Below are 144,179 nucleotides of genomic sequence, written 5' to 3'. Positions count from 1 at the left end.
CCTGGGCCCCTGTCAGCAGACTGAAAGGGTCCCCTTGGAAATGTCAGCTCTGCAGCCACTCAGGGTTTTTTGTTCCATGGCACTCCCAGTCATTCACCAAAAATAGAAGGAGGTGGCTAGACACAGTGGCTCATAGCACTCACAGTGGCTCACAGTAATCCCCAGCACTTTGGGAGGCAGAGGCAGGAGGATTGCTTGAGGTCAGGAGCTTGAGAACTGCCTGGGCAACATGGTGAGACCCCATCTCTACTGAAAATATGTATTTTTTGATAGCCGGGCATGGTGGCATGTATCTATAGCATGTGCCCAGTTACTCAGGAGGCTGAGGTGGGAGGATCACTCAAGCCCAGGAGGTCGAGGCTACAGTGAGCCATGATTACTATACTCCAGCCTGGGCAACAGAGCAAGACCTTGTCTCAAAGAAAAATAGAAGGAGTCATGGGGGCTTGGGCTGGACTCAGAAGGATTCCTCTTCTGAATCATTCCTTCCCAGGCAACTACTTTTCAGAGGACATTAGAATTCACCAGAATAAATGGTTCCCAAATCTTGCTGAAGTTAGAATCACATTTGGAGCGTTTAAGAAATACGCTTTCAGAGGACACTTCCCAAACACGTTTAAGAATCACCCTCTCCTATGCCAGGATTTAGGAGTCTTTATTTCTCAAAAGTGTCCATGGCAATTCTAATGAGCCAGGGAAGGTGTGGAGGCCACAGCATCACCTGATCCCTTTATCTTTAAGATAGCTACCAGCAAAACTTACAAGCAAAAACTGGCTCCAGATGCCAGGATTGCTTTTTCCTCCTCTCACCCCGCGACTCACAAGACACAGCGACAAGGGTTCACTATCAGGGACCAGAGAGTTCTCATCAGAAGGTGGGTGGAGGGGCTCACTGATTGGCCGTGGATGGTTAAAGAAGTAAAGAATGCAGCTGTGCTCAAAGGCCAATGCTTCGTAAAGCAGCGTGTACTTTGTGACGCTAGCACACAGCTCTAGAAACAAGAAGTTTCTGGGTGAGTCGATTTAAATCTGACATGAAGCAGTCCTTGGAGACAGAGCCTTGGTCAGCTTCAGAGGGCAGAATAACTCACTGGCCACTCAGATAAGATCCTGGGGTAAGGGAAAGGAGAGAGGTGTGGGTGGGAGCAGCACCCCCAGGGCTGTGGACAAGGAGAAGGAATTATGGCTTCCACAGTTGGCTCAACCTCCAGAAAGCAGGGTCTGGCAGGTATGTGGCTTTTTATCTGCATTCTGCTGCCCAGTAGAAATGTCCAAGGGAAAGTCTGTTTTACAAAGAGCAAGTTGAATTTTCCAGCCACGGATGTGAGTGAAAACTTCTCTCTCTCTCTGTCTCTCTCTCTCTCTCTTTCTTTCTTTCTGGGTTCCATGGAAGAGTCTCCAGAGCACAGATTCTTATCCAAGCAAGAAAAAGACAGTGTGTGAGAGGCCTTCACGAGCAAGGCCTGCGGGTTTGGGCCAGGAACAGGAATTCCCCGGACAGACACTGAGTCGGCGGCCTGAGACAGGAGCGCCGGCTCCACAGAAAGCCACTCTGTTCACTGCCACCAAGGACTGCTTGCAGGGCACACACACAGAGCTGCGGAAAGAAGGGATATTTGAAAAGAGTGTTTTTTTTCCCTAGAATACACAGTGCTCTTATTTCTTTAGGGGTGCAGTAAAAACTAGCCATGAATAGATGGCCAAATGCAGCTAAGAGTCAGCAGGGATGTTTATCTCTACAGGCTGGGGCTGCTGGGATGGGTTGCTGGGACAAACTTTGAATACGTCAATAAATCATAATGAAAGATTAAAATAAGAAAGAATTTGCTAAACATGTCTGGAAGGAGGCTTTTATGCTGCTATTTTTTCCCTACCAACTGCCGCTCAGAGACTTCACTAGGCTTTTTGAATCCAACAGAAAATGTGTATGTGTTGGAGGCGGGAGGCAAAAAAAAAGGGGGTGGGGAGGCAGTTCATACTTGGAGCTTTGGTTTACATGGATTTTTGAGGTCAAAGAAAATCCAATTGCTAAATCTCAGTGCAGATGTGATATTAAAATTAAACAAACAAAAAAACAAGAACCTATCCTCAGAATATGTGAATTCTTAGCAAAAGGATCTATTGCAATACATCATCTGTCTTCTATTTCATTAAAATTTAAGAATCAGTTTTCTTTTAAAAAACAGAAAAAAAAAACCATCAATCGTTTCAAAAATTATGAAATATCCTTATGAGTACAGGAACTGTTGGATAACCGTGGGCTCTAGGAAGCCTGCAGCTACCCCAGTGCACAGGAACACATGCCCCAGGTCCTCCGTCTCCTTTATTGTGAGAGAATAATACCCTATTTGATTCAAGCAGGAGGCTGAGCAGAACAAGAGTGAGAGGCCTTCTCTCACTTAGGAGCCATCTTTTCCTGAAAGCTGGCCTAATCTCCCTTGAACACCCAGCATAACGTTTACCTCAGGCAGCCAGCCTCCATGGACAACCTGGGCCTGGCTGACCTCTGAATCCAGGGGCAGCAGACAGGTAGGTTTGGTGCCGTGTCCTCCGTTGAAATGAGCTGTCTCAGAATCCTAAGTTATGAGCCAAACCCGAATTGTGTCCCCTAAAAACGCGCATGTTGAAGCCCTAACCCCCAGATCCTCATGCTGTGACTATATTTGAGACAGCCTTAAAAGAGATAGTTTAGGTAAAGTAAGATCATTAAGGTGGGTCCTAATTCAATATAACTGATGGGTTTTGGTTTCTGTTTTTTGTTTTTTTTGAGACAGAGTCTCACCTCATTGCTCAGGCCGGAGTACAGTGGTGCGATCTCGGCTCACTGCAACCTCCACCTCCAGGGTTCAAGCGATTCTCATGCCTCAGCCTCCCGAGTAGCTGGGATTACAGGCGTGTACCACCACACCTGGCTAATTTTTTTGTATTTTTATTAGAGACAGGGTTTCACCGTGTTGGCCAGAGTTGTCTCCAACTCCTGAACTCAGATGATCCACTCGCCTTGGCCTCCCAAAGTGCCGGGATTACAGGCATGAGCCACTGCACCTGGCCAGCTGGTGTTTTTATAAGAAGATATAAGAAGATAGGTACACACAAAGGGAAGACCATGTGAGGCACAGGGATGAGACGGCAGTCTGCAAGCCACAGCGAGAGGCCTCGGGAGAAAGCAATTCTGCTGACACCTTACCCTTCAACTTCTGGCCTCCAGAACTGTGAGGAAATGCATTTCTGTTGTTTGAGCCCCACAGTATGTGGCGCTTTGTTATGGCAGCCCTTGTAAACTAATATAGCTTCTTATTCTTCAATGACTCGTACATTCACGCCTTGAGAAAAAGAGGAGCTCAAAGCCTGTTTGTTGGTATATCAGTTCAATTAACCCATGAAAAGCCAGGAAAAAGACACACCCCTCAAAAAAAAAATGAAAAACCAGAAGAAACAGAAAGAAAAATAAAATAGCAAACTTAAGCTTTATCAATTCAATAATTACATTAAATTTAGTTTAAGTGGTCTAAATATATGATTTAAAAAGACAGGCAGGGCACAGCAGCACTTTGAGAGGCTGTGGCAGAAAGATCTGAATGTGTGTATCAAACAACAGAGATGCATGTTACACAAAGCAAAATCTGATAGAACTGAAAAAAGAAATGGCAAACCCACAATTGCAGTGGGAGATTTCAACACATACCCTGCCTCAATATTTGATAGAACAATTAGACAGAAAACCACCATGAATATGGAAGAACTCAATACCATCAACCAACAAAATCTAGTCACCACGCCAAGGGAGACCATATCTTCTGTCAGAAAACAAAACACAACAAATTTAAAAGAATTGACATCATACAGCACATCACTTACAATGGAACCAAAGTAGAAATCAATAATGGAAAATTATCTCCAAACTCTTGAAACTAATGACTATACTTTTAAATAATCTGTGGGTCAAAGAGGAAATCTCAGAAAAAGTAAAAAATACATCAAACTAAATGAAAATGAAACAACAACACATCATAGACATACAGTTTGTATCATGGGTCACTGAAGACTCAGAAGGATGGGTAGGTACAAGGGGTGACAGGTGAGAAATTACCTCCTGGGTACAGCGCACGCTATTCAGGTGCTGGTTACACTAAAAGCCCGGACTTCACCACTACAAAATATATTCGTGTAACAAAACTGCACTCCTACCTCTCATATTTATACAAATTTTTTAAAAGAAGAAAAAAAGAAAAAAATTGTGAGACATAGCTAAAACAGTGCTGGGAAGGAAATTTATAGCACTAAATGCTTTTATTAGAAAAGAGGGAAAATTTCAAATCAATAAGCTCCCATCTCAAGACCCTAGAAACCTAAACACAGAGAAAGCAGAGGGAAGGAACAGAAATCAATGAAATTAAAAACAGAACAAAAAGAGAGAAAATCAATAAAACAAACAAATAAAAAACTTTTCTTTTGAAAATATCAACAAAATCTACAAACCTTTAGAAAGATTCACAGAGAAAAACGAAAGGACACAAATTATCAAGTATCAGGAATGAAATAGAGAATATAACTGTAGACCCTGCAGATATCAAAATGATAATACAGGAGTAAAATGAACAACTCTGCACACAAAAATTTGACAACTTATATGAAATGGACAAATTCCTTGGTACAAACTACCACAACTCAATCATATGAAATATCTAATTTGAATAGCCCTATAACTAGTAAGAAAATTCTATTTGTAACCAAAAGTATCCTAAAGAGGTAATCGTAGACACAGACAGTTTCCATGGAGAATGCTACCAAACACTTAAGAATCAACAACAGTTTCGTATAATCTCCTCTAGAAAAAAAAAAGGCACCAAGTCATTCCCAGGCAGAGAGAATCACAAAGTCTGAGCAAATGCCAGGATCCAAGAAGACGTAGGTCCCCTGAGCCTCTCAGTTTCAGAACACACCGAACTGAGCCATTACTGAAAGTAATCAGTGTGTGTTCATAAAGACCAATAATAAATGTATACAACTACTATTTGTCAATTAAAAATAAAATTTTTAAAAAGAGAGATGAAGAACAAGATACAGATCATCTCCAACTCACGATGATTTGATTCGTTGACCTTACAACAGGCTTATTGGGGTGGAGAATGCATTTTGACTTACAATATTTTCAACTAACAATGAGTTTATGAGACATAACCCCATCAAAATTAAAATAGGGCCTGGTAAGCATTTCAAAATGAGTATATGGATAAAAATAATAAGAAAACAGAGTAGGCAGTGATAGGGTCTAAATAATAAATATATTGGATTATAATACATTTTAACCGAATTTTGTGTCAGTTCTTTCAAGTAATTGCACATCTAGTAATTTGAACTGTTAGTTCACAAGAAGCTAAGGAGTAATTAATTCTACACTGTACTTAGTTACATTGATTTGGATATAAGGCATATACAGAAGAACACAAAAATATTATCTTTAATATGTTCTATGTAAGCTTCAAACTCTGCTGGTATTATGAATTTAAAGCAAGTAATTGTTCAGGTATATTACAAGTTTAAATTGTAGCCAAGCTAAGCTATGTGATAAGATGGAGTGTAACAATGCATTGCAGCTATAAACACAAATAAAATTTTTATTCTTTTTTAAAAAGATAATTCCATGCTACCAAGAAAGGTCAAGTCTAAGCATAATACTAAATGTGATAAAGTATACAAAGGAAACAAATACGCTCATACACCAATATATGTTATTTTTCAGACACTTGGGTTCTACTGTTCACCTTTAACTTCTCTTTGCAGAAAGAAGCCTGCTTTATAACGCATACAATATAAATTAAATCTGCACCTAAGCTTTAAAAAAAAAAAAAAAAAAAAAAAGCAGTCTACAAACCTGACTCAGAGCAGAACCTGGTGCTCAGATCACAGCACATACACGTCTGCTAAAGACACCCTGCAGTGGGGCGTGTGGAAACAGAACATACGCTTTCCCCAAAAAGCCCTGTCCACATCCATCTTCCCAGGGAAATAGCTTTCCAAGGACTGCAGGCTGATAAGAAATGGCAAGTGATAAATGGAGCACTAGCATCAAAGGACAAATGGCCCCCTGAGGATGGGAAAGCCAGTACAATGTTGATGGAAGTTATGCAGGCAAATGCATGCCTGCCAAAAACATCTCTCTCACACACACACACACACAAGTGCATATATGAAAGTATACATGTGTACACACATACATGCACACATACATGGCACAAAAACCATCATCAGTCCATTTGGGCAGGATACCATAGCCCCTCTGAAGTTAAAGATAGCCTTTTCTAGCTTGTAATAGTGAGCACCTTACTAATCTCTCTGAGCTTCACTTTCCTCAAATGCAGAACAGAAAAAATAATAGTACCTACTTCTTGGAGTCCTCATGAGGATTAAATGCTTTAGTACATATAAAATGCTGAGAACAGTGTCTAGCATATAGTAAGCACTTGCTAAAAGTTAGCTTGTTCTTAGAACAAAATGTTCATTGTTCCTTGCCACCTTTGTGGTGTCTACCCTTTACCTCCAACTTTTTACCTGTTAAAACAGGAATCCGTTATTACAAATGCTGCTAAATTCCAATTAGGCAAGCTCAAAGTTTGTTCTTAGGACAAATCCTTAGCCTTAGCCAACTTGTCCAGTTTTTCAGCTGTTTTCAGATGCCTGCTCCACACTAACAATTCCAACTTTAGGAAAGAAAGAGGGGAAGCCCCTCCTGCTGGTCTCCAGGTCCCGTTTTCCCCAGGCATGACAATCCCAGCCGCAGCAGGAATGAGGAAGCCGGCTCTGACAGTCCCAGAGGCCGCCCTCCTCCCGCAGCAGCCCTTGCATGTTGGCCTGGTGCAGATGCTGACAGCGCCAAGGTTCCTCTGGGAAAAGCCCCAGCTGTTTTCGAAACAAAGTCCTTCCTGGTGGCGAAGAAAGTCCATATTAGTAGAAGCATGGGAGGGCCGCCTCTTGGCTCTTCCTTTAGAATCTCTCCTGGTTATTTTTAGGAGTTCTTCCTCCCTGTGGAGAGTATTCCCAGGGTGAGACCTCTGACTTCATGCCTTCTGGACGTTCTGGATCATGTGGGATCTCAGCGACCACAGAGGGTCTCGCGGATGGCTCAAACTCTCTGGACACATGGGTGGGGTGGAAGTCCCAGCCTTGCCACATAGGCCTTCTTGGAACGCCCCTACCCCTCCTTACCTGCAGTGCTGCCCGGAATTAAGTGCAGTAATGTTTAAAAGGTCTTTCCTGGCGCCGGCAGAGTGAGCCATACAGGTTATCTGTTTAGTGGTAGTTTTCTGCCTGCCACCAGTCAGAGTTCCTTGTTACACAGTGTTCACTCAATCTATTGCCAGTAATTTTTGGAGATTCTGTAAAATAGTTGGCCAAAACCTGAAGAAGGTATCTTGACTGGAATTCATAGGACCACATGGTTGGGTCCTGGTTCATTCTAACCTTGTCAGCCTCCTTTACTCTTGCAGTAGAAAGGCTGTCAAGAGGGCCACGGTGGTTCCCCCAACCCAACCCCTCCAAAGTGGCCACTCCTACCAACCAGAGGTGCAATTTCTGTACTCCTTGAGTCTGAGCTGGCCTTGTGGCTTGTTTCAACAATTAGAATGTGAGGTCTTCAGAAGCATGCCTTCAAGGGGCCAGTAGAATCCACTTGGGGTCATTCTGCTGTTGCAATGCCCATGGAAAGAAGCCCGAGCTGACTTCCCGGAAGATGAGGGGGATACCTGGTGAGAGAGACCAAGGCCAACAGCACGTATCCTGATGGAGTCATCTTGAGCCATCTGGCACCTGTGCAGCCTCTGTTCACTTGAGACCAGGAGAAGGACTACCTGGCTGAGCCCAGCCCAGATTGCCAACCCACAGAATTGAGAGCTAATAACTCACTGTGGTTTTAAACCACAGTGTAGGTGATTTGTTTTGTAGAAATAGATAACCAATACAACTGCGCCTCAGGCACAAGGAGGCCTTCCCTGACCTCATCTGAAACTGCAACCCTTTTCCCTAACATTTTCATTTTCCTTCCTTAAGGCTGCTCCTTGACCCCACAGCCCTCACCACTATCTCACATTGTACAAGTTTCAACTCTGGTTGTTTGCGTCTGTCTCAGGCAGGAGAATTCCATGAGGGAAGTTTTCATTGGCTAGGTCCTGGAATACTACCCGCACTGTAAACTGTATTCGCTGGGGAGAGATCCAGCGGCAACCTAGTGGCTTAAAACAGGTAGGCAGGGCAACGGTTTGGATACTCAACCCTCCCAAATCTCCTTTTGAAATGTAACCCCATTGTGGGGCTGGCGGGAGGTGAGGCCTCATGGGAGGCGTTTGGGTCATGGTGCGGACCCCTTGTGGATACATGAATGCCCTTCCTGAAGGTGGGGAGTGAGTGGATTCTCCCTCTGTTGGTTCGTGCCAGGGCTGGTTGTTAAAAAGAGCGTCCTCTGTCGCCATGTTAAAAAGATCCTGGCGCCTCCCACTCCTGCGTCCTCCATCACCACGCAATCTCCGCACACACCGGCTCCTTGCACCCGCCATGGGGAATGGGAGCAACCCGAGGCCCTCCCCAGATGCCCGATCTTCCAGCCAGTGGAATCATGAGCCAAATAAACGTCTTTGCTTTATAAATTGCCCTATCTCAGGTATTCCTTTGTTGCAACACTAAACAGACTAGGACAAGTGGCTATTCCTCTCAGACCCAAGGTGAGTGTCCCAGGCCGGCAGGGAGCTCTGTGCCATGAGATTCTTCAGGAACTGGAGCTCTTTCATCTAAATTCTCCACCATCCCCTGCGTGGTTGAGGCTGAGTGACATGAGACATCCTCGTCTCAGTTCGTGGGGGAGTGAATCTGCTTCAGTGTTTCACATCACAGGCCCTGGGAGGCACAGATCCATTTGTTCCTATAGCCATCTGTACGCACCAGACAGGCTGAGCCAGGGCCTGGCAGGGCATTTGTGTGCCCAGCTATAAGCCTATGACTGGTGAAAGAAGAGACTTTGAATATCAGCAACTGACTTGGCCCCAGTTCCATCAGAAATTAATAGCTTTCCCAGGAATTGTGCTTGTGGAACTTGCACCAAAATAATTAACATTGAAATTTAAAATAAAAAGGGGAAATAGATGATATACATGCACCCCTCTTTCTAGGGCTCCTTAGGTTTAACTGAGAGACATATGGATTAGCTGATGGAGTCTACCAAAAGTCAGTAAATAGAGGTCTAGCCAAACATCAGAAAAGAGAAAACAAGCATCCAATGTCAATTAGACAGGAAAGCAGAAAGAGAGAGAGACAGCCCCGCGCGGCTGGGGTGAGCAGCAAGGCCCTTCCCGATTAAAGCCCAACTCTGTCACTGGCTGGCTGGTTTGTGAACTAATCAATTCACCATTTTGATCACTGGCTTATTTCCCTAGAAAAGCAGGAAGTTGCTTCAAAGGGTATTGTTGAGGATGAAATTAAGTAATGACCAGTGAAAGCAGACTGGAACCCAGAGGCGGCACAAACGTTGGAAAGGACCTGGACCCATGTGGGGAGGCACACAGCAACCAGCTAAGGGTGAATTTGGTCCTGGGGAAATACACATTTCTCTGAATTAGCAAATTTTCCTTAAGATGGCAGTCATCCTTTTTACTATTTCGTGATAAGAAGAAAAATTAATGTAGGACATTTCATGACCGCTATAGAGGTAACACTTGGACGATTTTATGGTTTATTTTCTTTTTAATGCAACTATAAATGTAAACACAGCTACTACATTTATTTGAAGCACTCACACACACACAGGCCAGGCTTGCTTAAAGGTCTGTAAGCCCAAGAGAAAAAGAAAAGGGAATACTTCCAAACAATTATGTCCAAATATGGCCCAAGAAATCAAAGGTGGCGTGGGAAGGAGGAGTACTGACCATGCCCAATCCATTGTCTACATTGAAGAAACCCTACAGCCCTGTTTATGAAAAGGAAATGGTAACAGCCACTACAGCGCCAACTGGAGTGAAGACACTCGTCGCGGAGACACTGTGGCTTAGTTTAAGTAACAATTGTTCAACAACTGTTAGGAGAATAACCCCCAAAGTGCTGTAAAGTATATTTGTTTACACAAAACTCACAATTCTACTATTAAGGCTGGCATTATTTTGAAAGCAAAGCCTTACAGAAGATTTTACGTGAAGACCCAAGCAAGGAAGGGGAGTACGTTAACTGTGTTCTGTTGCTCCTGGCATCATAAAGTGCTTTTATAAGTCAGTTACCCTTTGTGCTGTGTTGCTCCGTTATCCAGAGCTTTTCTAGTAAAAAGAAAATACCAAAATGAACCAATTTTTAATCTAAATAAGGTATGACTTGATTAACTGTTACCTGGTTATATTGATATATACACAGAGTGGTAAAATAAGTTTTAATGCGTGTATTGTAGACATCAACAATTCAAACAAAAGACTGAAACAAAGACATTTAAAAACTTGAAATCCAGAACAAGAAACACTGTAGGATTCTGTCAACATAAGAGGCTTCTACAACACTGGCTCATTTTTGTTTACATGCACAGCTCTCTGACCACTAAAAGGAGATGATATTTAAGTTCATAGATTGAATTTGAAATTACAGGATTCCCCAATTAGCTTACTGCAGCACAGCCCAATCACAGACAACCTTTTTAATGATGAGCCATTGGTTGCTTCCAAGCAGACATTAAATTGAATCTCTTTATACAGAGATTCACTAGTCTCCTCTAATTTCTCAAGTCCCTGCTAGTCCCATAATGATTCCTAAACTTAACAAAACCTACACTTCCCAGCCTCAAAGCCAGCTTCTCAAATGCATCATCACTATCTACAGAAAATCAGCTGATGTCATAGCGACTATAAAACAACACTGCATAGGTAGGAATTTTGCCTTTCTCCCTGAAATCACCTATAGCAGTTGCCTTGTTAACTATGCCCTCTAAAATCAGAATTAGTCACACGTTGTTTCATAGAACCACGGGTCTAAATTGAATGGCACTGCTTCAGGGGAATTCAAAAGACACATCCATTGCGAGGTTTCACTGACACAGGGTCAGTTGATACACATTTTCCACAGGCTGGATGCTTTGGGGGAAAGAAGTAGAAACAACATCAGCCTTTGTGCCATGACCCCTTGCCTACTATGACTCTTGAACAGTCATGTGTATGCCATCAGGGTTTTAATAAGAGACTCTTAGATTTGCCAAACTAAAAACTAGACCTCAATGAGGAACTGATTTCACCAGGGATGAATGAAGAAAAAGAAAAATGTATTTAATTCCTCTTAAGCTCTCCCTAAACAAACCAAGGTCATTGTGCGGCCCCTACAAAAGTCAGTATTTTATAAAGTAAAGAATCTCTTCGCTTTAAACTGTGTGTATAGCTAAAAGGAGGTAGAAGACAAGAAGTTCTACTACTTTTTTTTTTTTTTGAGACAGAGTCTTGTTCCGTCACCCAGGCTGGAGTTCAGTGGTGCCATCCTGGCTCACTGCAACCTCTGCCTCTAGATTCAAGTGATTCTCGTGCCTCAGCCTCCCAAGTTGCTGAGATTACAGGCATGCACCACCACGCCCAGTAACTTTTTGCATTTTTACTAGCGATGGGGTTTCACCATGTTGGCCAGTCTGGTCTCAAACTTCTGACCTGCCTCAGCCTCCCAAAATGCTGTGATTATAGGTGTGAGCCACAGTGCCAGGACAAGTAATTCTATTTCTATTCATGTTGCATTCAGTGTGGAATGTGAAAAAGAAAGTGAAGGCCTCGCTGATCTTGAGGCTGGCTCAGTACTGAGGCTTCAACAGCAGGATGATGAACAACCGAATAATGGCAGGAAACTAATTATCTGCAAATTCAAACCCCACTTTGACATGTCAAATGATGTCATTATAACTAAAGCTCTAGTTGGAACTTTTTATTGTTTAATATGATATATCTTTAGTACAGGACGTGATATCACCTTACAGAATACAATACGGTTCAAGGTAGGCAGATGCTCAAAAACAATAGAAATTAAAAAATAGAAAACTGATTTTCAAAGCGACGAGGACGTCATTCAAAAGCACACTTGAAAATAAGCTAAAACACTGAAGAGAATTTTATGTGCTTTTTGGAAACATTCAGATTATTCTTTTTGTCAGGGGGATAATACTATTCCCATGCGTCAGGAAGGAAGGGTAAATGTGATTGCTCAGGGAGGAGGAAAAGAGAGAAGAGTTTCAGGACTCTGTGTAGGGTGACCTCTACTTCCTGTTTGAAGCATGGGGCAAGGCTATGTGCAAAGGATGTGACACCTATGGAGTGCCACGAGGAACACACAAAATGCAGTTACACATCTCACAAACTACTAAGAGGAGAATTTCTCCAACATTGGTTATTAAGTTAGAATGAGTCGAGGCTTTCATTTTGTTTGTTTTTGAGTTATGGGGTGTGTTTTAAGGCAGACTCTCAAAATAACATGCTCTTATACGTATAGAGAATAGTCATACCTGTCCTAGACCGTTAAGGCTGCTATAATGAACTACCATGGACTGGGTGGCTCAAACAACAAAGATTTATCATTCACAGTAGGCTGGGGAACCCAAGATCAAGGCTTCTGCAGATTCAGTCTCTGGTGAGGGTCCATTTTCTGCTTCCTAAGGGGCCATCTTCTCACTGTGTCTTCACATGGCAGAGGGGGTGAGGGAGCCCTCTGGAGTTACTTTTATAAGGGCACAAGTCCCATTCATGAAGGCGAAACCTTCATGACCTAATCGCCTTCTAAAAGCCCCACCTTTTAACAGTCACATTTCTGATGAGGATTTCAACAGATGCATTTTAGGGAAACACATTCATTCTACAACAGTATCCTTAAAACAAGTATTCTGAGAACATGGAGGAAGTAACGATGGCATCTTCATTTGTTTATTTGCTTTTGAAATATCATAGGCATTGCCTGGCTAAGTAAATGTACGGACTAGATTACCTGGTTTTAACTAAACTAACCCTGACAAAAAAGGACAAGTATGTTAAAATCATTCCTTCACAGAAACCCTGAGTTGAGATTAATACTGACACTCAAAGCACTAGCCAACAAGAGTGGTAGAGCCATCCTCTCTCCCTCTCCCAGCATAAGCTCACTGTCAATAACATGAGGTCATATCAGTGATGATCTAGCCAGATATGTAAGATGCTGATCAAAGAAATACAAATTTATTAGAAAAGTCATTTGATTTATGGGATTCAAGTGGAATCAATGAAGAGGAAACCTGAACTGTGCACTGTGATTTAAAATATGAACTAATGATAGAATGGTTAGTAAGATAATTAAAAATAGCTATCTAGAATATGGAGAAAAATCTTTTAAAATTTTGAAAGATATGTAAAGCCGTGAATACTCAATATTGCACTTTACAAATTTTTATTAACTTAATGAGAAATATTTGTAAGTCTCGCTGATGGTATCTCCCTAGATAATAAAACAGGCCAAGAAAAGTCAAAAAGCTTTGGGAAAACATTTGTTCTTCCTGCCACTGAAAAATTATTGAAATAATACATGGAAATGAATATGTCAGTGTCAACAATGTTTAAATCATTCATTTGTCTTAGTCTATTTTATGTTGCTATAATGGAATACCACAGACAGATAAATTTATAAAGAAATTAAATTTATTTGGTTCACAGTTCTGGGGGCTGGAAAGTCCAAGGCATGGTCCCAGCATCTGCTTGGCATCTGGTGAGGGGCTTCTTGCTACATCATCCCATGGCAGAAGTCAGGGTCAAGAGACCACAAGCGAGAGCAAGAGTTTTAACTGGCAGCCTCAAGCCCCTTATAATTGGCATCAATTCATCCATGAAAATGGAGCCCTCACGAACTACATGCCTCCCATTAAGCACAACTTGCCAACACTGTTGCATCAGGGATTAAGTTTCCAATGCATGCTTTTTGGGGGACACATCCAAACCATGGAATTCTGTCCTCAGTCCCCAGTTCGTATGTTCTTCTCACACACAAAACTAACTCCATCCATTAGGCCCAAAAGTCTTTGTTCATTCCAGCATCAACTCAAAAGTCCAAATTTCAGAGTCTCATCTCAATCAGATACAGATGAGACTCAAGTCAAGATTCATCACAGGAAAAACTCCCCTCTATCTTTGAGTCTGTTAAATCTACAAGTTATCTACTTCCAAAATAGAATGGTGGGACAGGAATAGGACAGACATTCCCATTCTATAAAAAGAAAATTGGAAATAAGAAAGGGTAACTGGTCCTAAGTAAGGCTAAGATCCAACAGGGCAAACATTGAAACTTAAAATTCCAGAATATTCATTCACTGGGGCAGGGTTTGGGCCTCCAAGGTCTCAGAAAACTCCATCCTCATGGCTTTGCTGAGTTCAGCCCATGCTTCAGGTCTCATGAGTTGGAATGTTTTTCTGCAACTCTCCCAAGCCAAAGTTGAACACCAGTTCTGGGATCTCAGAGGTGGTCTCGCTTCCATGATACACTAGTCATTGACGGTGGGGACTCTGCCTGGATCTCCAGACTGTCATCTTTTGAAATCTAGGTGGAATTCACCATGGCCCACAGCTCTTGCATTTTGCATGCCTGCAGAATTAGCACCATGTGGACACCACCAAGGTTTACAACTTGTACCTTCCAAAGCAGTGGAATGAGCTGCATGTGGACCCACTTGAGCCAAGGCTAGAGTGGCAAAGGACCACTGCACCAGAATGCAAGGAACAGAGTCCTGAGGAGGCACATGTGAAGGTCCTGTAGGTGCCCCTCTGGAAATCTTGCCCTCAAGATCCTAACTTGCCTCAAAGATCTTTGATATGCTTTAAGGGTCATTTTCCCATTGTCTTGATGAATAGCATCTGGCTCCCTTCTATCTATACTAATCTCTTCAGCAAAGGATGACTTAGGCAGCCCGGTTGCAGTGGCTCACACCTGTAATCCCAGCACTTTGGGAGGCCAAGGTGGGCGGATCACGAGGTCAAGAAATCGAGACCATCCTGGCCAACATAGTGAAGCCCCACCTCTACTAAAAAAAAAAAAAAAATTAGTTGGGTGTGGTGGCACACACCTGTAGTCCCAGCTACTCAGGAGACTAAGGCAGGAGAATCGTTTGAACCCAGCAGGCGGAGATTGCAGTGAACTGAGATCATGCCATTGAACTCCAGCCTGGTGACAGAGTGAGACTCCATCTCAAAAAAAAAAAAAAAAAGACTTGGGCAGACCCTTTGTTTGCTCTCCCAAAGATGCCTTTTCACTCTTTACATGACCAGAATTTGGAAAATTCTCCAAATTTGTATGTTATCTATTTGGATTGTAAATTCCATCTTTAAATCATTTCTCTCTTCTCACATCTTAATCTGTCACATATCCTGGTTCATCACTCCTAAATTCTGCCTTCCATAAAGCCCTCAAGCATTGACACAATTGAGCCAAGTTATTTGCTTCTGTTTAACAAAGATGGCCCTTACTCTAGTTTTCAATACCCTTGTTCTTCAGTTCCACCTAAGGCTTCATAGAAATGACCCTTGCTGTCCATATTTCTACCAACATTCTGATTGCAACCACTTAAGTAATCAAAAGTACCAACATTCTTGTCTTCTTCTGATCCCTCATCAGAATTTCTGTTAACATTCTATTCACAGCTATTTGGCTTTTTATAGCTTTGTCCCCCCAGTTCTTCTAGCCTGTACCCATTACCTAGTTCCAATACTGCTTCTACATTTTCAGGTATTTGTTTTAGCAACACACCCACTTCTCAGTATTAATTTTCTGTCTTAGTCTGTTTCATGTTACTATAGCAGAATGCCACAGACCGGGCAATTTATAAAAGAAGCTTATTTGGCTCACAGTTCCGAAAGTGGGAAAGTACAAGGGCATGATGTCAGCATGCTCGGCATCTGTTGAAGGCCTTCTTGCTGCATCATCCCAAGAAGGAAGACAGAAGAGCAAGAGATTGTGAGAGAGAAAAAAGATTAAACTCATAACCCCAAGCCCTTCCATAATCAGTGTTAAATTTATTCATGATTGGGGAACCCTCATGACCTAAATGCCTCCTAACACTGTTGCACTCAGGACTGTGTTTCCAACACATGCTTCTTTTGGAGGACACATTCAAATCTCCCAGCCAATTGGATGGTGCCTGCTACATTGAGGGCAGAGCAGATCTTTACTCACATGTCAATCACTTCTGGAAACACCCTCACAGACACACTCAGAAGTCGTGCTTTACCAGTCCTGTAAGTATTCCTTAATCTAGTCAAGTTGACACCTAAAATTAAACATCACAATTCGCCAGTAAATACTACTAGAAGATGCATATAAAATAAATATATTTATTTAAAGCATTAAAGAAGGAGTAAATTTTGTTACCTGGTTGGAAGATTAGCTACACTAATTTTTTATATATATACACACACATATATATATTATGTATATATGTATATGTATATGTATATATGTATGTATATAGGTATATTTACTATATACACATGCATATGTATACATATGTATATATACTATATATACACATATGTATTGTGTGTGTATATATATGTATGTGTATATGTATGTATGTATTAGTCAGGATAGGTTATTGTAATACACAACCACCAAATCCCAGTGTTGTAAAGGAATGAAGATATATGAGTATTTCTTACTTATCCAGTGTCCACTGGGGACCCTTGACTGTGAAGCTATCCTGAATGGCTGCCCTCCGAGGGTTAACCAAAGGGGCCCAAGCTCCTACTGTCATGTGCCCACACCACGCAGCATCCTTTGCTTCTGGCAGCACAGAGATGGGGAGCTAAGCAGAAGATCAAGAGACATTGTGTGGCCAGGCCTAGATGCAACTTCTCTTGCTTCTGCTTATATTCCATTGGCCAAAACCCAGATACACTGTCTCATCTTGATGCAAAGGGGCTGAGAAGAGTAATCTTCCCATATGACTCAAAGGAAAAATAAAGGTGTGTTTCAACCTGTCCGCATATATTTCTAATATGTATAAGCTTATAGTATGTGATCAATTCATTTCAGGAAGGAAATTTTGTGAGCCTCTAAGGGACAGATATGCTAAAGAAAGTATATTCTAACACAAAAGGAAGTAGTAAATAAAAACAATATTTTACCAAAAAATTGTGAATTTTTAACCAGAATGAAAACAAAAATGACTAGGTAGGGCTATCAAGTGAATCTATTCCATAAGTCATGGACAAAGTACTTTAGTGAGGAAATTAAATCCAAAGTGAACAAAGCCAATGACATAGTCAATTTTATAAAAACAAGAGCTTTAAAAAATTGTGAAATCTTGACAATTCATAACAAGACAGGGAGAGATTATGTGTCTTTTTTGTGCCACACGCATGTTTGCTGATCACAGTGTGGCACAGTTTCAAAGAGCTGTCAAATTTAAGAGTAAGTTATGCATCATTTTTTTTACTAGAAGAGAAATATTTGAGATTTGTTAATGCTTTCTCTAACATGTAGCTATCACCTAATAGATACTTGTGCTGCTTCCAGCAAATGGGGGTAAGCGATAAGAAATTCAATATCCATTGATAAGAACTCCCAGGAAGCTTGAAATAGTGCACAAATTTCTCAATGTGCTCTGCTCTAGGACATCCATGAAAAATCCTCAGTTAACATATTTAGTGGTGAAGGGAACAAAGGAAAGATATTTACTTTTACTGCTTATCGACATTGTACTGGATGCCCTAACCTGTCAGTAAAGCCAGAAAACACACACACACACACACACACACACACACACAAGCGTCAAGTTTGGAAAGAAATAAGTAAAATTGTCAACATATATGAACAACATGATTTCTTCTCTAAAAATCCTGAGGAACTTACTAAACAGCTACCAAAACTAATAAGTGAAGGATATTTAGCACGTTTGAAAAATAAGAAGTCAACAAAAATCAATTGTACTTCTATAGACTAGCAACAAACAATCGGAAACAAACTTTTTGAACAAAGAATTACATATATGGCAGCAGCAAAAACATAAACGTTTAAGAATATGCTTTTTAGAACTATCAAATGTTGCTGAGAAAATTAAAGAAGGTCAAAATAAAAGGGATATCCCATGCATATGCACGGGAAGATTTAATACAGTTATGGTCTCAGTCCTCTCAGAATTAGTCAATAGACTCGAAGGTATCCCAATCATAACACCGGCAGGATTTTTACACAAAGACTGGCAAATTGGTTCCAAAATTGATTTTGAAACGCAAAGCACATTTGATCACATTTCTCACTAGGCAATAATTTTTATCAGATACAAAAAAATAAGATTTTTAAATGTATATGCTTTTATACATTTTATAAATGTATATAGACAGATTTTATAGATATATATGCTTTATAATTCATAAATATATTAATATAAAATACATGTATATGAATGTGCATAATATATAAGTATGTAAAAATATATGCTTGAAAATATGTGCTTTTTCTCAAAAGTATATTATGAAACCATAAAAGTATAGAGATCTAGAACAGTTTTAAATGCTGGAAAGTATACCAAGGCTGCTTTTCATGAGGTTATTATATATTAAAGAATTATTTTTATTCTATTACAAGTTCCAAAAACCTCAGGCTTCAAGCACCTAATACACAATTTTCTTTAAGACAAAAAAAAAATACAGCTGGGCGCTGTGGCTCACGCCTGTAATCCCAGCACTTGGGAGGCTGAGGCGGGTGGATCACGAGGTCAGGCGATCGAGACCATCCTGGTTAACACGGTGAAGCCCCGTCTCTACTAAAAATACAAAAAATTAACTGGGCGTGCTGGCGGGCGCCTGTAGTCCCAGCTGTTTGGGAGGCTGAGGCAAAAGAATGGCGTGAACCCGGGAGGTGGAGCTTGCAGGGAGCCAAGATCCGCACCACTGCACTCCTGCCTGGGTGACAGAGCGAGACTCCATCTCAAAAAAAGGAAAAAGAAAAAGAAAAAAAAAATACAATGGGACTTTCTCTTCTGGCTCAGATAAGGAACAGGGATCAGATTTATTCTCCTAACTTAACTAGAAAAGCAGGCAAAATACATTAAACATGACTTGGGCTTTGGACAGAAGGTAGCAGAGGATCATGGCCCCAGGAAAAAGGTAAGCAAAGGATTGGGAACCCACAGTGATCACAGCTCACCCCTTGGAGACAGTGTCCAGGCCAAAGTGCATGAACAGGCTGACCTTCTCACTGGGTTGAGACTCAGATAGCAGTTCATAGAGAGTGAGATGGCTGGATGTTGGGAACAGCATCACAGAGGGGTCACCTTGATTTTTGGCTGAGTGTTGATCTGTGAAAACTGACAGGAAATTACCCCTGACTGGGCAAACAAATATCCTAATCATCCCTAGAGATCATATAAAGCTGAGAATAGTCCATGGTCTCACAAGTCTGATTGAAAGAACTTTAGCTGAAGCATCAGGTGGAATGCTCAGAGCAGTCTTACCCCTGTAGTAGGATTGTATTAGCTCTAGAAAATAAGTCAAAAACCTCTAAGAATCCCACTGATTCCAAGTAACATAACTGGGTGGTAGAACAAAATTCAGCTTCACTTAAAACAACATAACAAAAGCCAGCAACAAAAAATATAAGATTCACAATGTTCAGTGTCTATTCCAATTTGCCAGGAATGAAAATAAAAACACAAAATGTCAGTTTTGTGGGATGCAAATTTAATTTTGTATTTAAATGGAAATGTAGAACATTAAATGCTTCTATATAGTAATATTGAGGTTTCCATCAAGAAAACTAGAATAAGAAGAGAAGAACAGGGCCAGGCACGGTGGCTCACGCCTGTAATCCCAATACTTTGGGAAGTCAAGGCGGACAGATCACTTGAGGTCAGGATCTTGAGACCAGCCTGGCCAACATGGTGAAAATTCATCTCTACTACAAATACCAAAAAAAAAAAAAATAGCCAGGCATGGCGGTGTGCGACTCTAAGCTACTCAGGAGGCTGAGGAACAAGAATTGCTTGAATCCGGGAGGCTGAGGCTGCAGTTAGCCGAGATTGCACCATTACACTCCAGCCTGGGTGACAGAGCAAGACTCCATCTCAAAAATAAATAAATAAATAAAAAGAAAAGAAAAGAAAAAGAAGAGAATTAATCTTGATTAAGAAGAAGAAAGAAAATAAAAGATGAGAACAGAAATTTAAAAAACAGAAAATAGAAAGAGGACATCAATAAAACCAAAATTAGTTATTTGAAAATGTTAATAAAATTGATAAACTTCTATCCAGATTCTGACCATGAAAAAAGAAAGAAGACACAGATTACCAATAATAAAAATTTAAAAGGGGACACCGCTATGATCCTATGTTCACTGAAAGGACAATAAGGGAATATTATGAATAAATTTATGCCAATAAACCACATTTTATGTAAAATTGACAAATTTCTTAAAAGACTCAAACTATCAAAGCTCACTTAATAAAAAAATATATAACTCAAATTTAAAATGTTAGTTAAAAATTTTCCCTAGAAGAAACTTCAGGAACATAATTTTACTTACAAATTTTACTAGCCATTTAAGGAAGAAATTACACCAATGTTACACAAACTTTTACAATAACTAAAAGAAGAGGCAACACTTCCAAATTTACTTAATGAAGTTACCACTTCCCTGAAACGCAAACCAGTTTTATTATAAGGAAACAGAATTACAGACCAATATTCCTGAAGGTAGATGTGACCATCATTACTGGAAATACAGCAAATTGAATCCAAGATTATATAAACAGGATAAGACATCATTACCAAGAGTTTAGGAATGCAAGGTTGGTTTAACATTCTAAAATTAATCAACGTAATATATCACATTAGCAGACTAAAAGAGAAAAACCTATGATACAGAACCTCAATAGATACAGAAAAAGCATTTGACAAAACTCAGTTCATTCAGGATAAAAAGTATGAACAAAATAATAATAGATGGACTATTCTTCACCTTTTGAAGAGCATTGGGAAAACCTACAGCTAGCATCAAACTTAATGGAAAGAAAGCAAATGCTTTCCTTCCCCTGAATGTGGGAACAAGCCAGGATGACGGTTCTCACCACTGCCATTCAACATTGTACCACAGGGTCTAGCCAGGCTAATAAAGGAAAATAAATTTTAAAAGACATACAGATTGGAAAGAAAGAAGTAAAACTGCCTTTGCTAGAAAATTTTAAGTAATCTACTACAAACATCTAATAGAGATAATACATGAGTTTGGCACAGTTCCAACAGACATAGCCAATATACAAATATCAATTATATTTCTATGTACTGTCAAAGAACAATAGAGTTATATTAAGCATTGCATTCATATTAGCATCAAAAATACTATGAATATAAAAAATGCACATAATGAAAGATGTGCAGTCCTGTACACTTTAAGCCTGAAAACAACGGTAAGAGAAACTAATGAAGACTTAAATAAATGAAGAGATACTCCATGTCCATAGATGAGAAAATCAGTGTTTTTAAGATGTAGTTTTTACCCAAATTACTATACAGGTATAATGCAATCCAAAAAAAATCTCAGGAGTATTTTTGAGAAATGAACAAGCTGACTCTAAAATACATATAAAATAAAAGAATATTGACTAGGCAAAACAATTTTGAAAAAGAACTATCTTAAAGAACTTGCACTATCTGATTTAAAGACTAACAGTAAAACTACAAAAATCAACACAGTACAATACTGTAATAAGGATAGACACAGTGATCAATGGAACAGAATAGAAAGTCCAAAATTAAATCCATACTTATTAGGTTATTTGACCAAAAAAATGCTAAGGTAATTCAAGGAACATGGGTTGTCTTATTTTCTGATTTTCTGATTTTGGATAGCCACATGAAAAATAATGAACGTCAACACTTACCTCACACATATACAAAAATTAACTGAATGTACCAGGGATCTAAATGTAAGAGATAAAACTACAAACCATGTAGAAAACAAAGGAAAGAAAATCTTTGTGGTTTTGGGTTAGGGACAGATTTTTTTAGATCGGACGCAAAAAGCATGAACTATAAAATTAAAATTATATGAATTGGACTTCATCAAAATTCAAAAATTTCATTTTTTTTCTTTCTTTTTTTCTTTTTTGAGAAAAGGTCTCACTCTGTCATCCAGGTTGGAGTGCAGTAGTGCGATCTCGGTTCACTGCAACCTCCACCTCCTGGGTTCAAGTGATTCTCACGCCTCGGCCTCCCAAGCAGCTAGGATTACAGGTGCCCTCCATGACATCCAGCTAATTTTTGTGTTTTTATTAGAGATGGGGTTTCACCATGTTGGTCAGGCTGGTTTTGAACTCCTGATCTCAAGTGATCAGCACACCTCGGCCTCCCAAAGAGCTGGAATCATAGGCATGAGCCAATGCGCCCAGCCAGTGACTCATGGCTGTGATCCTGTCACTTTGGAAGGCTGAGGTGGGCGGATCACCTGAGGTCAGGAGTTCAAGACCAGCCTGGCCAACATGACGAAACCTTGTCTCTACTAAAAATACAAAAATTAGCAGACGTGGTGGTAGGTGCCTGTAGTCCCAGCTACTCGGGAAGCTAAGGCAGGAGAATCACTTGAACCTGGGAGGTGGAAGTTGCAGTGAGCCTAGATCACACCTCTGCACTCCAGCCTGGGTGACAAGAGTGAGACTCTGTCTCAAAAAAAAAAAAAAAAAAAGGTAAACAATCTATTAAACGTTAGAGAAATGCAAATTAAAACACAATGAAATACCACTGCACGCCCACCAGAATGACTAAAAAACTGGCAAGTATAAGTGCTGCTGAGAAATAAAATAGACCATGACACATGAAACAGCATGAGTGAATCTCAAAAGCATGCTAAGTGAAAACAGCCCGATATGAAACCATAGGACGCTATTAATATGACACGAAAAAAAAAAAAAAAAAAAAAGGACAATGTGCACAGCAGTTGCCAGGGCCCTGCTCCCCACAGAGATCCCAATCTTTTATCATAATGCACCATCACATCTTATTTCATTATAACATTTGAGTAAGTGAACAAATTGAGCCTCCCACACTCTAGAGTTTACAAAGTGTTCCCTGGACTAGCATGTCCCAAGGACTGAATTCCTTTGTGGAACCATACTGTGCAGAGTTTGATCTTCCTAGCCTCATATATATAGACCATGTTACCCATGTTCTAGCAAAAAAGGGTCAGTGCCCAGCAGGTGAAAAGCAGGGGTAATTTGTCAGGCCTTAACATGACACACCTGGCTCGGAGCAGGCACCTGAAACTACTGTGTAGATGGATATGTGGATTCAGCAAGTGCACCACATGACACTTGATTCTAGGATTTGGATCATATGAAAAACGCCTACCCTGAAACAGACCGAACACGTGTTTACAAACATAAAGACAACAATGTGGACCAAATACCTCCTACAATTGTGGATGTGAAATTGCTTTTCCAGTTTCTAGTAATAAAAAAAGAAAAAAAAAAAAAAAAGCCCCTTTGAATCCCCCTAAATGTAATCCCATGTTAAAGATTACATCAGAGCAGAGCAGGAAAAGGATTTTTTTAAAAACATTCTTGCATTTCTCAAGTGCTAGACAAAGTGTGCTCTAAGTGGTTTGGTTGGCAACATTAATTTTAATGAAAGTATGTGTGTGTGTGTATATATATATACTTTTATACTTGCTGAGAAATTATATATATGTGTGTGTATATATATACATATATTTACATCACCAGAGAGGTGGCAGCCCCCTAGGGCAGTGAGAACAGGGCAAGGCATTTGCTTCAGGTACAGTTATTTGGTATTCCCCACCAACACAGGAGACAAGCAGAAAAAACAAATCCGAAATTCCTTCCTATAGCACGACATACATCTAGAGTGGAAATCACGGGGAATCTGAATGACTGATAATAACACAGCTACTTTAAATTTGCAGATGAATCTTTGCTTAGATGATCTGAAATATTGAGTAAATATAAAAAGTAAATATAAATATTGAATAAATATAAAAAGATACAGTCATGCATTAGGTTGATATGAAATTGCAGTTTTTTTGTAGTCAAAATGGTCAACTGCTTACATTTTCATAAGGTCGATCTGGTGAAAGAACAATGAGAGTATATGGATATCAACTTTAGTTTTGTTTTCAAGAATCATAAAGCTCAAAGGACTCTTAATAAATGAAGTCCAACTTTCTCATTTTAAGTTTGCATTTGCAGGTCTGGGTGCAAATGAAAGTTTTTGAAAACCCCCAAATATCAGTGGGATAACTGAGACAAGTTAATTTCACATGTCTGTCGAGGAGTGCCCACAGTGTGAAAGACACAGCCTTTTCTAGTTAATGTGACACTCTGAGTGGCCCTAAGTCCCAGTGAACCTCATAGTCTAACAGGGCTGCTAGGGTTCCAGCCTTTAAAAACAGGGACTGGTCAGAGAAGAGGCATTCAAGCCTGGCAGATGCCACATATTGGAAAACCATGGAAACCATGCTACTGGGTCGAGACTCCATCTTGCTGGCACTGGGAAGGCCTTTCACTATTAAGCAGGAGGAAGAAATGGTTGGATCACTCTGGCAACCCAGCAGGCCATTTTGAGGAGCACAAGATGGAAGACAGCAGGCAAATTCAGGAACCAGGCAGAAGCATAGAGGATGAACAAAGCAAGAGGTGAAGCAGTGGAGCGGGGAGCAGCACTTGCACTTTCTAAGAAGTGTAGAAAAGAATGGATAGAGCTCATAAGATCATGGAAAGTTGATGACGATCCAGATGATTTTTGACTTTCTTCTGGCTGTGAGTGAGTAGATTTGAAGAAATGGGTAGTTTTTTTCTGGAGAATATCTATAGTACAAGCAATATTTTCAGGGGAGTAGCATGTTTAGGGAAGAAAGGTAGAGAGCTGGCTTTGTGCAAAGATAGATCTGGTAAGGTAACATTCACAGTTGAAATGAGTTTTGTTGGATATGAGTGAAAGGAGTTAGAGAGTGCAGGCTAATAAACAGAGTCTACTAAAGGGGTAGGATGATTCGGGGTAGGCAATCCTGGGTGGTGCTTCCTTTTCATGTAGGGAACAAGAACTATGGAGTTGGGGGAAGTGGTTTAAACAGTGGTAGCAAGTATTAGAAGTGATGCCAGTTATTTTCTGGTTGACATTGGCTAAGAGGGCCAGACATTGCCTGGTGGGGTCTGTGGGTAGGTCGGGTCCTGTTCTGTGGTTAGTGATGCTGCTGAAAATTCCCTGGTTAGGGCTCAAATGTTGCGAGATGCTCTGGGCTTGGTAAGAAAAGGTGTGCGTATCATCTCTGAGGCAGCTTTGCAGGTAGCACAGTTGCCATGACTCTGGCTACAGCAGCTCATGACCCAGTGCTGAGGGGATCAAGCCCAGCACATTCAGCAGGATTTCTTGGTCAGCTCTGCCAGGTCTCGGAGAGCCAGATTCTTTACTGAAACCATCAAACCTGCTGACATTATGGCTATCATAAAAATTAACCGGCACAGGCCACATCTTAATTTACAGCTTTGTAAATTACATGTTAAGATACAAGAATCCTATCCTTAGTAAACCTTACGCATTTGTCTTACTGGCTGGTCACTTGATTACAGTAAAAAAAAAAAAATAGTCTAGAAATACGTCAACACCAGTGAATATCGAGTGTGAATTTTGGAGAAAGGTCAGTTTAAATGAAAGCTCTTCTATATTTCCCGGCTCCCTTTAAAGGCTCCATTGTGGTTACTGTACCAGGGACTCAGCCCCAGGGTGCTGCAGGGAAACCTGGGGTTCATTCCTGCTGGAGTGGTTCTCCCACCACTTTCCATTGATACAGACCACACAACATGGACCGTGTGGTGAAATTTCAAAGGTACAGACAGATGATAAACAAACAAATGCAGACATACAACAAGTGAAATAGACTTAAATATATGGAGGGAGAGAGAGAGAAAGAGAGAGAGAGAGATATCATGTGATTTAGTCTAGTGGGAAGGAGAGGTTAGAAAAAACAAGTTGTTTCACACAGTAGCAAGTGCTTAAAAATGGTACCAAGGAAGAGAATGGCTGGGTGGGGAAGGGTTCACTCCACATAGGGGAGCAGAAAGAGCTCTTTGAAGAGTCGCCCCTGGGAGTGGTTGGGGTGAAAAATATGCAGAAATTGTGCATAAGACAGTGTTCTATGGTCTGAATACAGAGACTCTAGCTTGTCACCACAACCCTAGAGCAAAGGAGAGAGTGACAAGCGGTGGAGATTTGGAGATTCTACCACCCAAACAACTGGTCACACGAGTAACTCTGACTTTTGTATCACTGTCTCCACAAATAAAAGTAGTAAAGTTGAATTTGTATTATGCAGGTAACTAATCTTTCTATTTTCCTTTTATTCAAGCAATTTTATAATAGATCTGTGATATACTTGGAGATCAATTCTATGATGTCATTTCCTCAACAGTTTCCAAGGGCCTTCATCATAAAAGGTCCACATTAAGGAAAACAATTTCATCAAGTCAAGGTCCAAGCTGTTTATCATGGCAACAATCCAGTGAATGCTGAGTCAAAGGGAAGATTGTTTTGCACACAAAACTAAAGGAAACATAGCGTTAATAGTCACTTTAATGTACTTCTGTGTTTACAAAGTTATTCACCTTGAGGTTCCTTGGATTTTTGGAAAGTTATATGATCATTTCATGCACAGTAAAATTTATGTCAATACAAATTAAACACAATCCTTTATTATTCCATTATTGATTGATTTAATATGAAGTAGCCTCTTAGGCTTAATTGCCTTACTCTGAGAAAGCCCTTGGTGGAAAGCAGTCCTGTGTCTACTCAGCATAAGCAACTAAAACTACAAATAGAAACTTCAACTTGCTCTGAAATGTTATTCACTGACTCAATCAGGCCTGCAACTTTTTTTAAAGTCTAAAAATATTAAGTTCCAAAACTTCACAAGAATGTAATGAAAGCTCTGAAGTTTACCCATATGTTGACAAAACATACCTCAAATAAACACTGTACTTTCCCTGAAAAAGATGGTAAGACCTTATTATAAGGTCAACTCTGCAAACCACTCTCTTAGATAAGTGAGATTCACAAAACAATGCATTTGCATGGATAGATAGATAGATAGAGAGATACAGAAATTTTTTTGGCTAAAAGAACAGCATGGAAGAAAGAACTGGAGGAGGAAAGAAGTGGAAAAGGAGGAGGTGGCTTAAAAAGTTTGCTCAACAGGTTAAGAAGTTTTGGCCTGGCGCATTTTAATTTCAACAATCTGTGATATTACCCCTACATCTTTTTATTATTGTTTTAACTTTAAGAGAATATGGTTGATGGGCTCTGGGCCTGAAACTCGTGAAGGAATAACTAATTCGCTCAGCTGTAGCAAGCACCCAGTGTGTGCGATCTCCCCAGGCCCCCAGAAATAACCACCAATGTGCTCACCACCAGCTCAGGCCTGCTCCCCAACACAGGCCTAGTACATCAGACAGGGAGCCCACAGTGTCTCTTAGTAATTACTGACAACCACTCTTTCAGTACCTTGTCTCTTGAAGTGAGCAGTGCAGCAATCTCTAGGAATTCAGTATTTGCTACAGCTCTGTGATCTAACAGAAATCAATAAGGTGTCACAGGTAAGTATAATTCAAATATATCCAGTCTTTCCCTTTTGTTCTCTATGGTTTCAGGAATTTCACTCTTCTAGACAAGGAGATATGTAGAAACACTATTTAAAAAGGCTACTGTTACAAACTCATAATCACCATCAATTCATATCAGGTAGCTGTTGTTAGGTCATATGCTTTAGGATAAAATACAGTCCATGCCTTTACCAAGCACCCTTTGCTCTAGTTTCAAACAGCATTCCAATCCTTCATTCCAAAAACAAATGAAACAGTAAAGAGAAACCAGAGGCCCCGACATTGGAATTATTTCGTTTGGGATTATTATTCATGGTTAGTAGAATTTTTCTGCTTCAGTCTAAAAATGCCAGTATGTGTACAATAACATAGTTTGTCATTTTCCCCTCTGAAGTTAAACAAGCAGGCACTCTGGAGAATACTGTAGATTTGGTGCTCCTGGCTGAGCCACCCCTTTTTGTTGCTGCCTTAGCTGAAAGGGAGGTATCCCCTCTGTGGTCAGGAAAAGCAGAAAGTCCTCCCACACTGAAGATGTAAGGACTATCCTTTGTCTGCAGACACAGAACCTGTCTTTCAAATAAGTAAAGGACCAAGGTTACTGAGATATTTTCCAGAAAAGCAAGATTGGGCTGTATCCCACACCCAAGTGGTAGTTGTCAGCCCCTGTTTTCATTGGGGGGAATGCCTATTTAAGCAGTATAAAAATTCCTAGTGACTTTCTTCAGATTCCACAGACAACTTCCACCTTTTGAGAGTGAGATGAGGGCAGTGGGAAAAGAAAAAAAAAAAACTACAGTCACAAGCCACATAGCACCATGTAAGTCAATGTCAGACAACATTAGGACAGTGGTCCCATAAGATATAACACTGTACTGGAACACTGCTCCTTCCCCAGAGTGCTTAGCACTCTGTCCTAGCTCCCTGCAGCATTCCGCGCAGTGACCTGCTGTGCAGGTGTGCAGCCCAGAAGCAATGGGCTGTACCATACAGCCCGGCGTGCAGTAGGCGAGGCCATCTAGGTTTGTGTCGGTGCACCGTGATGTGCACACACTGATGAAATCTCCTTGTGACCTCAGAACGCATCCCCATCCTTAGACAACCCGTGGCTGTATTCCAATTTCCCCTTGCTCTCAGAAACACAACTAAAAGCTTGAAGACCTCAGGTGACAGACTGCCTCCTGTTACCGCACCAAGACTGACAGCCTAAGCGTGGCTCCGCCCAAAGAGCAAGCTCCTCGCCCTACGACGGGAGGCCCGGCGAGACAGTCCTCTGGACAGCACCCTTCCTATTTTGTGACGCTGCTCCAGCCCCCAGGATGTCCAAGATCTTAGGCCTCCCCTTGACGCGTGACGCTCACCACCCGAAACACCTCTCATACAGCGTGCACACCACATTTCAGATTTTAATGATTTACACTGCAATCAAGCAAAAAGGTTGTGAACTCAAAAGCCAGCAACAACTGAACATTTAAACTCCAACGTCCACAATCAGAATACAGCCCTCAAGGCGGCCAGCTGGGACCCTGCAGGCAGCACCGCGCACGCAGGACCTAGCGCACGCCGCCGTTGAGCCGATGGGCGGAGCTCAGTTGTTGCCATGGCCACGTCGCGGGCAGCCTGGGAGCCAATCCGCGGCGGATCGAGCCGTTGCCTTGGCTACACTGTCTGTTAGGGCAGCGCACGCTATCAGTGACGGAGACCTCACCGCGTTGCCCCAGCACCAGGGCTCGCGGGGGTCCCGGGAGAGTCTCGGCAGCCGTGCGCCCCGAGACCCCCGCCGCGGCCCGATTCTCTGAGGGCCAGGCATGAACCGCAAGAAGCTGCAGAAGCTGACAGACACCTTAGCTAAAAATTGCAAGCATTGTAAGTAAGAATCTAGTGCTGGACAAGTCGAGGCTCCTGGACCGAACCTGGGTCCCACCCGGTGCCAGGGTCCGCTGTTCTGCCTGCTTCCGGCCTCCTGGGCCTGTGTGGGCTACCTACCGCCCCTCCACTCCGGCCCCTTAGGCATAAGTCAGTGGGTGAATCCCCGGGGTGCTAGCTCCTTGGGTTTGATCTTAGGAACCCAGGCCTCCACCTCTAGTGCTACCTACACTCCCACACATGCATTTACTTGCTTCTCCAAGCCTTTTATTTTACCTGATAGAAACATGTGATGTTAGCCTCAGTGAGGTGTAAAATAAATGCTAAAACCCACTGGTCTCAAGAAAAGTACCACCACCAACGTGCACTCACCCTGCTTTCTAGCTCGCATATACACTCGCAGGTACAAGTTCTGGAAGCTTACCAAGAGACCCATAGGAGAAAACGGTGCTCAATTTCTCAACATCTTTAGGAGATGTTAGTTGTGTCATCTCATCTGTGCCTCAGAACAAGATTTGTTTGGAAACCAGAGTTCAGCACAACTAAACACGCGGTAAAGAATGGATTCCCAACTTTAGACTCCCACTTTCCTGTGGCCCCTAGTGTTGAAAGATAAAGGAGACTTTGCAGGTGACAAGATGAGCCCTATTTGAAAGCACGTGCTCTAATCTCGCATTTGAAAGGGTGGTACTGGAATTTCATAGGAAACTTTGAGTTTATATTCAGACTGAAAAACATAATTGCACTTGAGCGAGGAAACCGTGGGTATGGTTTAGATGAGGAAGATATTGCCTGTCGAGCAAACTTAGAAGTTGTGTGTTCATTGCAAATCTACTGGTCACTTGAAGAAACAGAAGCAACAATTCCCCAAATATCTGCATTGCTCAAAGAAGAAGGAATAAACATGTTGATGTAGTTTTAGAGATCATAAGATCTAGTGCATTCTAATTATCATTAGTATCTGATTTAATACCTGGTAAGAAATGCTCTCTTAGTGGGATGGTGACGTAAATGAATGTTATGGTATGTGTAAGCATCTTAAAATGTCTAGGAAAAAAAATCCTGTAATTTAAGGTATTATTATGACTACTATACTCTGATGAGAGTTTTGTTCTGTTATTGTTTTTCTTAAAACACTTTCATTTCTGGGAGAAGAATAGGTATTCTTCTAGTAAACATCTAGTAAACATTTTTGATAAATATTCAAAAACAATGCAATAGCTGCTATACACAATACTGATTTTGTCCCTTTCCATAAGTTTGAATTTGAGTTAGCCTCTGTTCAGTAAGTTTGAATGCATTGCAAACAATCATTCTGTAAACAATCAAAAGGTGAGTGTATATTTTTAAAGATAATTAAAAATATGGCAGGAAAAAGTCTACTCTTGATTTTTTTATTTACTAAAAAAATTTTAATGAGTCTTACAAACTTAGATGATTATTACAGTCTATAGAAATAGTTATAAGTCATGGGTATTATAATAATTTTAAATTTTCTTTAACAGAAGAACTTTCCCCTAAAGTTAAATTTTGTTTTAGTTGCAAGACAATAAAACTATCAAGAGTCAATGGATAAATTTTGTAGAATCAAAGAAGAGTGAAAGATCTTAAGAGAGCATCTAGTTCATGCACCATTCTACAGATATGTTCTGCAGGACACATTTAGAGCATTCCAAGAAGATGAAAATCTGTTCTTGAATTTTCTTCAGTTTCATTTAATATTGTATTCTAGAATTTAAGAAATGTTTAGCAATAAAAGTTTTCTTATGGCTAACCTTTGATCCTTTGGGTAATAAATTAAACTAACTTTTTAAAATTTTTATTTCAGCTGAGATGGAAAAATGGCTAACCAACATCCCCTCTACTACCATTTTATATACATGAACAGAGTACATCATTCTTCATGCAGGTTTTTCTTCCCCAACCACTAATAGCTCTTGCTTTTTAAGAGGTTTGTGTGTGTGTATATGCGGTTACATGTAACATGAAATTTACTATTTTAACCATTTTAAGTGCTTACATCCACCTCCAGAACTTTTTCATCGTCCCCAGTGGAAACTCTACCCATTAAATATTAACTCACCATTCCCTCCTCATCCTAGCCCCTGGCAACTACCATTCTACTTTGTCTCTATAAATCTGACTAAGTACCTCATATATGAGGAATCATACAATATGTGTCCTTTCGTGCCTGGCTTATTTGACTTAGTGCAATGTCCATAAATGTTCATCTATGTGTCAGAATTTTCTTCCTTTTTAAGGCTGAATAATACTTCGTTGTATGAATACGCCACATTTTGTCTATCCGTTCCTCCATTGATGGACTCTTGCATCTGTCTTTTGACTGTTGTGAATAATGACACTATGAACATTGTTGTGCAGGTTCCTGCTTTCAGTTCTTCTGAGTATGTATTTAGAAGTAGAGTTCCTGGATCATACGATAATTGTGTTTAATTTTTATGAAGCGCCATCATACTGCTTTCCAGTGACTAACAGCTGTTTTTAAAATCATAACCATTATATTGTTTCCTACTGTTTATTTGCTGAATCTTTTTTCCCAAAGTTTTTAGTGTTTCTCTTTAAATGTGGTTCTCCAAACCAGATATCTCACAAAAGCCTGTACTGACCTCTAGGATGAGGTGTGATTTTTCCATTCCTAGATGCTCTCTTCTGTTATACACATGCAGGTTTTGTCCTTGTTTGTTAAAATGCTCAATCATAGTTTTCTCTGGTTTCTAAATAAATTTTCCCCAACTTCCTCCCATACTTGGTATTTGGGCTTTTATATTATCAAGACCAGGCAATAACCCTTCCACCTACATTCTCAAATGGGGATTGGAACACAAATAATTAACTCGGTATTTATAACCATGGTCCTTTATACAATAATGTGTATGAGCAAGTATCTGTGTGTGTATATATCCTTTAAATAAAAATGTCCTTCCTCCAAACTATTACTGAATACTTGCATGTCAATTTTTACATAATCCTCAAGAAGAGCCATATTGGGTGCTAAAATATGCTTTAAAGCTTTTTATTGGAAAACTGGTGACTCTAGTTTCCAAAGTCTGGCTTATGAATTCATGAAGCCTAAAGTGAAATGAAAATCGTTACCTAGTTCTCATGAACCTGACATCTATTTCCAGGGAAAAGAAGTTGTAAATCTCATGAATGCCATAGTAAAAATATTGAGAAAAAGTTACCATTTTTTAATCTTACCATTCTTATTTTGAGTCATATTTCTACCAGCCTTGTAGAGTTTAGAATCTGACACCACTATCATTATTCCAGTAACTTTGCTAACATTTTCATATTTTTTCCCTAAACATGAGAATTCCTGTTTGGAGGGTATGCTACTTCTTTAATTTCTATTAAGTTAAGGGTCATTAATCTCAAAACAGGAGAGTCTTCTATTGACAATTACCTATTTGATGTCTTTGATGTTGTTTGTCAGTAAACTTACTGCAAAATTTAAGTTAGAACTTAAAGATTAAAGATTCACTTTTGTTATATCTATTTTATTCTTTCAGTTAATAAATTTGAAGTGAACTGTCTTATAAAGCTTTTTTATAGCTTGGTGGGAGCAGTAGAGAGGCAAGGTCTGGTTATTGGACTGGATCGTAATGCATTTCGAAACATCCTGCATGTGACATTTGGAATGACAGATGACATGATTATGGACAGAGGTAAGAGACACGCAAGATTCAAATTAGCCAAATCCAGCCATAACTGGGGAAAAAAAAAAAAAAAAAAAAAAAGGTTTGGTGCTTGGATATCCTCTTGGTAGGAAGCTTAGTGTTTTGCATTCCCAGTGTCATTGGAATATACAAATTTACTTTTGAAAAGATCACAGAAAAGGAGGTAATATCAGCTTTATTTTGTGTATTTAAGAAGAAGACAAAGTCATGTTGACTAACTACCTTTCTCTTACCTTATATCAGAAAACCTAAAACATTTCGATTTCTACTTAATGAACGTAATAAATAGAATAGTTTTAAAAGGACATTTAAATTCTTTCCATCACAGAAAATATTTCCATGACAAGATATAATTCTATGCATCAAGTAATGACTTGAGTAACAAAAATATAAAGTATTTTATTTGTATTAGTATATTTAACATATACTAATGACAAAGTCATGTTGACTAACTACCTTTCTCTTACCTTATATCAGAAAACCTAAAACATTTCGATTTCTACTTAATAAATGTAATAAATAGAGTAGTTTTAAAAGGACATTTAAATTCTTTCCATCACAGAAAATATTTCCGTGACAAGATATAATTCTATGCATCAAGTAATGACTTGAGTAACAAAAATATAAAGTATTTTATTTATATTAGTATATTTAACATATCTAATTAATATGATCAACTTATTTTATAGCAACATACTTATTATTAATTAATGATCAATATACTTAGACATTGAGAATTGTATTTGTTCCCACAAAAACATTTTAAAAATTGAATGTTTAGTAAAACAGTTTCATGATATTATGATGTCTTAGTTTCCTCTTTCATCAAATGAGAAGAGAATATTGGACTGTACAAACTGAAGTGTTCTCTTAATTTTAAAAGTGAGTGATGCCAATGTAGATTCTTTACTGAGAATTATCATGCAGGACAGGTGTTCCATTTAACCTCTTTCCCTTTAGTATTCCGAGGTTTTGATAAAGATAATGATGGCTGTGTAAATGTATTGGAGTGGATTCATGGATTATCACTGTTTCTTCGAGGATCTTTGGAAGAAAAAATGAAATGTAAGATTGCAGATTGTCCTATTGGTTTGTACTTTATGAATAACATATCTAAAGCACTTAAATCAGTGTCCTTCAACCCAGACAGTAAAGTGAGTTTGTTGGTTGGCTGGCTAGTTGGTTCGAATCCCACCGGCCTATTTTATGGAATGAATTCAAGTCAATAAAATATGAAAGAAAGTTAATAAAAAAAAAAATTCAAGTGATTCCGAGGAGTAATTTATGCCAATGAAGACTCCATAGGCATTACTACACATGCTAATTATGTACATATACATTTATGTATTAAGCATTTGACAGATTTTACTTGAATTGTAACCATAAAACTAGAGAATATTGATTCCAGTGTTCTTATTCTTAATTAACTCTCAGTTGATTTTGATGAACTCTGCTTATGAGCCATATTTCAATCAGTTTTCCAAGATTTTCAAGGTGAAGATATTCAAGTTACTGTTCCTTGGTATGCTTTTTCATAATTGAGAGTCAGGAAATATTTTCTAAAGATTATTGTATATATCCTAGTATACATTGACACTTACAATGGAATCAGGCTGCACGAAGACCTGTGGGGTTGGTACAGCATCAAGATAGAACTTGACCCTGAAAACTTTATCAGAGAAAATATTACCTTACTGATAGCATCAAATTCATAATTTGTTATTTTTTTTAAAAGATTGTTTTGAAGTGTTTGATTTGAATGGTGATGGATTCATTTCAAAGGAGGAAATGTTTCACATGTTGAAGAACAGCCTTCTCAAACAGCCATCTGAGGAAGACCCTGATGAAGGAATTAAAGATTTGGTTGAAATTACACTTAAGAAAATGGTAAATATGTGTAATGTCAAGTTTTTCATTAAAATTTGTGGGCCAGATATGGGCTAGAAATAATTTAAATTATAATAATTTTCAGTTCCCTGCTTGCTTAAATAAAACACATAAATTATGCTCCTCATTATAATATTAATAGTTCTTTTCAATTTCACCGCCCAACCTCGTATTTTTCTAGCACTTTCTTTTTTTTTTTTTTTCTTTTTTTTTTTTTTTGAGACAGGGTCTCGCTCTGTCGCCCAGACTGGAGTGCGGTGGCATGATCACAGTTCACTGCATCATCAAACTCTCGGGCTCAAGCAATTCTCCTGCCTCAGCCTCCCAAGTATCTGAGACTACAGGCACACACCACCATGCCCAGCTAATTTTTTTTCTAATATAGATGAGGTCTCACTATGTTGCCCAGGATGGTCTCAAATTTCTGGCCTCAAGGAATCACCCCGCCTTAGCCTCCCAAAGTGCTATGATTACAGGCCTGAGCCACCGTCCCCAGCCTAATACATTTTTAAAAATTAACTCTTGACTATGAAAAGAGCATGTATTTGCAGTAATCATTTTAGTTGTTGCCTAACATGTTTCTCATTCCCCTAGGATCATGACCATGATGGGAAACTGTCTTTTGCAGACTATGAACTGGCTGTGAGAGAAGAGACTCTTCTACTGGAGGCCTTTGGGCCATGTCTTCCTGATCCAAAGGTACTGATATAACTTTCCCTAAATGATAACCAAAGTACAATGTAGAACAACCCAGGACTTCTTGATTTAATGGGTAGTGGATCAGACAAATCCTGTCCACCCAGAAAGAATGTCTTTTAAATACAGAAAGCGCACTGAATAACCTGCTGATTCATTTCATGGTACTGTTGTGGCCTGGTGCTATGTTTCATTCATTAACTCATTCATGTCAGAAACAATTAATGAGGTTTAATGTTTGCCAGGAGCACAGATGAAAGGCTCAGTGATTTTACTCAAGGGCTCATATTTTCCGGTGAAAATAATTACACAAGAGTATGATATGTATTATTATAATGATACTTAATTACGTGTATGTGCTTCATCTATGCCAGGCAACGTTGTAAACACTAAGCCTCACATTGCCTCATTTAATCCCCATAACAACCATGTGAAGTAGGTAGTAATATTAGCCTCATTTTCCAGATGAGGAAACCAAGGCTTGGAGAGTTTAGGCACCTTGTCCAAGTTTACCCACTTATTAGTGGAATACCCTGGGTACCCTGGTGCCAGAGTCATAGAGATATGTGTAGAGTGTTGTGGAACTTGAGAAGAGGTCATCTAAACAGATGTATGAGAGGACTGGTAAATGGCTGGCAGGGCAGGGAACTTATCAGAATAACTGGTTTTCAAAGGACAAAATAGCCAGGTCAGATGGGAAAAAATAATCTGAGCAATGGATCATGTATGCACAAAAGAGAGACAGAGAGATGGAGCGAGAGATGGAACAGGAGATGCAGATGCATCTGCACTGGATGAGGTTTTGGTGTGCTCTGAGGCTGGCGATGAGGCTGCAGAAGCACAGCTTGTGGAGCTTGGAGCTCAGGTTTAGTCTTGAAGGTGACAAGGCATCCCTGAAAGATTGAGGCAGGTGGTGTGATGTGATATAGAAACAGTATCACTCTTCCCAGCCCTAGCATGTATCTCCTGCTGCCTACTTAACATGTCCACTTAGATCTCCACAACAAATTTTTGACTTTTCCCCAAAACTCACCCCTCCCTCAGTCTTCCCTGTCTCATTAAGTGGCAAGCACATATGCCCAGTTGTTCAGTCAAAACCTAGGGGCCATCTTTAATTTATCTCTTTTAACACTATTAGCTACACCTCCAAAATATGTCCTTGAATATAGCCTCTTCTCCTCACATCTGTTCACCACCACTCTAAGTTAAGCCACTGTCATATGTTACCTAGCCTAGATTGCTAGCTTTCTGGCTTCCACTGTCATCCCCTACTGACTTTTCTCTACAGTATCCAGTATGTTTAAAATGCAAATGTTGTCAGGCCCCTCCCTTGCTCAAAACCCCCCAGAGGGTTCTGAAGTGGACCCAGTGGGCCATTTCCCTCTCTCCACCCACATATCCTATCATCTCCCTTCTCTCTTGCTGCTGGAGCCACAGCAGCTGGCTCATGTGCCTCCTCCATGCCTATGCGCTTGCTGCTGCCTCTGTACAGAAGCCCTTTCCCCAGACTCTCCTAGGCCTCATTCTCTCACTTCATCCAGTCTCTGCTCCAATGCCACTTCCTCACAGAGCCCTGTCTTGACCATCTTAACAATCCTCCCTCTTCATCCCCTAGCCCTGCTTTCTTTCTTTTTCTTAGCAGCGCTTTTTATCACCTAAGTATATCTGTCTTACCACGTAGATGTCAGCTCACTGAGGCCAGGAACTTAGTCTTTGTTTCACTGTGTTTCCCCACACCCTGTGTGTAGCACATGGTGTGTGTCTAGTAATGACAGCTGGATGGATGGATAGATGGATGGATGGATGGATGGATGGATGGATGGATGGATGATGTGGGTGCATGGGTGAGTAGATGGATGGGTGAATGGATGAATGGATGGTTGAGGTGAGTGGGTAGATGGATGGATGAGTGTGTGGATTGGATGGATGGATGGATGGATGGATGGATGGATGGATGGGATGAATGGATGGATGGATGGGGCAAATGGGTGGGTGGATGTAATGGACGGACGGACGAATGACGGACGGCGGACCGGACGAGGTAAGGACAGGGTGGTGGTGGATGGATGAATGGATGGAATGAGTGGAATGGATGGAATGGATGGACAGGACAAAGGATAGATAGATTTAATGGATGGATAGATAGACAGATGGACAGGATGGATGGATGGATGGTGGATGCATGGATGGGCAATAGATGGATGGATGGTGGATGGACGGATGAATGGAAGTGGTGGTGGATGGATGGATGGATGGTGGATGGACGGGGTGGATGGATGGAATGGATGGATGGTGGAAGGAAGATGGATGGTGAGGTGGAATGGACGAGTGGATGGTGGACGGACAGACGGATGGATGGACGGATGGAATGGATGGATGGACGGATGGAACAGACGGACGGAGCGGATGGACGGACAGGGATTTGACGGATTTGGACGGATGGATCTGATGAGGTGGGTGGGTGGCCTGATTGACGGGGTGTGGATGGATGGGGTGAGGTAGGTGGATGGATAGATACATGGGTGGATGGATGGTTGGATGGATGGATGAGGATGGATGGAATGGATAATGAGGGACAATGGAAGGAAGGAGTGGTGGATGGATGGATGGATGGATGGATGGATGGAGTGGAGGTCAGTGGTGGATGGATGGTGGATGGAAGAGGGATGGATGAGTGGAGGGGCGGATGGATGGTAGATAAATGGATGGTGGGTGGATGGATGGATGGATGGAGTGGATGGAATGGTGGATGGATGGATGAGGGGTGGATGGTGGAGGTGAGGATGGATGGTGGATGGATGGAAGAGATGGATGGATGGTGGGGTGGTGGAAATGGATGGACTCAGGAACTATTTCATCATTTACCTTTATCTTTATACCACATCTTCAATCTCTTCCCTATCTAGTGAAACCTTCCCATTAGAATTTTAAAAGATTCAAAACTGTCCCATCTGAAAAGCAAAATGAAAGAACGAGAGAAAGAAGGAAAGAAAAGGAGAGAACTTACCTTAATTTCACACTTATTACTTCTATTTCTTGTATAATGGTTTTCCTTCTCAAAGCCTAGCTTCTTGAAATAATTGTCCACATTTAATACCTAACTACTATCACTTCTTCCCATCTACCCCTGAATCTGCTTTTGCAAGGTCACCCTCCCACCTTGTGAATAAATCCCGTGAATGCTCTTGGCTTCTTGCCTTACTGAACCACATCCCCCTCCCCTCGGCTCTCAGTACAGCCTTCTTGCTCCAGAGAGTGCCTTGTTACCAACCAAGGCCTGGCTGTGCCTTGATTGGTCCTCCTGGACTCCCATAGTCCACCATGTGCCTTTCCCTACCACAGCCCATGCAGCCCTGACTGACTCTTTCCAGTTTCTGGACAGTCTCTGCCACCAAGCTGGAGACTTTTGGCGAGCTCAGTCAATTGGTCTTGCTCATCTTTGTGGCCACAGAACCAAGCACTGTTTTTTGAGTGTAGTCATGAGATCTGTGAGTGAAATGCATGAACCAGAAGTTCTCAATGTCCACTCACCCTCAGTTATCCTGTCTCTACACACACTGAGGAGACATACAGAATATTTTGTGTTGTTCTACCTTTTTTGGAAATCCATACTAAATTGAGTACCTTTTTTTACAGAGCCAGATGGAATTTGAAGCTCAAGTATTCAAAGATCCAAATGAATTCAATGATATGTGAATACCTAAATGTCTATATTGTCTCAAGTGAGTAAAAAAGGAGGCACATATGTATTGCTTATTTTTTGTATTTAGTTCAGAAAAATGATGTTGAATTGTGTGTTTCAGGGTGAAGATGAGGTTCACTTACATATATCATTTAACATCAGTGTAAGGTGCAATTAAAATAGATGGAAGACAAGAAGTCCCTTATTAGATGATGGGTTTGGCAAGACAGTTAACTTTTCTAGAGATATTTTATCACAGACTATCTGTCGAAGCACATAACTGGCATAAAACCTTTGGATTCATTAAATGAATGGAAAGATTATGTAATTATGAATTGTTAATACAAATATTCTGTGTCAGAAAGAAGCTGGGTGTACACTGAAAAATCATTGAAACGACTGGATTTCCTTTGAAACAATAAATAATGAAGATAGCATCAAAAGAATAAGAGCATTCTCTTATTGAGCATTGAAACGCCTTTCTGGTAGGCATTGAGGGAGATCCAGAGAGATGAAAGACACATAGAAATCATATTATATTGAAATATAATACGATTTGCATTATTGTTTGAGGCTTTGGCTAAATAACCTTACTGATTGTAAGTGCCTGAAGGCAAGGGTTTTATCCACACACATCTTTGTCTGCCATAGCAGTTAGTCCTCTGCATACAAAGGGCAGTCCATAATTACTGTAGATTAGAAAACCAAAAAGTACCACAAGATAAATGCAAACTCTTGGTGAGCAGAGGGAGAACATGTACTGAGTTTCTTAGGTTTCATGGCTAATGCATTGGCACAGCTTTCAGTTATCCCTGCAGTCCTTCCAGACAGTCCCTGCCCCGTGCATTGCAGTTGGTTGCCAAAGCCCCGCTCTGTCCTGGCACCCAGTATTCCTCCATCCTGACTCCACGTATTGCCCCCTTGCCACTGCCTGAGTGCACCATAGTGTCCCCATCCCCCCACTGCCTGGAGTTCCCCTTGTGTTCCCCTTTATCAGGGCACATCCTAACTGTACCCTGCTGGCTGTGACCTCCTGAAGACAGACCTGGCTTCTTCCTGCATCCGGCTCCCCCGCACGTGCTGTGGGCATCCTGAGAAGCCTGAGAAAGAGAGGGCCAGGTTAGGCTTGTGTGAGCTGCTTTTTGCCTTCTTGGTACACACAGTAAGCAGTGGAGAGGGGTGTCACACGGTATCTGTTCTATCCTCATCTAAATACTGAAAGGCTAGGTGGGATAGGAAATCTTTCTTACTACATATGCATTAAGTTAAAGTAAAAGAGACTATTGTGTGAAAAAATGCACTGTTACTAATAAATGGAATAAACAGATCCAGGAAATAAAAGAAAACATACTTCACTGTGCAAGTTTTTTTTATATTTTAGATTCTTACACAGATGGACTTTGACACAATTTTTCTATTTGCAGTAAATATAAGTAATGCAACACACAATGCTTTTTTATCTTTATTGAGGGATAATTGGTAATTTAAAACCGTATATATTTAAGGTATACAACTTGATGTTTTTATATTTGTATGCATTGTGAAGTAATCACCACAATCAAGTTAATTAACACATACACCACTCACATAGTTACCATTTTCTTTTTGTGTGTGTGAGCCACCCTTATAGCAAATTTCAAGTATATAACACTGTTAACTATAGTCACATTGCTGTGTATTACATCTCCAGAACTTACTCATCTTTCATAACTGAAACTTTGTAGCATTTGACTAACATCCCCCCATTTCTCCCCACCATACTATCCCCAGCCCTTGGAAACCACCATTCTACTCTCTCCCTTTTAGGTCCCTCATATAAGTGAGATCATGCAGTATTTGTTTTTTTCTGTGTCTGGCTTATTTCAATTAGATAATGTCCTCCAGGTTCATCCATGTTGTGGGAAATGACATAATTTCCTTCTTTTTAAAGGCAGAATGATATTTCATTGTGCGTGTGTGTGTGTGTGTGTGTGTGTGTGTAATGGGGAGACAGGGACACTATGATGCGCTTAGGCAGTGGCATGGGGCGAATTGTGGAGTTAGGGTGGAGGGACACTGGGTGCCAGGTGGGGCTTTGGCAACCAACTGCAATGCACGGGGCAGTGATTGTCTGGAAGGACTCTAGGGATACACTGAAAACTGTGTCATGTGTATATGCACACATATATACATATATGTATTTCATATATTCATTTATTCATTGACAGTCATTAGGGTAGTTTCCATATCATGGCTACTGTGACTACACTGAAATAAACATAAGGACAGAGATTTCTCTTTATGAGACTGATTTTATTTTCTTTGGTTATATACCTAGAAGTGGTATTTCTGGATCGAATGATAGTCCCGCTTTTAATTTTGTGAAGAGTCTCTATACTGTTTTCTATACTAGCTGTACCAATTTGCATTCCCACCAGCAAGGATTCTCTTTTCTCCACATCCTTGTCAGCCCTTGTTATTGTTTATCTTAGTGATAATAGCCTCTGCAAGAGGGGATATCTGATTCTGGTTTTGATCTGCATTTTTCATAGACCTGTTGGTCACTTTTTCATAGACCTGTTGATCATTGCTATTATCTTTGAAAAATATGTAGTCAGGTTCTTTGCCCATTTCTAAATCAGGTTTTGCGGGGTTTTATGTTTGTTTGGTTTTTATTATTGCTATTGAGTTGTAGGTGTTCCTTATATATTTTAGACATTAACCACTTAGCAAATATATGATTTGCAAATTTTTTTCCAGTGGTTACCTTTTCACTGTTGATTATTTCCTTTTCTGTGCAGATTTGTTTTTAAGTTTAATTCAATCCCACTTATTTTTGCTGCCTGTGTTTTTGTCATCATATCCAAAAATCATTGCCCAGACTAATGTCATGAAGCTTTTCTTCTGTGTTGTCTTCTAATAGGTTTACAGTTGCAAGTCAACATTTAAGTCTTTAATCCACTTTGAGTTGATTTTTGTATATGTTATGAGATGGGGTCCAATTTCATTCTTTTGACATGCAAATCCAATTGTCCCAACACCATTTTGTGAAGAGACTCTCCTTTCCCTGTTGTGTATTCTTGGCACCTTTGTGGAAGATCAGTTGACTGTAGACGCTTGGATTTATTTTAGGCCTGTCTTATGTTCCATTGCTCTATATGTTTGTTTTTATACCAGTACCATGCTGTTTTGATTAGTAAAGCATTGTATTTTGAAATCAGGAAGTATGACATCTTCAGCTTTGTTCCTCTTGCTCAGGAGTGCTTTGGCTATTTAGGGTCTTTTCTGGTTCCCTATGAATTTTAGGATTGTTTTTTCTATTTCTGTGAAGAATGCCATTAGGATTTTGATAAGGATTGTATTGAGTCTGTACATCACTTTGGGTAGTATGAACATTTTAATAACATAAATTCTTCCAGTTCATGAATATGAGATGCCCTTTTATTAGTCTGTATTTTCTTTAATTTCCTTCATCATTGCCTTTATAATTTTCAGTGTATAAGACTTTCACCTCTTTGGTTAAGTTTATTACTATTTTTTATTTTTTTGCTGCTATTAGGAATGAGAATTTTATTAATTTTTTTCAGATAAGCTCATTTGTGGATAGAAACATGACTGATTAGTAAGTTGATTTCATGTCCTGCAGCTTTATGAAATTCACTTATTAGTACTAACAGTGTGTTGTTGTTGCTGTTGTTGTTGTTGTCATTGTTGTGTTTGTAGGGTTTTCTGCATATATGATGATGCTGTTTCAAAATGGAGGTAATTTTACTCCTTCCTTTCTAACTTGGATGCTTTATTGGGGGAACCCGCTCCCAATATTTCAACGTAGGTTCTTTCTATTTTCCATAAGTGTCAGCTGGCTGAGAAATAAAAAGAGACAGTACTAAGAGAGGAATTTTACAGCTGGGCCACCAGGGGTACATCACATATTGGTAGGACCGTGATGCCTGCCTGAGTCTCAGACCAGCAAGTTTTTATTAAGGGTTTCAAAAGGAGAGGGGGTGTAAGAACAGGGAGTAGGTACAAAGATCACACGCTTCAAAGGGCAAAAAACAGAACTACTAATAAGGGTCTAACAAAGATCACATGCTTCTGAGGGAACAGGACAAAGGGAAAAACCAGAACCACTGATAAGGGTCTATGTTCAGCGGTACATGTATTGTCTTGATAAACGTCTTAAACAACAGAAAACAGGGTTGGAGAGCAGAGAACTGGTCTGACCACAAAATGACCAGAGTGGAATTTTTCCCCACCCTAGTAAGCCTGAGGGTACTGCAGGAGACCAGGGCGTATCTCAGTCCTTATCTCAACTGCACAAGACAGACATTCCCAGAGTGGCCGTTTATAGACCTCCCCCCAGGAATGCATTCCTTCCCCAGGGTATTAATATTAATATTCCTTGCTAGGAAAAGAATTTAGTGATATCTTCCCTACTTGCACGTCCATTTATAGGTGTTCTTCAAGCAGAAAAATACAGCTCTTTTTGCCCGACCCCGCAGGCAGTCAGACCTTATGGTTGTCTTCCCTTGTTCCCTAAAAATCGCTGTTATTCTGTTCTTTTTCAAGGTGCACTGATTTCATATTGTTCAAACACACATGGTTTACAATCAATTTGTACAGTTAACACAGTTATCACAGTGGTCCTGAGGTGACGTACATCCTCAACTTACAAAGATAACAGGATTAAGAGATTAAAGTAAAGACAGGTATAAGAAATTATAAAAGTATTATTTGGGAACTGACAAATGTCCATGAAATCTTCACAATTTATGTTCCTCTGCAGTGAGTCCAGCCGGTCCCCCCATTTGGGGTCCCTGACTTCCCACAACAATGCTCTAACTTCTTTTACTTGTCTAATTTTTTGGCTAGAACTTCCAATACTATGTTAAATAGAAATGGCAAGAATGAGCACCATTTCTACCAGATATTTGACAGAAAGTTTTTTTATTTTAATAATGATGTTAGCTGTTGGCTTTTCATACATGGCCTTTCTTGTGTTGAGGTAAGTTCCTAGTGTACTCATTTTGTTGAGAGATTTCATCATGAATGGTTGTTGAACTTTGTTAAATGCTTTATTTCTGCCTCTGTTGAGATGATCGTGAGGTTGTTTTCCTTTTAGTTATTGTGTTGTATCACATTAATTGATTTGCATATGCCGAAGCATCCTTGCATCCCAGGGATGAATTCCACCTGGTCATGGTGTTATGATCTTTTTAATGCACTGTTGAATTCAGTTCGCTAGTGTTCTATTGAGGATTTTTGTTCCAATGTTCATCAGGGATATTGGCCTGTAGTTTTCTTTTCTTGTGCTATTATTGTCTGATTTGGAATCAAGGTGATGCTGGCTTCGCGAAAGGAGTTTTTGAAAGTGTGCCCTTTTTTTCTAATTTTTAGAGGAGTTAAAAAATTAAAATAATTGGTATCCATTCTTCTTAGAATGTTGGGTAGAATATACCTAGAAAGCCACCTGGTCTGGACCTTTCTTTGTTAGGAACTTTCTGATTACTGATTCAATCTCCATATTTGTTATTGGCCTGTTCAGACTTTCTGTTTCTTTCTAATTCAGTTTGGTAGGTTACATATTTCTAGGAATTTATCCATTTATTTTGTTATCCAATTTGGGCATAGTAATTTTTCATTGTCTTTTATGATCATTTTTATTTCTGAAGCATCCATTGTAATGGTTCTTCCTTCATTTATGATTTTGACTCCTTTTTTTTTCTTAGTCTGCCCAGGAGTTTGTTAATTTTGTTTATCTTTTCCAAAAACCAAGTCTTAGTTTTGTTAATTTTTTTCTGTTCCCTATTTGTTTTATTTCTGCTTTTACCTTTATTATTTCTTTCCTTCTGCTAACTTTGGGCTTAGTTTGTTCTTTTCTTCTGGTTTTTTGAGGTGTGTAGTTAGGTTTGTTCACCTGAGATCTCTGTTCTTTTTTAATGTAGACATTTATCATCGTAAACTTTGCTCAATACTACTTTTGCTGCATTGTATGAGTTTTGTTGTGTTGTGCTTTTGTTTTTGTTTGTCTTAAGATAATTTTTAAATTCCCTTTGATTTCCTCTTTGAACAAATAGCTGTTCAAAAATGTGTTTAGTTTCTATATATTTGTGAATCTGCCCATGTTCTTACTTTATTGATTTCTAGTTTCATTCTGTTACTCTTGGAAAAGATACTTGTAATGATTTTTGTCTTCTTAAATTTGTTAAGATTTGTTTTGTGGCCTAACATGTGATCTAACCTTACATGTGTGCTTGAGAAGATTGTATTCTTTTGTTGTTGGATAGAAAGTTCTGTACATGTCTCTTAGGTCTTTTTAGTCCATAGTGTGTGCAAGTCATCTGTTTACTGATTTTCTGTCTGGATGTTTTATCCATTATTGTAAGTGGGATATTAAAGTACCTTACTATTACTGTATTGCTATAAATGTATTCCTTCAGATCTGTCAATATTTGCTTTATATACTTTGGGTGCTCTGATATTGGTTGCATATATATTTAAAACTATTATATGTGCCTGTTGAATTGACCATTTCTCAGTCCTTTGTCTTAAGATAATTTTTTACTTAATATCTCTTTTATGTGATATAAGCATAATCACCTCTGCTTTCTTTTGGTTACCATTTGCATGGAATATTTTTTTCCATCCTTTAACTTTCTTCTTATATGTACCTTTACATTTAAAGCAAGTCTCTTGTGGACAGCATATTTCTGGATCTTTTTAAAATCTGTTCAACCACTCTATGCCTTTTGGTTGGGCAGTTTAATCTATAATCATTTAAAGCAACCATTAATAAATATGTACCTATTATTGTCATTTTGTTTATTGTTTTCTGTTTGGCAGTTGTTTTCTCTTTGATTTGATGATGTTTTGTAATGATTGGTTTTGGGTTTTTTGTGTATATATCAATTATAGGGGTTTTGGTAGTTATTTCAAGGCTTGCATAAAATATCTTGTTTATTTTAAGTTGATAACAATTTAACTTTGATCATACACAAAAAGTATACTTTTAATCCTCCCACACATTTTGTGTTCTTGTAGTCAGTTTGCTTCTTTGTACATTGTGTGTCTCTTACTAAATGTTTATCTTTTAACTTTTATGTTAGGGTTAACAGTAATTTACATACTACAGTGTTGCATTATTCTGTGTTTGTCTACATATTTATCTTTACCAAGGAGATTTATGCTTTCATGTGTTTTCATGTTGCTGCTTACTATGTTTTTATTTCAAATTGAAGAACTCTCTTTACCATTCTTGTAAGTGAGGTTTAGTGGTAACAAACTTCCTCAGTTTTTGTTTATTGGGGAAAGACTTTATCTCTCCCTTTTTAAAGTATAATTTTGCAGGTATAGTATTCTTGATTGGCAGGGTTTTTTATTTTCTTTCAGTACTTTGAATTTGTTATCTCACTCTTTCCTGGTCTATAGGGTTTTTGCTGAGAAATCCACTGATAGTCTTATTCACATTGCCTTATATGTGATGTCAATTTTCTCTTGCTGCTTTCAAAATGCTCTTTGTTCTTGACTTCTGACAATTTGATTATAATGTATCTCATTGTACCCTTCTTTGGGTTGACCCTATTTTAGGCCCTTTGTGTTTCTTTTTTGTTTTTTTTGGGTTTTTTTAGACATAATTTTACTCTTGTTGCCCACCCTGGAGTGCAATGGTATAATCTTGACTCACTGCAACCTCTGCCTCCCGGATTCAAGAGATTCTCCTGCCTCAGCCTCCCAAGTAGCTGGGATTACAGGCACATGCCACCACACCTAGCTAATTTTGTATTTTTAGTAGAGATAGGGTTTCTCCATGTTGATTGGTCAGGCTGGTCCTTTGCGTTTCTTTAATCTGGATGTTCATTTCTCTCACAAGATTTGGGAAGTTTTCAGTCATTAATTATTTAAGTAAACTTCTTGACTCTTTCTCTTCTCCTTCTGATACTTTCACAATGCTTATATTGGTTCGCTTGATTATGGACTATAAATCCTGTAGGATTTCATCATTCTTTTTTATTGTTTTTTCTCCTTTTTCTCGCCTGACTGGATAATCTCAAATGACCTGTCTTCAAATTCACAGATTCCTCCTCCTGCTTGATTGAATCTATTCTTAAGGCTGTCTGTTGCATTTTCTGTTTCATTCACTGTACTTATCAGCTCTAGAAATTCTGGGTTTTTAAATGACTTTTGTCTCCTTGTTGAACTTCTAGTTTTGTTCATATGTTGTTTTCCTGATCATGTTAAGTTGTCTGACCGTATTCTCTCACAGCTTACTAAGCTTCTTTAAACCAATCATTGTGAATTCTTTGTCAGGAAATTCAAGGATTTCCATTTCCTCGAGGTTGGTTACTGGAAAATCTGTCATGTTTCATTGGTTTTATATGTTTCTTGTAGCTTTGCATTTATATCTACACACAAAGGAGCAGTCACCTCTTCCAGACTTTTATGAGCTGGCTTTGGTAGGGAAGGACCTTCACCTATTGGTGAGTATGAAGGCACCAGCTGGGGTGTGACAGCTCTAGCTCCAGGTGGATACAACTTGGACTCTGGGCAGCTTAATCAGCTGGGATCAACATCAGTGAAGACTGTGGGCACCATCAGTCATAAAAACTGTGGGTGTCCATGATGGTGACAAAAACTGCTGAGGTCCTCAGAGGTGAAGGCTGCTAGACTTCTGCTCTCCTTTTTCCCCACAGAGAGAGGTCACAGCTAATAAGATCCCCTTTGTTGCCAAGCTGTGCCAGGGTAGAAGGTGGGGTGATGCAGATAAAATGCTTCCAACACTTTTATATACAGCTGTCCTTGGTTTGGGGTTGCTTTAATGGGTTCCTACAGCTTCTTCATTGTACTCTGGAGTATTCCCAGAGCTATTTTTGTTGGCAAGTAGTTGTTAAATTCTTGCATTTGTTGGAGAGACAAGAGCTGGGATCTCCTAGTGTATCATCTTGTTGATATTACTTGCATGCTTTTAATTTTTTAACTAATTTTTCTGATTACAAAGTAATTTAGGTTCCCTGAAGAATATTTCAGATATTTAGGAAGTTATTTAAAATAACATGAAAATATTGGTTAATATTCTGGTGTAAATCCTTCCAAACTTTTATAATGCATTTGTAAGTACACCTACATTTTTGCAAAGAGAATACTATATTTTTCAGACGATCATATTGAAAATGCGCTTTTGTCTTGTTGTACTACTATTTTGTCAGCCTTTTTGAGGTCATTATTTGTCTGTAGCTTGATTTGTAATGGCTGCCTGGTATTCCATCATGACTGACTTTATTAAACCACTTTCCTGCCATTGACATGTCAGATGTTTCCACATTTTTGCTGTTATAAATAATTCTAATACTGAACACCTCGTATAGATAAACCTTTTCACATAATGCAGTGCTTACTTTCTTAGAGTAAGTTTGTAAAAGTAGAATTATTGGATTAGAGTCTCTGCATAATTCTGAGATTTCTAGCACATGTTGCCAGATCACTCATCAGGAAAGGCTTCCAACTGCCAGATCACTCATCAGGAAAGGCTTCCAACTGAACTGTCATCCCCAATGTATGAGACTCCCTTTCCCTGCAATATACATTCTTTTAATTTCCTTACCAGTATCACGGACCATCATGAGCATGATTTTAATTTATCATTTAAAGTACTAATCTTAGACATCTGTACCTAAACTTTTTACTATATGTTGAGTGTATACTGACCTCCCTATGAATAAGCCTCTTTTATTACTTGCCATTATTTAAACCTAAAAGATGTTAACAACAAGAAAAATCCTAAATAATTTTAATCCGGCCTAAGATGATCATGGCACTTGACTCTAAGAATTCATAAGCTCTCTCCAAGAACCTCTCAATATATCTAGAACACGTCTCCTCTGCTGTTCATCATAAACTGCCAAATCACTTCCTTGTGCTGCTATATCTAGATTGATGGATTCTCTTAATTTCACTACTGTACCAACTCAGAAATGATTGTAACGCTGAAAATTCACTCACCACATAGTAAGGGTATCTGAGTACCCTTGAGGTAGCTTAAAGGAAGAGTTGTCTCTCCCCTCTTGCCCATTCTATGCCCTCACCTCCACACTGCTAGGCTTTGGCCTGACTTTTCTCCCCTCTAAGTACAGCCAAACTGGCTGACCTTGGTCTTTGCCTGGGTTTGCAGGGGGCTGGGTTAAGAATGTGGATGAGCAGTTATAATTTGGGGGATTAGTGATAGTCTTCCTCTAACTGGCTCCTCTCATTGTCTTCCCCTTCTCCTCCCAGCACGCGGTGTGGAGTACCAGAAAGCCAGGCTAGGCTCCTTTAGGAGAGGTAGACATCACCTCGCAAGCAGCATGGAGAGATTCTATTTGGGAAACAATTAAGTGCTTTTTTTTTAACTGCAGGATTTTAAAACCACCACTGAAAACTGGTAGTCCTGCATTCTTAACCTGCAAATATCTCTGTGTACAAGACTGCACTTGTAAGAAACCAGGCCTGCAATTGCTTGCACCATAAAATCATCCAAAACACTCACTAAGTTCCTACTTTGTGCAACACCATGAGGGTTAATATAGTCTAAGTCGGTTATCCCTGCCCTAACCCCATTCACCATGTAAAGTGATAATTCCATGTGCCACTTGTGTTGTCACCTGTCACTGCTTGGATTCATGGTAATAGCACCTCTCCTGCCTCCCGTCACAAAGTTGTATCATTTGTATTAAAGAAGGTTGTTAAAGGGGATTCAAATCAATTACTTTGAAACTATGAAGACAACCATCTGGAGAAAGTTCCTTTGAGCTGCTCTGTAGCTCCTATGCTTTTCCTGACCCTGTGTCTTATCTCAGGGGGCCGTTTCCTCCCAGAGTCACCTCTGACGCTCACCTAGTCGTTCACAGCTAGTGGTTAGTTCTCACCAATCTCACCAAGTGCGACCAAGGGAGGATTGTGAACTGCATTAGACATAGACTACAAAAGATACATAATAAAATAGAAATTTAACCCACATATATACAAATTACAATTTAGCAAGTTGTGAGGATGGTATGGTTATATTTCCAAAACAGGCAGAAGTAATAGATCTGTATTTTCTGATGGAGTGACTGCCCTGTCTGTCAGAGATTGAGGCAGATGGTGTCTTGCAGTGTTTTCCAGTCTAAGTTGCCATTGAGGGAGAAGCCCTCCCAAACACGTAGCAAGTAAATCAAAGCACACTTCTCACAGATATACCTCAAGTAAACTTGCTCAGTTTCTCTTTCTTTCTTTCTTTCTTTCTTTCTTTCTTTTTTTAGACAGAGGAGTCTCACTTTGTCGCCCAGGCTGGAGTGCGGTGGCATGATCTCGGCTCACTGCAACCTCCGCTTCCCGGGTTCAAGAGATTCTCCTGCCTTAGCCTCCTGAGTAGTTGAGATTACAGACACGCACCACCATGTCCAGTTAATTTTTTGTATTTTTAGTAGAGGCAGGATTTCACCATGTTGGTCAGGCAGGTTTCAAACTCCTGACCTCGTGATCTGCCCTCCTTGGTCTCCCAAAGTGCTGGGATTACAGGTGTGAGCCACCGTATCCGGCCAAACTTGCTCAGTTTCATGGGAAAGTAAAAAAGGCAGGAAATCTAATGAAGGCATCCTTAGTGAGGCTGGGCACATGTCAGAATTTGAAGTACCTTTATCGGCATCACTGCCCGGGCAGCAGCTCACTAACCCAGCTCCACCACTTGGTCATTTGTGGCTTTCTGTGGACCTCAAGCTTCCTACCTAACCCATCAAGAAAATATTCTCCGCCTAAAACACACATTCTCTCATTTCTTTTTACTTCCTTCTTTTCCGTTTTGCTCCACACTGCACCTATTATGTGGTCCCAGCTAGGCCCACAGAGGTCCCTGGGGTGAGATCTTGTCAGCATGGAGGACGTTTGGATGCACTGGCTGAAACCCAGGCTGCCTTCTCCTAGCCTGAGCTGCACCTGTCCACCTCCCATCTGCATTTCCAAGGCCTCATGTGGATGAAGGGTACCCGAGCAGCCTGTTCCCTGAGGGAGGACACCACCACTCAGAGCCACACAGCCCGAAGACAGAGAACAGTGTGGAAGTAAGTGGAAGGATTTAGGAATCTTCTGTGAGTGGCATTTAGAGCCTGAGTAACTGCCTCCCAGCAGAAATAATTAGCCCAAAAGCACTGGGAAGTCTGGGAGGTTAATTAAAACCATTTAGTCATGTCTTCCTTCATGAATCCTTCAGAAACATGATAAAGTCAGAAAATGGAATAAATGAAATTTTTAAGATCCTCATAATCTCAATAATACATGATACGAAAATCCAATGAGTGCTTTTGTTCCAAATATCGGGCTAAGCATTTTACATGCATTATCTCACTAATTTCTCCCAATTATCCTAAGAAGTAAACATTACTTACTATTTTCAACCTACAAACTGGTTTTAAGAAAATCAGGAACCTCCGATGTGTCTCACCTGGGAAAGGGCAAAAGCCAAGAACCTTATCTAGTTCTAATGCTGAAGACCTTTGTCTAAAGCAAATCCTTTCTCGCCACATATCCTCCACTTACTCCTGTGGAGTGAGAGAGTGTCTCCAGCTCCAGAATCTCCCAACGGACCCTCGTGGCTGCAGGCAGAGTTGCTATGTGGTGTACATGTATTCTGAGATCATCGATTCCTCTCCTTTCCACTCTTCTCATCTGAACATACCTTGGGATTTGCTTTCTTTAGTGGGAGTTTCCGGCTTGGATGTAATGCCTTTCATATTTGGTGCTAGTAAGAATCTGGACATTAGGCTGGGACCTGGCGTTACCAAGAGTTCAGATGTAGTGGAGAACATGGAGTGGTCACTAGGCTGGAAAACTCTGTTGGCACCAAGGGAGGCAGAGTGAGAGGAGTGTCAACAGACTATGCTAAGAGGGAGGAGAGGCGGAGACCACCGCCTGTTTGTGAGGAGAATGGTGGAAGCCGGACTCCTCAACTAGAGAGGGACAAGGAATGCTTCTTTGAGCCATCTTGGATGATGTCAGGGAAAGGCTTCTACCTAGAGAAGAAGAAGATGCCAATGATAAGGGATCATGAGATGAAGTGGCAAACATAATAAATTATAATGTGGTGCTTTTCAGGTGCCAGTCCCTAGCCCAAGGATAGACAGCTGGGACATGGTAGAGCTGGGATTTGCACCAGATCTGACCTGCAACCCAGGCCCTTACCCGTGTTCTAGCCCTGACTGCCTCTTACTGTCACAAGATACCACCTGGCATGGCACAGGTCACATGAACTTTGAAAGTCTGATACAAGTGAAAAGTGATTATAGATTGGTAGGAACCATGGCATTTATCATCCCAAATGGGATGCTGTAGTGAAAGGAGATGCTCATAGTTACATAAGCACAATGTAATCTGGGATTGTCCCAGGCAAAGCAGGATGCATTGTCACCTTATTTCTAGGTTATGAATTACTCCACAAATTACATTTATGTAAAATGGGAATAACACCTGCTCTCTCTGCCTCTACCTCACAGGGTTTCTGTAAGGCAGGATTGAATGAGATAATGTCTGTTACATCATGTTACAAAGAGGGAAGCTGTTTCCCCCTTTGAACAAACTGTAAGTATGATCTGAATGCATCGATTATGGTAGGTGTGTCAGGACAGTGACATGTGTGCCCTATCTTGGAGTGTGCTTAGGTTCTTCATAGGTGTTCATGTGTAATGATTAAGTATGGGCATCAAAAGTCTGGAAATGGGGAACCCGCATGGCATTGCTTAAGTCTCTTACTAGTATAAGGAAGTTGTAGGATATTTCTAAAATATCTTTAATAATTGAATTTAGAAAACCGAATTTCATGAAAGTCGGGTAAAGTGCTGGTGTAAACATCACGAGAATGCTCCTGAATGCTACACCCTCTTGGAGTCAGCATTAGTGCAACTACCTCCCCCCTCCACACACACACACACAGACACATACACATCTCCCTCACAACACACTCAGAACATACAGACATACAAACCGTAGTGTATCCCGTTTACCACATGCAGTAGAGTTTCTCTCTCATCCCATCAAGAGTTCACTAATTCTAAAGCAATTGGCATCACACTGCTCACGTCTAGGATTCTGATTAACCACATGCAAGATTTAATGTGTTTGTTATGCTGGCTCTAACGTGCTAAAATATCAAAGGGAAATTAATGAGATATGATTTGTATGAAGACATAAAAGTCTAAAATCCCATTAGATAAACATGAACTTACATCCAAGTTACGAGAGCTCCAACAAGCCAAATTCATGCCGTGGTCCACTTTCTGTGTTCTTAATTGGGATAGTGTGAATCTGACCAAGTGCAAGGCAAGCTGCTTCCCTCTTCATATCTCTCATTACTTGGTACTGTATTTTGATCCATGTAAACACAGAAAAGAGCATAGCAGCCCCAGGAATTCAAGTTAGTCGCTAACCAGGAAGTGGGTGCACCCTCCGTATTTCCAGGGACCCTGGCGGTTATGCCGTGGGATGTGTGCCTCATGTGTGCAGCCCCTGCAGTCAGCGCCGGCAGACCCCATCCCAGACAAGGACAGCGCTGCGCAGAAGCGGTCCTGCCCCTACCTGCACGGAGCACTCAGTCTAGAAGAACAGAGTTGCTGTTTGCTGTCTTGAAAACGAAAGGAGGAGGAAGAGGAGGGGAAAGGAAAAAAGGACGAGGAAAACAAAACCACGGAGGGGGGCGAGGGGGAGGTGGAAAAACAAAAAGATTAACTGAGTGGAGAAAAAAGTTTTCATGCCATGAATTTTTTTATAAAAGGAAACAGGTAAGCAGAGAGTTAAGGGATTGCTGTTTTTCTCTTCTTTCATGGCCACAGAATGCTAGAAAATCAAATGGCAGGTCTGGGAGGGACAGCCTTGCTCCACAGAGTCTACTGAGAGGTGGTGCAGTGGGGAGACAGAATCGCAGCAGGGCAGGATGTGGAGCAGGCCAGGGCCTGCACCAGCGCCCAGGTATGCGGCTGACAGGCAGGGCGCTGGCCCGCGGCAGGTGCAGCACCGCCAGTGCCCGCGGCCCCAGGAAAAGAAAACCTGCAGGTGCCGTCAGGACATGTCCTGAGCCTCCCAAGCCACGCGCTTTTCTGAATAGCTGTCCTATGCTCATTGTCTGGCTGCAAGATGATGGTGTGCATTGGGAGGGGACGAGAGGGAGGGAGTGGTGTGTGGAGTCTCCTGCTCCGGTGGCTTTGATGACACACAGGGGCGGCTTCAGAGAGAGGAGCAGTGGGAGGAGGTGGGGCAGGCACTGGGGATCCTGGGGGGCTGTTGTGGGCTGGCTGAGCCTGTGCCAGAGGAGCGAGGGTGGGGGCTCCCCTGCCAGTCCCGGGGCTGCTCCTCTTCCCCCAGGAGAGCGCCCCTCCCTGCCCTCTCTCCCAGGCTGCATGGACATGGGCAGTCTGTTGGCTGCGGAGCACCCCTGTGAGTATGACCTACTGTCCTTACATGCCCGGGACTCTCCTCTGTCCACCTTCAGCCATCTGCAGCACAGTGGCTCTAAGCATTTCAGTTCAGTGCTCACGGTCCCAAGAATTTCCAAATGCTGCCTGAGTCCCTGCACATCCCATGAGCGCACATGGGTTAGCACACACTGTGGGTGCTCCGGAGCTTCTCTGTGGAGTTACCTCTCAGCCTGCTCATGACCTGTCACCAGAGGCAGTTCTAAAAATAAGCAATTATCATGTTCAGCTGGATGCAGGAGAATGCAATGCAGCCACTTGTCTTTTGCCAGCTCTGAATACCTGATCAAGGGGATCTCCCACCCTCCTCAGAAAGGGCTGGCATACATCTTGGGGGAGTGGGGAATAGAAGGGCATTTTGCCTTTGTGGAAAGTTAACTCTGTGTTGTGGCAGTTGTCGTACTGACTGCAGCCAAGGAGCAAGGAGGCAGGCATGAAGGCAGGGCAGTGCTTCCGGCTGGGCCCAGGGAAAGGAGCAATGCTCCCTGGCTAGACCCAGGGAAAGGAGCACTGCTCCCCAGCTAGATCCAGGGACAGGTGTAGTGCTCCCAGCTAGATCCAGGGAAAAGCTGCTCCCCAGCTAAACCCAGGGACAAGAGTAGTGCTCCTGGCTAGACCCCAGGAGAGAAGCAGTGCTCCCAGCTAGACCCAGGGACAGGAGCAGTGATTCCCTGCTAGACCCAGGGACAGGAGCAGTGATTCCCACCTAGACCCAGGGACAGGAGCAGTGATTCCCACCTAGACCCAGGGATAGGAGCAGTGCTTCCCGGCTAGACCCAGGGACAGGAGCAGTGATTCCCACCTAGACCCAGGGACAAGAGTACTGATCCCCAGCTAGAGGTGGACCCAAGCCCTTCCTTCCTTCTCCAGCCTCAGAGGGCCACTGCTGCAGCCCCCTGGAAAGGGGCTCTGAGCCCTGCACCCTGCCGTGTGCTCTGAGCCCAGCTCTCACAGCTGATCCCCCTGGATGGAGCAAGTACACCTCTGCTTGGGCCACTGAGCAAGAACTCAGCGCCATGCCGGGGATCCCTCCTCCAGGACCCACCATGCCCCTGAGTGCACTCTACACGCAGAGGAGGCGGCGAGGTGGGACTGCACCCTGGGTGCCTGGAGCACTCGGTGCTTCACTTTACACAGTCTTTGGGGGGTGGGGGTTTCCTCAGAACACCTGCCATGCAGAGTGGGGAAGATTTAGGTGAATAGACTGAAAGCACCTAGAGTAGTGGCCAGCACATAGGAGATGTTCAGTACTTGCCAACTCTCGTGATTATGACATAATGCAAAAGTCTGTATGCATTGCTGTGTTCTCCTGTTCAGTGTCACACTCTCGAGAACAGCCATGCTGATCCTGCATGCCACCTGGGTCACACCTCCCAGTGTTCAGGCAACGTTCAGTGCGTGCTGCTGGCTGCCAGCCCACCTGCAGTTATTCCAGGGCAGGACTGGAATTCCTCCAGAGATCCGCGTCCTAAGTGGGCAGGCCTGGCAGGAGCCAAGGTGCAGTTCAGCTGCCACAAGTAGGTGATTAAGAGATTCCTCATTGTATAATACACAAATACCTTCCCTGCAAAACTGCCAAGCTAAGAATGCAGTGTCTACTTCCACAGAATGCTGACTCTTGGTCAAATCAGTATCCTTGTTGGCTGAGCATCCAGGGGTGTTCTCTTTAGGAAAACAGTGCCCCATAAACTCACAGTTTACTGTGAAGAAATCTTTTCCTATACCTGTTACTAACCACCCAACTGAAACCTATTGCTATGTGAGTTTTAGAGCACTTTGTTATCTAGTCTTAAGTTCGGGTTGTGTGTGCATGCATGTGTGTTGTGTATTCCTCCATGCACACGTACATGCATGCATGAGCTCACGCATGCAGTGAGACTTCCTCTCTGGATCTCCCATATCCTCAGCTTCACTTGGTTTTGCATTTACTTGCATGTCCTGCTGAGGAAGCCTCTAGATTAATGCACATGATTTTCTACTCACCCTATGACTATTCCAGTCACATCATGGAGGGTTATGGGAAAATGGAGTTCATGGTAAAGGTGAGCTGGACAGTCCTGAGATCATGAGCAGCAGATTTGCCTTCAGGCCTTTGACGACAGCCTCAGGCCACAGGTTGCTCCTGCCCACTGGCTCCTGAAGGCTGACCTACAAAAGCAGCCCTGCTCTCGGCTCTGATGGCAGCAGGTGCACGTGGGCAGGTGCAGGTGAGCAGACCCAGATGAGCAGACCCAGGTGAGCAGACCCAGGTGGGCAGACCCAGGTGGGCAGGCACAGGTGAGCACACCTGCTGGCTGATGCTGACAGCTGAGAGGGTAGAAAAGTAATGCCCTAGTCCCCTAAGCCACACAAACTCTATGTAGTCATACTAAGTTGGTTCCTTATAAACAATCAAGAAAGAGTGCGAATATAGAACCACAGTAGCACTCACTATACAAGCCCATCTAGTAGCACCTAGAATTGCCCTTTGATGGACAGCATCAAGCTGGATGAGCATGAGCAGAAAGCAAGGAAAGTAAAGCAAATGCTCTTTTTGGCAGCTAGAAATAAAGTGGCCAGTCACAATGAGGAAGAACATGGATGCGCCCTGCCAGCAGTAAGGCAGACCACCTTCCTCAGCATCCCTCTGCAGCAGTCCTGGAGGGCTGAGTGGGTTTGCTGGCTGGGAAGAGAAGACTGATCTGCTTTGGAAGGCCTGTCAGTACATCTAATATTAAAAGGAGATTTATCCCCACTGTGCACATCAAGTGGACAGAGGCCTCCTCACCACCTTTCACCCACACGTGCACTGCCACACATGGGTCTCTGACTAGAAAGTTCAGGGGCAGCACGGGGAGGGCCCAGGACCTGCCAGACCACCCCCCATGTGTTCTCACATCTGCACGCCAACGCCCCAGCATGGGTGCTACACGGCGTGGCCCCTTCCTCTGTAATTTATGGCTTGCTGTGCACCTCATGCTGCCACTTAGTACCTGAAGAAAACATTCCTCCCCCTAACACACATCCCCTTGTTTATTTCTGCCTCCCTCCTGCCTGTTTTGCTCCACACTGCCCGTTATGGGGCCTCAGCCACTCACACAGAATTCTGGGCCTGCGCGGTTTGCCAGGTGAGAGGACATTAGTCTACATGGATGAAACTCGAGCGCCCTCCCCGCTAAAGTGCACTGTCACCGCCTCCCTCCCTTTGCCACCAGACATCCACTGACTAGACGATGGTCACTTAACTGCCTGTCACCTGTGCAGTGGACAGAGCATTCTCGTACCCTACATGAAATGCACAGCCTGTGTGAAGAGATCCAATAAAGCAGAAAATGAGATTTTTCACTCCTGTCACTGGAGAATACTTGGAGTATTTCAATCACTGCTGTGGTCACAAAGTCAGTGGCACCTGCTCCACCACTAATAGCAAAACTTCCTCATTGTTCCAGCACCGAGGAACAAATCACAGGGGTGCAAAGACTGCAGATCCTGGAGTCCAGCCTTGCAAGCCAGACGCAGCTCCCGGGGCAGAGGACGGGCCTCCCGCACCCGCAGGGATACCCCTCCTCTGCTCTCAGCCAGGCCCCTGCTCAGGAGTTGTTTGCTGCCACTTACTTCTGAGTCTGCCTCTCCCTGTCTCTCTCAACAGGCTCATCTCTGCAGACATCTCTTACAGCTTTAAAAGATTATATAAATTTTTCAAGATCCAGTAGCACACAGCCTTTGGTTTTACAAAAAGCTTACAAGTTGTTTCTGATGAACACTGGCCTTCTCATGTCAACAAATGCCTGTTTCACCAAACGATGGGTCTCACCTCTCTTCCGAGATACCCACTAGTATAAACACAGCATGAGCCCATATATGTGAGATGGGTTTATTATGGTCTTGAAACACCATAATAAGGAAAGAAATTGACAACAGATTGAATGAAGGCAAGCAAGGTCTCGCCCTGGCCTGCGGCCAGGAGGGAGAGGCAAAAAGGGCGGTGTTTTTCTCTCCTTTCATGGCCACAGGATTCTAGAAAATCAAATGGCAGGTCTGGGAGGAACAGCCTTGCTCCACAGTCTACTGAGAGGTGGTGCAGTGGGGAGACAGAATCGCAGCAGGGCAGGATGTAGAGCAGGCCAGGGCCTGCACCAGTGCCCAGGTATGCGGCTGACAGGCAGGGCGCTGGCCCGCGGCAGGTGCAGCACCGCCAGTGCCCGCGGCCCCAGGAAAAGAAAACCTGCAGGTGCCGTCAGGACATGTCCTGAGCCTCCCAAGCCACGCGCTTTTCTGAATAGCTGTCCTATGCTCATTGTCTGGCTGCAAGATGGTGTGCATTGGGAGGTGATGAGAGGGAGGGAGTGGTGTGTGGAGTCTCCTGCTCTGGTGGCTTTGATGACACATGGGGTGGTTTCCAAGTGAGGGGCAGTGGGAGGAGGTGGGGTGATCCCAAGGGGCTGGTGTGGGCTGGTTGACCCTGTGCCAGAGGAGGCGGGGTAGGGACTCCTCTGCCAGTCCTGGGGCAGCTCCTCTTCCCCCAGGAGCGTATCCCTCTCTCCTGATGTCTGGGAAAGTTAGATGGGGAGCCCTACACACCTTCAGATCCAGTCCTCACTGTCTGCAACAGGCTTCAGTCCTTGGCCGGTATTTAGTATTTCCCTCCATTATTTTGTGGAAAAAAAGGAAGACATGTTAAGCTCGCAACACTTTAGAAGATAAATGTGACACTAACAGTGCCATCACCGCAGTTTGCTATGACAAGCCACGTCAGTGGTCACAGGGAGAACCGGGTCTGACCCATTGCCCACAGAGCGGACTGCGCATGGCTGGCCTCAGTCACGCACCCCTGATGCCATACCCTGCTGCATTTTTTCTGTTTATGTTTTTCTCTTTTTCCCTTCTATAGAATGTAAATCCATGAAAACATGGCCCTAGTCAGTCCTCTTCAGTGCTGTCTTCCCACATGGTAGTGGGCACTCAGTCAATATTTGCTGAATGAGTGAAGGATCGAACCCCACGGTACAGCATTAGTGGAAAACTTATTTTGACCTGGATGTCAATGGAGTGTGTGTGCTCAAGGCAATGTTGTTTTTCAAGAAAGCGGATGTGACGCCATTGTACACCCAACAAATATAAATTGCAGGGCTCAGTAGCTCTCCACGGCCTACACCTCTGACAGTTTTTGATGTGCTGTGTGAAACCAAGAACAGAAATGGATGTCTCCATTCTACTCATCCATGCGTAGCTGCGGTAGCAGCCTGTTCCTTTTGGTCGTGTTTCATTTGGTATTAAAAATGCCCCTGTAGGCTGGGTGTGCTGGCTCACACCTGTGATACCAGTACTTTGGGAGACCAAGGCTGGAGGATTGCTTGAGACCATGAGTTCAGGACCGGCCTGGGCAACATGGTGAAACCCTGTGTCACAAAAAAATGCAAAAATTAGCCGGGCGCAGTGGTGCTCGCCTATAGTCCCAGCTACCAGGGAGGCTGAGGTGGGAGGATCACTGAGCCTAAGAGGTCGTGGCTGCAGTAAGCCAAGGTTGTAACACTGCACTCCAGGCTGGGTGATAAAGCAAGACCCTTGGAGAACAAAAGGGAGTTAACCGCAGACACTCGCACACCTGGCAAAGTTACTGGAATAAGCATGTCTTTGCCTGGAGAACAGCAAGGGCTGATTCAATGCCTTTATTTGAACTCTGCGTGTGGAATTTTATTACTTTGAATATATCCTCCAAAAAATGGAACTAAAGTAAACAGAGTATCTAACTGAAGTGTATCATAAGTTTGGTTTGATTTAAATAGATTATTATATTGATAAGGTTATAACAAACTGTGACAATGCATTAAGAAATAAGCATCATGTGAAACTTAAAAATTAAGCTATGAGATATTCTATGATTCCTAAGATGGGCCCCTGTAGGCACAGGTAACTGAAGGATTTCACTAGGGTGATGATTCTGTTCATCTTCAGCCTCCTGGTAAAGTTGATGAGGGGTTTGAAACCTATAGGTTTTTAGCACTCGGCTAACCACAAAACCGTAACTTTCAAAGGAGGCAAATGTGCAGGTCAACAGGATAGGAAATTATACGGTAAACGTTACACTGACTGAGAAACTCTCTCCCTTCCTCAGCAGGCACTGTTATTCTTAGACAGGATAGGTTCTGAGCTGGTCAGGAGGTTAGGAGAGGGTGTTAGGGCAACTTGGTGCTTCTGAAAGGCTGTTCAGGTTCTTGGCACACACTACAACTCTCTGAAAGACGATGGATTTCTGGAGATCCTTTAAGTCACCTTTGCCACGATGCTGCAACCCTAGGCCTGTCCATGCCCCCACACCTCCGTGCCTCTTGCAGGAATGGACTTCCTTCCCTTTTTCTCCCTTCTGCCTGGCAAATTTCTGCTCTCCCTCCCCTGTGAAGCCCTTCCAGCCTCTGCCAAGAAGTCTTACCACCCTGAATGCATTGTCCAGGCATCTCTTACAGCCTGGGAGAGCATCACACTTACTATCAACTTTGATGTCATGAAGCCTGGGACTCACATTCTCCATAGTGCCTTTTTCTGGTATATAATAAGCCCGCATTAAACTGATGACAAATGAAGAGCGTGCTCAGCTCAAACTTGTGATGCTAGAATCTCAGAAATTTCCCCATACATCCCCAGAATTCAGCTCTTCCTTTGCAAATGACAAATGTCCTGTAGCAAACCATCTGTGGGAGCCTTACAGTGCCATGGCCTCTCAGAAAGCATGCACCCCATGGACCTGGCCACCTTTGGAATGAGTTCCCCTCCACAATCTGAATCTTCATTATTTTAAACCTTGAACACCATCTCCTCAATTTCTTCCTCCCAAACTGCACTTTGTCTTCCATGTCATAATCGCCCCCACTACCTACCTCAGTCCTGACGTTTTCTCCCAGTTTTCCAGCCTGCACTGGCCTCTTTCCCTCCTCCCTTCTGGGCATTCCTTGTGCCTTTTCTCCATCTGAGTGACTCCCTCTCACGCACCAGACATGTTCCTGGTGTTGTCTTTTCCCAGAAACTCTCTCTGGTGGCTCTTGGTGTGCTGTGTTCCCTTAGTAGGGTTAGCACACTCCCCTGTTACCCTACTGCTGTACTTGGCCCTGTAAAGTGCAATTTCCTGTTAGTGTATCTTTATACTCTACAAAATATAAACTCCTCAAGGGACAAAATAGATCTCACTTACCTGCAATTTCCATGTCAATACATGACAGTTAAGCTCCCCGCCGTGTGTGAAGATTCTACAAACCGCCTGGGGCGGGTCTGTAAAGAGGAGGGCTTTGCAGAGGCTAGAGAGCTGGATCCTTGGAAAGTTAGAGCACTCCAGGAAGATTGCTAAGTAAAGAAAACCAAACCCATGTGTGTCCTTCTCTACAGGCTTGAAATTCAAATGGGAGAACCCAACACATCTCCATTCAGAAGTTGGTATGAAGAATTTACCCATATTTCCCCTTTTGCCCACAATGCAATCACTGCTCCTTAAAGACTATGTCAGATTAATCTTGGGTTTTCTTACAACTGACAGCCTGCAGGATTCTCACCCATCCATTGTGAGAGGTGTGCCACCCAGGAAAGCAATGGGTGGCTGGGTGTCTTAGGGCAAATTCCAAAATATGATTCCCATCTGAACTCTCAATGAATGATGTTACAAGTCTATCTTTCCTTTGTCGACTAAGAGTGTATCCCTCTTTGAAGGTGTACGTCAACTTCCACTTCTTCCATGACACATCCCCAACCTTAGATTCATAAAAAAAAAAAAAAAAAAAAAAACAGAACTTGAAAATAAGAGAGGGATGAAGGAATTCCCTTCTCCAAATCCAGAGCCGTCTTTGTCTTTATCACCAATTTGGCACAACTTTTTCAGATAGGAGACTTGAGAGATTTGTATTAACCACTGCCCTCACACATGTTCATATTGCAACATTGACTAGCACAGTGTCTTATTTGATATACGTGTTTTAAAAATATTGATTAATTGGCTAATGAAAAGAACACACTGATCACTGAAAGAAAGGAAACATCTCCCAGGAAGCTGAAGGCCAGAGTTTCTGTTGAACATGACCATCAGTCTTTAGGGTTATCCTGACCACCATGAAAATGAAGCCTAATTTCCAAAAGCTGTCAGTGGAAGGGCCACATGCTGAGTCGCAGGACTGGTGACTGGTTAAATAGTATCCATGCCCTAACCTGAGTAACGGTAAGATTTTTATTATTTGTGTGGCATTTTTATACTTTGCAAATCACTTTTATATCTATGACTTCATTTGATGTTTACAACCATCCTGGAAGTTGATGGGGCAGATATGGTGATTATCAGATTAATAGACTGAGGCACAGAGAGGTCAGGAGACTTCAGCCCCGACATCTGCCTAAGGGAAATGAATGTGAGCAAGATGCAGCGCTGGGCCCAAGAGACAACAGCCTATGGGACCAAATGGAAGCGTGCAGAAGGCCAAAGCAGAGGTCTGCCATGAGTGCTCAGGAAGCACAGAGGAGACAAAAAGACAGACTGCCCTGATGCCCACACTGCACCCAGTGGACCAGCTCCATGGGACCTGAGCAAGAGACTCAGATCCTCCCGACTCTGCAGTTTCTGGAGGGATGAAAGGGGCTCTGAATGTGTGAGCTACAATAATTATGTTTGCTTTAATGGAGCAATGCTGGCTTTTGTTGTGCTACGGTGCAAAGGCCTAATTACTCAAACGCAGTCATTAGTTCCCACACAACAGAGATGACGGCAGACATTATAAAGATAACATCTCTTGGCCCTTTGCCTGCCAGCCCCAGCCACAGGGACACTTCAGACGCGACAGCAGCTCCTGCCAGGAGCACGCAGCACATGGCCCAGGACATCAGAGCCCAGAGTTGACCTGAGACATCTGGAGGGAAGGGGGCCACGTGAGCCCCTCCCTCCAGGGCCCCCAGGTGAGGGAGGTGCAGGCAAGCCTGCTAGGAGCGGAGTGACCCCAGCTGCCCGGAACCCTCTGTGTCCTGCTGGCTGTCTTCATACAGACAAGCAGCTCCCATCAGGGCAGACACCGTGTCAGGAACCCATTTCAAACATACAAGGCTGAAAGGAAATCATTCATTTCACCACAGGACGAGATGTACCCAGAAACCTGTCCAACTTCTTGCCGCCACCACCAGGGAAAAAAAAAGTGACGAGCCGAATTTGTAGGGTATACGATTGCTCAAACGGGCATTCAGGAGCAGGCGCTGGCCTGCCTGCATTTTTCCTATCCCAGCCCTTCTATGAGTAACTATTAGGAAAACACAAAGGGCTTTAAAACGTTCAAAGAATTTATCTAAAAAGTGACTGCATCATTATCACCACGAAACTGCTTAATATTTAGACTTCTGTAAACTAAAACCAAAAAAAAAAAAAAAAATCTAAGTTGAGAGGAGAACAGGGGTTATTTTTCCTTTGCACCAGCCACAGCAGGGATTTCCTGGAAGTCAGGTCCCTCGGGCTTTGTTCTCTTTCCTCTGCTTGCACAAACACACCTCCCTTTCTCCCATGCAACCTGCCTGGAAACTGGAGACCTGGAAAGAAGAGACAGGGCTCTCAGGAAATATTTCGCTTGACCAAGATTTTTGCCACCCTGTTCTTTAATTATATTTTCCTCTGGCTGCTTTTCACACATCCACCCAAGGTAGAAGGAATATCTCCCATAAAAATTGTAGTGTGAAGAGTTCTCCATTTTACAAAAGAAAAAAGTGAGGGGGAAATCTGCCATAATAATGAGGGAAGCCATCTTCTGTTCGTTAGCAGGGACTTTCTTTGAACAATGCCCCAACCTGCCATCCAAGGAAGACTTGCGTGGGAGCAACGGGAATGGAGAGGTGAAGGCTGCCCGGGTCCTAAGGACGCCCCTCCATGCAGCCTGGCAGCAAATCCTCCTGGGTGAGGCATTTCCGGCTCAGTGTGTTGCTTTTTTTCCATGTGGAGTTGTAGAAGAAAACCTGGGAAGGGATTAAGTCAAGCATTTGCTTCCCAGCTGAAGAAAAGGAACATGGACCTCAGAAAGACTGAAGAAGTTGAGAGCTCTGGAAGTGCATCAGTTTTTAAAACCACACACACACAGTTTAAAAAAAAATTTTTTTTAAATAACAGTTAAAATATTAACAATGAGAAGCAACAGTGCGCACACAGGCATGGCTAGCTTTGTGGCTGAAACAGAGGAAGGTGGGTCATGGCCTGTTACGAAGAATGGAAAGAATTGCACAGGTCTGGAAAAGATCTGGAAATGACACTCCCATCCATATTTTAATGCCAAAGCAAGAGAATATCAAGAAATCACCAAATGCCATCCTGGGAGGTCAGAATCGGGGGAGACAGGGGACACCTCATAAATCAAAGGCTAGTCCTGGAGACAGGAAAACAGGGCCAGCAGCTCCCGGGCCTTGCAGCTCGCTGGTGGGTGCAGTACTGAGAAGAATGAGGGTATGTGTTGTGCTAGAATCCCGGTTTTCCTGGGGCTGAGGAGTGGGTCTAGAGTCAGCACACAGGCTTTTGGACCCAGGGCTCGCTACAGTACCTCACTCAGCTTCTGCACAGAACAGTTCCAGGAAGCGGTGTCTACAGGTGCAGGTGAAGATGGAAGACAGACTAATTGAACTGAAGGAGGCTCTGAGCAAAACAGTCACCCCCTCCTCCACCCAACCACTGCCTCTCCTCCCATCCAGCTCACGCTCCTACAAAGTCAAACCGTGCTTGCTTTTCCTGGTGAGTTTCTTCTAAATGAATGTACTTATCTCTTTCTACATGAAAAACACTAAGGCAAAACCAGGCACCTTTGGCTTCTGCATGCAGCTCTGTAGCCATGGATGAGATTGAGCCACAGTTCTTTTACAGCCTCCTTGAAGACAGACTGAGGAAGACAATGCCCCATCCAACGCAGCCCACCAGGGCTTGGTGTGTAGACCCCACCCCCACTATTCCTGCAGACTAGCGCTCAGCCTCTGAGCAGCATGATCGCAAGCAGTCATGCGGCCATCTGTTCAGACCCAAGGCCAAACCCACACTCCTGTGAGGGCCACGGGATTCCCTTGGCAGAAGAAAACATTTTCCATTGTCAGTATTCCCAGGGAGAGGCCAGTCTTGGGGCAGGATGAAGTGGAGGAACATGCCCTCTGCTGTGGGCCTAAGTGCCAGGCCTGAGGTGTCCTGGGGTTGGGGGAGGCAGTGGCCTGAAGAGGGGAAGGGATTAGTGTCAACCCTGGGGACCCTGGCTGCCCTTCCGATGGCATGTTTGGGGGTTCTTGGCCTGTCTTTGTGCATGAACCATGTTGGCTCTTATGAAACCTACAAACTTCCTTCTCAGAATAATGCCATAAGTACACAAAACTAAATAGGATTAAAGAAAAATATTAAAATAAGCCGTATCCATGTACTCTCTGATTAAGAAGTCACTTGAGAACTCAAGTGACCTAGATTTTGGCATGAACTGTAAATGGGGAACAGCCATGGTGAGATCTGGTTCTGCAGTTGCAGGCTGTGCTGTGCCATACACACTGCCACTGTGATGAAGGACACCTGGCCCTCGCAGAGCACGCAGTGCAAACCTCCCCGGGCCTCAGGGTGCTGGCTGGAACCACTTTCATTTTGTTTTATACTCAAATGTCCAAGGATTGGCTAAGAAGTTAACTAAAGTGTCATTTCTAAGTACAAAGACATTTCTGTAGAAGCATATGCTTTATACATTGTATTGAGTAGATTCACTTATATAGGACATCAACACATTATTTTCTATTTTATACTACTTTTCTTATGAAGTACTCACATCATAAATAAACCCGAGGATGTTCTCTTAGAGACAGATAAACATAGGGTACCAAGGACTTGGTTTTCATTTTGCTTTCCATCTTCATAGTGACTTTTCAGTGGCTAAGCTCACTGCAAGCTTTTCACGGAGCCTGAGAGCCGTGTGCACTCTCGGCCCTGGTGCTCTGCAGCAACGATGTTTAGCAGGTTGCAGCATTGGCTCACCTGCTGCTGTGGAGTTCTGCGTCTCCAACAGGCACCTGCACACGCAGAGGTGTTGTCATTACCCTCAGTGCTATGCACACAGGCGAGTCTGGACCTGTTGCGAGTTGCCTCCGGTAATCACAGACCCAGACACACAGTGCAGTGGAGAAGCTGGGGAGACAAGCAGCACCCACACCCTGTGCCTCCCAACCTCTGTCAGGACCCCGCATCCCCACCACTCCCCTCTGCACCCACCTTACCTGGGCCTGAGTCACAACCCAGAGTCCGCATGCCAGGTCCAGCACCCACTCCTCTCACTCTGCCAGCCACGCCCTCACACAGACATTCCAAGACAAGGGAAAGGGGCTGTGGGGAAGCCTCTGACCTAACATGAAAGGCCTCTCATGGCTTCCAACTACAGGGAGAGGGGGACGTGAGGGATGCTGAGATTTCCTCCAATGACCTCTCTGCAGCAGCTCCTTCAAAGGAGCCCTTCTTTTCCAGTTGAAGGCAATACTTTTTCACTTTTTGTATTCAGACTGGTTAACAGGCAGCTCTGATCGCTCTTAAGACTGAGGTCCTAGGAGAGTCTGGGAGCAAACTCACTTCCTTGTGGCATTGAGGGAAGACACCTAGTCATCCTGAGCTCTCTACCTGGGACATGCCTTACTCAGGCTGCTGGCCCACACTCTACCACACAAAGTCTTATTTTCAGAGCACACTCAAGTTCAACTTCCTCCTCTCCATGACTCCCCACAGATTGTGGCTTCTGCTCCGTGGGGGAGTGCAGCACGAGGATTTCTGCTCCTCCCATGAGTCTGAAAGGTTTCCACATCCAAGCAAGCCCTGGATGGGGTTCATTTCAGTTCCTGGTCAAAACATGGGGGCCGTTATACTCAACTACCCAGGACAAGGTGCTGGAAGAAAAATTCTCCAGATTGTAAAGTTTAATGTTGAAATATCAAGTAAGGCATTTATTTTCTTTGGGATCATGCAACAGATCCAAAAGCAAGAGAGTAAACTTCTCATTTCTATGCAAATCAGTTTTCCAAGGGAAAGAAAAAGAATGATGAATGGAAGGACCCTAAGATCAGGGAACCTCAGGGAGTTATTTTACCTCCTGCACTTGATTCATCTGCAAAATGACACGTGGCATCCACTTCCTCAGGAGAAGACAAACCTACAGAGAACACTGAAGTCTCACTTTCCTATGACTAATGTTTACAATGCAAGAACATTTGTTCAAAGTAAGCCTACCCAAGAGCTGGAGTAGACATTTACCCATAACTCCCAACACGGCCCTACAGAAATCACAGGTGGCTTCAGGTGAGCCCCAGACACCTGGAGCTCCTTATGAGTAGTGTGGCAGGTAAGCCTTTGATAAAACCCAGCTCTAAAACCTCGGCAAGGGCCACTTGGCTTTCCAACATTCTTTTGTGTGTCAAAGCTCCAGCTTGATGCTTCCAAAGACACATGCTCTGTAGGCTTTGTGGCAATTCTCGTGGCTGAGCACTCTGCAGCGCATTGGCAAGGAGGCGCTCTTCCCCTCCCAAATATGCAGGCCAGAGCATGTGAGCGACAGCTGCCTGGCCTGCCCTCCTTAGCCTGGCAGAGTGAGAAACCTTGCTCAGGCAGCTCCCCATGGCTGGAAGGCCCTCCCTCCCTCCCTTCCAGTTCCTCTTCTACACTGGTGAGGTGCATGGGCCTTTATTGCTCTTCTACAAACATAGGGAAACTGAGGCTATCACTGCTATGTCCCCAACACGCATCTCTCACATCACACTGAAGGGCAGCATCTCAGTCTCTCTGAGATTACAGACTCTGGTCTCCCACTTGGGATGACGATGTTGACTCTGGAGGAGCAAATAAGTACTTTTCCGTCAGTATGTTAGGTACTTAGAGCAGTATCAAGTGTTCAGCTATTCTTTGTATCATGTTTAATATTATTAGTCCAACATGTCTTAAAAGCATTTTTTCTGATACTGTTTTGGTTCCCTTAGACACTTACCCCGTTTTTATGCTGTTTTTCATAGAAAGGCTTAGTTAATTATTATGTTTGGCCAGAGTTTAAATAATCTAACTTCCTTTTTATCAGATCCCCTCAAAAGCCATAGCGATTTAATGACATTTGTTGAAATATATCAACCACCCTGTGAAATGGGCACTGCAGAATTGTCATGGCCTGGCATGTGTCCCTGGTGCTAGTGTGGGTATGCATGTGTGATGATTTTGTTTGTTTTCATGGGGTGTTTTGTTTCTAGCTGAGGGGAGGGCATGAAGGGGTAAACTATCAGGATCATTTTCCAGCAGTCACTTGTTCTAGAATGGGAACCTGTTCCTGTGAAAGATTCCAAGCTTCACCTCCTGTTACCATAAATGGGTTATGTATTCTCTGTATAGACAGAACAATAAAAGCGAACTACAGGACTCACTGGAGTGGAGGAGATCTGGGAACTCTGCTTACAGCATGGGAACTGAGCAAGCCAGCTTTTCACAGTGATTGATGCTGCAGGTTTAAGAGTGCCAAGGAGGACTGGGCCCAGTCTCCTCCTGAATTCATTAGCTGTGTTTGCTGTACACAGGGCTACCTGTGTCTTTTTGGCAGGGGATCATAAAGCCAAGTGACAGCACCTGCTCTGCCCTGCCGTTGCTTCTGCAGCCTAGGTCAGAGGGGATTCTGCCATCTGCACAACTGCTGGAGTCCCAAACCTTCCTAACAGGCTAACAGCCCGACGAGAACCCACACTGAACACCAGCGGCACCCATGCCACCACAGACCAGTGCATCCCACCCCGCTGGGGAAATCCAATTTTGTAAATACAAGTGGCCCACCAAAAGAAAAAGTTAGGGTCAAAGCTATTTCTCTTTTTTAAAAAAAGAAAAGTGGGCACCTGTTTTGCTTAAATTTGACTGCAGGCCACACCTGCACAGATGAGCCTGCGCAGGCCGGCTGCAGAGCAGTGACAAGGTGGCACAGGCTGGAGGAGGGGCTGCCCCACCCCAGCGCACAGGGCTCACCCCACACACACGCAGTCCTGGCCCCAGATTGCATCTGCAAGGGGACTGACTAGGTCTGAGGCAAAGTCTCTGCTCCAGAGACAGGGCTCCCCTTTCTATCTCCTCCAGCAGATCATTATTGGAGTTCATCCACTTTGAACACTATCTATTCATCATCCTACACTTCCTGCACGCCAAGCACCTGGGGCATTTGTACTCCCGACACTCACGACCATCCTAATTCCTAATAAAGTAGCAAACATCTTATAAGGAAGCAGAACAGAAAGAAGTGGGTACTGAAAGAACTACTTTGTGTTAATTTCACTTGAATAATTAGACAACCTCCTAGCAAATCTTAAAGTAGACCAGAGACTCAAAGATTTAATATATTGTGTATTCTTTTCCTATCTACATTCATTCATTGAGTAATTACTCAGTAATCACTATGTGCCAACACTCAGTCAAAATTCTACATTTTTCTTTTTTGAGACAGGATCTCACTCTGTAGTCCAGGCTGGAGTGCATCATAGCTTGATCACAGCTCACTGCAGCCTCAGCCCCCTGGGCTCAAGCCATCCTTCTGTCTCAGCCTCACCAGTAGTTGAGAGGACAGGTGCGTGCCATCACACCCAGCTAATTTTTTATTTTTTTTGTAGAGATAATGTCTCTTTATGTTGCCCAGGTGAGATATTTTTTATATTGGCCTCATGATTAATTTTACCTGTGTTAAGTGGCTTAAATCCGGATTACACATTATCATGATAGACTATAATAATTTTAAATGCATTACCAAATATATATATACGTGATATTTTACAAGAACTTAAAGGAGTCAGTCCTTACCCTCATGGAATTTGCAGTCTATGTTTAATGTAATTCTATGTTCACTGAATATAGAATCAATATATAATCCCTGATATGTACTATTGGTAATTGGGTCAAAGATTTGTCTCATTATTGCATTATTGTCAATATATAATCCCCAATATTACCATTAGTAATTAGGTCAATGAGTTGTCTCATTATTGCAGTTTTGTCAATATATAATCCCCAATATGAACTATTAGTAATTAGTTCAATGAATTTTCTCATTATTGCAATATGTATATTTACATTGATACAATAAGAGTCACCAGAAGCAATATGAGTTTCTAAGGTAATTCCTTGAAAAAAATACACACAACATATCTTGTTGGGAGCCATTGTGAATATTTCACCAAAAAAATTTTAAAAAGTTACAACTTTTTAAAAGGTTTTTCTCATTTTAATTGTTGAGCCATTCAGCAAACTCAGCTCAGTAATCACAACATCAGTAGAAAATATATATTTGGCAAAGAACAATAGTATGCTGAAATCAGCTCATAATGGCTTACAAAAAAAAAAAAAAACTATTAAACCATCAGGAATTATGTAAGCTTTTTATTAAACTCTGCCATTATTAAATGTCAAATTATATAGGCCTATAACTTAATGACTTATATTAAAAGCAAAGTTAGTAAGAACTCAAAAATCACAACTTTCTCCATATTTTACTCCACTTTAGCATGTTCTAGGTCTCTGGTATCAGTGTGGTAGAAGCACAGCCTAACAGCAAGCTACTGCACATCTCGTTCCAGCTCAGCTCATGGTGTTTCATTTGTATCATGAAACCAGCCATGGTGGGAGTATTTACACCACGGGAATCAGTAAATACCACAGATCAGAGCCTTGTTTATAGCTTCATGCATTGCTTAGACCTATGAAAGTGAAGAATAGAATGTTTATAATGCAGATTAAACCTAAAAGTGTAGGTAGCTGTTACATTGTGAAATAGCACAGCAATTGAGAGAATATTCTTCCTCGGTTAAGAACCCATTATCCAATTCAGTAAATAAGTAGCTCACACCATTGAAGAGCAAGCGATGTTCCAACATACATCTTCATTGTTTCCTTTTCACCTTACCTGTTAGTATTATTACGAAAATATCAACCAACATTCATGTCGAAGTCACATCTGTACATCAACTGCAACACTAGGTTGGCTACGGAAACAGGATTTCAGCAAAATCAACGAAAGCATTCTGTGAGGATAAAACAGAATTTATGATAAAGCATACGTTTTATCATTATATATGCTATGATTGTTTGCAACTTGTGCACAATACATCTTTCTATATAGATGATGGTTAATAAAATTATGTGCATATATATGCACACTTTTTTTCCCTGAAGTTCTGGTTGTTATACATTAACCAGCACACCACTGGCTACCTGTCTTTTTCAGCTTTTCTCTATGTATGAAAATTCTAGCCAATCTAAAGGAGATCTATTTGCCTAAATATTTCTCCTCAGGAAACATACATTTTGTGTTTGCAGAAAAAACACTGCCAACGAAGAAATAAATTTCTTCAGTGATACTTACCAAAAGATAATTTACCAAATGCTAGGACTGTGTTGAAAAATGTTTTAGATCTCACTATTCCAGTAGTATGGCTCATCAAAAAATATTGTTCACGTATGTCCATTGAAATTATATTCTTGGGCCGAGCACGGTGGCTCACACCTGTAATCACAGTACTTTGGGAAGTTGATGCGGGCAGATTACCTGAGGTCAGGAGTTCGTGACCAGTCTGGCTAACATGGTGAAACCCTGTCTCTAGTAAAAATACAAAAATTAGCTGGGCGTGGTGGCCCATGCCTCTAATCCCAGCTACTCTCAGGTGGAGGGGTAGGTGCGGCTGAAGCAGGAGAATCACTTGAACCTGGGTGACGGAGGTTGCAGTGAGCCGAGATTGCACCACTGCACTCTAGCCTAGGCAACAGAGGGAGACTCCGCCTCAAAAACAAATAAATAAATAAATAAATAAAATAAAATAAAATAGATTATACTCTTGTCTAAACAGTTACTGATCTTATATATCTCATTGTTTCAATTGCTTAAATAAGGACTTTTTCTCCTAAAATTTTAGTATAATTTTTAAAAATTATACATATATGTATAAATACACCTACACATACTGTACTATTTCAGCAGAGAGAGGGCAGGGATGTTCCAACACACTTAGCATCCACTTCTTCCCAGGAGCTCAGACCGCAGGGTCAACCCAGTGGAGCAGGGAAGGGTTCAAGGTCTCACTGTCAGCTCTAGCACAATCCCACAGGAGCATTGCACAAGAAAGCCCAAAGCAGGTCCCCAAAACAGAAACAAGGCTGCAGTGAGGAGTCTCATTGAGGACTCATTGAGTTGAAGCCACACCAGTTGAAGAAATACTCAAAAGCCAAAGGATCGACCAAAGTGAAATTTTGAGCGAAGAAAGGCTTTTCGGGCACACCTCTTGGGACCAATTAGGAACCTGAAGTTCTAGCTTGGGGGTTGTTTCTTTTTGCACCTGGGAAAGCACTTGGCCATGGGAGGGCCCAGAATCATTTAGCACACGAATGAATGAATGATATGTGGAACCTGCCCCCAGGGTTAGCATAGTTGCTTGAAGGCTTTATGTTTGGAACACACATGGTATGGAAATTTTCTTACGGCACCAAGTTTAAAAGCTCTGTGGCAACCCTTCCAATAGAAGTAGGCAGACTCCAGCCTTTGTGCCCAGTGTTTGTGTAAACTGAGTTTTGCCGGAACATAGCAGTGCTAGTGCATTTACGTGTGTAAAGGGTTGCTTTTGCACTGCAACAGCAGCACTGAGTAGCTCTGACAGAGACTGGATGGCCTACAGAGCCTAAATATTTACTCTCTGGCCCTTTAGAGAAAAAGTTTGTGGATCCCTGCCTTGAAAGAATTAATACAACAGGCAGAAATCTTCTGATGTTTCTCTCTTTTACATGATTTCACAGGAACAGTGATTGAAACATTATTCACCAGTCCAACTAAGGTTTACTGAATGCCTACTATATATGTCATTGAGAATAAATATCTCCCCTGCCTCCAGCCACCCAAGAGGCCTGGTTGGAGAGACAGAGACATGGATGTCTACAATAAACAACACTCCACATCGGATCTGGGAGTAGGCATTAACTAGAAGGATCCACGGCCTAGGTGGTGGCCAGTGCAGGGGCTGCCCAGACAGGGAGTCTCAGGCTTCATGGGGCAGACAGCTACCCCTCAAGTCTCTGCTTGTTTGATGCCACTGGGGTCCTGCCATCTCAGAACAAAGGGGAGGGACCAACGATGACTTCCACGATCCTCTGCAGCATGAGGAGGTCAGGCAGCCGCATGCCTGCTTTCTCATTCTGACCAGTGACCCTCCTTCTTACCCCCTTCCCCCAGGCTGGGAGGAGTGAGTGCTCCCTGCACTGCAGGGTTCACCAGGTACTGTGACAAGCACACCATCCAGTCCTTGCAGGAACCTCTGCAGCAAGTCCTGCTGTTTTCTCTTGTTGCTGCAAGGAGAGTGGGTGCAGAGCTGTAAGGCGAGGCAGCATCCCCGGGAACAGGTGGGGACCAGGACTGAGTCTGTCAGACTCCAAAGTCAAGCTATTAGGAATTCTGTTGGCGTCTGAAGCCCGGGGAGGAGGGAGTTTCCAGGATTAGGAGTAGGGAGTGGCAGATGCCGTGAAATGTAGCGAAGTGGAGGAGAGCAGTCAACAGACCAGTGTGGAACCATGGTGGCCTTGCTGATGACCGCAGGTGTGGGAGAGACCACTCATCTTCTGCCTACCCCACAATGCTGCCTTCAACCAGGTGGTTTTGGACAGGAGGATTTTATGGGCTGTTTGTCTTACTCTTTATATCAAGGTCAGTCTTAATGGGAAAAGGTGTAATAAATGGGCAGCCAGCATGAATGAGGTCTGTATGTTCAGATAATAACTAAGAAAGGAAGAGTCACTCAAAGTTATTCAAAGACCATATTTGTAGGGCAACTGAGTGTCTGTGTGCTTATTTAGAACTCCCATTCCTTAATCAGGGAATCAAGTGGACGGGGTGCAAGACTCGACTCTATCACTTAGTGATTGCTCAACCTTGAACAAGTGTCACCTCCTTTTAGAAGCTCCATTTCTTAATCTACACAGTAGGGATAATAAGGCTAATTCTCAGGCTGGTTATGATCATAAAATGAGGTCATGCTTGTAAATTAACTCCGTATGGCGCTTGGTTATCAATAATGCTGTCGTTCCCATCATTAGTTATTAGGACTGATAGGATTAGCATTATTGAGATTACTAAGGGTTTATTATACTAAGAAATCAAGATAGAAAGGTGGCTATGGCCCAGCAGTTGGCAGAGTAGTAGCCAGCAGGAGGGTGTCCTGCCAGCACAGTCTCTCCTGTATTTCTCCTTTACTGATTCTCCCCTCTGGTCACACATGTTTCTGCCTGGCTACAGACCCTGCCACTGGGCCACCATACACAGCTCCCCATCTAGAAGCCACCACATGGGATGGCAGCTGCATCCTCACCAACTGCCTCTACATCCCCACCAACTACCCCACCAACTGCCTCTGCATCCCCACCAACTACCCCCACTATACTCACCTCTCCTATGCATCTATCTGCACAGATGTTCTTATGGGTAGCACTGGCTCAACAGCACACATCTGCTTAACCGTGGAGCTGCAGGTGTATGAATTTCCAGTAAGGTGCTAAGCTCCATGAGGGCACAGAGGGTAGATATGGTGGCCCCTTTTTTTGTGTAGCCATCTCAAACGGACAGATGAAGCAGCCTCAACTCCAACAGAAAGCCTCAGGCAGTAAATGGAGAAGGCTGACTTTCATTCCAGCCCAACCAGCTCCCTGCTCCATGAGGACCATCACAACACTTTTCCTTCAGTTCACCAGCCTATGTGATGTGAAAGACTAGAGGACTCAGCACATTTATGTTTCTTCCATTTGTTTATCAAGTATCAAAAGGGAAGGATAGTAATATTAATCACAAGAGTATTCACCACAGTAAATTCCAAGGAGTGCTTGAAGCTGCCCAGGGAAAAAGTGCTCTGTAACTAACACCTGTGATGATACTACCTACAGATGAAGATGAATGTTTTGTGCACATCCTACATGCCCTTTTGTGGAACTTGCAAACACCACCTCTAAGAAAGGCAAATTGTGAATATTAGGATTTTTATTTTACATGCACATAGTAAGCCCTTCCTGCAAAAGAATATGGAACATGTATTGGTCCACTTTCACTCTGCTGATAAAGACATACCCAAGACTGGGTAATTTATAAAGAAAAAGAGGTTTAATGGACTTACAGTTCCACGTGGCTGGGTAGGCCTCACAATCATGGAGGAAGGTGAAAGGCATGTCTTACATGGTGGCAGACAAGAAAGAATGAGAACCAAGTGAAAGGGGATTCCCCTTATAAAACCATCAGCTCTCATAAGACTTATTTACTATTATAAGAACAGTATGGGGAAATCACTTTCATGATTCAATGATCTCTGTCAGGCCTCTGAGCCCAAGCCAAGCCATCGCATCCCCTGTGACTTGAACGTATATGCCCAGATGGCCTGAAGTAACTGAAGAATCACAAAAGAAGTGAAAATGCCCTGCCCCGCCTTAACTGATGACATTCCACCACAAAAGAAGTGAAAATGGCCGGTACTTGCCTTAACTGATGACATTACCTTGTGAAATTCCTTTTCCTGGCTCATCCTGGCTCAAAAACTCCCCTACTGAGCACATTGCGACCCCCACTCCTGCCTGCCAGAGAACAAAGCCCCTTTGACTGTAATTTTCCTTTATCTACCCAAATCCTATAAAAGGGCCCCACCCTTATCTCCATTCGCTGACTCTCTTTTCGGACTCAGCCCGCCTGCACCCAGGTGATTAAAAAGCTTTATTGTTCACACAAAGCCTGTTTGGTGGTCTCATCATGCAGATGGATGCACATGGCAATCTCCCACTGGGTTCCTCCCATAACACATGGGAATTAAGGAAGCTACCATTCAAGATAAGATTTGGGTGGGGACACAGCCAAACCATATCAGATCAGTAAAGGGAAATGGATTACTTGCATACAACCATCTGTAACTGGCAACATTGACTATGCATATTATATAAAAAAAACTTGAAGCCCAGATTATGTTAACTCATTTCAATTAGTATCTTCAAAATATCAAGAAACTGAATCTGGATTCCTACTGACCATGAGACTTTGTTCAAGTCTTTATCTTCTCTAAGCCTTAATTTGTCTACACGAAAAATGGGTTAATATCTATGCCATAGAAATTTTATGAGAAACAAATTTGGTTTTGTAAATGAGGGGCATTTAGCTTCTTCTCTACACAGGCATAGTTCACTATTAATCGGCATATATTTGTTTTGTGGTGAAATATCTGAAAATGTTGACATTCCAATGGGTACCTATGAAACACAGTCATCACATAGCAGTAACTGGACATAGATGCGTAAAAGCAGGCCAGAATTTTTATTTTCAAATATAAAATTCCTTCTGTGGTTTGAATCTGGCGATTTAGAGAACTTTTAAGATCTCTGTGAACTATTCCTCAAAAATGCTTGTGAGTGTAGCAGTCACTCTTGATTGTCTCCATTTCAATTTCTTCTCAGAAGGCAGAGTGCATATTTAGTTTAAATGTCAACCACTATGGGTAAGTTTACCCTTTCCCCAAGTCCAGGTGATTGGTCTAAGCCAGTGATAATGGTAATATTCACCTTGCCAATGGATTCTCTAGGTAAGTGATCCATTTCTGGGCAATATAATGTAAAAAGGAGACTTTCTGGGGGGCTTCTAAGAAATGTTTTTGTACTCCTAAGGAGACCCTGGAATATATAGCCCATTTTTTTGCCTTTGGACATCCTTGGTCTGGATGTGACACCTGAAAGGGCTGCAAACATCTTGTTCTCAGAGGGGAGAAGGGGCTGACACAGAAGGCAAAGAGAGTTATGAACTAAACCTGGTTTAAGACACCCAGGAGTGTTGAATCAACCGACCTGAAACCTGTCTTATTTCTGGACTTCTTTTTATGAGATGCTAAATGTCTTTATTGTTAGTTTTCTCTTATTTGCAGCTCAATGAATCTTTACTAATTTTTGTCTGTATGTCAAAGATAGCCAAAGATGTGAAAAGCACTGACCCAAGCTACTCTAAAAATGTATGTTGCATCTAGAAAAATTTCCTGTGAGACAAAGTGCTATCGTCACTTGCATCCTGAAGGATTAAGTCAACCTGATCTCTTACACATAGAAAATGATATTATCCACAGCTTGGGGGGCACAGCAGCTGGTGATAGGCAAATCAGGGACTCGAGAGCATGCCAGGGAGCTGTGCACTCTTTCATATGTGATTGTTCAGAAATGTTCTAGGCAGAATTTGTTTCCATCCCCTTCCCTTATCTTTAACTACATCTGAGTGCACTTCTCTAAATTAATACAGCTCCCAATAAGGAATGGGAAGATGAGTTCCAGAAAACAATCCTGCTGGAAACACTTGCCCAGTGTAGATGTGCAGTAACCCCACCAGGATGACCTCCCCAAGTCAGAATCCACCAAGAAAAGAACACTGAGGTGCACCATCATGTTTAATGATGACATCTGAGGACGATGACTTCATGTGACTCATAAACTCAGTTAATTATATTATTCTATTTCTCAAATATAGTGGGAAATCTGTCAGGAAAGCTCTAGTATCATACCAGAGGCCAGAGGTTCAAAAGTTCAGGCAAAATCAAAAAGGTACTTTTCTTTAATAATAAAAAAGATCAAGTCAAGATAGATTCAAAAAACATCAAGAAACATGTCTTGATGTCAAGAAACATCTATTAATATATAAGAACTTTGAGGAATATAAGGAATGTAGTGATGTGGGATGGAAAAAAACATTTGCATGCTCCAAAGATGCAAGAGAAATTGAAGATGCTTCATCCACATAAAATATGACCCTTTGAGTCCTGCCAAGGTCAATGAGACCCAGAGCAATAGGCTCAATATAAAATTGGATTTGTACGTTTTTCTTACTTGCACTAGTTCCTCCCTTCTTGTATATCTGCCACATTTTTATTTCTCTACCATCCCTGCAACTTCACCTCCTTAGTCCATATTTTATAATTGTCCCAGAAGATAGATGCCACACATGTTGCAAAACAGAAGAGAGACAGCAGTGAAGTGGCAGTGACCCTTGCCTTCTGAACTAGCTTGTTTTCTGAATCCCAGTTCCTTTAGTTAAAATCTCATCTTTGTTTCTGTATGGCTTCGCTTTCAATGGTGGCGGAATGGGGCAGATACACCTTAGTTCAAATCAGGAGTCATTTAGTTACGAACGAGGCAAATGCTCCCTCGCCATTCCGTAGCTGCTTTTCTATATTTCACCTTCCCTCAGAGTCTTTTGCAAGCTGTCATCTTTCCACAGGTAATATGCTTGCACCCAAGAAAGTTCCATGGCAGGTTAGAGAATATATGGTTTTTGACTAAAGTTTTAAAAGTATATGTTCAGGGTTGAGAAAGTAAAATCTGTCTTTTAGTGAATTAATAGACTTAAAATTCTACTGGCAAATATTAAGATGGTTTAAGCTCCAAACCATCTCTTGAAACTATAATTATAATTGTTCCCTAGGTATGCAATTGAAAATACTGTACAACTTTCAGAAATACTGATGCTTTTTTGAAAAAAACCTTATGTTGTCATGGAAACACGAATAGAGTAATGAGATTTTTAAATCGTGTAATACAAAATAAAGCAGAGTTTCAAGTCAAAAACAAATGAGAAACAAATTTTCGTTTCTGATAACCAAAATTACAAAAGAAATATCTGTAAAAAATAGCCACATTATTATGGTACTATTAGGAAGAGAATGTGAAAGTTTAAATTTCATAAATATTCTCATCATATTCATATTTATTTACTTTTATTTATGATTTTCTAAAAAACAAAGTATTTTTTCCCGAAAACTTTCCATGCTATGGTTTTCCTCTTTCTCTAGGGGTCACTTATTTACATTGTGGAAAAAACTTAAGAACATCTGTTCAAGGACTTTGGCTTTTAGAGAAGCATGAAATGGAGGAAGCAAAACTAATACACTTGTGCCTAAAACCTCTCCACTCATTTTAACTTCAGGTCACCGATTAGTAAAGAAAATAGCTGTATCTATTCACAGACTTCAGTGAGAAATAGAATTATGTAAAATAACTGAACCTAAATGAAAAAATATTTGTATTAAACAGTGAGCTTTTCTCCACCTCCATTGCACTCTTTATAAATCTCTCCCCAGAAACATGGGACTGGGTGTCCTATCGTTTTCCCATTTCCTTAGACAGCATATGAACTCCCTGAGAATAAATACCAAGAGACAGCTGCACAGTCTCAATTTAACTGTAGGCCAAGTAATTACAGTAATACCTTGGATTTTCATATCTTCTAGTCTCCTGAGGACGCAAAGCCCATTCACATATATTACCACGCTGACTCCCAAGGAGTGCCCACGTCCATAACACATCTCACTGTAGCTGGAAAAGTGGCTTCCATATAAGCTTAAGAAACATGCAGAGCCTCAGAAATGAGGCTGAGCTCCACTTAGCTCACGTTTTCTTCTAGGACAATCTAGAACCAGAAGATTAAGGGGGGTCTGTGGATGTGACCCACTGGCCTTACACAAGGGGTCACCTGCATTTTTATGTCTTAAAATTGGAGAAGGAGGTGGCCTATGACTCTACCTAGTGGCTTTACACCGGAGGTCGCTGGCAGGCTTCTTAGAACTGTTCAATTTCTATTATTCCTTAGAGCATCCATCCCTGAGAACTATGGGTTTGTTTTTCTCAACAATTTTCCACAAATTTGAATATTAATTCTAAACTCTGAGCTATTTATACACTCACGATTGTAATCAGCCACATACTTCCTGTGCAGGAGGCCAATCCCCTGCTGTCAAATGCTTTGTAAACTGCTGGCAGAAGTACTTCCTGGAGGTGCGTGAGAAGGCACCTTGGGCAGAGCGCAGTAGAGCCACTCACCGACCAGGGGGGCAGCCGCACTCTGGGCACGTGCCGTAGGCTACATCCTTGTAGCTGCCATTGCGATTGAGGGATCTGCACAAAGCTTTAAGGGAGCTCATAAAAAGAAGACTGGTCCACAACGGAAGGGTCAAGAAAGGCCCAAAGGAAGCAGCGTCCCAGTTGCAACGTGGTGGACTAAAGAGCCTGCTAGGAAAAGACCGGAAGGAGCTGTAGAGACGGGAAAACCTGTCTTCACATAGCAGCCCGCAAGGCGCCTCACTCCGAGCCCAGCTGTGCCTCCCTCAGGCACATGCAAACCGGCACTACCCACAGCCTCTCTTTAATTTGACACTCCCAGCTCTTCTCTAGGAGGCCTCACCTCCCTCCCTTAATGGAATAGATTTTTCCTTTGCACCAAAAAACAATCACCTCCCTGCCTCAAGAAAACAATGTTTACACAACCAGTGTAATTTCTTTTCATTGGTGACTTCTGGCCCTAGGGTTATATTTCTTATATGCACAATGTTTTGAATGTGACGTTTTAAACCTAACTTCGCCCTTTTCTTCCAAAGCTACATTAATATAGTAGGAGGCTTAACAGACAATCCAGGCAGAAATGTCTGCAAGTTCACTGCCAGTGCCACAAAAATGTGAATTGTTTTCCTCTGCATATGGGGATTTAATGTTATTGCAGGGTTTCAGATTTTTATGAGCACTTAAAATGTTGGATCTGATTGGGATCTAGGCTCACATTAACTCATTTCAAATTATTGAAATACCCATCTTCTAACCATAAAATGGTTACCAAATCAGAACTATGAAGAGCATGGGCATGAAGGAAGAGTACGTTTCTGGATATCTTAAGAAATAATCATGAAATTACCGCAGAAAACTAAGTAATCAAAATAAACATATGTAAGTGGGCCCAAAATAACCCGGTTGTATAATATCAAGTAACACTAACGAGGTCACATGACTCAATGGAAGGAATGGCATCACTTTTTCTGCCACATTTATCCTATTACCTGGAAGAACGAGTGGTTTTACAACCCATAAAGCCCACCCCAGGTGCCTTAGCCCTAGAGATTTTGTACTGACCAAGATGAGAGTAACTTTCTGATCCTGTGATATGCGCAGATACATGCCTCTTGAAGTCTTGCAAAGAAACTATATTTATTTTTCCCAGGAAGCCTCCTCTTTTGGGGGTTCACAATGAAAGTAGTTACATGTGTGTTTCTCTTGCTCTCCCTCTATACCCAACCTCTAGTGTCCACACAGGCCCAGGACCCAAAGAAACCGAGCCCCTGTATGTTGGGACATTATGTTATGATCCACATGTGTTTTTAAAAGTTAGGTAACTTTATACTCAGATTCTCTGTAGCATGAAAAGAACATTAATGGATCAAAAAATCTGTTTAGAAAGAATAGAATTTTAATCTTTTTTTGACATCAAGGATACCTACAGTTGTACTGATTAATAAATTATAGAGGATAAAATTTTATACAAAGAAATAGGATTTTTATAAGTGCCACCTTGTTTTAACTCTGAGTTTTAACTCTGAGATTTAAGAATTTTTTTTCTTTTGCTCTATCTGCCTCTTGTCCTTCCATTAAGTATCTTGCCTATAACATACTTCTTAATCTTCACATCAAAATTCCTCCAACAGAATCACCAAACCAAACCTCCAAATCATTATTTGGATTTATGATTCTCTCCAAATCATAAATCCATTTTCATATTCAATCTTTTGTTTGACCTATATTGACATTTGCAAGATAAAATCAAGTCTAACTTGACCATATTTTCTAAACATTCAAGAAGAAAGAAGAAGTACTCCACCTAAAAAATGGAAACAGGTGACAACCTGTGTCTTCAGTCATCAACATCAGGGAGCCAAGATGCCAGGACTCTGCTGGGTGAGAAAATGGGAATGAACCCAGGATCGGTCTTGAGGCAGAAACTCCCATTCCTTCCAGGCTGAGAGAGAATCTGAAAAGGGAAGGAGGCTTAGTGGGTTTTTATTCTATGTGAAGATTTAGGACAGTTGAAAGATTTTCTAAAAACTTTGATGTATGAAGAACATGTGCATCCAGCACCTCTGCCACTTTTAACAATTTTGATAAATAGTTTTTATAGATTTTACACCAGCTTGCCATGAAGAAGGTTAAATTACAAGATTAGATCAATCAGAATTTCAGAGAAGCAGCTAAAAGCGCAGGCAGGCAGTCAGCCAGCAAGAAAGCAAGCTAATTAACTTGTTTCTCATTTCTTCACTTTTGCTACTCATAGACCTGTAAAACATGTAGGTAGGAGGATAGGCATGGGAAAATATACTCCACTGCTCTAAAAAGATCAAGAAATGCTTACTTTATAAAGCATACTAATATCTAAAATGTTAATTACTTTTCTCATTGTGCAGATGGCAATGGTTAATAATTTGTATTGCACAAAACTTTAGAAGACTAAGTAGATTCTCACATCTGTGAGTAGAAAACATGATGCATTTGAGAAGGCAAAGAGGCTATTGACTCAGAAAAAAGTAAATTATACAGAAATGTCCCATCCAGTGAATATTACCCTAAGATGCAACATGTCAGATGGACAAAGACATGCAAAGCAACTGATAGTATTCAACCTAAGTCCAAAAATAGGAAACCTCTTAGGAAGGTTTCCTAGCTTGAGTATGTACATTAGTAATTTAATGGTCATAAACAGCATTGTGAAACAAAGTTTAAGATAGACAAAAGCATAATGATGAGGATACTATACATTTGTATTAATTTTATACAACTTTAGTGCTGATCCCTGTTACAGGTTCCAACTAGCACAAACCCCAGGATTGCAACCACATAATGAAAAGTTGATGGTATATCTTTTTCTAAACATTCCATATCCATTTCACCTTGAATGGCGCTGGCTTATGCATTTTTTTCTCCAACGTTGAGCTGTTTCATTATCTTTTGTGTTCACAACTTAATATCTTGCTTTAAAGAAAGGTTTTTAAAATAAAATATTATGAGATGTTAAAGTTGTGGATTTTTGTATGTTTGTGTTTGTTTTAAGGCAAAGTCTTATTCTGTCGCCTAGAATGGAGTACAGTGGCACAATTATAGCTCACTGCAGCCTCAACTTCCTGGGCTCAAGCAATCTTCTAGTCTCAGTCTACTAAGTACCTGGGACTACAAGTACATGCCACCACACACAGCTAATTTTTTCATTTTTTTGTAGAGATGATGGTCTCACTATGTTGCCCACACTGGTCTCAAACTCCTGGCCTCAAGTGATCCTCCTGCCTTAGCCTTGAAAAGTACTGGGATTACAGGTGTGAGCCACTGTGCTCATCTGAATTTGTGGAGTTTTAAAAAATATTTTAAGGTGGTTACTTCGTCAGTTTTGGTCTCAATTTTTTAAATGTGAAGAAAACACTAATTTATTTTCACAGCATCCCTCAGACAAGCTCAAATCATTGGAAAGCCACACATTAGTCATCTGAGTATGTCCATCTTGAACCTAACCAGTGCTGTGGTAGGAAAAGGGCCTTGAAGGGAAATATTTACCACAAGCCATTTCCGATTTCATTGTTAGTTGCCAAGGGCTGCCTCCTGGCCACTGGCCATTTGACCATGAGGAGAAATCAACAAAGGGCACATCATTTTTGCTTCTGTTCTGGGCTAGAAGCACTTCCAGCCTGACAGTGGAGTGGCACTGTGGGAGGCATTTTACTCTATTTCTGTAGAAAACAACAGCAAGGGAAGGAAGCACGCCGGTCAGATCAGCTTCCCTTCCCGGCCAACAGGTACTTGGCAATTCTCCAAGTTGTAGGATTTTTTGTAAGAAATATGTACTTTTCCATTTTTACTAATGTAACAATGATTATGTCTTCAAACTACTAAATAGTTATGATCTCCTGTGTGATCCTAATGTCAGAAAGCAATATTTGTTCTTTTGGGGAAAATATTTAGCCAAAACTGCCCTAAAATTCTAGTATTGAAAGGGCCTTGGCAGGGCTTCAGCAGAATCAAACTATTGCAAATCTTGTTTCTGATTTTCAAGGTTAAAGCATCCACAGGACTTGTTACATGATCCATTTCTTTCTTTGATTGGTTCTTCTATCTCTTTAATCTGTTTTCTGTAAAATGCTACATTATTTTGTCATCCAAATATTTGAAAACAAATATAGCCTTTTCTTCTTTAGGTTAACAGTCACATTAGCTCAACTTATGGCCAATTGCAATATTCAAATAAATTACCTTACAATTTTCTTTTATCATCTTTTTCAGTTTTTACATATAACTCCTAAAACTTGAAGATTAATACTGGAATCCTGTGGTAGAAAGGGCCTAAAACTGTGACATAGAGGTCTAGTAGTAATGCGCTTACCAGAAGCAAATCCATACATGGCTCTCCGTCACTGCACGTGTGACCTTCAAGGGTTGTGAGCACTTTCCCCGGAATCACACTTTACAAAGTTCCCACACTTTGTAGGGAACATAGAGGCCTTCCATGTAGAGAAATACATGTATTTAGTTATGGTATTACAAAGAGGCAGTCTTCAAAAGGAAACAGGATTTCAGGTCTTATAATATGTCAGAATCAACTAGTGATTACAAATTGCATTCCTTATTTAACCAACCTTATTAAGCTCCCTGCTCTTCTATGGAAGGTATGCAGGCCCCCAAGTCCAAAGGTCAAGGCGGGTCTGTTGTACTTGAAAGTCTGAGAGGCGCCCCCTCCAGCAGCCCTATCCTAACCAGCGCGAGATGATTACTCATGGCCATCCACAGATGTGCAGCTACTAAAACTTTACCCAGTGATGAACTGCCGGTCTATCCCCAACTTGGTTGTTTACCATGAGAAAAAAAAAAAAAGCAATAAAAAATAGTCTTAAGTGGATCTCCCACACTATTGATGGCCTGAGGCGCTGGGGAACTTTAGGATTAAAGGCTCATCCTTCTAGCATGGTAGAAAAAGAAACAAATAGTAGCTAAAGTACTGTCATTTTAATCAGCATCGTCAGTACAAGAAAAAAAAAAAAGTTCAGGAACTATTTGAAGACGATGTTAATCTTTTGGCTCATGAAAGGAAATATGTGTTCCGTGACTGCTCTGCTGAGAAGGGTGTGTGTGTTATGTTAATATGGTAGAAAAGTACTGCTGCAAAGAGCTAATATAAATTTGCAAGACTTAAGCTTGAAAAAATAGATTTCGAGTGTCCCTCAAAGAAAAATTCAAGAGTGATAAACAAATTTCTCAAGCCATTATTAATTATAAAACAAATGTAGTAATGGTGCTTTCTGTGTGTGTGACCCAAATCAATACAGTGTGTGTACATTTCCCACATGATTAGATGTCTGCGTGTCAGGCCTACAACCCTGTGGAAGAAAACCACACATGAGTTGTGAAGACCCGAGGCCCAGTTCTGAGACCCTGGGCCCAGCCTGGGCCACGTGCTGCCACCCTCTTGCTTCGTCTGCCTGCTGTGCTCATTTGTAAGTAATCGTCCAAATGTTTTTATGTATCTTGCTGGCTATAGATCCTTAAAAATGATGCTGAGAAGTGAAGATGAGAGAGAAGATGGTAAAGGAAGCTTCTGGAAGAGGAGGGGGCAAGCCCAGAGGAAAGGGTGGAAGGGCAGGCATGCCACCTGAAAACCCCACAGATCCTTCACTCGTCTCCAGACAAAATGAAAATGTACAATTCATCAGCAACGCATAGCCGCAGAAAGTACTGTGCCTGATCAGATAAGAAGCATGTTTTGGCTGGCCGCGGTGGCTCATGCTTGTAATCCCAGCACTTTGGGAGGCTGAGGAGGGTGATCACCTGAGGTCAGGAGTTCCAGACTAGCCTGGCCAACATAGCAAAACCATGTCTCTACTAAAAATACAAAAATTATCCAGGTGTGGTGGGCACCTGTAGTCCCAGCTACTTGGGAGGCTGAGGCAGGAGAATCGCCTGAACCCAGGAGGTGGAAGTTGCAGTGAGCTGAGATCACACCACTGCACTCCAGCCAGGGCAACAAGAGTGAGACTGCATCTCAAAATAACAAACAAACAAACAAACAAAAAACCAGAAGCATGTTTCAAGGCATTCAATTTTCTTTAAAAATATTCCAATCTATTATGCCCTACCCCAAAAGGGAACTTTGAATTTTACTCCTGATTTATTTTGAATTCAGCATGGTTTCTATGCCCGACCCAGTCACAGCCCTCACTATGCCACTGAAGGAAAAGGATGCCTGTAATGAAACCAGCATCTTCAGCCCTCATCCTGCACTTCCTCAGATCTCACCTGAAGCCAAGGCATCCAAGAGCAAGGCTGGAAACCCAAGCTTACTATGTTTAACCCACATAGTTTGGCTTTGTCTCTTACTTTTTTATACTGTGGACTCAGCTAGGATTGAAGTGTCCATTTTAGCAGCAAATATCTTTCTCTCTTAGTGATTTAAATCAGTTTACTATACCTTGCTTAAATCCAGTTTCTCACAAAATAGAATAAACAGCAAATGGTTTTACGATTGTAGCAAATGATTCTTAGAAATTTTTCCTTTGATAAACATTGGTTCTACCCATGTAGACATGATATGGCGATTTGGAGACTGACATTAGCTTAGGATCAAATAGGATTCCATGACTGAGAACAAAAGGAAGATTCTTTCCCTTTCTTTCTTTTCTTTCTTTCTTTTTCTTTCTTTCTTTCTTTTCTCTCCTTCTTTCTCTTTCTTTCTCTTTCTCTTTTTATTTCTTTCTTCTTTCTTTTCTTTCTCTTTTCTTTCTTCTTTCTTTCTTTCTTTCTTTCTTTCTTTCTTCTTTCTTTCTTTCTTCCTTTCTTTCTTTCTTCTTTCTTTCTCTCTCTTTCCCTCCCTCCCTTCCCTCCCTCCCTCCCTCCCTCCCTCCCTCCCTCCCTTCCTTCCTTCCTTCCTTCCTTCCTTCCTCAGAGTTTCACCCTTTTTGCCCAGGCTGGAGTGCACTGGCATGATCTCAGCTCAATGCAACCTCCACCTCCAAGGTTCAAGCAATTCTCCTGCCTCAGCCTCCCAAGTAGCTGAGATTCCAGGCACCCGCCACCATGCCAGGCTATCTTTTTGTATTTTTAGTAGAGACAGGGTTTCACCATATTGACCAGGCTGGTCTCAAACTCCTCATCTCTGGTGATCTGCCTGCCTCAGCCTCCCACAGTGCTGGGATTACAGGCATGAGACACCATGCCCGAACAAAGGAAGATGTTTTCTTAAGTTTCACATTGGCACTTGACCTCTTATGAATTCACAGAGTATCCGGTCCCAAATAAATTGTTTGGCTCTTTTCCTAGGCTTTGTAAAGCTTTCTGAAGTATTACCTTAAGAATCTTCCATCTCTAAAAAAAAAAAGTTAAACAAATAAATAAATAAAAATTAGCTAGGAATGGTAGTGCATGACTGTGGTCCCAGCTACTCAGGTGACTGAGAGAGGAGGATGGCTTGAGCACAGGAGGTTGAGGCTGCAGTGAGCTATGATCACACCATTGCACTCTAGCCTGGGCAACAGAGTATGATCATCTCTAAAATTTTTTTTTCTTTTTTTTACTTAACAATTCAGGATATCTCTGTCAACACAGTGCGTGTCAGTCTGTTACAAACAGAAAATGTGTAGCTGCTACAGGGATGTAAAACAGTGGAGATAATGTAATGATAAAGGGGGTGTTGCTAGTACTAGATGAGATGAGATTGCAGGGGAAAGCTTGCCTCCAACCTCCACTTCCCACAAGGTCCAGACAGGTTCTGTATAGTCACGGCCATCCATGTACTATCTGGAGAACAAGGTGAGCCCCTCTCTCACAGATCACAGGATGTGGCCACTCGCTGGAGACTGATGCTCATTTCTCTGATTGGTCTTTGGTTTAGGCTAACGCTCATCATAGAAAGAGCATTTGTTGATTTAAATTCCACACATGCTGCTATCACAAAATGAGAGGAAAAATGTTTCTCTCAAAAGTCGTGTTAGCCAAGATGGTTTGCATGTTAATTCTGGAACTCTCTACATCTATTTTAACTCTCTGCAAGTAACCCTGTGCCCAACGTTGGCTAATCAATTTTTTGGACTGTTAGCTTTATAGACCAAAGATAAAGCACAGTGCTTTCTTTGGAGAGTACAGTCTCCTGGATAGCCTTGGTGGATTTCCCTTAAAACGGTTGGGCGACCTTAAGGCAGCTGCCTGTGTAAAATGCTTGGCTGTCAGGTATTAGTGTGATTGTCATTGTATTTTCCTAACCCGACTGCATGTCCAGTGATATCTGGCCCTTGGCATTGTGGTTCACAGGAGCCACTTGTAACAACTGGAAGGTGTCTTATGAAAACCAAGCTCCAGCTCAAAACAGAGGTCAATAAAATCAGTGGATACCTCTTGTCTGGTTTCTCCTTTCCAATAACCGAGGAGGCCTTACTCTGCCATACAGCCTCAAGAGTCAGCTCTTTCCTCAGCCTAGTTGGTGCAAACAGGACTACAGGCACAAAGACAGAAGCAGCACGGCATGGGAACACCAGCAGAGACCTGCAGGAGGTCACGGATGCAGGCCTGGTTCCCAGGCAGAGCCTGGGATGCCAAGCTGTAGCCTGGAATTTTTACAGCTGAGTTTTAAACCCCTGACACTGAGAGTTTATAATGGAAATGCTGCCAGACCTTTAACTATAGCGACGCCACTATAATATTTATAAGTACCTCATACTTTTTCCAAACACATGTGCTCATTACTGATGTCTCTGCTTCTGCCTCACTTCTAGGGGAAACTCTCTGTATAAACAAAACAGATTGGCTTGCTTATGCTTTCAAACGCTAATTGCTCTCTGTCTCTATCTGTTAGAAGAAAGCCAGCCCCAGGCCAAGAGATGCAGCAGGTCCGCTGAGCTTTGCGTAGCTACGGTACCCACAATACAGACTTCCTTTCTCACTGTCCTCACTAGAGTTAGTCAATCAGCACATCCTTTAGTATTATCTTCTAATTATTCCCTTCAGTTGTGCACCTGAGGGAGACCTGGCTGGTGGATTGGAGACAACCCGTGAACCCACTGCATCTGACAGGTTCTAACCATTAGGAAGGCTCTAAGTAAACAGGGGACAAGGCACTGCACATCAGTGAAAAGCCACTCAGAGTGCTGACAGCTTATCTGGTCCAACATAAGTAGGATTCCAGGGAAACTGATTGCTTAATAGTGATGAGGAATGACAAGGATTTCCTAACTCTTCCATGCGAACCCCACAGCAATTGTATGTCTGGAAACAAAGTCATGCTTAGCCACTGAGCTGTGAGACACATACATGGCCTGCAGGTGAGAAGGAGGCAAAGGAGATGCATCCCCCTCTGAACTGATGGTCTTGGAAGCCAGCTCCTCATCGCCACTCAGGTCACCAGACACCCACCTCTGCAGGGTGGAATGCAGAGCATCACTGAGGACACTCACACTGCCACTGACTTTGGTGCTCAGCCCTCAGAATATTCCTGGAGCTAAAATATTCCTGAACTCTCCTGTAGTCTAATGGCCTCAGATGTTCAACCACATGTGAATCAGGAATGGGAAGTGAAGATGTGTAGACAGTCATTTCAGTGCTGGATTCCAAGGTCATGAAAAGAAACAAGTGAGGAATGTACCTTCAGCCAATTCATCAGGCCCCTGGGCACCCCAGGGATACACACGGTGTGTAGCCAGGACTGGCCGTGGGAGCATCGTCACACACACCCATGCCAGACCAGGCCACATGGCAAGATGATGCATTCAGACTGTGCCAGATAGCAGAATTGTAGCTTACAATTCACCAGTTAAGTGCCTTTGGGGTTTTAGATGAGAAACCCAATGTAGATGGTTTCTCTTGACAAGCCACAGACACATGGAACTATAAGAACACACAGGAATTAACTTATTCAGCAGACATCCTTCCAGAGTCAGCTATCCAACAGATGATATGCAGAGAACTGATGTGAAAGGGCTCCTTAACAGTACCAGTGCTATAATACACAGAAGACACCAGCCAGCACTTTGACCAGCTGAGCACCCGACAGGACGTAAGTTAGTGATGGGAGGTAAGAACTTAGGCATCTTGAGTGAAGAGACTGCTGCATGTATAGTGTCTGGGGCATTTTGCCCTGGAAGTAAAGCAGTGGGGCTTCGGGGAGCAGCCAACAAAAAGCTGTAAATAATGCTGGTCATTCAGTGGTGATGTCTGCACACTGACACTGCTGGAGAACTATGTGGCTTGTGGCCTGATTATCAAACGAGAGGAAATTGTCTTGAGGGATGATCAGACCATTAATATCAATATCACATTGGTGTTTTTAGTGTTGAATAAAGGGAAGTAGTTGGGCTGACATTTCAGTATTAGGCTACAGAGAGAGATTACTATGCAACAATTTCACCTCCTCAGGATTGCTCACAGAACCACAGGTATCCATTCTGAATCACTGACCCTTTCTTCCCAGAAATCTCTGGCATTATCAGAACCATGAACTAATTCATTTACTGTCATTTTTTGAGCAATTACTGGGCCTGGTATATGAGAGAACTCTTAATGAGAACAAAATGTGCCCCACTGCAATGGAAAGGCAATAATACAGTAATTTGATTCAGAGCTTCCTACAGAAAATGTAACATGGAGAGAATACGTATAAATATGTCTGGTCACAAGGAAAGATCATCCCTTCCTTGAAGACATGATCCACACGAGAAAGTGTGGAAGGAACATCAATTTCTTCTCTTTATTTCTAGTTGGGGGCAACAAAGATATAAAGGAACTCAGGCAATCACTCACCTTCCAGGAAAACCACCAAGACCTCCTGAGTGGAGTCTGACCTCTGGATTTCAGAGCCCCAGTGACACCAAGCTGAGGAGGGGGTTAGGGGCCCGTGGACACTCACATCAGCCTGTAGCATGTGGGGTGGGGTGTTTGTGGGAGTCAGGCCCTGCCACAAATGTGGTAGCTGTGTTTGCATGCTGGAGCCTCCACACCTGCCCTGGGACAGAGCTGTCCCTACAGTCCCCACAAAGTCTAATTTAAGCTCTGTGTTTTGCAACTAGTCTATATTTGAATAGTTGATTTCAGATAACCCTTGAAAACAGGAAGCAAATGCTATAATTTTAAAGAACTATTTGGCAATCAACCTATGAAGAATAACAATCCTAGATTTTTAAGAGTAGGAAGAAATATCCTCAGAAATTTAATGTTAAAACTTTTCTATTTCTTCCTGCAGTTTATCAGCATTTACTGCGGCAGACATAGGAGAAAGAATAAAGATTTAAAGTTGCCTAAGCAAATAAATAATTGAAAAAGTCCATAGTCCCTCTTCTCAAGAAAGGCAACACGATGAGGAATCACTTTATTCCAATCTCAAAACCTTTTCAAATAAGGAAAACAGAAGGGAGCACTTTGCAAGGGCAGAATCTTGACCTAATGTAATAATCATGTTGAATACGAAAGAAAAAAACATTAAAATAAAGGAGAACACGTTAGTGTCTTTCCCTTGAAAATGCTGCCATCCATGGCAGAGAAGTCATGAAGTGCAGAGGCTGCATTTACAGGGATCCTGACATCCAGCAAGGGAGCCTTCTGAGTGAGGCAAGACCACCTGCTCCAAGCAGGTGCTCACCCTTCAGGCTACCCTTCAGGCCACGCCTGCCCAGTGATGTCCAACAGCACAGCAGCTCAAGATGAAGAAAACCAGACAGGTGAACTCAAGAAATCTTGTTCCTTTCAAATGTTTAGGTACCAAATTCAAACATGTTACATAAACTCTATTAATATCTGAGCTAAACCAATAATGAGCTGGTGGAAATCTAGCCGACGCACTTGCGAACTTCTCCTCCTTCCCATGCCACACATGAAATGTGCGTTACCTGCCCCAGCCCAAAGGCCTCGCCTCCAGAAGGAGCTACTGATGCACCTGGGCAGCCTCCTATGCTGTGCAGTCTTCAGACCTGACACCTGACACCTGGCCTCAGTCATGCCGAGGAGCACAGGCGCACGCACAGACACGTGGGGATGCAGGGGGGGCATTTGTGTAGTCACTGCTTGGAGAGACTGCTGCCCTCACTTTGTTTCTAAAAAGAAACCTGCTCTCCTGAAATCTCTCTCTGGGGAATTACGTCAAGTCAGCTGAGGGGCAGATCTGGGGAATGAGGAGCCCCATATGCAAAACTTGATTAGAAGTTTTTTCTGAACACAGCTAGTGATTTGATAAGCATATACCGAAAACATTTCCACTTAACTTTGAGCTTCATTGAGACCTCTTCCCCCACTACGGACCCAATGACACACTTCAATCCAGCAGTCAGATGCCAGCCTTTGCAAGACTTGCTGACGTTGAGATAAACTTCACAAAAGATGCATCTCCCTCCCTGTAAAGTTTGAAAGAGGAATTATCCTAGGTTGTTGTGGTAGCCCATGGCTCTAATCCCAAGTACTCGGGAGGCTGAGGTGGGAAAATTACTTGACACCAGGAGTTCAAGGCTGTAGTGAGCTATGATTGCACCACTACATGCCAGCCTGCGCATCTCTTTAAAAAAATGATTATGCTAAAGATGGAAAGGAGTTACTCAGAAGAGTGAGCCTCTTCCCTGCCTCTCCTTCTCTTCAGCACTCTTAGAAGGACCCTTCCAGCTCACAACAGAGCCAAGGTTCTTCTAGTGGCCATGTAGCTGCATGAAGAAACAGCCCCCAAACAACTCTCTTAAACAAATAAACACTCCAGTGCTTGCACTTTATGTTCCCAGTCTCTGCCACCATTAATCACATTAAGAGTTTGTCTTTAAGAGCCTGCAGTGAAGGAGTGAGAGGTGGGAGGAAAGGAAGGAAAATAAACTCCCGAGCCCAGTTAGATCCGAGAGGCACAGGGAAGATGGAAACCCTCCTCGCCTGCCAAAAGGGACTTCTGGACACCGGTGAGAAGTGCCCACGATGGAAACGAGGGGACGGTTTCAAACCCAAACCAACAGCGAGCCAGGAAACAGCACTGTCATTTTAGCGTCACCCCAACGTAAGTAGGAAACCCAGGATGGGGCTGACAGCGCCTCATCCACCTGTGTATATGGCTACTGTTTAGGAAAAAACTCTGGGAAACACAATTGTGAGTTTGTTAAGGCTGCATCAGAAGAGACGCGAATCTCGACTTCAGCGACGCAAGAATGAGGAGGCGGCCTCGTGCTCAGGCTGCCCCAGCCTTACACTGCCTGCTTATCAAGTCTGAATCGGACGTTGAGAGGAGTCTGTTGTTCCGTCAACTCCCCCAGCTGGGAGCAGAACAAGGAGTCAACAAAAACCCTTCAGCTTTTTATCTGCTATTTGTGATCATTTCCTTTCCATTTTTCAAAACTCCAAACTCCCTTCAGACCCTAAATAACTTCAACATCATTTTCACATTTGCAAATGAAACATTCTGTTCCAAAAAAATCTAAGTGAGTGTGAGGTCACTGGGTTGCCCGGGGCCATCTTCCACATTGCAGTGCTGGGAGACCATCCTGCAGGGAGCCAGGCTGGGCACCATTGTGTATTTTTTGTGTATCCTGCTCGGGACACTGAATGTTCCTGATTTATAGCAGTTAGTGAAACAATGGAACATTCTTCTTTTGCCTTTGTTGTTGTTATTGTTCGAAAAACTACTGATTGCCTTTTGGCTGAAAACTGTCTTGCTGGGTGTCAGAGAACACAATTCAAGAGATGAAAGCTAACTGAGTTGCTGTACGTTTGATGCACCAATAAGATCTGCAAACCAAAAGCTAACATGGGCCAAGGGGTTTATCACCAACTTGTGGATATCCTCAGCTTAATCAAAGATGCATCTACCAGCTCAAACCCTTCCCAGAATCTCACCCGTTGTTAGGCAAGAGAACAAGAAAACAGTCATTTAAACAAACGTCTTCTTGCCTAGACATTTGATACAGACTTTCAGCCTTATCCCTAATAATAAAACCCTTAGAAACTGACTGTGTGCTTTACTGATTTAATACTCTTTTCCCCACGAAACCAAAGTGACTGAAATTCATCATCCTTGTAGATTTCACTTCAAAGTTCTATCCCTCCGCACACTGAGTCTTGAGTGTGTATCCTCCTGGCAATATTTATAAGTTGACGCCATAGCAGAGAAACAAATCAAAGTGAACTGAATAGTTAATAGAAAAAGGTCTGTTGTTACAACACCTCAGAGTTATGGAAACAGCACTTCTGTCACCTAGAGTAAGGTTCACTACATAGTATTTACTGGCTTTATTGCGGGGGGCAGTTTACAATGTTCTAATATAATTTTCAATTATGTTCTATAATGTTCTAGTAGATTTTTTCTTGTGTAAACCCACATTGAAATCTTAAATTTTCTTTATATTGGTCAAGGACAGAAGCTCAGGGGTTTCAGGACACATTACACGTGCACTAATCAAAAGACAACTATCTTCTCCACAGAACATTATTATGTTTTCTGATGTGCCTTTGATGTAAATGAAATGTAAACTCAAAGGCCCTCAGCTGTGGAGTATTGTAGACATCCAAAGGGCCAGGGGCTTCAAATAATCTTACGTTGCGTCTTCAGGCTGTGAATAACATACATTCTCTCTGATGTCATATCTACAGCAATTAACAGCAACTTCTATGTAGATAATGTTCTGTGAGTACAAACCTGGCCATGAGATGTGCTTTCAATTCTGCATATGGAAAGACTCAGCTGTCAGACATGGCTAAGATTTCAAGATCAAAATTAAGCAATGGGCCATGGGATGCAAAGGAAGGAGGAAAAAAGCTGAGCAAGATGTTGGGGGAAGAATGGGAATGGGGTGTATTTTGACTGAATGAGTATGGATTTGCTTGTTGGATCATGCCACACCACTTTCCCTAAGTGTGCATTGAAAAGTTGGCTACAAGTATATGTGAGATGTGAGTATTCTGTAGCTTAAAAAAAATCTCCCTGAGACTGTACTTGTTGAAACTTTCTGGACAATCATTCAAATTTTAAATTTAGGCTTAATTTCAGTAAATTGTATTATAAAAAATAAAGACATTAGATAACTGGGATTTTTGGTTACCCAGCTAGACTCCAGGTTTTTAGCCATTCATCAAAATGTTATGCACTACATGAGATAAAGTACAAGATCTTATGGTGTGGCTTCTAATCATATTGGAAGTAATTTCACTTCACACATTCCTTCTCATTCTTCAATTTTAAAAAAAACACGTGTGAACCTGGTAAGAAAGTAACTGCCATACACTAAATCATGGTTTCTGAAAACGGAGGTTAGTGGATCCATAATATAGACAGATTACTGTGAATCTCTGAATCTCTTGTAATTGTATAGGAAAATTTGTGTTTGTGTTGCATGTGCATATGTGAATTTTCCTAGAGAGAAGGGACTGTTCCTCCCTTAACTATCCAAGGGTCACCTTTCCTTAAAAAGAGTAAGAGCCCATTAACCCTTTCCTTTTACTATAACCATTTCAATACATGATGCTTTTATTCTATTAGCTTACTTATTATCCAACTAACATTTATTGAGTGAAAAGAGTCACAAAGTTGGTAAATTTAAAAGGAGACCTTTATTTCTAAGGCAGTTACAACCTGCAGGCAGGAAGCAAAGTCTCAGGCTAAACTAGAGAACCTCGCTTCAGGGAGAAAGAAGAAGAGACAGGTAAATATGCTAAATGGAACAGCAGGGTGTACATATTTAACAGGATATGAGAAAAGTTTATGAATATTCATGAAGAAGACCCACGCATGGCTCTGGACAGCCAACTGATCTAAGACAAGGGGTCTTTGAGCCTTTCATTCCCTCAAGCTGGCTTTTGAGAAAATCTAGTCGTAATTAGTAAGGGCAAGGGGGCTGGAAGCAAATGGGATGTGACCAGACTCCCATCCCACCATGGCCAGTGATATAGTTTGGCTCTGTGTCCCCACCCAAATGTCATATGGAACTGTAATTCCCCATGTTGCGGGAGGGACCTGGTGGGAGATGATTGGATCATCGGGGCGGATTTCCCCCTTGCTGTCCTCCTGGTAGTAGTGATTTCTCACAAGAGCTGATGGTTTTAAGTGTGTGGCACTTCCCCCTTTGCTCTCTCTCTCTCCTGCCACCGTGTGAAGATGTGCTTGCTTCCCCATCATCCTTCTGCCATGATTGCAAGTTTCCTGAGGCCTCCCAGTCATGCTTCCTGTACAGCTGTGGAACTGTGAGTCAATTAAACCTCTTTTATTCATTAATTACCCAGTCTCAGGTAGTTCTTTATAGCATTGTGAAAACGAACTAATACAGCCAGGAACTTACAATTGGGGGTCTTTTAGCCAAAGGAGGGCCTGTTAATCTGCTAGAGAGGTTAAGGACTTTCATTTCAGTCTCAACTGGCTATGTAGGATCCACTGGTAGGTAAGATACATATATCCCCTGTCTTAGGGGTTCCTTGGGCTAATTTGGAAGTGCAGATGGAAAGAAATACTGTGGAACAATTTCCATTTACTAAGCAAACAGATAGGACTTTCTACCTCAGACCAGGGTAGCAGGGAATGATTCCTGAGCAATATCTGATAGTCTCAAACTATTAAAGCTACTATCCTTAATGATCCTCAAATTATCCCATCTTCAACCCCTTCAGGTTGTCTCCTCAGTCCTTTTGACAAAATCCCAGCAGGCTTTGCAAGTATTCTTGATTTCTTGAATGGCAAGATGTTCTGGTCTTATCTTGTGCATTTCCTGCCCCAGACCTGCAATTAGCCATCCTCAAAGGGGCACTGGCAATGATATTTATTTACCAGGCTCTGTCACCCAGGCTGGAGTGCAATGGTGCCATGTTTGCTCACTGCAACCTCCACCTCCTGGGTTCAAGGTATTCTCCTGCCTCAGTCTCCCAAGTAGCTGGGACTACAGGCATACACCACCATGCCTGGCTAATTTTTGTATTTGTAGTACAAACTCCTGACCTCAAGTGATCTGCCCGCCTCAGCCTCCCAAAGTACTGAGATTACAGGCATAAGCCACCACACCCAGCCGGCAATGATATTTAGATACCACAGTCTAGATGCTAGGGATTCAAAACTCAATATTTTAAAATTACAACAGGAAACTCAAATTTTGTACATGGGAGGTTTAGTTTCCAAAATCTTAGAGTCAGATAAAGATGGTGTTATAGGACGCAGCGTGAAATAACAGGAAGGAAGTGGATGGATGTAAATCCACACTTAAAGTCCACCAGCTTAGGATCCCTCAGCCTCTCTTAGGCTGACTCCATATGTCCAAATGGAGACACCATTACCTCCTTTAGGATCATGCTTGGGATTAAATGAGGAGATGTCATTACAGCAGCAGGCACTTCTTATATGACTCAATATACCATATTTCATTGAACTTGAAAGGCCATAGATTATGAAATGCCCCTCGACTTCCTTGGCCTGGCATTGCTATTAGAATAAAGGCCATGCCCTGACCATCCCCCTAGAGCCCAGCACCTTCAGCCTCACATCCCAGAACCGTCCTGATGGTCTAGGGTCCAGCCTCCCTGGCTACTTCCAGCTCCAGGCCTCTGCACAGACTGTTCTCTCTGCTGGGAGCATTCTTCCTAGGGGTCACTCCTCTCCTTGTTCAGATTTCACTTAAAATCACTCTATCTAGCACAGAAAAGAAAGTACTTTTTTGTTTTTATCCCCTCTGAATGTGGACCTCTAAACCCGTGATGTAAGAGGTTGTTTTTTAACCTGAGTTACCAGATAATTTCTTTCCACATTCATCTAAATATAATACTCTGACTAAAACCTCTGTTTAGAACTTAAAAATTTTAAAAGTCAAACTGCGCATAAGTGCCTGTTAGAAAGTGCCAACTGCCTGAATATTCCAAAGCCTTTCTTTAAAGCATTATCAATTACATCAATGAAATATCATTTTTAGCATAGCAGTGGAAATTTCAGAAACCAAGATTATTTACTTTCCCAAACTTTGGTAACAGCATTAGGCCATTTTTTAAACAATGATGAAAGCAATTACAAAATGTTCTTATGGAAGTTAATCTAGAACCATCTCTAAAATGGTCACAAATCGTGCAAGCTCCAGAATTATATGTCACAGAGAGCAAATACTGATTCCTCTCCTTATTAGCTGTGGGTCCAAGGGAAAACTACTTAGCCTATCTGGACATCAGTTTTCATCAGTGTTAAAAACTGAGGATAACAATAATTCTTATCTTATAAAATCGTCATAAGGATTAAGTAAAATAATGCAGGCAAAGCAAATAGAACATTGCCCAGGACTTCTGCTTCCAACCAAGAGGGAACAACAGGCTGATTTACCCTCCTGGCTGAAACAGCAAAAATCCACACAAAACATGTAAAAGAAAAATTCTAAGACACTGACATCAGACAACAAAGAAAGTTAGCCCCTGAGGGACAAGGAACAAACCAGGGGAGCCCTGATACTGCCCAGCTGACTGACTGGAGAGAGTTCTGGCCATGACATGCTAAGGGGAAACCCAGGCAGAGAGCCAGTAGACACCTGAGTTGAGAAGAGGACGCTGAGATTTTGCATAGACCAAGAAGGCTAGCATTGGCAGAGGTGGAGAGGAGAGGGAACTAAAGAAATCCACAGATGGTCTCGCTCATGTGTTTAATTGAGGACTGATAAGTGCAGCATGGCTGGGCAAAATGCCATCTGAAAGAAACGGAGGTAAGAGTACCCTACTCCCAAATGGGCTGGGAATGGCGTCTGTCCCCACCAGCCAGAGTGGAAAAAATCACAACTCACCAGGAATTGGACCAAGTACTCAAAAGGTTATTAATTCCATAGTCGGAAACAATTATCCCTAAATTGAGCACTATCTGGCCCCACCTAAAACTTAAAAGCAATACCCAATGGAATCAAACTGTTTCCAAGTAATTCAACTCCATTGAAGAACAAAGCTCAGAATATTAGAGGAGTTTAAAATATCCAGTATCCAACAAGACAAAATTCACAACGTCTGGCATCTAATTAAAAATTGTCAGTCACACAAAGAAGCAGGAAAAATCTAAAAGGATGAGCAAATCAATAAATCAAAACCAACAACTGACATATATGTTAAAATTAACTACCAAGGACACTAAAACAGTTAAAATAACTGTATTCCATATGTTCAAAAAGTTAAGCGGAGATATGGAAGATATTTTAAAAGATCCAAATTAAATTTCTAGAAATGAAAACTGCAATGTCTGAGATAAAAATGTACTTGATGGGATTAATGCCAGGATAGACATTGTTTAAGAAAATATTAATAAACTTGAAAACAGAAATAAAAATTATTCAAAACAAAACTGAGGGAAAAGAGTTTTAAAATAGTGAACAGAGCATCATTGAGCTGTGGGACAACTTCAAAAGGTTCCTCTGTAAGTAAGTGGAGTTCTAAGAGAAGGTGATAGAATAGAAAAAGTATTTGAAGAAATATCTGGAAAAAAATCCAGATTTAATGAAAACTATAAATTTACATGCAGATTCAAGAAGCACAACAAAACTCAAGGCAAAAAATGAAGAAACTAGAGCAAGACATATTATCATCAAATGGCTCAAAATCACTGATAAAGAGAAAATTCTTTAAAGCAGCCAGAGAAAAAAGAGAAACATTTTATAAAGGAGCAAAGATAAGTATGATAGCAGGCTTCTCGCTAGAAGCAATGCAAGCAAGAAGACAGTGGAATGACATCTTTAAAATACTGAAACAAAAAACTGTTAATATAGAATCCTACATCCAGAAAAGGAAAAAAATTAAAACTTTCAAAGATGAAGGTGAAATAAAGGTGTTTTAAGACCTACAAAAGCTGAAATAATTCATCGCCAGCAGGTTTACACTACAAGAAATGATAAAAGGAAGTTTTTAAGGTAGTCAGTTCATCAAGAGAACATTATAGTCCTAATTATTTGTGGACTTAGTAACAGAGTTTCACATTATATGAAACAAAAACTAATAAGCTGGACCTCATTAGCATTTAAGGCCTTTCCCTTGTGAAAAGCACTGTTAAGAGAATAACAAGTTAAGCCACAGACTGGGAGAAAATATTTTCAAAATACATATTTGATAAAGGACTTGTATCCAAAGTATACAAAGAACACTTAAAACTCATCAATAAGTAAATGAAAACTCCAGTTTTTAAAATGGGCAAAAGAACGAAACATTTCACCAAAGAAGATATTCAGATGACAAATAAACATCAAAAAGCTATTCCACATCATCCTTCACTTGGGAAATGCAAATTAAAACAACAATCACCACACACATAATAAAATGTTCTAAACCCAAAAAAGACTAACAATACCAATTTTTGGTGAGGATGTGGAGCAACAAAAACTTCAATTAATTACTGGTGGGAATGCAAATGATACAGCCACTGTAAAAGACAGTTTGGCCGTTTCTTGTAAATTAAACAGTCTTATTATACAATCCAGCAATTATCCTTCTGTTCGCCTTCCAAAAATGTGCACACACATGTTTTAGAAGCTTTATCCATAATTGCCAAAAATTGGAAGCAACTAAGATGTTCTTTAGCAGGTGAATGGATAAACTGTAGTACACACACACAATGGAATACTATTCACTGATGAAAAGAAGTGAATATCAATCCCCACAACAAACAACACGAGTGAAACTTAAGTGCATATCACTGAGTGAAAAAAGCCAGTCTGAAAATGCTTCATGATTCCATTTACCTGATGATATAGTTTGACTGTGTTCCCACCCAAATCTCATCCTGAATTGTAGCTCCCATAAGTCCCACATGTTGTGGGAGGGACACAGTGGGAGATAATTGAATCATGGAAGCAGTTTTCCCCACACTGTCCTTGTGGTAGTGAATAAGTCTCACGAGATCTGATGGTTATATAAGGGGAAACCTCTTTTGCTTGGCTTTCATTTTTCTCCCATGTCTGTTGCCATGTAAGATGTGCCTTTTGCCTTCCACCATGATTGTGAGGCCTCTCCAGTTACATGGAACTGTGAGTCCGTTAAACCTCTTTTTCTTTAAAAAAAAATATATGGTCTGCTGTATGTTTTATCAGCAGCATGAAAAAGGACTAATAAACCTGACATTGTGGAAAAGGCAACCGTATAGATTGGAAAAACAAATTAGTGATTTCAGGTGGTTTGCAGAAGATTGAGGTGGGTGTTGGAAGGTAAAGTACAGGAATATTTTTAGGTGGAAAGAGTATTCTGTGTGATACCGTAAGTGATGGCTCAATGGCTCTACTCATTTTTCAAAATCATAGAACTTTAGAGCACATTTTTTTTTTAGACGGAGTTTCGCTCTTTTTGCCCAGGCTAGAGTCTCACTGCAACCTCCGCCTACCGGGTTAAAGTGACTCTCCAGCCTCAACCTCCCGAGTAGCTGGGATAACAGGTGCCTGCCACCATGCTTGGCTAATTTTTTATACTTTTAGTAGAGATGGGGTTTCATCATGCTACCCAGGATCATCTCTATCTCTTGATCTCGTGATCTGCCCACCTCGGCCTCCCAAAGTGCTGGGATTACAGGCATAAGCTACCACGCCCAGCCGCAATTCTTTAAAAACATATTTAGGAGATCCGGGGCTCCCAGGATGAAATATAGAATCATGACAGGGTGACAAAAGAATCTAACTACTTGATACATCTACAAAGCAACTTCATTGAGGTTCATCAGTGAAACGGGTGGAGGAAAAACTGGTGCTTGCCTAAGTTACTTTAGAAATGAATGGGGACTATAAGACTAAAGGTAGAAGAAACCGTCTGTAGTCTATACTCTAGCTGTTAAGGCTGCCTCCCACGTGAGCAAGGGTTAACGATTCTGATACTGCTGTGCATGTACACTGGACAATTAAGTAAATGGATGGCAGATGTTAGGAGTAGGTTCCAAACTGTGGGGTCAAGAGGCTGTAGACAAGCAAAGGGGAAGGCACTATGTTCTACATGGTAATGGTGAGAGTTGGAGACATCAATATGAACTCATATTTAGCTTAATATAGATGCAGGTTGTTTCATATAGAAATATTTCTACATAGGTGTTTAAATATGTTAGCATATACACCCATATTTCCTTACTCTGTAACTGAGAGAGTTTAGAAGCAATGACATCCCACTAGCACCATGCACACCTAGCAACCAGACCTTGGTTTTAAATGCTGTTCTCCAATAAAAGAAACCAGAGTTCTTTGGAGAGATGGCTGATTCTAGGTATGAGGTAAGAAATACACAGTATGAGCCAGGAACACCTTGTTTTGCCAGAAAGTCAGGAAGTACAAACAACAACAACAATAAACCCACAGTGATGGACTATGACAGGGGAATACCAGCACTAACAGAAAGAGCTCCCAATGGCAAACATCAGAGCAATTTGAGCAACAGAATAAATACCCCCAAATGTAAAGCAAATATCCATGATTCCCCAATGATACAAATCAAGGATTGACTAAATAAATACATGGAAAATAATAGATAGATCTCTAATGCAGAAGAATTCTAAGTAATTTATGTATATACCGACTCCTTACACAGGTGGGCATAACTCCCCACCTGTTAAGTGTGGCTGCACAGAGGGACTTCCCTCCAAAGAGTACAGCATGGAAAGGCTGGGGGAAGTAAGTTTGCAGGGGAGAAACCTGGCAAACACTTCCTCAGCCAGGTGATCAAGGTTAACATCAGAAGTGATGTCATGTTGAGAATATGTGCCCTTGATATGATGTGATGAGAATGGTGCTTTACCTCCAAGCTGTCTGCCCCCAAGATCCATAACACCAGTCTAATCATGAGAAAAACAGTCCTCAAAACTGCCAATGTCATCTAACAAGGGAAGTCTGAGAAACGGTGAGTGAAGAGTAGCCTCAAAGGCAAGGCAAGTGAATGCAATGTGGGGTCCCAGATGGGATGCTGGGATAGAAAAGAGACGTGAAACTAAGGAGATCTTAACCAAGTATCAATTTTCAGTGAGAAATACATAGGTGTTGGATTATCCATTGTGACAGATGTGAGCAATAGAGGAAGCTGGGTGCAGGGGATGCAGGCATCATCTGTGCTCTCTTTGCAAGTTTTCTATAAATTTAAACTACTCTTCTAAAATAAAAAAGTGTATTAAAATAGTAATTATCTTTTAAAGATCGTGCTGAGCATGTTATTTATGTATTGCCCCTCTTTTCAAGTATCTATTTTACTGTCAGTGAGACTCTCACACTGAAGTCTTGACTCTCTTGAGAAGAGGTTGTACCCTAGTGATCAACCCAGCAGCAGACAAGGATTCTGAAGGACCCTCAGCTTGCATAGTTTTAGAGATTGCACATTTTTTGAAAATCAAAATATACTGTTATACACACAAAGTTAGGAGCCTTGGGAAAGCCTCACTTTCAGCAAAAGGACCCAGACGCTGTATTTCCTCAGCTTCAGGGTCCTCACCTCTGACTCAGCTTGGGAAAACATTTCTTACCCTCCTTTAGCAGTCAGTTCACAGGGTTAGGAAATTTATCATTTCTGAGAATTGAGTATAAGTTGCAGGAATTTCACCCAGGTAGACTTATAGATCCTACAAAAGGGGAAGATGTTGTCAGAAAATACAGCAGGTGAGAACGCAGGCTGAAGACTAGAACAAGAGGCAACACGCTCGTTCACATCCGTCATCCTGCAAAAATCATCCCCGGAGGTAACCCGAGGACCAGCTGACAAAATGATACCCTTAGGATTGCCTCGCATCATAATTCTGGGACCTAAAAATCGCTAAAAACATTTCCCATAGCTCTCTAGGCGAAGTGGAATACTTTCATATACTGATGAAGTATCTCTGGGTGTCAAGCAGGGCTTTGGGAGTTGAGGGAAATGAAGACTCGCCCAGCTCAGTCCCAGGCGCACCCCCGATCGCCTCGCAGGTCTAAACACGCGTGTCGAGCCCGCGCGTCTTGCGCTGGCCCAGCTGAGCCTGCAGAGTCGCTGTGGGCCGCCCGGTCAGAGCGCACGGGTAATTAGCTGCAGCTAAGCCCGGCGCCCAGCATGTTGGAGCAGGTTGGCATCCTGTGTTTAAGATGCACCTGTTTACGATTAGCCGCAATGGGTTCCACACCCCACGCCTCATTTCTTGGATGGAATGAAGAACTTGTTTGAGCAGTGATCGCAAGCTTTTCTCCCTTCCAGTTCCGTGTGCCGTTTCAAACTCGTTCACCTGGTCTGCTTCTAATGTTCTTTTTCTCCAACTCTACTGCAAATTGATTTATGTAAACTGCTAGGTAAAACTAACTAAATAACTCTTCTTTCTTCACTGTGATAGGACGACCCAGCCTCCCTGAATATGTTGAAGCCAAAATCTCACATCTGTCCTGGACTGTGGACCCCAGAAGTCGTGCAAAGCTGCTGCAGGAGTCTCACAGGCCACCCAAGGGGGCACCTCAGCGGTGGTCGACTCACCTTAAGGAGTGAGAGCTAAGCTAGAGACAGAACGTGTCTGCCCTCCAGAATTTCCTCATGGCTCCAGAAAGGGTAAAACGTTCTCAGAACTCCTCCAGTTAAAGACCTGCTCCCATAGCAACCCAGCCTAGGGGATCTCTATAGATCCATACAAACCTACCTAGATCTCAGGTTCAGTGCTTGTACTGAGCAAGTGCATCAGGAAACACCTGCACCTGTCTCCTTTCTCTCCCCTCAGTTGTCCTATCACTGTCCCCGGACAGCCTATCCGTTTTAGGTTCTCTGCCCCACACTGATTAAATTCCAAGGTACTCAGATGGGAGTTTGCCCTGTTGGCCAATGCTGGGGGATTGTGGGCAGACGAAGGAAAAGATGATGGATCACAAGGTCTTTTTAGATCCCTGAAATTAGTCACCTGATTCAACAATAGCAATGAGTCCTAAAATTTCATAGTGCATCAGAGTCATCTGGAAAACTGTCACAGACAGGCAGTTGCCCAGAGATTCTGGTTGATTGATGTTGGAGCTGGGCTGTGTGCCTTTACAATTCTATCTATACCAGAATTTGAGCATCACTGATTTATAGGTCAGCCAACTCTATCAGATTCTCCTATGTACCAAGACCCTATGGCATAGGGACTCTACATGGAATTTCCGAGCTTACTTCTCATTCTAGTTACATTCCACTAGGGCCCAGCAAACAGTTCATCTACTCAACACATGTTTATCAAACGCTTACTGGACTATTATGGAATATATATATATATATATTTGTGTGTGTGTGTGTATATATATATATATATGAACTTATTTCAGTGGCGATCACAACCTTTTCTCTCTTCCAGTTCCATGTGCCATTTCAAATTCGTTCACCTGGTCTGCTTTTAATGTTCTTTTTCTCCAAGTCTGATACATACATACACACACACACACACACACACGCATAAGCACATTATATATGTTATATATGTATTATATATAATGTATATATTATCTGATGTGTCTCAAAATTTAAGTTGCTTGCAATTATAGGAAAATGGTTTTCAGTTTTCCACGACTCTGCAATTTCAAAAACTAAAATACCTCCATGTACAACTATTTTGAAGAAATTATAAGTCACTTCTAAGATAAGTTTTTTGACAAAAAGAAAAAAAGAGCTTACATCTCAAAATCATATTTACTAAGGATTCCAGGGATACAGAGTACAATATAATGTACAACCAAATAATATTCATTGAATCCTAGATTTAAGGTATTTCCATTTTCTTTCACCAAGGATTGTTTCTTTCCTCATTTTTTTCATTTCTCAGGTGAACTGCAAAGATTTCTGTTTTTCTTTAACAAGAGGAAGGATCTTGGTTAATTATGTAATACTGTATTTCCTGAATATGGGCACTGTCTTTTAAATATCTCTCTAAGAAAATAAAGCTAGAGAGAATTCCAATGCAGAGTGTGGGAAGCTCTGCTGAAGTCTGTTCTGAGGTGTCTCTTAGCTGATGAAAGGATTTTCCTCTTTTCTCGCTGAAGGCACGGCATTCTTCTAGACTTGCATATTCATCACGTTCACCCAAGACTTCCTTTGCTGGTGCCGATCGCAGTGTACATGGAAGGCTCCTGTCTTTGGTGAGAGTTTACTCCAGGCTCTCTTGGCTGCCTCCTGCAGACTTTGTCACTGTGCCGAGGGCTTTAGCTCTGGATTTCTGTGACTCTTTCAGACAGATTCCTTTTATCTCCATTTTGCTCTAAGTTTCCAAATGCCTGTGCCACTTGGGTTATTTCACAGATGCTCAGTGAAGAAAATGAAAAAGGGAATTCAAAAATACCATCTGACCCAAAGTGAAATTGTCAGCTTTTAAAGAAAGAAAGGTGATTTGATGTGCTGTGTGGCATAAACAGAAGTTGAACATAATGTTGGACATCTTGTATTATGCTGATCTTAAGCAAAAACTGTCCCAAACTGAAAATGGAGTAAGCATCCAGAGACCATGCTCTGTGATGACCGAAGGCTCCGCGTCTGTGCTCTCCAATAGGGAGCCACTCATCACATCAGCTACTGAGCACTTAAGACGTGGCCAGTGTGACTGAGGAACTCAAGTGTCAGTATTATTTGATATGAATTAATTTGGCTGTAAATTGCCATCTGCGGCTAGTGACCATTGCATGGCGAAGCTCTAGATCTGGTCTAGAAGGAGTGTGAGGTCCTGTGAAGCACTTGGCACTACGTCAGAATGAAGCATCCTGTCTAGGATATCCCCAGAGTCAGCACCAGCAGCTCAGCTCCACCCCGGCCACCGTGGAGGTGACACAGTGGTGAGCGGCATGTGACCCCTCTCCTTCCTGAGGACAGAAAAGCCCAGCTATGTGGCTTCCTCGCCTCACCTGAGCAGAATGTGGGAAGTGGATCCCCCACCGTCTCCACTGGGGACCCTCAGCCAGAAAGAGTACCCATGCTGGAGAGTATTGGAGTTAAGTCAATCTGGAAGTTATTTTCTACTTATCTATCTAAGAGATTCAAAAACTAGTGTTTCCTTGAGAATGATGTCATCAAGCACAAGATAATGAGGAAGACTGCCTAATTCAGGGGAAAAAAATGGAGAGATAAAACCCCACATTGCAATCACATGTAATTGGGTGAAAGCAAAGGTTCCTATTCTCTGCTGATCCCCCGACAGATCTCTCCTTTAGATGTTCTGCTTACATTATCTCATTTAAAACCTGCTACAATAAAATAAGTTACCATGTATGTAGTAATCATTTACTAAAGGCCAGGTACGTTGCTAAATGCTTTCTGTGAATAAACTTACTTTTAATTTTCACAACAATCCTAGAAAGTAGTTAATAACTTGGTTTTTGTTGTTGTTGTTTGTTTGTTTACAGATGAGGAAACAGGCTAAAAAGCATAAGTTGGATTCAAGCCAAACAGATCTAGTTGCAAAGCCCCTAGGAACTCTGTCACAATCTTCTACTTTTATTGTCTTAGCTTTTGATTCACAGAACCTTTTGCCTAACTAAATGAATAGTAACCTATAGGCTTGCAACAGCTATAGATACGGATAGATGTAGATCTAGATATATAGCATGCTCATGCTTATGAAAATCTGATTTTAAAACAATAAACGTACAAATCGGGGCAAAGGATTGGAATGACAATTAATTCCTGACTTCGTATAATGCTTCATCACAGGGTTTCACATAGAGGATACCCAACATCCTATATTCTCTCTCCTTTGGGGACATTTTAAAAAAATAAATAAATGCCGGGGCTGGGCACAGTGGCTCACACCTGTAATCCCAGCACTTTGGGAGGCCAAGGCAAGCAGATCACCTGAGATCAGGAGTTCGAGACCAGCAGCCTGGCTAACATGGTGAAACCCTGTCTCTACTAAAATACAAAAATTGGCCTGTAATCCCAGCTACTACGGAAGCTGGGGCAGAAGAAACACTTGAACCCGGGAAGTGGAGGCTGCAGTGAGCTGAGATTGTGCCACTGCACTCCAGCCTAGGCAACAGAGCCAGACTCTGTCTGAAAATAAATAAATAAAATAAAACAAGTAAACGTTGGAGAACATACTGATGGAATAGGATGGGTTCTTAATAGATTCCATGGAATTTTGTGGTTATTGCTCCACCATTTTAGAAAAGCTTGTGCCAGTTCTTGATGACAAAGGACACATGTTTACAACCGATTCTGTGTCTGGTGGTCCGGCCCAAGCCTTTCAGGTTGCTCATTTGTGTACACACACTTTCAAATCCCTCCTTCACTCTGCTACTAATTGCTACTACTAGAGTCAGCCTGTCTCCCCACTGATTGGGGGGAATTCTGAATTTCTTTTCATTGCCACAGTTCATTACAACACCTGAGATAGAGCAAGCACCGAAAAAAATGTTTTGTGAATAAACACATTTATAGAAAATAAGTTAATAGATATAAAATACATTTTAAATTATGGCCAACCATAAAGCCAAGCCTGGAAGTAGACAGTTCAGGTGAACGTTCCCGTGCACGTTTCTTTCCAGTGTCTTTCAGGTTGTACAGGAGAGTCAGAGTCAGTGTGGAGCAGGCATCTCCCAGTGTGTTCAACTTAGTTGATGGCCTCAGCATCATTTCCACACTAGCCTTGCCCTTTGAATAATGACCAGGCGAATGCTGGGCCATGTGCAGTTGTTCTTTTCCAGTTCCTTAATTATGGCTAGGTTAATATTAGTTCAGAAAAAAAATAGGAGCTGACCTCAACCTTCCTCTAAGCTTCAAATATTACCTAAAGGAAAATTATAGATGTTTTATTAAAGAAATGAGAGCTCTGCAGGACAGACACTCCCTTTGAGGGTCCTGGAATGACAGCATGGGTGCAACTCAGCAGGAGGACAGTGCTAACCAGTGTGCTCTTTCCGTGGACACAGCACACGACCTCCTGGCAGCCTGGGCCCCCTTCCCTGAGGTCCCTTGAGTTGTTTGACAGGGCATTCTCATAAACATTTATTAAAGGGAAAAACCCCAAGGGTGGAGGGTGAAGAAATGCATGCCTTAAAACTGGTTTGAAATAAGGAACAAAACTCTACCCTAAGTCATCATGGGAATGCTGCAAGGTTAATGGAAGAGAGAAAAAAGGAAGGAACTGCCTGTGTCTGGGTAACTGGGTGTTATATTTAATATATTAGTGATGGGACTGACTATGCAGTGGCCTGTCTGTGAAGCTGGCTGTCCGGCAAAATTGTTTTGGTTAGCAACAATTCCGGGAGATGTGAGATATTCCAGATGGTCTCAACGGCCCAGGACGCGAGGTGGAGTGTGAGTGTGAGACGCACTCTGGGTCTTGCACGCTCAAGAGGCAGCAGTGCCCTGTTTCCCGTGCAAGCCCCAGGGCCCTCCTGTTGCCCTCACTCCGGAGGCACCCAGAGCCGCCCCACCACTCCTCTGTGGTCTCCTACCCACCAGCTACCTTTCCCCGCCCCACTGGAGAGGCAGAGGGCAGGGCTTGGACAACCTGGTGTCTGACTTAGAATCAGCAAGTCCAGAGCAAGGCAACCTCAGATGAGGCACCCTCTAGACACGAGTGAAGGTCAAGGAAATCACCAAATGATGCAATGATATCTTCACAAGTTCCAGGCACTTCCAGGAAGGGTACAAGGAAACTATGACTGGATTCTAAATACACTAAAGAAACACTCAGTAGTTTATGAATGAGAGATTCATCATGGAAGTCTGAGTGCTTCTCTAATGCCACATACGCATAGAAGAGATTATGAGTGTTTCTGTAAGGCCATATTTTCATAGAATATTTTGCAAGTGTTTTTGTACTGTCATATATAGATAATATATGTATTTCTTGCATTGCATGCATGTATATAATATATTGTATTTCTGTAACAAAAAATTTACATATATATACAGACGCACACACACTTCTCCAGAGTGTATCACATCCAGGCTTTCATTTTACTTTCCATTTGATAATCTGAAGCCCATAGAGGCTAACAATTTAGAATAGTCTCAGTGTTAGACAATAACAAATCCAGGATGGATTTTACCATCCATTGTTTTCCGAACCACACTACCAAGAGCTTAAGTTACTATATATATTTAGAAAACATCTCCAAACTAAGCTGAGAAGTTTTAGAGTCTAGAAAAAAAATACATGGTAGCATGTACATGTGTTTCTTCATGACACCTCCTAAGACTGAAGTGTTCAAACCACATTGTTAAGAGAACATAGATTCCCATCCAACCCAAACCTCTCCAGTTTCCTCCTCCAGTTCAGGTTTCAGCTCCTTGGGGAGCTGGAAGAGAAAGCAAGCTGAGGATCTGCTCCTTCCTCTCTGATCACCTGCCAGTCATCCTCTGCCCACACCAGCAGCCACAACTGCAGAACCACAAGGCAATGTCATATTTACTGAGCCAGCTCAAGACAGTGCCTCCACTCCAGGCAGCGGCCTGCCTCCACATGGTCTCCCTCCCTCCTCCCTCCCTTCCTTTTTTCCCTAAGCACTGAGAACTTGCCATATACCAGATTTGAGATTAGGTGCAGAGATACAGCCATGAATAAAGCAAATATAATCCTTGCATTTGGGGAGTTTCAATGCCAGATGAATCACATGTAAAAAGATGGTCAGGGCTGGGTACAGTGGCTCATGTCTGTAATCTTAGGGCTTTGGGAGGCCGAGGCAGAAGGATGGTTTGAGTCCAGGAGTTTGAGACAAGCCTGGGCATCATAGCAAGACCCCATCACTACAAAAAAATAACTAAAAAAAAAAACAATTAGTGGGGTGTGGTGACATGAGCCTGTAGTCCCAGCTACGCAGGAGACTAAGGTGGGAAGATCGCTTGAGCCTAGGAGATTGAGGCTGCAGTGAGCCGTGTTTGTCCCACTGCACTCCAGCCTGGGCGACAGAGACTCTGTCTCCAAAAAAAAAAAAAAAATGATCAGTTGAACGATGAATCTAAACTGTCATACATTTCATAAAGAAGTATGCAGGGTTATGATGGGACTGTGCCCAGGCAGCCTTCCCTGTGGAGGTGATGCAGTGATATGGGACGGCCTCCCAATGTCCCACAGTCCAGCACCATGCAGCTGACCCCCTGCGCCCTGGGAAATGCCTTCGCTCTGCACCGTCCCTGGAGGTGCCCACTGAGCACCTAGAATGGGACCGGTGTGACGGAAGCACTGGAGTTGTATCTTATTTTGGCTGTTGTGGTGGACAAGGTAGCCTTCGGTGCTCTGGCAGAATAGAAAGAACCAGCTGGAAATGAAACCTGGGGGACGGGGGATGAGGGAAAGGGCCAAGAGGACAGCCAAGAGGAAAAAGTGGTGTTGGAGCAACCATGGGCGTCCTGGTAGAAAGGAGGTCATCATCATTAGGGTGATTTCCAAACAAATTCATTTCCAAACATTCTGGAAATGAACACTTTTCTGGCACATCTAAAGCCATTTCACTTAAAATGACTTGAGGATTCAACTTGTTCATTGAACAAACTATTGAGTGCTCCTGCAGATCTTGGGCTTGGAGGTGCGAGGCCGCCTAAGACAGACACATTCTCTGTTTTCCGCACAGACCTTCATATCCATGAAAATTCAGGCACACACTTCCCATCATAGCGCGGTGAAACAAATATTATGAAAGGGGAAACTCTTTCTGGAAAAGTGGAAAAGTATTTGTTTATGAAAATGGCAAGCTGTTAAGGTAGTCCTAGCATAGTTCTACACAGCCATGCAGCAATCCACTCTAAGTATCTGTTCTGGAGGGGCGGGGATTCAATGAAGAAAGCAGAGAGGACCCCAGGCATGATGTGTGGGAATATTCAATACAGTGTTCTTTATTTGGGTGAGCCATTGTGAACAATAGAAAGGTGGTCTTCAGAATGAAGATGCAGATGATTTGATGCAGTGGAGCACTATGCAACCATTCACCATCCAGAACAGTAGCTCACAGGTGCAGGTGCGTGGTATCAGCAAGCCTTTACAGCAGTTAACAGAGTTCATAGAATAGCAATGATGTAACAACAGTCTCCTATCATTCAGTTGCCATTTGACAGAGGACCCTGAAGCTGGCAGTGGAGGGAGTGGGAGCTCAGGCTGCATGATGAAATCATCATGGAACCAGAGATTTGAACGGTTACCCTGCCTCCTCTCATGATTGTAAAAAGTATCTAATGGCACGAGGAAATGCTTGTACCATGATGTAAATGAAAAAAAGTGGGTACGGAACAACATGATTCCCCGTTTGTAGTTAGACACTCCCTTAACCAGAAGTAAATATTCCAAAATGTTCATCATGGTCTATATGTCATGGGAGCAGTGATTTTGAATTCATTTTTTATGCTTCTTTTCCTACATTTTCAACAGTGCTACTTTCACAATCAAAGAAATTAACAGCACCAAAATTTGTCCAGAAAGGAAAAGAAGTTTATTCACCATTTAATTTTTATTCCTGTGCCCAAGAATCTTTGCATGTTAAAGAATCTGTAAACTTTAAAGTAGAATACAAACTTCAGTTATTTTATGACTCACTTTGTGCTTTGATTTCGGTAAGTCTCTTTATCCTTGAGTGTTCTGTAAACCTTTCTGATCCTCTCATCTTGCTGGAGAAGATTGTTTCCTGTCTTTGAGTACATTTTAGAAATAGATATAAAAACCATAAATTATTTCAAAATAATGAATTTATTGAGATTTCTTTATACTTATTTCTTTCTGGTCAAAAGTCCTTTATAAACTAGTTGCTACAGAATCACTTTCAGAATTGTCTTCCAAAAACCCCTGTGCATTTTCCCCTTGTAAGAGTTTGGCACCAAACCTCAGTTCTCCGGAAGTTATTTTGTTCCTTCCAACATATTTTAGAATGTGCAAACTTTAGTCCAGCTAATAAAAAATTGTTTAATAACTTGAATCAACTAAAAAAACCCTCAATTCTCATGCATGCATCCTCCCCATCAGATACTGTCATTGTACGCACCCTCCCGGCTGAGTCCTGCTGTGTCATGACCTTGAAGAAGGTCGGTTCTGGATGAAGACCCCTGATGTTCCACCCAAGGAGTCGGCGCCATCCACAGCGTTGGTCTGGAGCTGCCTGTCATCTGATATTCCCTGGCCCTTATTGCAAATGCTCCTGAAACCTCTCTAGAACCAGTGACCATCATGCCCCTATTGGTGTCAAACATACCACGGAGTTCAGCAGGTGACAAGAGCGCCAAAGAGCCGATGACAAGAGCGCAGAAGGATGCCAGAGGGTGTGGGTCCTGCTGTCCCCACCCTGCCCCTGGGTGCTTCTTGTCAGGCTGGTGCTGGCTTCTGCCTGGGCTTGGGGTTGCTCGAGCTACAGCCCTCGGCAAGCACCCTTTGCAGCCAGTGTAGACACCTGGTCACTCCGTCATCATCGTGTTCCTTTCCTTTTCTTCCCCAATATATACAAATTAAACATTTTTGTAATCCAACTTCCAGAGCTGTTTGAAAGGTGGTGAGTGGGCACATGCTCACATACACACGCACATGCATATGTACACATGCACACACACACAGACCTCACATATCCTTGGGTTGCAAACTCCAAGTCATATGCACTTGGACTCTGGCTCCCTTTTCTTTGCCAAGATTCATATTATTGAGCAAGCGAGAAGAGTTGGGCCAAAACAAATCAAGTGATTCCACAGGCACATTGTGAGGTGCAGAGCTAGCACTTTTGATATTGTGTAATTAAGGCTATAACAAACATCACATAGGGAATTAGCCTCCAGATTGTGGTAGAAATAAATCTGCTTGGCTTTGAAAAGTTTTCCTTAAAAAGAAATATTTTGGTTCCAGTATCTGTGCAAGAGAGAGCAAGCTTGCTGTCCTTGACACAGGAAGTAGATAACACCTGTCAGTAGAATTCAAACCACCTGCTCGGGGGCCTCCGGGAACTGAGCCCACAGCTGGCCTCAGGCTCTCCCCTTACAGGCCGCACCTCGGGCTACAGAGGAGCTTCAGAGCGGGCAAAATCCTTTACATTAAGCACAGAAGACCCCAGCTATATAAATCATCACAAGTTGTGGAAATTCCCCCAGGGATAAGGAAAGGTTATACTCCCGTCTTCAGGATTGCATGCTGCCAAACGCAATTTGGTATTTTACAGTCTTCACAGTCTACACAGTGTCCTCGTTCCCTGTAAAAAACACAGCAGTAAAACACAAGTCCTAGTACACTGTGTCTGTTCTTCAGAAAGCAAAGCCATTGGAGCCTTTACCCTCAGACTCATGGACAAAAGATTAACCGCAAGGCCAGAAGGAACAGCCTCGCCTGGATTTCTCTATTCCGCCATGAGGCTGCTCTGTGTTATTCTTGGGAAAGCCCTTCCTGGCCTAACAAATATCAGTGCTTAACAGACTTATGCCATAAGCATTTCTTGTTCTGTTATTTTAAAATATTTAATGAATTCTGGAGTCTGAAGGAGTCAGCAGGCCTGGCACTGGAGTCGTACCCTCCACAGGCATTTTTGCCATGGAAACCCTGAGATGCCCTGGGTAATTCACTCCCAAGTCTTCTTTTTTTAGAACTTCTGAGATGAAATTTAAGTCAGCTATTGACAACCTGAGCCTAGCAAGAAAGAAAGTTGGAAAGGTAGGCAAATGAACTTAGAGTCAACACTATATGGACCATCTCACTAGGACAGGGATGGGAGAGTTTATTCCTCATGATCACACTTCTCTTGTTCCTCCCCTTTATTTGTATCCTAAGAACCACCCATCTCTTTTCATTAATATATAGAAGAAGGATGTATCATTGCAACTGGGACTACTGCAAAAGGATTCTGGAAATGTGAAATCACCTCCTAAATATAAAGATGGGTGCGTGAGGATTTTTGCACGCATCATATGAAAAGTGATCTAAGTGTGCAGCCAAGCCTCCTCCTCCCATCCGTGTATGAATTCTTTGTGTATGTGTGCCACATGTCAGGCTGCTTACCAAGAAGTGAGTTTTGCTTTCTGAATCACACATGTGGTAGAGGTGCCAACTCTGATGGAAAGAAAACTGGAGAAGCAGCTCGCCCAGCCGATGCCTGTGTTCAGGAACAAGGCCCACAGGCCACCGAGTGCCCCCAGTGCAGAACCAGGTGTGGCTCAGGAGAGGTCCAAAAACCACCTGATTCACAGCTCTCATGAGTCACAGTCCCTCTGAGGCCCATTACCTGTGCCAAACACGAACGGTCTTCCAAGAGTCTGGGAGGGAAATGGAGAGGAATGTGGCATGTAAGTGAAAGGCCCAACGGCTTTGCAGACTTTCCTCCTGTCCTCAGTCTCTGACTCGTACACACACCCATGCACATATGCACTCGAAGGCACACTTCATTCACACCCAGACGTGGTCCTGGGAGTGCTCGAGGGTCTCTGATCCCAGGATGTGCATGGAAGCTCGCCTTTCTCGCGTGCCACAGAGGCTCTGCAGAAGGAGAATAATGCCGAGCCTGGAGGGGAGGCAGAGGGAACCCCACACACAGCTACAACTTGCCCTCTTCTCTGCTCTCTGCGCCCAGCCTGTCTCTCCCACCCACACCCGTGCAGGCCTCTCTCCATCCATCATCTCCTTTCCCTGCTAATCTTCAACCTCTCCTACACCACCAAAGCCTCTCCTCCATGCAGTAAAGTCCATTAATAGTTAAGACCTTGATGGCAACTCTCACTAACTGAACACTTAATGTAGACCAGGTTCTCAAATAAACACTCCATAAGCATTTTCCTCACTGAATCCTGAAGTTGGTTCTATATCAATGCCCATTTTAGAAATATGTAAACTGAGACTTAGAGTTCTGTAACCTGCACAAAACTGGATACACCTCATTGGTGCTGCACAGGCCCCAAGCTGCCTGAGTTCTCAACTCCATGTTCAGGGTTACCCATAAACATCTCACATCTCAAAACCAAAACCAGGCTTCCCAGACCAGGCACACTTGGCTCCTAGGGAAGCAGCGATTCTCGGCTGGTCTTCTGGTCTACCTCCCTGGGCTTCAGCCTGCTGTCTCCTTCCTCCAGTGGGCTCCTCTGCCCTCCCTCTGCCAGGGAGGTCCTTCCATGCTTCCTTGGCTCCATCCTCACACCACCCTTCACTGAGCCCACCAATGGGCTGCAGGAATCTGAGAGGAGCCTCGTTCTGTGCCTACGGTTCCCATGTTCTTCAGGCTGACGTCCACACCTTGTGCCACAGCCACCAATGTCCTTCCTCTCTGCCTTCCAGGAAGATTTACTGAACACCTGCCATGGGCCAGGCACTATGTTGAGTGCTGGGTGTTGAAAGCTGTCCTCACTGAGCCAGGATCTCGTAGGAAGGAAAGGAATGGACAGATGAGGTGACAGACAGCCCTGCCCCAGGGGATTCAAGCCTGGGGCTCTGAAGAGCCTGCCCTGCTTCCTCATGGTCCACAGTGGAAGTGAGGGATAGGGTGGGAGCAAAAGGAAAACTTATGTGTGTTTCTGCTTCTAGTGCATCTCATCCTACAGACCAACTTAAAGATCTGAAATGACATCTGAGCACCTAAATATAAACTTTCCTGAATTCCCAGTGCTATAATAAACTGCCACAAATGCAAGTAATTTGGATTTTAAAATTACATGGAAATTGGAAATTTGATTTTCAAAATCTGTAACTTTTCTTAAAAGCTTTGTTTCCATTTCCGTGACATATCTGTGAGCTTTTCACAGGGATTATGGAAACAAAGCCTGTGTTTTTAAAGACTTTCCCTTTGTCTGGTATAAAGCATGATAAGAGTAGACCTGGCCCTAGCTGCAGCCAGGGCTGCCCAGGAGTGAGCGGGCCTGGGCTGCGTCTTGGGAACAAACGTCCCGCTCCCTCTGCTTCCTGTAACTCTTCTCGGTGTCGGAAACGGCAAATGCCTACTCCTTGCGAGCAGCTTGTGCAAACTGAAACTACCCATGGGTCTGATTGCAGTGTAAAGACAGATGGGGCTACATAATCCCAGGGAGGTGCTGCTGCCTGGACCCCCTACATCAGGAGTTGAAAATGCAAGACCCTGCAAAACGCCCAAACAAGCTGGCATGTCACCCCAAGAGAAACGTATGTGATCGATACAAGGACTCTAAAGATTGTGTTTTAAAGGTTTTGGGTTGTTTTTGGTTTTGCTTAATTTCCTGGTTTTATGTTTTAAAAAAGAGAAAGGAGAGAGAGGTGGGGGGCGGGGGATGGGCATGCGTGTTCTTACCCTCTCTGTTCCTGCCAGCCTCCTCTTTTGATATTAACTGGAATTGACCCCTTTTCAAACAGTAAGACCTGAAGGAAATGTGATCATAAACCCCCTCATGTGAACCTGTCAGCTGTTCTCAGCTATGAGGAAATAAGCACCGGGCCCTCCATCCCACACGAATTTGTAAATCATCTCTGTATAAAGCATGTCAGGTGGTCTCCCCACCCTGTCCCTCCTCCACACTGGGGCCCAGCCTCAGAGGCAAAGACACTGCAGGTATCCTCCGGGGAACCCCTGGAGGGGAGGGTGGCAGTGAGCAACACCTGCTGGGTGGGCAGATGGAGCCCCCATATATCCTGCCCAGGCAAGTGGTGTCTGGAGTAGACCCCCTGTAGGAGGTTAGGGTGTGAGGGAGGCCCATTCTCACCCTCACCCAGCCCAGCACATGCCTGAAAAACAAAGGACGAAACCACTGTCCTTGCAGACCGACAATGGACAACATCCATCAGAAAACCTGCCTTCCAGGTTCCAAACCCTCTGGGTAGGCTGCACACGTTCCTCATGGCAGTGGTGTCCAAAGCATGGCGAGGCATCCCAGGCCCGCTGGGACTGGGAGGAGCAGGAGACAGAGGAAGGAAGGGAGACAGAAACCCCATCCTCCAGGACCGCAGATTCAGGAGGTAACTGTGGAAATGTGCCCTGTTGGAATGAGCACAGAGTTGCACGGGAAGAACTGGTGTCAGCTTTGCCACTTACGGTTTCACATGATAAGGCTCTGGTAGAGAGTGGTGGTGAGGGCAGCAGCCCTTGTTCATGTGGGCTGCGTCCAGGAGCCGTGCTCACTGCTTGGCATGCATTCATGCATTCCTCACTTCTCTCAGCTGCCTTTGATGACACTCATCTGGTGATGCCCACCTTGCAGATGAGGAAACAGGTTTCGAAAGATGACATCTGCCCAACCCAGACAGCAAAGAGCGGGAATCCAGACCCAAGATTCTGTATCATGGACTCTTAACCACCATGTTCTGCCCTTTTCTTTGGGTCTTTTAATCTGTAAAGTAAGATTAATAATACCTACATTACAGGACTATTTTAAGGATTAATAATACATGTGAAAGCATGCTATAAAATAAAAATTGTATCTTTGCAAACATTGTTATTACAACTAGAAATCAAGGAAGGATGCAAAAATATTCTGATTTGAAAAGAAGGAAAACCATAAAGAATTGAGTTGAAAACAGCAACCATCCTTCACCCCACACCTGAAACCTCCTTTCTCTGGGGCTTCGTCAAATGGGCCCCACCAAAATCAAGGTTTGTTCATCACATGTCAGATGCTAAAGTTGCTCATCTTAACTTTAAAGTCCATTGTTCGTGGACATCAGGTAGGGCTGTTCATTTTCATTCTTACCAAAATTGGTTTCTGTCTTCCAGGAGCGCAGCTTCCAGGAGGGTTCCCATTTGCTCCACTGCTCTGTCTTAGGAATTTTAAAATCCTATAATTTTATTCTCACTTGAGCTCTAGACTTTCATCATGTAGTCCAAACGAACTCAGAGCCTGAGCACATTTAATTTCTCTCCTAATAGGTCTATTCAACAAACACAATGAAGAGTCTAAAAAAGAATTCATTTTCATTTTCACCATGGAGTACACAGAAGTGAGATACCCAGTCATGTCTTTTTTTTTTTTTTTTTTTTTTTTTGGATAGAGTCTTGCTCTGTCACCCAGGCTGCAGTATAATGGCGTGATCTTGGCTCACTGCAACATCTGCCTCCCCTGTTCAAGCGATTCTCCCTGCCTCAGCCTCCTGAGTAGCTGGGACTACAGGCATGCACCACCACTCCTGGCTAATTTTTGTATTTTTAGCAGAGACGAAGTTTCACCACACTGGCCAGGCTGGTCTTGAACTTCTGACCTCAGGTGATCCACCCGCTTCGGCCTCCCAAAGTGTTGGGATGACAGGCGTGAGCCTTCGTGCCCAGGCCCAGTCATGTCTTGCATACAAAAATCCACCTAACTCCACATCTGGCAAGTCCCACTGTGCAACCTGTAGTCAGTGTGCGCCTGCACACCATTCCCACTGAAATGATGCATTTCCCAGTTGTAGCACGAGAAGGTGTACCAAAGTCTGCATCACTACTGTCAAGTGGAAATAATGGCCTTTCACTTATGTTTACTCTGAAAAATGCATTTTATTCTTTGTCAAAATATTAGCTCCCTCGTGTATATTTCCTCTATTTCCCTGTTTCTCTCCCCATCAGGAAATACTCCTACAAAAACCTTTCAGAGCCAAGCACACTGGCCCTACAGTAGGGAGACCTGGGATCCAGCCTAACTCTGCCATCCACCCACTGCAGGACCTCAGCACATGGGAGTGTTTTCAGGCCTCACTTTCTTATCTGCAAACGAGGAGCAGGAGGAGATTCTTTAAGCTTTACCCCAGTTCTGAATATCAGTGACTTCCCAGAGCCACATGAAATGCCATCCGGCTCCTCAGAGCTTACGCCTCTTGTCTCCTGGCACTTCTGCCTTGTGGGATTAAGAACAGAGCCGCTTGGGGCTGCATAGCTGGACATTCCACCAGTGTCCAGCTGGACAGTGAAGGATCCCAGAGCCACAAGAAATCCAGCTGACATTTCCCAGGGAGATAAGCCAGAGGGCGGGGGCCGGGAGCCTTCCAAGTGCAGGACATGCAGACACATTTTCACAACACTCTAGAATGTTCCCAATCACTCAAAAGATAAAAACATGAAAATCTTGAAGAGTCTGAATTCCTACTTAGCGTTATCAAGATGAATCACTTAAATACAAAGGGGTAATTTAGCAACTTTGGAGAGGATATTGCTCTTTCTTAAGCCCCAGCGGTTTCCAGGGTTTTTTTCTTAGGTTACTGTCTGCAGGAAAGATGTAGCAATTCTCTTTTCAAAAGGTACTTTGGCTACCAATTAGCCCATAATTAAACAGCCCCTTGGCCACAGTTTCTGGACTTCCACTAGAATGAAAAGCACTCTCTTAAGGCAATAGATATCTAATTATTGATGTTTTAAAATGAAAACTGTTCTTCATTTCTCTATAATTCCCCCAACTCCCTCTATTACTTACAACCAGAGAGATGTTAATCATTTGTCAAGTATCTATAGGCAGGGAAGAACTGGCTTTCTTTAGTGTAGCATGCTGTCAAAAAGATAGCCTGGGTTTTGTGTCCCTATAATCTGTATCATAGTATGCAGATTCTTGTGACACAGATACAGATACAGAAACTATATATTTCTGTTTATATAGTTTCATCATAAAGGCTGAAACCATTGTCACTTGTGAGATATTAATGCAACGTCTTAAGAAGGTGGTTCATACCACAAAAACATTTCTCTGGGCTTGAATTTTGCAGAAATAAACATTGCAGGAAGTTTTTAAACTGCATTAACCACTCATGAACCTGTGAACTTTCAGATCTCTGTACTCATGGTCAATCTGCTGGTGAGACAGGGCCCAGGTAGGAGGTTTGAGCCAAAATAACAACAAAAGTGCCTGATTCTGGAAGACTCCATCTTCAACCAACTTACACTTTCCATGTTACACAATCATCCTACACATTCAGGTGTCTTCAGAGACCCTAGAAACTGTCAGGAAGAAGTATCAGAATATCATCCTCATCACCACCTGCTTCATGGCAGCTGGCATTTATGGAACACTTATAAGCCAAATCCAATACTAAGTGTTATGTGTGTGTGTATATATATGTGTGTGTGTATATATATATATATGCACACACTCAATCTTTATTTAAGAATCCTGTTGGGCAGGTTCTCTGGTTAATCCCTGTCAAAAGATGAGGAAACAGAGTCTTACTGTGGAGAAAACAGCAAAGTTCACACAGTTAGGAATGGGTGGAGTCAGGTTGGACCCACATAGACGGGTTTCAGAGCCTGAGTGCTGTTCTGTTCTGTCTCTGTGTGCTATCCTGTCTGTGCCTGCAGTGTGGTGTCAATTCCAGGAAGCACAGGCCCCAGGGACTCAGGGGATATAAAGGCTCAAGGACACATGGCTTCAGGTTCACCTGATGATATTCCAGGAGTCTTTGCATGCAGGTGACATAACCCAACTCAAACTAGTACACACAAGAGGGGAGGCCAATCAGCTCCCACTATGGGGTCAAAATTGGTTCCAAGACACCACAGCCCTTATACTTAGTAATGCCAATGAAAAGAGAGGACTCCCCACCACTAGCAACTTGAGGAGATTCCTAGCATGTATTGGCCACACAGAGATTTTATGTGCATCCCTGAACTAAACATTGTGACAAGGTGGATGGACAGAGGTGATGGGGGAGGTCTGAGGTTGTGATCTCCCCAAAATGAAGCGTCCCCAAAGGAACTGAGGTGGGAAAAGGTTGGTTCCCCATAGGAAACTGGGAGGGCTTTCACCCCACGGTGGAGCAGACAAGATGTTCACGGGAAAAGAGATGTTTATTACAGTGGACTCAGTAGCAGGGAGGCCAACCTCATAGGAGATGCCTAAGAATGCCTGGGAATCTGGTGCTTTTAACAAAAAAGTGCTTTCCATTTTAAAATACTTTTCATAGTTTTGGGCCTTTATCGTGTAGAGAATTCCAGAGTATGTTACATAATTTTTAAATAAGGGCAACCAAACTTTATATAATAATGGAATTGAGATTATCTTAAAGAATCATCAGCCCACAGAAATGATTTCTGCCCTAAGTGGAAGAACTGTAGAATCAGTGAAACACACCAGTGAGTGCTCTATATACAAGGGAGAGTCTCAATAAATGCTAGTCTCCGATTTATATATTGAAAAAACAAGATTTGCATTTTAGTCCATACACTGTATCATAAATTCTTACTAATTTTTCATGAGTCAGTGAGTGTATATTTACAAGTGAGACATAATATGATTGTAAAGCTCAATTACATCAGCATTTAAATTTTATGGCCTTTAAAACGATAGCATGCTGTCCCTTTCTCATATAAGACTCGGAACTGTTTCTTAATTCAGTTCTGCAACATTTAATGCAGGCCTATTAGGTGTATGTGGCAGGTGTTTGTGAACAAAAAAAACAAATAAACACCATCCCTGTTCCTGTTGGCAGGGAAGACAAATATGTTAACATATCTCCTGTTGTAAGTGCTATGACAAAGGTAAGCAAGTGCACTCTGGAAGCTCATGTACAGGTTATTTCACTCAATTTTCACCAATAAGGAATTTAGGCAGAAAGGGTGAGGAGCGGTTTCAAGCAAGGGAAACACCAAGAGCAAAGGTATGGAAGCTTGAGGTGGCACGATGTGTTCAGGGAAACGACAGCAGTTTGCTCCTAGACAGCCTATTGTCCGATAGAAATCTAATGTGAGCCACAAATACAAGCTGCTAGTATAACTTAAACATTTCTAATAGCCACATTAAAATTAAAAATTTCTAGTAGCTGCACTAAAATTGAAAAACAGCTGAAATCAATTTTAAAGTATATCCAAAATGTTGCCATTTTGTCATGATACCAAGACAAAAATTACTAAGGAGGCATTTGACAGTCTTTTTTTCAAATAGCAAGTCTTCAAAACCCACTGTGTGTTTTAGGCTGGTGGTACATCTCAATTTGGACTGGCCCTCATTCCAGTGCTCAGCAGCCACTGTGGCTGGTGGCTCCTGTATTGGACAGCACCATTCTAAAGCAACAAGTATGAGGTGGGGAGTGTGTAAACACAGCTCAGGAGGTAAGCAGGCAGTCAAACAAAATCCTACAAGTACTTCATTGTGGAAGTCATGGGAAGCAATGAGGGCTGCATCACTTTGAGAACTGGGTGAAGGATGGATTGCAAGAGAACAAAACTGGGGGGTGGATGGCTACAGGGTCCTGCTAGATTTGAGAAAGGGTGAAATTAGGGCCAATGGTAGTAGAACTGGGAAGACATAAATATTGGGGACAAAATGTGTGCAAGATTTTGGCGAATTCAATGTGAGAAAGAAGGTGTGAGGCATGAGTTGAAGATGTCTTCCTGGTTGCTGACTGGGATAACTGGAGAATATTAAGAGCTAAAAGGTGGGAGCTACAGGAAGACAACCGAATGGCACACTCACATCATTCTCCCTTATATCACATGCGCTCCCGGTGCATGTAAGTTGGCTCTGGTGTGGGTCTTAACCAAGAGAGGAAGGCCTGGCATGAATGAACACCCAAGGTTATTTCCATGAGTATTGCCAGAGCTTTGGATGTTCTCAATGTAGCCAAGACCTCTAGGAGACAAGGACTCTTCCCAAATATGGTATTCACATTTGAGTAAAAAGTGTAGAATAAGATGTTAAGCTTGGTTGGAAGGTATCGGTTCCCTTATCAAAAGGGTGGCATAACCTTGACATCCAGAAGCTTCTAGCTCTCCAGGTGGTCACAGTGTCAGTATTAGCAATCCAGTTCCAGGTCAGCAATGGAAGAGAGCACCTACATATGCAGCAGTGTCAAAAACAGTCATCCTCTGAAAACCTGCAGCTCTGGAACTTTTCAGCATCACCACAAGGTACGTTTTGTGAAATAAGCAAAAAGCTGCAGGATCAATTACACCCAGGCACCCCCAAGTCAAGCAATGCCCAAGGGGAGCTCCATCCAGCTATCCCCAGATAGGGCTATTGCAACTTTAAAGGGAGAATTCCTGAGCTATAGAAGCAAGTGGTCACATAGGATTTGAAGCAGCACTGAAGATCATAGCACAGACTGATTCGTTACATGGGAAACTGATGTTTTAGAAAGATGCGAACTTAAAAAATTCTAAAGTAGGGATTGGATGGCATTCTTCATTATTCTTTTGACTGACAGCTCAAATCTTAGGGGGACAGTAAATACTTGGCATTGGGAACTCAGTGAATGTCAATGTGAGCTTGAAGTGAATGCTACTAGACCGATAAGTTGCTCAGCTGCGGGGTCAAGTGATGTGCACTTGCTGGGTGCAGGCTCAGGGTGAGCAGCAACGGGCAAGGCGAAGGGTGAGTTCCTCTCCCTATCCTTAGGCGCTCACTCAAAAAGCACATTAGAAAGTGAAGTAGGAGACCAGAAGGATGGAATATGGCTTGTGCTCAATCTGGGGAAATCCACCACTTCACAGGGATAGAAGCATTGTGGGTCAGTTTTCCAACGTGGCACACATATTTGTGCATCAAGGAATAGCAGAACCTTGGCTCCTCTGTGAGGGTCTCAAATAACTCATACCCCCAGATTTTATTTTGAGAAGACTTCACTCATTAAAATAAGAAAAGGGGAAATATTGAAGGAATTTCCTAGAGCAAAATTTTCAATGGAAGAAACATAAATAATGGTCTAGCACAGGAAAAATCTCTTCATCTTTCAGGGCTCCAGAGCAATACAATGTATTTATTCTCTTCTCAATCAAGAACCCTTGTCATTTGCTCCTTTACAGAAATCCCCAGTGTTACTAAGGATACTAGAATGCCATGTGCCTCTCTGCCTGTGTGGACATACAGCACAGAACACAAGGAATCCACAAAGCCTAGCTTTCCCCGTTTCTTTCTCTTTCATCCAAGATACACTTACCTATTGCTGACCTCATAAATGCTAAAAATAGTCATGTAGCTTCTCCCCGCAAATGCTGTTTGATGAAATCCATGAGGAGTTCGTGTCAACGTTTCAGACTCTGAAACATATCAGGGTTATTTTAAGTGGCAATGAACAAATCCCAAATTATATCCTAGGATTCAGACACTTATTCATCTTCATCCAAATATTTTGAGCTGAAATTCACATAAAATAAGATTATCCACCAGAAATTCTAATACTTCAGTGAAGGGGTTGGAGGAATAAAGGTGCTGACCTAAGTAACTTTAAAAACAAATGAAGTTTATGAAAAAAGAAAAGTAGGTTCACAGAGACCAGACAATGAAAAAATAATAATAAATGAAGTTTGTAGGTGTAAAGGCAAAATAAATTGTCCATAAGCACTTTACTTTGATTAATAACATTGTTTCCCATGGGGGCATGTGTTAACAATTCTGATACTGTATAGAGGTACACAGGAACTGAACAATGAAACAAATGCACGTCAGACGGTGGGAACCTGTTTCTCACTGTTGGAGGGGGAGGTTATAGGTAAGCAAAGGGACAAAGCTAGAATCATCCACGGGGTAATGGATGAAAGTGGAGACACCTGGATAAATAAACTCCTGTTTCATTAAATACATATGTATGAGATAGATAGAGAGATAAATAAATAGATACATGGATAAACAATTATGTATCGATAAGTGTATATACAGGGGTTACTATACACACACATATCTTCTTGCTCTGTAGGCTGAGAAGACCCAGAAGCAAAGGCACCACAATAGCAATAAGCACACCCAGCACCCAGATCTTGGCTTTTAGCACCATTGCCCAAGGAAAGGAATCAGAACTGATTGGAGAAACTGATTCAAAGACTGGAACAGGGAATATGAAAGGTACTGCCAGATGTATCCACTACACAAAGTTGGAATAAAGCTGAGCAACAAAATGAAATAATACTGGATCATGAGAGAGAAGAGACAAATATGTGCAAAATAATTCTAAATAATTTATGCAGTCATTTCAACCTGAAGGAGGTGAGCCTAACTCGCCACTCCTTAAATGTGGGCTGTACACAGTCACACCTCATTCCAAAGAGCATGAGAGGGGAGCAGGTAGCTTCACAGAGGAGACACCTGACCAGCACTACCACAGCCAGGTGACCAAGGTCCACATCAGCAGTGATGAATCATGTTCATGGTATGTAACCTTCATAAGATGTGATGGAAGTGGCAGTTTATCTCGATGCAGAAAATCCACAACACCAATCTAATCATGAGAAAAACATTTGACAAATCCCAATAGTAGGGCATTCTACAAAATACCTGACCAGCTTTCTTCAAAGTTGCTAAGCTCATCAAAAACAAGCAAATTCTGAGGAATTGTCATGGCAAATGGGAGCCTAGGGAGACACAATAACTAAACATAATATAGGTCCCAGGACAGAAAGAGCCCATAAGGTAAAAACAAGGAAATCTATATAGACTTTAGTTAATAGGAATGTGTCAATATTAGTTCATTAATTATAGTAAATGCACCATACAAATGTATGATGTTAATAATCAGGGAAATTGGGTATGGAGTATATTGGACCTCTCTGTACTATATTAGCAATTTTCTATACATGTAAAACTATTCTAAAGTTAAAAATTTACTTTTAAAAATAAGAAATGAAACAAGAAAAAGGGTGATTTTAAATGAACTTTCTAGACATGGTTCACATTTTGGGTAAAGCCTTCATCTGCTCTTATGGAACTTATACCAACCTGCAACTGGATAAATTATAAAGAAAAGAGGTTTATTTAGCTTATGGTTCTGCAGGATGGGAAGTCCAAGATCAGGCAGCCAATCTGGTGAGGGCCCCATGCTACTTCAACTCATGGTGGAAGGCAGAAGAAAAAAGGTGTTTGTGAAAGAGACTAAACAGGAGAGGCAGCCTTGCCTTATAACTCACTCTCTCAGGAACAAATCCACTCCCGAGAGATGGCATCAATCAATTCATAAGGGATCTAGCCCCAGAACCCAAACACTTCCACTGGGCCCCACCTCTCTACTCCACTGCATTGAGGACCAAACCTCAATATGAATTTTGGTGGGGACAAACCATATTCAAACCATAGCAGATCACATGCTAGGAAAGAAGATGCCCATCTTTACTTAGAATTCTCCAAAAAGTGGCAGGACTGTGACTGCTATGGGAGACAAGAGCAGTGATCGTAGGGTGCAGAGTCCTGTACTCTGAGAGCAAAGGAGAGTGTTCTATGCTAGTTGTGTGGCAATACACATTCCAGCTGTATTTTTGTACATGCCTTCCTTATCACAAACCCAGGGCTAGTTTTTGGTCTCAAAAATATGCATGCAAAGCTATAAATATTTATTTGCACTGGGTAGAAAACTTCTGATATATGTTGTGTACTAATTTAAAAATACATCCACAATTCTTTGACACTCCATCCTGCAGGAAGTGGAATCTAATTCTGCTCTTTTTGAGGATGGGCTAGGCTTAGTGGCTCACTTTGAATGACCTGAATAAAGCAGATGTGACAGTGACTGACATCACAGACTGGGTCATAAAAGGTATGGTGTTCTCTGTCTTCTGGGTCACTCATTCTGGGGGAAGTTAATCTCCCTGTCTAGAAGTCACTGTGCAGCCCATGGAAAGGAACTGAGACCTCCAGCTGTCAGCTGCATGAGTGAGCCTTCTGGGAAGCAGCCCCTGGCCTCAGGGAAGCCTTCAGAAGGTACAGGCCCTGCTGACACCTTGCCTGCAGCCTCATGAGGGGGTTCCTGAGCCAGAGCCTCCCACCCAAGACACTCGTGAGTTCCTTACCCTTAGACACTGTGAGATCATCCATTTTTCTTGTTTTAAACCAGCACATTTTGGGGCCATTTGTTAGGCAGCAATGGATGACTAATACATGATGCTACAGGCATGGAGCATGTGAACTTAGAAGGGGATGGATCAGAGATTGCTTGAGTCTGTAGAAAGACTGAAGTAATCCCCATTCTGACTAAAGATAATTCGGACAGCAGAGTAAGTGAAGCAGAATTGGTCAGGTATAGTGTCTAAAAATTTGGAAGGAAAAATGGTAGCTTGCATAACTCAAAGCAAATTAGTATCTACAAAATATATATCAGGATTTTATTGAAGCATATAACAAATGTTTAAAAAATAACCCTGTGAGAAAACTGAATAAATGAAAACTGAATAATTGGTGACAGTAGTATATTTGACAATCTTATGAAACGATCTGGATAGATAAGAATAATGCAGGAAATGAGAATGCTTAAGTTTAATAAGAACAGATGAGACTTCTGCATTGGGGTTTTTTAAAAAAACAACTAATTTTTTTTTTTTGAGACGCAGTCTCACTCTGTCGCCCAGGCTGGAGTGCAGTGGTGCGGTCTCGGCTCAATGCAAGCTCCGCCTCCCGGGTTCACGCCATTCTCCTGCCTCAGTCTCCTGAGTAGCTGGGACTACAGGCGCCCGCCACTAAGCCTGGCTAATTTTGTGTATTTTTAGTAGAGGCGGGGTTTCACCATGTTAGCCAGGATGATCTCTATTTCCTGACCTCGTGATCCACCTGCCTCGGCCTCCCAAAGTGCTGGGATTACAGACATGAGCCACTGTGCTTGGCCTAAAAAAACCAACTATCTAAATGGAAGTTTGGGAAACCAGGTTGTTTGCCGGAAGTTCATGAGGAAAAATCCATCAATATGAGCCACTCTCTGATGGAGCTGTCCGTGGAGGGCTACCATGAAACCTTTTGCAGAAACAGCAGAAAGTGGGGGGCGGGGGTGAGACCCACTGAACTCTGAGAGGATCAAAACTCAGCCCTAGGACTTGCCCATTTCGAACTCTCGAGTCACTGCCCCAAGGCTCCAAGATGTCAGGCAGGACTGCGAGGCAGGGAACCAGCCCCGAGAGAATCTTGGCCCTGGAGCTGTGAGGAACCATGAAAGGAACAGAAGAGGTGTCATGTGGAAGTGAGTCCCAAGGCAGGTTGGTGAGATGGCCTTCACTGCCTCAACGGAGCAGACAGGTCTGTGCAGTTTTGCTCTTTACAAACGGAACCCGGAGCAACGAATAACACTGGAGTAAAGAGCTTTATTTGAATAGGGAACTATCCAACAGTGAAATCAACTGCCTTGAAAAGTCAGGAGTGGTGAGCAAGGCCTGTGCGACAGGTAGGGGAGCCAGCCAGACTGCCCTGCAGCTCAGACGGGCACTGAGCCTGTGAAAAATGGGGATGCAGACCGGGGGCCATGGCTCACGCCTGTAATCCCACCACTTTGGGAGGCCAAGGCGGGCAGATTACAAGGTCAGGAGTTCAAGACCAACCTGGCCAACATGGTGAAACCCTGTCTCTACTAAAAATACAAAAATTAGCCAGGCGTGTCCGTGTGTGCCTGTAATCCCACCTACTCAGGAGGCTGAGGCAGAAGAATCGCTTGAACCCAGGAGGCAGAGGTTGCAGCGAGCCAAGATCCCACCACTGCACTCTAGCCTGGGAGACAGAGCAAGACTCCATCTCAAAAAAATAAAAGAAAAAGACAATAACACATTCATCTGTACGATGGGATTCCTACTATAGGTATGACTAATAGTACATCATGATTGTTTGAAGAGAATTAAATGCAATGAGGCAGAGAAAGTGCTGCCTGAGATGAAATACGCTCCCTTTGTCAACACATCTTAGTGTCCCATTGCTAGAAATCTTCAAGTCAGAGGCCGGCTGATAATTCTGAAGAAGAATGACAACATTCAGCAGGAGTTTGGACTACACTAGTGGTTCATAACCTTGGCTGCACATTAGAGTCATCTGGCTGCTTTAACATTTTTCTCTACTCAGGCCAGACCTCTGTCTAATCAAATCAGAGTCTCCCGGTGGCAAGGTGAAATCTTGGAACCATGTGGCATGAAATGGTTAAAGGTATGAGGTCACAGCTGGGATTGGGCAGTGTTTGTATTTTATCCCATCTTTCCATGGGATTCTGACGTGCAGCCAAACGTACCAACTCTGGACTACAAGAAGTCCATGGTCCCTCTCAGCTCTGTGCTTCTATAATTCTGTATCTGGATTCCATGGAGCTGTTCATTGGTACTCCTGCTTTCTCAGGGGCATCTTATAGAGGCAATGGACTTTATCCAGTTCCCTGGCTCTCCATTTGTGAATTGCAAGTTCAAGGCATCCAGCCTCTCTGCACTGTGTCCTCCACTATAAGACAGGAACAGTAATGCTGACTGCCTACAATAATGATGAGGAGTGAATAGAAGAATTCATGTGAAGTGCTTTGCATGTCTTCCACACAGAGGGAGTTAATAAATACGTGCCACTGTTATTAATGCAGGTATTAAAGGGCAGACTCTACATAAGTGGCCTGTTTAAAGAGCACCTAAACTAGTGCAATTCATAAAGAAATTTAATATAAATATAGTATCGCAACAATTCAAAAAAATTTTTACAATGCACAAACATGTTAGCTTAGTTTTCAAAACTTTTGTAAGAAACAATACGTATGGTCATTTTTAAAAGACTGTGGAAGTTTCGTGGTGTTTTCTATAATTATTAACCAGATTCAACTTTGCTATGTAATTAGAATGACTCTTCTTGGGTTATTTGAAATTCCAAAAGAATATTTTTGAAAACTGACAAGGTAACTTTTAAATCTAAGAAACTTCACACATCCAATCCACAAATGTTAAAAGAATGGGATTAAGATAAGAACAATACCAAAAGCACTGTTAATGAAAGAAAAAATTTAAAATTAAAAACTTTCCACCTATGAAAAACACTAATATAGGATGAAACGACAAACCATAGATTGAAAGAAAATGTTTACAAGTCATGTATCTTTTTTTTTTTTTTTTTTTTTTTTTTGATATGGAGTCTCACTCTGTCACCCAGACTGGATCTCAGCTCACTGCAACCTCCACCTCCCAGGTTCAAGCAATTCTCCTGGCTCGGCCTCCTGAGTAGCTGGGATTACAGGTGTGCACCACCATGCCTAGATAATTTTTGTACTTTTAGTAAAAACGATGTTTTACCATGTTGGCCAAGCTGGTCTTGAACTCCTCACCTCAAGCGATCTGCCCACCTCAGCCTCCCAAAGTGCTGGGATTACAGGCATGAGCCACCTCACCTGGCCCACAAATCATATATCTGATAAGAAACATATCCAGAGTTTATAAAGAACTCTTAAAACTCAACAATAAAAAATAACACTAAAAAGAGGGGCAAATTTCAACAATGATGTATAGATGGTAAACAGCATGTAGACCCCAATTATCATAAAAATGCAAATTAATATTATAATGAATTACTACTATATACCTATTGAAAGGTGAATATCTTAAAACCAGGTAATACTAAATGTTATCTAGAAGGCAAGTCAAAAATAATTCCTATTCACTGCTGGTGGGAAAGCAAAATGTCTTCCAATGTGGAAGATAGTTTGGCAGTTTCTTATAAACAGACATACCATAAAACCCAGCAATCCACTCGTAGGTGTTTACCCAAGCATATTAAAGAGGCACGTTCACAAGAAACCCTGTACACAAATGTTTATAGAAGCATTCTTCATAACTGCCAAGGCTAGAAGCAACCAATATTGGATAAACAGCTTTGCTACTTTCATATAATGGAATATTATTCAGCAATACAAAGAAATAAAGCCACAAAAAGACACAGAGAAAGTGTAAATGCATACTGCTAAGTAACAGAGGCAGTCAGAAAAGGCCCCATACCAATAATTGCAATTATAGGATGTTCTGAAAATGGCAAAACTACAGAGACACTAAAAGGATCAAAGGGTACCAGAAATTTTGGGGAAGTGCGGAAAGTTTAATAGGTGGAGCATAGGGGTTTTAAGAGTTTAAACTAATCTGTATGATCCTACAATTGTGGATACAGAGTGCTATTTGTCAAAACACATAGAACTTTATGGCACATAGAATGAATCTTAATGGATGCTAATTTAAAACTAAAATTGTTCAGGAGGTCGAGGTACCCCAGGATGGAATGCAGTATGTGACAAAAGAATCTAGCTGTATTAACAAACAACCTCCCCAAAGGGATTAGGGTGGAAATGTGCTGGCCTAAGCAACTCTAGGAATGAGCAGGGTCTATAGGTCTACAGACAAAAGAAACTGTCCGTAAGCACTCTACTTTAGTTGATAAAGCTGTTTCCCATGGGGGTACCGGTTAACAATTCTGATATTGTTATAGATGAACACTGGAAATGAACAACTAATGGATGGCAGATGGTAGGAGCCTGCTTCCTGCTTCTTACTGTTGAAGGGGGAGGTTAGAGATCAGCGAAAGGAAAAAGCTAGAATTCCTCAGGGGGTAATGGATGAGAGACATCAGTATAAATTAGATACAGCTAGTTTTATATATAATTATTTACAGATAAGCATATATACCAGAGTTACTATGCACACACATACCTCCACACTCTGTAGGCTGAGAAGACCCAGAAACAAATGCACCCCAGGAGCACCAGCATGGTTTTCAACACCATTCTCCAGTGAGAAGAACCAGGGCACACTGGAGAAATGGCTGAGTCTAGGCCTGGGATAGAAAATACGTAATATGAGCCAGGAGCATCTTGTAGTGCCAGAAAGTAAGAAAGTACTAAAAAAAAAAAATGTTTTTTAATTGATGTGGATATGTGAAAGAGACACAAGAGCCAAATGAAATAGCTCCCGTTGGACGAAGCTGGAACAATTCAGGCACCAAAATTAAGTCGTGTTAGACCATAACTCAAAGTATAAAATAAATGTCCATTAGTCCATATTCACATAACTAAATAAATGCCTGAATAAATAAATAAATAAATAAATAGTTGGGAAGAAGAGACACATCTCCTGTGCAGAAGAATTCCAAATAATTTATGTAGACATTTCACCCTGAAGGGGATGAGCCTAACTCCCTACTCCTTAAGTGTGGGCGTGCAGTCACCTCCTTTCAAGGAGCACAGGATGGGAGGGGGTGACTTCACAGAGAAGACACCTGAGCACCACAACTACAGCCAGGTGACCAAGGTTCACATCAGCAGTGATGAGTCATGTTCATAATACGTAACCTTGATACGACGTGATGGAAATGGCGGTTTATCTCTGTGGAGAAAACCCACAACACCAGTCTAATCATGAGAAAAACATTTGACAATCCCAACAACTGGACATTCTACAAAATACCTGACCAGCATTCCTCAAAGTTGCTAAGCTCATCAAAAACAAGTTAAGTCTGAGAAATCGTCACTGCCATGAGGGGCTATGTCAACTAAATGTAATATGGTATCCTAGATGGGATGCTGGGACAGAAATAATGCAAAAAGGTGAAAACAAGAAAACCTGAAATAGGTATTGGCTTTGTGAATGTTTGTATACCCCAGAGATTCATATGCTGAAAGCTAAATCCTGATGTGATGATATTAAGAGATAAAGCCTTTGGGAGGTGACCAGGTCATAAAGGTGCAGCCCTTATGAATGGGATGAAGCCCCAGAGAACTGCCTCACCCCTTTCACCACATAAGGACACACAGAGAAGATGCCACCTGTGAGACAGGAAACAAGACCTCACCAGACACTGATTATGCTGGCACCTTGATCTTGGATTTTCCAGCCTCCAGAACTGTGAGAAATAAATGCCTGTTGTTTTTCCCTTACCTAGTCTATGGTGTTTTGTTATAGCTGCTCAAATGTACTAAGATCATTAATTGTCACATTAATTAATCACAAATGCACCATACTAATATAAGATGTTAATAACAAGGAGAACTGCATAAGGACTATACAATAACTCTTTGTACAATTTCCAGTTTTTCTGTACATACAAAACTCTTATTTTATTTAAAAGTTAAAACTGTATATATACTATACTGTAGTTGCTAAATCTGTTTTAACAATTCAGAAAGTACTTTGTGTCTATACTAGGATTGAAAAAATAAATGAACAAATGGCAGACAATAGGGGTCTGGTTTCTCATTGTCACAACACAAGTTATTTTTAAAAAGCAAGGGAGGAAATCTAGAATTAACCCTGGACTACTGGATTAGAGTCAGAGATATCAGTATAAACTTAACACTTAGTTTATCATTATATATAGAGAGATATACATGAATACAGAAGTAATTATAAATACATGTGTACACATGGGTTAATAGCCACTCATGTATTTCCTAGTTCTGTCTGTTGGGGAATGCCTAGACAGAATGACACCCTAGTAGCAATGAGTACAACTATGGCCAGGTCTTGGTTTCTACATAACATCCTCCAATAAAAGAAATAAGGGCTCCTTGGAGAAATGGCTAATCCTAGGCCTAGGGCAGGGGATACACAAGATGACCTTCAGCATCTTATAATGCCAGAAATCAAGGAAGTGCTCACAAAACAAATAAATGAAGGCATGCCAAAGGGACCAGGAACCAACCTGAGAGTGCTGCCCATGTACAAAGCTGGAAGAATCCAAACATCAAAACACAAAATATAGCATTGGATTACAGCTTAAGGAATAAAATAAATATCCATGAGTCCATACTGATTGAAATAAATCATTGAGTAAATAAATAAATGGGAAAGAAGAAACAAATTGCCCTTCCAGAAGCATTCCAAATAATCTGTGCGGATTCCCACCCAGAAGCGGGGCTCAGTTCCCCTCCCTCAGTGTGAGTGGGACCAGGTGACTCACTTCCAAAGAACAGGGTGTGGGAAGGGAAAGGCGGTGACTTTGCGGTGAGGATTCCTGGCGGCCAGCACCTTAGCCAAGTGATCAAGGTTAACATCAGTGACGTCATATTCACACCATGTACCTCTGATAGGAGCAGGGCACATTCCCTCTGTGGTATTCTTTCCACAAACCTGTAACCTCAGTCTAATCACAAGAAAACATCAGACAAACCCAAGCTGAGGAACATTCTACCGGTTCATATGACCACTACTCTTCAAAACTGCCAAGGCCATGAAAAAAACAAAGAAAGCCTGAGCGACTGTCTCAGAGGGGACTCCAGAGACACAACTCACTGTCACGTGGCATCTTCAGTGGGATCCTTTGACAGAAGAAGGCATCCGTGGAAAAGCCTGTGAAATTTGAATAAAGTCTGGAGCTTGGTTAAGAGTAATCCTACCAATGTTAATCTCTTAATTTTGACAAATATAGCACAGTTATGTAAGATATTAATACATGAGACAATGGGGTGAAGGGTAGACAGCAACTTCTTGTACTTGTAGCTTATCTAAAAATCCAAGTTAGGTCACATTTGTAATCCCAGCACTTTGGGAGGCCAAGGTGGGAGGATCACCTGAGGTCAGGAGTTTGAGACCAGCCTGACCAACATGGTGAAACCCCACCTCTACTAAAAATACAAAAATTATCCAGGTACGGTGGTGGGCACCTGTAATCCCAGCTACTCGGAAGGCTGAGGAGAGAGAATCGCTTGAACCCAGAAGGCGGAGTTTGCAGTAAGCCGATATTACACCATTGCACTCCAGCCTGGGTGACAGAGGGAGACTCCGTCTCAAAAAACAAACAAACAAACAAACAAAAAACAAAGTTACTCCAAAATAAAAACTTCATTAAAAATAAAAATCAAACATTATTTTACTCTCTTCTTTTACAGGGTTACAGTGTAATTTGTCAAGACTGTGAAGCCGCAACGTGATCTTATTTTTGTGGTGCATATACTCTTAATAATTGCAATATGTATCCTAAGTATCCATCGTATTAGACAGGATGCATGTGTCCGTCAGGAAGTGCTTGGAGGCACAGTGGCCCTCAAGCCTGGAGTCATCCTTGGCCCACACTGAGGCTCAGGCCTGTGCCGCAGGTACTCACCGAATGAACTGAAAACTGCTCTGGGGGCATTGGTTTGGGGACAGCTGAACTGGGAGATCCTTGTGGAATAGAGGTTGCTTCCCAAAGATCCCAGAAAAATAGTACACTGGACCTAGGTCAGAATGATCCGGGGGCTCCTGGAGGCTTTTCCAACATAGCAGACTTCCTAGACAGCAGCTGAAGTGTGGGGCAGGAAGTGGCACACCAGGACGACCCTGGGCCCCTCCACCCCATCCCTGCCTGTGCACCCCAGGCCCTGGAAGCCGGGGTGAGCTCCTGAGGTTGACAGCCCAGGCAGTGGCCAGGCCCTTGGGAGCCCCTGGGCTTCCCAAGGCAGGAGAGGACAAACAGGCCACCATCTCTTATAACTTCACCTCTTCACTCCTCAGAAGTTGGAATGTGCCACACCGGATAACATCTTAGAATCAATAGTATTGCTGTAAATTACATTCCAGAAAGATGATTAATAAAGCTGACTAAAGTCTGGCCAGGCACGGTGGCTCACGCCTGTAATCCCAGCCCTTTGGGAGGCCAAGGCGGGTGGATCACGAGGTCAGGAGATCGAGACCATCCTGGCTAACACGGTGAAACCCCGTCTCTACTAAAAATACAAAAACTTAGCCAGGCATGGTGGTGGTGGGCACCTGTAATCCCAGGTACTCGGGAGGCTGAGGCAGGAGAATGGTGTGAACCCAGGAGGTGGAGGTTGCAGTGAGCCGAGATAGCACGGCTGTACTCCTGCCTGGGCGAAAGAGCAAGACTCTGTCTCAAAAAATAAAATAAAATAAAAAATAAGTAAAGTTGACTAAAGTCTGTGGGAAGGGGGAGGAGAAACGCACATATCCTAGTGACTGTCCGGGACCGGGAGAAGAGAATCTGCAGCGCCTGCTGTGGGATCAAGAGGCTGGGAGTGAGGAGGATGAGAACCCCAGCCGATCAGCGTGCACAGGGGCAAACTGGGCAGCTGCCCTGAGCCTGGGTCTGTGCCGCCCTCTTTGTCTTTCCTTCACCCCTTATGGTGTCCCAGGTCCTCACACACAGACACCAATGCCCTCTGGACACGACCTGCAATTCCAAAGCCCCCGTGACCCCTCAACAAGGCCCCTTCTTCCTCAGATACCGCACAGCCCAGCTTATTGTAGCCACTGACTCTCCTCCTTCTCTCTCTCTCTCTCACACACACACACATACACACTCGCAGACACACACCTCTCACACTCACATGCTCACACACTCACTTGCAAAAGAGCACACACAAAAACACGCTCATTTGCACACACCTCACACACATGCTTACACACAAACACGCACTACATACACCACACACTTTCAGTCACTTGCAGACACACCTCTCATGCTCACACTTGTACAACCTATCACACACAGATACACTCACACACTTATACACATTTACACACATCACACATACTAACACACTTACTTGCACTTACACACCTCTCACACTCACATGCTCACACACTTGCACACATCTCAGACATACATTACACACACCACACTCACAGTCACTTGAACATGCTCACACACTTGCATACACTTCATTCTCATACCCTCAGCCAATTCACACACATCACACTCACACATTCATACACTCTTACATACATAAACATACACCACACACATAAACACATCCTTATACACACAGACACATGCATGTTCACACACACCACATGCTCACAGTCTCACACTCATACATGTGTTCACATGCACAATGCTCACACACATACATGTTCACACAGGAATACACACACATCTACACACATGAATACCCACACTCACAACTCTCACACATACAGTTGGCACCCAGCTCCCAGCTAAGGTTGTTCTACTGGGGACCAGCACTAGGAATCCCTGAGGTTTATTGCTGACAAAGCTCTGAAATAAAATCCCCGGCCCCGAAAGGACGCTGGGGACACCAGAGGTTTCCTAGGCTCTTTGAATCAGGTCCTCTCTGCTCCGAGGGGAGGGAGAGAGAGGGTCTGGCTGGAGGTGGGAGGCCAGTACCGCCCAGTCTCCCATCCTTCCCACCCCTCCACCCCCACCCCAGCACTCCACAGAGGCGCCTTTGGAGAGGCACACAGACCCCTGTCCTGAGAGATGGCCCTGGGACGTGTGGGCTGTGGGTCCCTCAGCCAAGGGAAATGGGGTCCCCTGAGCTAGTTCTTTAGCGGCCTTGGGGCTCTGAGCTGTGCCGGTCCCTCAGGAGACAACTGCTATGGTAGTGCCCCACCCAGCCTGCAGCGAGTCCACGGGGGCATGTGCCTCAGGGGGCGTTCATCAAAGCTAAGCTCTCCACAAAGATGCAGTGAGCATTTGCTGCAAGCCAGGTGCCACCCCAGGGCCTGGGTGTGTACTAACTCCCCTCAGCTCATACGCACAGATGTGATTTGGGGAAAAGAACAGGAAGGCATCAAAGACTACCCAGAGCCATGCCTGACACTGACAGCCACCGAACAGGGCTGGAAAGCCCAGAGCAGGTGCTGCCTTCAGGTTACAGCTCAGAGAGCCCTCTGCAGCGGCTGGCTTTAGGGTGCTGAAGGACCTAGGCATGGGGAGTGAAGGCAGGGGCGTCCTGGGCCGGGAAAGCAGCCAAGCCCACGAAGCGACCAGCTTGTGCTCCAGGAAGAGGAAGACTAGTTATGATCAGGCAGGAAGACGCGGGCAGATCAGAGCTTGATACGCCAGGACAGGGCAGAAGGACCACGCTGATGTTATCAGGACGCTGGGGGTTCCTGTGCAGCAGGGCGGTCATCTGATGACAACTTCAAAAGATCCTCCAGGCAGCTGCGTGGGGACTCTGTAGTGGAAGGCCAGGGGCACAGGGAAGCCACGTGGGGGCCTGTTGCTGGCCTGGGCTGGACAGGATGAGGGGGTTGAGGGCAGCGGGGCTGGGAGGAGGATGCCCGGGTGCACTTGGAGGGAGAGGAAGTGGGGCTCGTCAGCAGGCTGGGTGTGTGGGAGTGGGGACGGAAGGAATCGCGGAAGCCCCATTGTTTTCACTCAAGTGAACTGAGTGGGTGGTGGTCTCATTTCCTGAAATGAGAATTCTGGGGGTGGGGGAAGGAGAGGGGATGGTGATAAAAACTTAGCTTGTATCCATGTTAACTTTGAAATTCCCATTGGATACCCCAGTGGGCATGGCAAGAAGACAGGTGGAATTGTTGCAGGGTTGGAGGGAGTGGGCTCTGAGTCCGGCCAAGGATCGACAAATGATTGAAAAGTCCTTGGTATACAAATGGAATTTCAAACCAGACCCTGGATGAGATCTCCTGGGTGCAAGCTTCATGTGGAGGATACAGGGGCCCAGGCTGAGGTTGGTGTGCAGGGCGAGAGGACAAAATGAGGCTGGGAGAGAGAGTGGTAAGACGGGCAACGCTCAGAGGGCGATGAGGTGAGACACAAGCGCAGAGACTTCCCAGAGCCCAGCTCAGCATAGAGTAGGGTGCACCCAGGGCTTCCCACGGCCCAGGCCACCTGCGCCAGAGGACCCTGATCCAAGTCCCTCCAGTCACACTATTCCCTTCCCAGGTTTTTTCATCAAACCAAGAAATCTCTCCACATGCAAGGCGAGACTGCATTTTCTTTGGAAACGTCTTCCCTGCTGTTGCACTGATTAATGCAACTCGCCGGGCTACAGCTCTGCGTGACTTTCTCGCCAAAATACAGACTTGAGCTCCAATTGCCCAGGAGGTGTGCCAGGTATTCTGACAAAGCCTCCATCTCCCTGTCCCCACCCTCTATCCCCTCCGGTGGGTCATCACCTTACAGCATTGCTCTCCAGGAAGTCTGTGGAAGCCCCCAAGGAAGGACCCTCTCCCCTTCTGAAGGCACATTTGCATCACAGCGAGTCATGAACATTAGTTCATTCAACTCGCGAACTTTAATGAGCTCAACGCGCAGCAGGGGTGTAACATTTTTGGAGAGTGAATTGACTGAAACTGTCAGCTTCCGGCCTGCGTGACATCACCGGTTCTTAGCAGAGGAGCCCATGGCTCTAAGGCTTCCCAGGATGCTCTTTAGGATGCCTCTGAGGCCCTGAAGCTGGGCAGGACACAGTGAATTGATGCTCATAGATGCATTTTCTGCAAAGAGAGTGCAGAGTTTTATTGGAATTATCAGTGATAGATGAGCTTTTTTTTCTTCTGTTGCATTATAGCCATTGGATTCTAACCTTATTCAACTCTGAACAACTCCAGGGAAAGGGCTGTTGCCTTCACCTCCTGTAGCTGATTTGAATAGATACATGGCACATTTCTCCTAGAATCTGGCTCCCCCCAAGTCCTTCTTCCTAGTGCTGAGTTCCGGATTCCTGCGTGGCTTTGGTCTGGGGTCCCTGTGTCCCTATTCCTCCAGCCCACACTCCAAGTGATGCAAACACTTCACTGGGAACTAGCTCCAAATAGCTACCTCAAGCCTTCCCCTGTCCTGGAGGTTTGGAGCCCAAGAAGTCTGCATCCTGGGTACCAAGGTGGGTCTGCAAAAACAGGAGGCCCCCAAAATGACATTCCTAACACAACCCTATTCAAAATTGCTGGGCCTTTTAAACTGTTTTTTTATACAGCCTGGTGGTACCTGTTGCATCCACAAACATTTGTGGAGCACCTGCCAGATGTCTCCTCTAGACTCCACATGCTATTGTGAACAAAACAGACAAACATCTCCACCCTAATGGAATTTACTTTTTTTTTTTTGGAGACAGAGTCTCCCTCTGTCGCCCAAGCTGGAGCGCAGTGGCGAGATCTCGGCTGACTGCAAGCTCCACCTGCCGGGTTCACGCCATTCTCCTGCCTCAGCATCCCAAGTAGCTGGGACTACTGGCGCCCGCCACCGCGCCCAGCTAATTTTTTGTATTTTTAGTAGAGGCAGGGTTTCACCGTGTTAGCCAGGATGGTCTCGATCTCCTGACCTTGTGATCTGCCCACCTCGGCCTCCCAGAGTGCTGGGATTACAGGCGTGAGCCACCGGGCCCCTCTCGGAATTTACCTTCTAATGGAGCAGACAATAAACACAATTAAGTAAGGAAATATCTATAGTATGTTAACTAGTGATAAGTGCCATGGAGAAATTGAAATAGAAAATGACCATGGTAATAAAGAGCATCACACAAACACTTGAACAGCACATGCCACACACCAGACTAGCCTCAATATTCTCTGTGGCCCAGCACAGTGGCTCACACTTGTAATCCTAACACTTTGGGAGGCTGCGGCAAGAGGATCACTTGAGTCCAGGAGTGCGAAACCAGCCTGGGCAAGATGGCAAGACCCGGTCCCTACTAAAACTTAAAAATTAGCCAGGTGGCCAGGCGCGGAGGCTCACGCATGTAATCCCAGCACTTTGGGAGGCCGAGGTGGGCGGATCACAAGGTCAGGAGATTGAGACCATCCTGGTTAACACGGTGAAACCCCATCTCTACTAAAAAATACAAAAAAATTAGCAGGGCATGGTGGCGGGTGCCTGTAGTCCCAGCTACTCGGGAGGTTGAGGCAGGAGAATGGCGTGAACCCAGGAGACAGAGCTTGCAGTGAGCCAAGATCGCGCCACTGCATTCCAGCCTGGGCGACAGAGCGAGACTCCGTCTAAAATAAAAAAATTAGCCAGGCACGGCAGCCCACACCTATAGGCCCAGCTACGCAGGAGACTGACACAGGAGGATCCCTTGACCCCAGGAGTTCAAAGCAGCCATGAACTATGTGAACTATGATTGTGTCACTACATTCCAGCCCAGGCTACAGAGCCAAAGATAAATAAATAATAAATGCTCTGTGTACATATGCTCATTAAAACCCTCAGGACAACTGTCTGAGGCTGGTATTGCCATGATTCCCATTTAAATATGGTAAGGGAAATACCTTGCCCAAGGTCACACAGCCCCAAGTGGTGGCCCAGGGGTGAAGGAAAAGGAAAAGGAGGGATGGAGCAAGGAAGACACTGTAGCCAGGGAAGGCCCCTGGCACGCCATGTGCTCTGTGGTATGCTGGCTGAACCTGGTCTTTGCCGGGAACCTTATGGTTAGCTAGAACCTGGTGCTGGAGGAGCAAGCCACTCACAGGAGCCAAGGGTAGTTTCTTTCTACCTACCCACCCATGATTGCTTTCTAAGAGAGAAAGGAGAAACCAAAGAGAAAGAGCATGCACAGAATTTGAACGCTGTATAAAACCTAGTATTTGTGGAGCAATTGAAGAAAAATAAACGGTGTGGTGAAGTAAACAGTTAACAAAAGGCTAGCATATGTTTACCTAGAAGATGTGAAGAATTGTTTCCAGATCAAATGGTTTGGAATGAGAACTTCTACACCTTGAATATAAACTAAGATTTGCCAACTGTGAGAAACATTTAAAATGCTATTTACTTTAAAGGATGAGAAGCCTGAAAACATTTTTTAGGGAAGAAAAGAACTAGAAGGACAATGGGCACATATAAGCCATGGTATTGCACAGGTTCAGCAGAGCAACGGGAAAAAAATAAATAAAGAAGATTGGTGTACACGGAGACTTCCACCAGCCCCCTCTCCAAGGCCAAGGAATCTTGTTCAAATAATGTCTGATTGAGAGATAATTATGGGGGAAATGCCAATTCCACATTTCATATCTCTGCACTTTCGTATTGTCAGAGCCCCACAGAGACAGGATACCAAAGGAACAGCCTGACAGAGGAGGGAGGGGAGCCGTGCAGCTCTGGAATGGCGCCAGGCAATGTGGAAGTCATTGAGATTTACCAGCATCATTTCCATAATCGCTTTTGGATGCACAATAGCTGAAGATTGTGCCTGGATTCCCCTTTGCTAGCATTCTGGGGTCACGACATCGGCATAGAAGGTGGCCAGCCTTTGGATTTTGCAGCTGTTTGTGGAGTCTTTATGGAAGAGCAGCGTGGTCAAGAGACCACGACTGCATAGCCCTGTCTGCAGTGTGCGAGGCTGGAGTGCTGGCCCTGGACCTGCCCAGTCATGCCTTCTCGGTCAGCTGTTCATCTCATCTGCTACCACAGTAAGAAATGGTTTTCATAAAGCCATTTATGAGTTATGAAAGTCCATTATTTTCCAACTGAGAAGGTAGACATCAAACTGCAGAATCAATGAGGCAGTAACAGTTTTGAAATCTCAGTACAAGCAGTGACGCCTTCTGCTGTGTAAGAACTGATCAACTTGGCCCATTTCCCCTTCTCTAGAACACTGAACTACAGTGTCAGATAAGTAGACGGTGCCCGTGACCATGGGCCCTTCACCTGCTCCACAGTGAATGAAAGCTCACCCGAGAGCAGGGTTACACCCTGCGGAGGGCTGGGCCAGGTCCACAGTCCTCAGAGATGCCCTGAATTCATCCAGAAGGGCTCAGCCATTTGCCTATGCCAGGCCAATGCTCGAGTCAGTGTGGAGGGGAGGGTTACGCCGGGACCACTGCGTCAGCACATTGTGGACCAATAATAGCGTAATAATAGCATCTCTCCAACGGGGAAAAGAAATGCCCTGAAGACTGCTGGCCATGTGTTCAGTGATTCTCACAGAGCACAGAAAATGAAACATCAGAGAAACTGCCCTTAGGCGGGGCTGGCAAATATCTCCCCTACTGGGCGCAGGGCAGACTTCACCTCAAGGTCTTCCTCCACACACATTCCACAGCCCAGCCAGTCCTCCAGGGTGGAACTCAAGATGAATCTATTCACCATCTCTGTTCCCTTGGGAGTGGGGGAGGATACGAAGCTGAGGTCTAGCATCCGGGCCGAGGCTTTCTCAGCCAGGGCTCCTGGCCCCGGGTGAGGGTGGGAGGGAGCAATGCGATGATCAGCACTCCAGTTTCTTGTCCAAGGCTGCCTGTGGCCGATGTGCTGCCTATTTGAGAAGGAAAGGGAAACACGTAGGCTTGTCTCAGGTGTCCCTAGAGGATGTGGGATGGCCACCCATGGCTGAAAACTAACTTGGTTCACTAGAGTGTGTGACATCGGGACCTGAGGCCCAACTTACCAAGTGCTATCTATCTACGTGACTTCACCCCTCAGTGTATTCATCTATGAAATGGGGATAATACTAGCGTTGGAGGAT

General features: G+C 42.7%; 1 protein-coding gene and 1 long non-coding RNA gene across 7 annotated transcripts; one reads left to right on the top strand and one right to left on the bottom strand.

The window, feature by feature from the left end:
• Nucleotides 1-29,294: 29,294 nt before the first annotated feature.
• On the top strand, nucleotides 29,295-54,206 carry EFCAB1 (EF-hand calcium binding domain 1). Of its 6 annotated transcripts, none has more exons than XR_650596.3 (9): nucleotides 29,295-29,464; nucleotides 32,995-33,150; nucleotides 34,123-34,227; nucleotides 34,898-35,049; nucleotides 35,644-35,748; nucleotides 39,382-39,467; nucleotides 51,341-51,477; nucleotides 52,906-52,990; nucleotides 53,867-54,206. XR_650596.3 is itself a non-coding variant. In XM_009213011.3 (7 exons), the coding sequence occupies exons 1-6, from the start codon at nucleotides 29,407-29,409 to the stop codon at nucleotides 39,439-39,441; spliced, it is 636 nt and encodes a 211-aa protein (XP_009211275.1). In that variant the 5' UTR covers nucleotides 29,295-29,406; the 3' UTR covers nucleotides 39,442-39,467; nucleotides 49,673-50,025. The 6 variants fall into 6 exon arrangements, 2 of the variants coding, with proteins under 2 accessions (XP_009211275.1, XP_009211274.1); XR_650595.3 differs by having other exon boundaries at nucleotides 51,256-51,477; XR_001905520.3 differs by having other exon boundaries at nucleotides 51,252-51,477.
• Nucleotides 54,207-60,326: 6,120 nt separating this feature from the next.
• On the bottom strand, nucleotides 60,327-106,993 carry LOC103886780. Its single transcript, XR_650594.4, has 4 exons — nucleotides 105,062-106,993; nucleotides 82,536-82,685; nucleotides 71,763-71,880; nucleotides 60,327-64,818 (listed from the first exon to the last, which is right to left on the bottom strand). It is a non-coding gene; the product is annotated as an uncharacterized LOC103886780 (long non-coding RNA).
• Nucleotides 106,994-144,179: the final 37,186 nt, after the last annotated feature.

The sequence above is a fragment of the Papio anubis genome, chromosome 8 (genome assembly GCF_008728515.1).
Source record: "Papio anubis isolate 15944 chromosome 8, Panubis1.0, whole genome shotgun sequence".
NCBI lineage: Eukaryota > Metazoa > Chordata > Mammalia > Primates > Cercopithecidae > Papio > Papio anubis.
This window is presented reverse-complemented; position numbering and strand designations above follow the sequence as displayed.

Coding starts and splice junctions, on each gene's coding strand:
- EFCAB1 (XM_009213011.3), top strand. CDS start 29,407: ATGAACCGCAAGAAGCTGCAGAAGCTGACAGACACCTTAGCTAAAAAT. Junction 34,228..34,897: donor TTTGGAAGAAAAAATGAAAT/GTAAGATTGCAG, acceptor TTTTTTTAAAAG/ATTGTTTTGAAGTGTTTGAT. Junction 35,749..39,381: donor CATGTCTTCCTGATCCAAAG/GTACTGATATAA, acceptor CTTTTTTTACAG/AGCCAGATGGAATTTGAAGC.